This window comes from Nyctereutes procyonoides, unplaced genomic scaffold (genome assembly GCF_905146905.1).
Source record: "Nyctereutes procyonoides isolate TBG_1078 unplaced genomic scaffold, NYPRO_anot_genome, whole genome shotgun sequence".
Lineage (NCBI taxonomy): Eukaryota > Metazoa > Chordata > Mammalia > Carnivora > Canidae > Nyctereutes > Nyctereutes procyonoides.
In genome coordinates this window covers 27,494,095-27,636,033 of record NW_026575024.1, presented here as the reverse complement: position 1 = coordinate 27,636,033, position 141,939 = coordinate 27,494,095, and the positions used below count along the sequence as shown (strand labels likewise).

Here is a 141,939-nt window from a genome sequence, read left to right as displayed (position 1 = left end):
GAGTTCAAGCCCCATATTGGATATGAAGCCTACTAAAAAAATACGAGGTACCCTTGATGGGTACGGGGCTTTCTTTCAGTGATTAAGATGTTTTTTGGAAACAGAGAAGAGGTGGTTGTTGTGCAACAATGTGAATGTGCAACTAAAAGGTACATTTTAAATGGTTAATTTTATGTTATGTTTACCTCCATAAAACAGAAAAAGGAGGAAAAGGAGATCATGGACACGTGTATTAAGGAAAAAGCTATCTACCTAAAAGGTGTAGTGAGGATTTGAAAAGCAGTAAATGTCAAGCACTTAGAAGAGTGCCTGACCCATCATAAGCCTGCAATATGTTTTTATTTTTGTTGTTATTCAGCGCCGCTGATTGGTGGCCAAGCTGCCATTCTCCATGACGAGCCAGCTGCATCAGCCTCCTCCTGGGACCCCTGTGTCAGCCCTTGCAGGCCGCACATCCTCATCTTTTCCCCAGTGGCAGCCAGAGGGATGGAGAATCCTATTAAAACCCAAGTCACGTCAGGCATTCCTCTGCTCAAAACTCTCCAATATCTCCCCATGTTATGGAAGAAATAGCTGAGGCCCTGCATGACCTGTCCCCTGACACCTCCTGTCTGCTCTCATCTTCTATTACTCCTTTCACTCACCAGTCTCTAGCCACACTGGCCTCCCCCTGCCTTTTGCCCTTCCCCCTATGCCAGGCATGCTCCTGCCCCAGGGCCTTTGCACTGGCTGTTCCCTCCGCCTACAACGCTCTTCCTCCAGATTCACAGAGATGGTGTTCCACCTCCTTCAGGTCTTTGCCCAAATGTCACCTCCTCAGAGAGGCCCTCCCTGACCATCCTCATAAAATTGCTCTGCTCCAACCACTCATCATGCCCTCACTGACTGTAAAGCCTAATGTGATATTAAACACTGACTTCTGTTCTGTATTTTGTCCATCTCCCATGAGATAGGAACCTCCCTCTCTCTTCAGAGGGACTTTGTTTCCTGTTGGGAGCCCAGCCTGGCACACAGTAAGCCCTCCATAAATCTTTGTTGAATGAATGAATGAATGAATGAATGAACACCCTGGGCAGTGTTCATCTGGTCATTCATCTGGGCCCTGCATGTGTGAATAGTGAGGGGCAGGGACCCTGGGCTCACCCCAGTAGCCCCAGTACCACCTGGCACAAGAATGATGGGGGCACCTGTTGAGGGAAGACCTCTCCCTGGTTCGGGATCCTGCTACCTGAGCAGTCTGGAGTGGCGGGAGGCTCTGAAACAAGAACCCTTGGCCAAGGGCCTGGCCTGCTCCCACCCTATCTCTGGTCCTCTCCCCTGGGACTCTGGACTCTGCTTCCTCCCCTGCAGCTGTTCCAGCCTCTTCCTCTCCTCTTCCTCTGGCCTGAGCCTTCTCTGGCCTTCATCTGTCCCCTCAGCTGCTCTGGGGGGTAGGAGGAACACCCTCCATCCTCTTCTTCCCGGCCCTCCTGGCCTGGGCCTGAAAGCCTCCCTTTCAGGCTCCGCTCCCACTCCAGCCCCTCCCCCCTCCCCTCTGGCCATCTCCAGCGGGCAGATTCGGGGACCAGGGACCAGGCAGGAGTCCTGGGTCCCTCAACAGGCCTGTCAGCCCTTGACTTTCTGTGTGACCCATCTCTCCACTCAGAGACCAGCTGGGGACTAGAAGTCTGTGCTTTTATCTCAACTGTGCCACTGGCTAGCTATATAGCCTTAGGCAAGTCACTTAACCCCTCTGTGTGTCAGAATTGTTTTTTTTTTTTTAAGATTTTATTTATTTATTCATGAGAGACACAGAGACAGAGGCAGAGACATAGGCAGAGAGAGAAGCAGGCTCCCTATGGGGAGCCTGATGTAGCACCTGATCCCAGGACCCCAGGATCACACCCTGAGCTAAAGGCAGATGCTCAACCACTGAGCCACCCAGGTGCCTCTCAGAATTAATCTTAACACAAGGATGCAACGCAATGATACGGAGCAGCTTTGTAAATTGCAAAGCCCTAAAGTACCCTTGGCTGTGTATTTTTGCCATGTTTCTGACCCAAGGAACCCAGAACTCCGAGGGAGAACCTCCCAGTGACCCTTAATCTATCTCAACTGTTATCTACCATCATTATATTTATCATCATGTCACTGATAACATCATCAGGTTTGAGGAAGGCCGTAGTCAAAGTCCATCTCCATTGAGACAGGGATAAGGTCCCAGAGAACATTCTAGAATAGCACCCCTCCAGCTAATCCCACTATCCCCCAGGGGAATCTCACAGTAATTCAAAACAGGGAAGAGACACTATTATTCCAGTTTACGGATTCAAACCTAGAACCCAGAGAGCTTCAGGCTGCCTGACCGCAAAGCTCAGGCTCCATGGTGATCCCTGGCTAACAGTCTGGAGTCCCCCCCTCTGGCCCTCCATACCTGTGCCCACCTGAGCTCCCTGGGAGACGGCTGCTGAGCAACTCTTCTCCCTAGTTCTCCCCAGGCATTTGCCTACCCTTCCAGAGTCCTTCTGATTCAATCCAGGCTGGGAGTGGCTAAAGCCAGACCAACCTCCGTTTCCCTCCTGATTCCAGAACAAGAGAGGCATTGAGAGCCTCAGGAGCCTCAGGCCTGGGGGTCTTCATAAATATTATCAACTGCCGCCACGGGGATGGGCTCTTATTCCCACCTTGAAGTGAGACTCAGAGCAATTAGGTGAGTGACTCACTCAAGGTCACATAGCTGGGGGAGCATAAGACAGAAACAAAACTCAGATCTTTATTTATTTATTTACTTATTTATTTATTTATTTATTTATTTATTTATTTATTTATTTATTTATTGGAGAGAGAGAGAGAGAGAGAGAGATGGAGAGGGAGAAGCAGGCTCCATGCAGGGAGCCTGACGTGGGACTCGATCCCAGGACTCCAGGATCAGCCCTGGGCTGAAGATGGCACTAAACTGCTGAGCCACCCGGGTTGTCCATGAAACTCAGATCTGTCTGACTTCAAAATGCCTTCAAAGTGGGCACCTGGATGGTCCAGTGGTTGAGCATCTGCCTTTGGCTCAGGTAGTGATCCCAAGGTCCTAGGATTGAGTCCCTCATCAGGCTCTCCACAGGGAGCCTGCTTCTCCCTCTGCCTATATCTCTGCCTCTCTCTGTGTGTCTCTCATGAATAAATAAATAAATAAATAAATAAATAAATAAATAAATAAATAAAATATTTTTTAAATGCCTTCAAACAGCTCTGACATTGGGTAACTTCATTCCCAGCCCTACTCTTCAGTCTCCTCATCTCTAAAATGGAAAGAGTAACACTTCATGAGATTTGTTGAACTGTGAGAATTCTATTGCACCAGTTTATAAAATGCCAGGAACAGCACTGGGAACACAGGTGAGGCATCACTGGGAGACTAGGGGCTCTGAGACCAGGCCAACCTAGGACCAAGTGCCAGCTTTGCCCCTTTTGCTCATGGAGACAATTTATGTCTCTGAGCCTCACTAAACTCATCTGGAAAACAGGGACCATCAGCCCCTCTCACAAAGATGGTGCTGGTCACAAAAGCTTAATTTTTTAAAAGTTAAAAACATAGTTTGCATCCAAATAAAAAACTAAACACATGCTCAGATCATACGTAATTCATTAGCATTAACTCATCAGCAAACCGTGAGACTGGTTCAAAGCATTTAAGAGGCTGAAATGTCAATAGCCAATGGAAGGTAAAATGCTGAGATAAGATCATGAAACTGGTTGCGGCACCTGGGTGGCTCAGTCGGTTGTGTCTGACTCTTAGTTCTGGCTCAGGTCATGATCTCAGGGCCATGAGATTGAGCCTTGTGTCAGCCTCCAACGCTCAGCTGGGGGTCTGCTTGAGATTCTCTCTCTCACTCTCTCTGCCCCTTCTCTCTCTCAAATAAAAAATCTTAAAGGAAAAAAAAAAGATTGTCAAACTGGTTAATGTCCTACAGGACAAAACAACTGTAACCTTTGGAGTGATCTTTTCTACTGGGGGAAAAATGATTTGCAACTTACATCTACAAGCCAACATACAACTTCCCAAGCATAGGCCCTAAAAATTAGTGCACAACAGTTGAAACAAAGTCTCTTCCCGCAGGGATTCAGATACCCCTTGAGCGGGCCTGTTGGACAATGCTCCCAGCATATTGCTGAAAGGACATGCAGTCCTCCTCTGGCATTATTTCCAAGTTTTGGATACTTTTTTTAAACCTGAGAATGCAATGAAATAATAGAGGGAGGTAGGAGGAGTTCGTAGATTTTAAAATGTTGAATGTCTCTTGGCTTATTTGTATAGTATCTCCACCCACCACACCAAAAACTATGAGGGAGTCCCTCCCAGCAGCCCCTACACTAACCAGATGAGGTGGACAGTGAGCTAGGAACACTTGCAAGACTTTAAACTATTTGTAGACATGGTCTTATTTATCTTTACGCCCTTCCAGAACACTCTGATTGATAAGGCTGCTTCCTAGGGTGAGGTGTTGGTGAACATCACACAATCCAGAAGTATCCTTCACATGGAGCCTCCACTCACCTGCTGACTCTGGGACAGTCTGGACAAGTCTCTATAGAAATATAAAGACTACCTACCTTCCTCTTCATTTACTCAATAGTTATTTCCTGGGGACTTACTTGCTGCCACCCACTGTCCTGGGGACTTGGGATGAAGCAGAAAACAAGAGAGACAAGTCCCTGCCTTTGAGGGGCTAGAATCTAGACAGGAGACAGAAAATTAACCAAAGTAGAGGATAACTAATTACAAACCACCTCAAGCACCTAAAAGGAAAAGAACATGAGCAGAGCCACCAGCTTCCTCAACAGCAGAGGAAAGCCTCCCTAAAGAGGGGACATTCAAGCTCAAGCACGAGGAATGAGAGCATGCCAGCCAATGGAAGAGACGTGGGCAAGGCATCCCAGGTGGGAGGTACAGTAGGTACAAAGGCCCTGGTGCAGGAACAGCCTTCGAGGAACAGAGAGAAACACTGTGGCCATCGATTAGAGAGTGGCAGGAGGTGCTGTGCAGGGAAGTCAGCAGGACCTGAATCATGGTGAGGGTGGTGGAGGTAGAGGGGGGTCCGGCTAGAGACCTAGATCTAATCTAAATATAATAGGCAGGGATCCCTGGGTCGTGCAGCGGTTTGGCGCCTGCCTTTGGTCCAGGGCGCGATCCTGGAGACCCGGGATCGAATCCCACGTCGGGCTCCCGGTGCATGGAGCCTGCTTCTCCCTCTGCCTGTGTCTCTGCCTCTCTCTCTCTGTGTGTGTGACTATCATGAATAAATAAATAAAATTTAAAATATATATATATATAATATATATAATAGGAAGACAGACACCTCCATTATCCCCACCTGTGAAATGAAGGTCCTGCTTTCTGCCTCAGGGGTCCAACCAGGGGTTTTCACAGGGTGGTCCCCGAACCAGCAGCATCAGCATCACCTGGAACGCGTTAGAATTGCAAATTCTTGGGTCCCACCCGAGACCCACAGATCCGCCACTCGGAGGGTGGGGCTCAGCACTCTCCGAGTGTCGATTTATCAAGCCCTCCAGGTGACGCTGACGAGGCCTACGTTTGGGAACCACTGCCCTGGAATCAATAACCCGCAAGTTAGAAACGCGACCCCGAGTTGCCACCTAGTGGTACTTCTTGGGAACTACAGCCTGGACACCGCTTCCACCACCGGCCCTTGACGTTGCCAGCAGGACACACGTTCCACTGAGGGGACCCAGACCACAGTCATGGACAGGAGGGTGGCTCTAGAGTGTGCCTGTCCGCTTTTCTCACATGCAAGGACGCACAACATAGGAGGGTTTCCCCAGGGATTAACTTCAGTTTTCTTCCTGCTACACTTGGTAAAACCAGGTTTCTTTTTTTTTAATATTTTTTTAATCTTTTTTTATTTATTTATGATAGTCACAGAGAGAGAGAAAGAGGCAGAGACACAGGCAGAGGGAGAAGCAGGCTCCATGCACCGGGAACCTGACGTGGGATTCGATCCCGAGTCTCCAGGATCGCGCCCTGGGCCAAAGGCAGGCACCAAACCGCTGCGCCACCCAGGGATCCCTAAAACCAGGTTTCTTAGTCTGCTCTCCCTTTCTCTCTCCTTCACACAATCCCTGCCAGCCACACTGGCCTCTCACCCCAGGGCTTTGGCATTTGCTGTTCCCTCTGCTTGTAATGCTCTTTCCACCAAGCCAGCCCCCAGATTCGCATAGCTAGCTTCTTCACTTCCTTCACATCTCTGTTCAAATGCCACCTCCTCGGGGAAGCCTTCCATGACTACACCCACCCAGAAGCTCCAGCCCTACTTCCTAACTATGACCCTGTCTTCTTTTTCTTTATCCCTGACATTATTTCATATATGTATTTGATTTTTGTCTATCTTTCTTATGAGACTGTGAGTTCCAGTGAGGCAAGGGTGATAGTTTGTTCTGTTCACTGCTACATCCCCAGCACAAACTGGGTGCTTAATAGATATATACTGAATGAATATACTCTGTGAGGCAGATACTACCACCCTCTTTCCCACTAATGGGGAAACTGAGGCTCAGCAAAGCAATGTGACTCCCTCAAGTTCATACAATTAGTAAGTGGCTGGGATCTAGAGTTGAAGTAGGAGCTTTGGAAGTTGAGGTGTAAATTGTGTCCATGGAAGCAGCTTGGGGTTCCTGAAGCTGGGAAGTCTTCAATCAGGCTGCCATCTCCCATCACCCAAGATCAGCAAGCAGGGGGTTGTGAGGTCTGAAGGATGTTCTTCAAGGTAAAGAAACAAAGGGCAGGAATCCAGTGCTGAGATCCTAAGTGGGATAGCACTGCAGGAGCATTGGGCAGTCCCCAGTGAATAGGGGGTACCCAGATATACAGCAGGAGGAGAGCATCCTGCAATGGATCCTAAGTCCTATGAGGTATTCAGATCTCTCTGATAATTAGAGAAGGTGAAAATCCTGTTTTTAATTATCTGAGCCTGTGACCAAATTCGATTTTACATGCAAGCATGATGTGTAGGGGGTTGGTTTTGTTTTTAGTTTATTTTTAATAAACTTAATTTTTTAAAGATTTTATTTATTTATTCATGAGAGAGAGAGAGAGAGAGGCAGAGACATAGGCAGAGGGAGAAGCAGGCTCCATGCAGGGAGCCTGACGTGGGGACTCGATCCCAGAACACTGGGATCATGACCTGAGCCAAAGGCAGATGCTCAACCACTGAGGCACCCAGATGCCCCTAGACTTAATTTTTTTTAGGGCAGTTTTAGGTTTGCAGAAAAACTGTGCAGAAATTACACAGTACCCTTATACTACCTCTCCCCAACATGCACAGCTTCTCCTGTGATTAACACTTTACATTAAAAATAAAAAATAAAAAAAAATAAAAAACACTTTACATTAGTGTGATACATTCATTATAACTGATGAACCAATATTAATGCATTATTTTTTAAAAGATTTTATTTATTTATTTTTTAGAGAGAGAAAGAGTGATTGTGAGCAGGGTGGACGGGAGGAGGACTGGGCAGAGGGAGAGAGAGAATCCCCAGCAGACTCCTTGCTGAGCGCAGAGCCCAACTCAGAGCTCGATCTCATGACCCTGAGATCATGACCCGAGCCAAAACCAAGAGTCAGATGCTCAGCGAACTGAGCCACCCAGGCGTCTCTCAATGCATTATTATTAGCTGAACTCCACAGTTTATTTTTTTAAAAGATTTTATTTATTTATTCATGAGAGACACAGAGAGAGGCAGAGACACAGGCAGAGGGAGAAGCAGGCTCCATGCAGGGAGCCCGATGTGGGACTCGATCCCGGGATCCAGGATCATGCCCTGAGCTAAAGGCAGACGACGTTCAACTGCTGGCCTACCCAGGCGTCCCAAGTGCACAGTTTATATTAGAGTTCACTCTTTATGTCATACTCTTCTGTAGGTTGTGACGAATGCATAACATCCTGTATGCATCTCTACGGTATCATACAGAAGTGTTTCACTGTCCTAAACATGCCTGTTGCTCCATCTACTCATCCCTCATCTCCTCCCCCCAAATCCTTGGCAACCACTGGTCTTTTTATTGTCTTTAGAATTTTGCCTTTTTGGAGGACGTGTGGGTGGCTCACCAGTTGAGCATCGTCTGCCTTCAGCCCAGGGTGGGATCCTGGAGTCCGGGGATCAAGTCCCACATCGAGCTCCCTGCATGGAGCCTGCTTCTCCCTCTGCCTGTCTCTGCCTCTCTCTCTGTGTCTCTCATGAATAAATAAATAAAATCTTAAAAAGAGAAGAATTTTGCCTTTTTTTTTTTAATTTTGCCTTTTTAAGCACAGCGTGTATTTGCTTGGCTTTAATACACAGTGAATCTGCCAGGAAAGCGACCTCCACATACATTGGGAATAGGCCAGGTTGTTTTGGTTCCGAACTTTACCTAGAACTATGAAACATTTTGGACTGTCATGCAGTCTTGGTATTTGAGTTGCCAGAGCTCCTGATTCAGTCCCCAGAATCAAGGAGATTCCATCCTCAGCCATGTGATTTTGTTTAATGTATTGTGCCTGAATATTTACCTATTAACTTATTCTAAAATATTTTCTTTTATATTACAATCAGGGTATGATTTATTTAAAATTATGTGTGTCCGTAGGTTATGTCATTTATGAATGCCATTTGAGAAAAGGAAAGCGTTGCAACTGCTAAGAGGAATACTGGCTCCCACAGGGGTCAGCCGAGGGTTCCTCCGCAGGACAGTCACAGGGTCAGGAGTGATGGCCCCTCAAAAGGCATCCTGCTGGGATGCCTGGGTGGCTCAGCGATTGAGCACCTGCCTTTGGCTCAGGATGTGATCCCGAAGTCCCGGGATCGAGTCTACATTGGGCTTCTTGCGGGGAGCCTGCTTATGTCTCTGCCTCTCTCTCTCTCTGTGTCTCTCATGAATAAATAAAATCTTTAAAAAAAACGAAAAAAAAGGCATCATGCTGCCTAAACAACTTACCCAAGAATCAGTACATCTGCACGGTTCTCCTGCCAGGTGCTACACAATGTGTCTGGCTACCCCACTTCACAGAGGGGAAGACTGAGGTTCAGACAGAATAAGTCCCCTGGATGGAGCTGGAAATTGAATCCAAACCAGTGCTCCCAACCACCCAGCATCCAGCCCTGGATTTCCTAGGCCTCCTGGAAAGACCATGTTGGGTGAACTGAGCATCTCCAGGCCTGAAGGCCCCAGGAAATGGTGGAGAGCCATAGAGGGGAGTACAGGGGTAAGAGCACAGGTTCTGGCCTGGGTTCCAAAGTTGGTTGTGTCACGTGTGATCCTGAGGCAGACACTCCCCCTCTCTGACACTCAGTGGTCTCATCTGTAAAATGGGTCACCAAAGTGCAGGAGGTACTGTCCCTTTCCATGTTACCAGTGTGGAAACTGGCTCATAGAGGGGAGGTGGCATACCCAATGCTAAAGAGGGGGATGGGTGATGGGACAGTCCTTTAAGGAAAGGACACACTCCATTGCCCCGTAAGGTCCCCTAGGCTCCTTCAAAGCCCATTTTGAGATTCACAGGTCACTAGACAAAGGGTAGGGATCACTTGCCATTCCTCAATCCATCTACCCCTCATGTGACACTCACAGGGCAGAAGTGTCTGAAAGTCATCCATAGGCCAGGACGGCTGGGGGGTGCTGTGCTCAGAAATGCTGCCTCAGTTTCCCTGTGCTGGACTCCAGCTGCAAAACAGATCCCAGGTTGATCCATTTTTCTCCATCTCTCCTACTGCTGTCACCCAAGTCTATGCCATAATCACCTCCTGTCTCCCTCCTCCTCGTTCCCGGTCCAGCAGCTAAGGAGATCTTTTATAAATGTAAAATCATGCTCCACTGTTTAAACCTTCAATGGCTCCCTATTGTTCTTGAGCTAAAAGCTTCTACATAGTGCCCAGGACCCACCTCTCTCATCTCATTGCACTTTCCCACCTGCCTTGTGTTCAGGCCACATTGGCCTCCTCCACGTGCCTTTAATGCATCTGCCATGTTCCTATCTTAGGACCTGTGCCCATGCTCTTCCTCCTCCTTGGTCAACCCATACACAGCCCTATCCTTGCCTTCACTGAGCAAACTTTTTCTCCCTTCCTCCCTTCCTCCACCAAGACAGGTTTTCCTTTCCATGCCACACTACCTGGCCCTCTCATCTTCCCTGGCAATAATCCCAGTTTGCAATGATAGATTGGTCTAATTATCTTCTCCCACTTGATTGAGCTCCACCCCACCAGGGTCACTGACTTGTTTCCTGCTGTGTCCTGAGAACCTGGAGGTGTCTGCCCCAGAAGAGGTGATTGGGAAAGCCTGCTGAATGGCAGACGGCAGGCAGGAATGGCCACTCACAGGAGAGGGAATGGCTCATCTCCTCCACCAAGCAGACCAAGATATCCAAGACAACCTGAGGGGAACCCAGGGCGAGGGGGGAATGGAAGGCAGAGGGAATCCCAGGCACAGTTCATGTTGAGTATGAGCCTACACGTGCCAGACACTGTGCTCTGCACTGTGGACAGCGTCTACGGCTAGTGACAGAACAAGCTCTGAGCCACACTGCCTAGCTGTGCAAGCATAGGCAAGTCACTAAATCTCTCTGAACCTTGCAGTCCCCCACTACCAAATGGGAGAGGTGGAGAAGTTACTGCTTTCCAGAAAACCTAAGCCTTAGGGCATGAGTACTTCATGGGCTGTTGAACCCCAGGGGAACTGGCAACTCTGGCTGCTATTGCTGCCACACGAATCACTCCAATATTTAGTGGCTTCACACAACTATTTTTTCCCTTGCTGTTGTGAGTCAGGAATTTGGGAGCAGAACAGCTGAGCAGCTCTGGCTTTGTTGCAGTCAGATGTTGGCCAGGCCTGTGGTAATTTGAAGGCTCAATGGCTGCCTGTTGGCTGGGGACACTGACATGTCGCCTTTCTGCCATGGTGGTCCAGGGCAGTCAGCCTGTTACATTTGTTCATTACCTGCACCCATTCCAATGTCTCAATTTCGAGCAGCAAGCTGGATGACAATTGCCTCCTAACTTTCCAGCTCACACTCTCTGGTACCCCAACTCCTGCAGTCCTTCAGTCCCACCGGGACCTCTGATCCATGGAGCCTACCATCTTTTCCCTCATGTCCTCTCTTGCCTCCTTGCCAGTTAAATGCATGGGCATTATCACTCCCACACACTGCACCCCCTTCCCTCCCCGAAGTGCCCTTGCCCCACTCTGGCTGAATGCCCACTGGTTAATGCCAACTCTCTATCCCTCTGTGTTTATTCCCCTGCAGTGGAATGTGGCTGGAGAATGTAGCATGGAAGCTGCCGCAGGCACTGGTCTCACTGTACTTACATGAGGGCTAGCCTCCGTGGAGTCTTCCAATGCTGCCTGACAATCAGTGGTTCCCTTGGTCACTCTGTCTCCCCAGACAATCCCTTCTCATCTCCTCAAACGTCCCTCACCTTCTCCCCTATTCTCACGCTCAGCTGAGGCCCTTTCTTCCTAACACACAGGGAAAATTATAGTATCAGAAAATACTTCCACGAGCATCCACTACCCTCACTGGTCCCCCAGTACTTTGCCCTCTTTTCTGTGACCATGGACAAACCATCTGTGCTCCAAGCCATGACCCAACCCTCTCCTGTGTCTGGATCCCAGTCTTTTTTTTTTTTTAATTTTTTTATTTATGATAGTCACAGAGAGAGAGAGAGGCAGAGACATAGGCAGAGGGAGAAGCAAGCTCCATGCACCGGGAGCCCGACGTGGGATTCGATCCCGGGTCCCCAGGATCGCGCCCTGGGCCAAAGGCAGGCGCCAAACCGCTGCGCCACCCAGGGTGGATCCCAGTCTTTTCTCTCTTGTGTCATCATTATTTGTGATCTACTCAATCATTCTCATTCACTTACAAACATGCTAACACTTCTGCTTTTCAAGAACTTCTCTCAAACCCACTTTGTTCTCCACCTACCACCCCATCCTCAGTCCTACAGCAAAACACCTCACAAAGTTGTCTGTACCCACCACCTCAGCGTCTCTACTTGCCCTCCTTCCATTACAGAAAAGGTATAAAAATAGTACAAAGAACGCTAAAATACCAATCACCCAGATTTTACCATTTTTGCTTTATCATTCTCTCTCCTTTCTCCTTTCCTCCTGAACTCTTTTACAGTAAGTTGCAGAAATGATTCCTGTTATCCCTAAAAATCAGTGTGTATTCCTAAAAGAAAGGACATTCTCTTACAATAACCAAAGTCAAGGAATTTTTACATTGATATAATACTAACATCTCATCTGTAATGTTATTCCAATTTCCCCGATTGTTCTACAGATAGCTTTTATAGTAAGTGAAAACATTTTTTCCTGGTCCCAAATCTCACATTGCATTTAGTTCTTGTGTCTCTTTGGACTCCTTAGTCTAGAGCTGCTTCTCAGTGTGTCTTTCATGACCTCAACATTTTTTCTCAAAGATTTCATTTATTTATTTTGAGAGAGAAAGTGAGCAGGGAGAGGACCAGAGGGGGTAGAAGGGGAGGGAAAGAATCTCAAGCAGACTTCCCACTGAGTGCAGAGCCTAGCGATGCAGGGCTCCATCTCATGACCCTGAGATCATGACCTGAGCCAAAACCAAGAGTCAGATGCTTAACTGACTGAGCCATCCAGGCACCCCATGACCTCAACATTTTTGAAGAGTACAAGCCAATCATTCAGTAATAAGTCCCTCAATTTGGGCTCGTCTAATATTTCATGATCTCATTAAGCATTTTTGGCAGAAATACCACTGAAGAGACGCTGTGTCCCCCTCGGTGCATCGTATCCGAAGGCACTTGATGTTGACTTATGCCATTACTAGTGACATTTACTGTGAGCACTTGATTGATGTGGTGTCTACTGGGTTTCTCCACTATAAAGTTACTATTTTACCCTTTGTAATTAATAAGTATCTTGTGAGCAGAGACTAGGACTGTGGAAATATCTTGTTCCTTGTCAAACTTGAACCCATGATTGTGACATTCCTTAATGACTGTCTCCTGAAATAATAATTCTAGGGGAGTTGCCAGATGGTGATTTTCTAATTCCTGTTCTCCTACATTTACTAGTTGACTTTCTACTCTTAAAAAGAGGTTTCTGGGGCACCTGGCTGACTCAGTTGGTAAAGCATGCAACTCTTTTTTTTTTTTTAAAGATTTTATTTATTTATTCATGAGAGATAGAGAGAGGCAGAGACACAGGCAGAGGGAGAAGCAGGCTCCATGCAGGGAGCCCAACGTGGGACTCGATCCCGGGTCTCCAGGATCACGCCCTGGGCTGAAGGCGGCGCTAAACCGCTGAGCCACCCGGGCTGCCCAAGCATGCAACTCTTGATCTTGGGGTTGTGAATTTGAATTTGAGTCCCACGTTGGGTGTAGAGATTACTTAACATAAAATCTTTAAAAAAAAAAAAAAGATTCCCCTTCCTTCCTTCCTTTCTGTCTTTCTGTCTCCTCTGCTCTCTCTTTTTTTTTTTTTTAATTTTTTTTTTATTTATTTATGATAGTCACAGAGAGAGAGAGAGGCAGAGACACAGGCAGAGGGAGAAGCAGGCTCCATGCACCGGGAGCCCGATGTGGGATTCGATCCCGGGTCTCCAGGATCGCGCCCTGGGCCAAAGGCAGGCGCCAAACCGCTGCACCACCCAGGGATCCCTCCTCTGCTCTCTCTTAATCCCACTCCATTGGGCTCCCACCATTCTACCTAAACTCTTTCCTGTCTAAGTAACAATGACCTCCACTCTGCTAAATCAGCTCTCAGTTCTAGTCTTCCTTGTTTCCTCAGCAGCATTTAAGACAGACCATCAATTCTGTCTTGGAATGTCCATCATTCCGCCTTGGAATGTTTTCCTGACTTGGCTCTCAGGTTGTATATCCCTGGCTGCTCCCTCTGAAGCTCCTTTGTTGGTTCCTTTCCCCTTAATGTTAGATGCCCTGAGGCTCAGTCCTCCATCCTCTTCTCTGTGTTCACTTCTTTGGAGATCTTTTTTTTTTTTTTTAAGATTTTATGTATTTATTCATGACAGACACAGACAGAGAGAGAGAGAGGCAGAGACACAGGCAGAGGGAGAAGCAGCCTCCAATGCAGGGAGCCCAATGTGGGACTTGATCCCTGGTCTCCAGGATCACACCCAGGGCTGAAGGCGGCGCTAAACCGCTGAGCCACCTGGGCTGCCCTTCTTTGGAGATCTTACCCAGTTTTATGGCTTTAAAAACCATTTCTAGGGACGCCTGGGTGGCTCAGTGATTGAGCGTCTGCCTTTGACTCAGGGCGTGATCTTGGGGTCCTGGGATCGTGTCCCACATCGGGCTCCTACAGAGAGCCTACTTCTCCCTCTGCCTATGTCTCTGCCTCTGTGTGTGTGTGTGTGTGTGTGTGTGTCTCATGGATAAATAAATAAAATCTTTAAAAAATAATAAAAATCATTTCTACAATGAGGACTCCTGTGTTAGTCTACTTGGGCCACCAGAACAAGATACCACAGACTGAGTGGCTTAACAACAGAAGTTTATTTTTGATTTCTCCCAGTTCTGGAAGATCAAGGTGCCAGTAGGTTTGGTTTCTGGTGAGAACTCTCTTGCTGGCTGGCTGCCTTCTCCTTGTGTCTTCCTATGGCCTTTCCTCTGCACACTCAGAGACAGAGAGAGACAGAGACAGAGACAGAGAGAATGTGCTCTGAGGTTTCTCCCTCTCCTTACAAGGATACCAGTCCTACTGGATTAGGCTCCACCCTGATGGCCTCATTTAACCTTAATTACCTCCCTAAAGGCTTTGTCTCCAAATACAGTACATTGGGGGTTAGGGCTTCAACAAATAAATTTTGGGGAGACACAATTCAGTCCGTAACAACTGTCAAAATTACATCTCCAGCCTGGACTCCTCTCCTGGGCTCAGATTCAGGCATGCAACTTCTAACTAGGCATTTCCACTTGGAGGTCTGATGGGTGCCTCAAATTGAACAAGCCTCAAATGGAGCTGCTAATTCTTCCCTCCTTTCCCTACCTGAGAAAGTTCTCCTAGAGCCTTCTTCATCTCAGTTGGTGGCAAATTCCTTCTTTTAATTCCTCTGACCCAAAGCCCTGGAATCACCATCAATTCCTTTCTATCTCAAAACTCCATCCCAACCTGTCCTTTTGGCTTTACTTACTTTCTTTCTTACTTTTTAAAAAATGTTTATAGCAGCTTTATTCATTATTGCCAAAACTTGGAAGCAACCAAAATATCCTTCAGTAGTGAATAAGTAAATAAACTGTAGCACTTCCAGACAATTGGGTATTATTCAGTGCTGAAAGAAATAAGGTGTCAAACCATGAAAAGACATGGAAAAACCTTAAGCACATATGATTGAGTGAAAGAAGCCAATCTAAAAAAGGCCACATGCTTTATGATTCCAACTATGTAACTTTCTGGAAAGAGCAAGACAATATAAACAGTAAAAGGCCCAGTGGTTGCCAGGGACTGGAGAGGAGAGAGGGATGAATAGGTAGAGGATTCTAAGGCAATGTAACTATTCTACAATGCTACAATCATGGATACATGTCATTATACTTATGTCACAAACCATAGAATGTACAATACTAAGAATGAACCTTAATGTAAACCTTGGACTTTGGGTGATGATGATGTGTCCCTGTAAGTTCACAGATTGTAACAAATGTACCACCTTATGTTGCTAAGGAAGAAGCTGTGCATGTGTGAGCCAGGGATGTGTGGGAACTCTCTACTTTCCTCTCAATGCTACTCTACCCCTAAAACACTTCTAAAAGGTAAATCTACTAAAAATGTGGACATGCATGCCTTTTCCCTCGGCTTCACTTTCAAAAGAAGCCCAGAGCCTACCTTTGATTCAAACTATCACCATCTTCTGTCTGGATTGTGGCTGTGGCCTCTTACCTGGTCTCCCTGCTTCAGCCCTCTCTCCTGTTCCATTGATTCTACATCTCACTGCCAGGGAGATCCTATAGAAGTGTGAAGCTGGACCTGTCCTCCCTCTGGTCAAAACCCTTCAACACCTCACTAGGAGCAGAAGCCAGAGTCCCTACTGTGATGCACAAGGCTCTGCGTGATTCAGTCCCAGGGGGACTCTCCGAGGTCATCTTCCCTTTGCTTGCTCAGCTCAGCCACGCTATCTACTGGCCATCCATTCAACCCACCAGACACAAGTCCTCTCCACAGCCTTTGCCCATCCTGCTCCCTCTGCTTGGAACAATCTTCTCCCCATATGCCCTTGTGCCTCCTGGCCTCACTTCCAGCTGTTTGCTCAAAAACAACGTTCTTGGTGAGGCTTCCATTGATCACTTGTTTGAAACAGTACTGCAGCACTTCTCTCTCCCTTCCCTGCCTTACTTTCTCCACAGAGCACATCACCATCTGATGTGCCATGTATCTCGCCACAGAACATGAGATCGTGAAAGCGGGGACTCTGTTTTGTTCACAGTTACACCCCAGTAATAACCACTTGTGTCGATTACACCCTTGCTGTGTTGTGTGCCAGCATAATTTTTAAGAGCTTTTCCTGTGTTCAGTCATTTAATCCTGACAAGAGCCCTATGAAGTAGGTATATCAGTTAGCTATTACTGAATAATAATGTTGTGTAACAAACCACCCCCAATGTCTGTGGCTTACAGCAGCAAATATTGATTTTTCCCTCTCTCATCTGCAGTCTTTTGGGTCTGGGCGGTCTCGGCTGGGTTCTGCAGGGCTTGGCTCCACGTCGGGTCTGCTACATGTTTTTTTTTTTTTTTTTTTTTTTTTTTTATTTACTTATGATAGTCACAGAGAGAGAGATAGAGGCAGAGACACAGGCAGAGGGAGAAGCAGGCTCCATGCACTGGGAGCCCGACGTGGGATTCGATCCCGGGTCTCCAGGATCGTGCCCTAGGCCAAAGGCAGGCGCCAAACCGCTGCGCCACCCAGGGATCCCGCTACATGTTTTTTCCACTCTTCTACACCAGCCTGTTTGATCTTGGGGATTTGGATAGAAGCTTTAGGTTCCCTAAACAGGCTGGCAACATACTCCTTCTAGCCTTTTAGCTTTCTGTCATTCAAAAGGGAGAGAGGTCATGAAAAGACACAATTTAAAGTTTAATACAAACTAAACACTGGGCACCCTGGGTGGCTCAGCAGTTTAGCACCGCCTTCGGCCCAGGGATCCAGTCCCACGTTGGGCTCCCTGCATGGAACCTACTTCTCCCTTTGCCTGTGTCTCTACCTCTCTCTCTCTCTCTCTCTGGGTGTCTCATAAATAAGTGAATAAACCCTTAAAAAAAATAAAAAAAATAAAAAATAAACCAAACTAGTGGTTTGTTAAATACCATTATACCAAGACAAAAATACCAAGACACAAAACTTTCTTCACCCAGCCTTTCCTTCAGAAACTTAGACTGGGATGGTGTTTCAAAAGATGCAATGCACCAATGACATCCCCATCCTTATGGTAGAGGAGGAAACTCCCAGGAGGAATGTTGAAAACATGAGGCCTCCTAAGGCCTAGGCTGGAGCTTACACATTGTCACTCTCATCCATATTTCACCAGCCAAAGCAAATCACCGGGCCAAGCTTAATACCAACGGAGTCAGGAGTATAACCAGTCCTGGCTGGAGGAGAATAGGACACAGTCACTCAATAGTAAATTTCATGCTACATCCTCTCTTCTTTTCTCTTTCTTTCTTTCTTTCTTTCTTTCTTTCTTTCTTTCTTTCTTTCTTTCTCTTTCTTTCTTTCTTTCTTTCTTCTTCTTTCTTTCTTTCTCATTCTTTTTCTTTCTTTCTTTCTTTCTTTCTTTCTTTCTTCTTTCTTTCTAAATGATTTTTTTAAAAGATTTTATTTATTTATTCATGAGAGACATGGAGAGGGAGGCAGAGACATAAGCAGAGGGAGAAGCAGATTCCCTGCAAGGATCCTGATGCAGGACTTGATCCCGGACCCCAAGATCATGCCCTGAGCTGAAGGCTGAGTCTCAACCCCTGAGCCACCGATGCATCCCTTTTCTAAGAGATTTTACTTATTTTTGAGAAAGAGAGAGAGAGAGAGAGAACTAGTGGGAGGGAAAGGCAGAGAGAGAGGGACAAACAGACTCTCCACTGAGCAGGGAGCCTGATGCAGAACTCAATCCCAGGACCCTGGGATCATGACCTGAATCGAAGGCAGATGCTTAACTACTGAGCCACCCAGGTATCCCTCTTTCTTTTTAAACAGATGAGGAAACTAGGGCTCAGAGATATCAAATAAATTGTCTCAGATTATACTACTCGTAAATGACAGAGCTGGAATCCAACCAAGTTAGAGTCAAATTTACAAATATCATGGACACCAGGCCAAGGGGTTTGAACTTTCCCTGAGGGCAATGAAATACCACTGAAAACTCTTGAGCAAGAAAGGAACATATTGGTTCATAAACTTTCCTCCAGTGGCAGTGTGTGTGCACCATGTATGAAAGCAGGAGAGAGAAGGGGCTCCCCTAGGTAGTTACAAAACTTCAAGCCAGAACTGATAAGGGCCTGGGCTGCAGCAGTGTCAAAAAGGGGCAAAAAACCCCACCACTAAACATGAAAGCCAGGTAGACGAAGACAGAGGTGAGAGATAACCTGAAGGACATTTTTAAAATGCTTTTTCTTCATGGAAGATGGAAAGAAAAAGTCGTGTTACCCAAAAATATTCAAGCAAAAAAAATTTGCACAACACAGACAGAAGTGTCTAAAGATCCCTCCTCTTCCACTCTTCTGAGATAAGCTCCATTAATAGTTTGTGGTAAATCCTTCCTGAACTGTGTCTAAAACCATATAACCCATAAACATCTACCCATTTTTTTAAAGATTTTTATTTATTTATTCATGAGAGATACAGAGAGAGAGGCAGAGACACAGGCAGAGAGAGAGGCAAAGGGAGAGAAGCAGGCTCCATGCAGGGACCCCGACGCGGGACCCGATCCCAGGTCTCCAGGATCACACCCCGGGCCGAAGGCAGGTGCCAAACCACTGAACCACCCAGGTGTCCCAGTCCATCTATTGTTAAATGTGTCTTTAAAACGTGTGTTTTTTTTAAATTTTATTTATTTATTCATGAGAAACACACAGAGAGAGGCAGAAACATAGGCAGAGGGATAAGCAGGCTCCCTACAGGGAGCCTGATGTGGGACTTGATCCCAGATCTGGGGATCATGACCTAAGCCAAAGGCAGATACTCAACTGCTGAGCCACCCAGGTATCCCTATTGCTATTTTTAACAGCTTTGCCACTGACTAGCTGTGTGACCCTGTACAGGTTACTTAACCTTTCTGAATCTTGAGTGTGCCTTATCTCTGAATCCGGATAAAAATGTAGTTGCCACACAGGGCTGTTATGAGGATTAAAAAAGCCCAAACATATAAGGCCCCCTGCATAGTGTCAGACCAATACTAAGTACTCAAAAAATATTAGGTCTTGTTGTTAATAGCTCCATGTTTAGCTGCATGATAATTTATCTAACCCATTCCAGGCACATGATGTGGTATGTTTGTAAAAACAGCCACAACAGTTCCGGCCATCCTGGCGCACACAACTCTGTGTGTGGTATGACTCCGATGTTTTTTTCTCATCAAGAGATGGAATTGGTTTCTACTCTCCTTGAATCTGAGCTGGCCACATGACAGCCTTTGCTCAATAAAATGCAGTGAGAATGATGCTCTAGCACTTCTGAGCCTAGCCCTCAAGAGGCCTTGATGCTTTTGTTCTCTTCCTTTTGGAGGCCATCATGTGAGGAAGCCAGAGCTAGCTGCTGAAGAAGCGGCGTGAAGAACCAAGGCACTTAAGCCAACAGGCCCCAGGGAACTGGCAGACATGTAAATGAGGCCGTCCAGGGCCAGCCAGCTTGCCAACATACTCATTGACCGCAAATGTGGGAGTGAGACCATGCACAGCAGAAGAGAACTGCCCTAGCTGAGACGTGTCCAAACTGCCAATCCACGCCAATATAAGCAAACAAGTAATTGTTGGTTTAAGCTACTCTGTTTTGGGGTGCTTTGTTAAGCAGCAATAGAAATCTGATACATTAGATTTGGCGCAGAGAGGACGACCCAGGCTGAAATGCAAGGTCTGTGTCACTGCATGTGACCTTGGTCGTGTCTCATAATCTCTCTCTCTCTCTCTCTCTCTCTTTTTTTTAAGATTTTATTTATTTATTTATGAGAGAGAGAGAGAGAGAGAGAGAGAGAGAGAGGCAGAGACACAGGCAGAGGGAGAAGCAGGCTCCATGCAGGGAGCCTGATGTGGGATTCGATCCCGGGACTCCAGGGTCACACCCTGGGCCGAAGGCGGCGCTAAACCACTGAGCCAAAAAAAAAAAAAAAAAAAAAAAAACCCACTGAGCCACCTGTGCTGCCCTCGTAATCTCTCTTAACCTCAGTTTCCTCATTTGTGCAATGGGATACTTTTAGTTCCTACTTCATTAGGCTGATGGATTAAATGAGATGACGAACATTCACTTTGAGGCACGGCCCTGCCCTCCTCTCCAACCAGATTTCCTATTTTCTCCCCTTCACTCACAGTGCTTCAGCCACCCTGGCCTCCTTCCTCAAACTTACTCAAGTCTTTCCTGCCACAGGACCTTTGTACTCAATGCTCCCTTCTCAGAGGGAATTTCTGAACTGCTCAAGCTAAAGTGCTCCCTCCTTTAGTCTTTTCTTTAGCTCCTTATATTTTTTCTTTCAAGCATTTATTGCTACCTGAAGCTATGTTGTTTATTCATTTGTTTACCCATGTATTATTTGTTTCTCACTTTAGAAGGGAGCTCCATGAAGAATTGGTGTCTGTCTTGCTTATACCTCAACCCCAGCACTTAGCACTGTGTCTGGCTCATAGCAAGTGATTAATAGCTGTGAACTGAATAAATGTGAACAAAGGAGCCAGGATAGCTGGCTCAACAAACAAACAAATAAACGTTTAAACAGGATCCAAGAGTTAAGTGGAAGGTTAGTCATTTCCTTCATGAAAATCTTGGGATCATCTTGTTTAACTTCCTCAGTCCACAGGTGGGGAAACAGACCCAGAGAAGAGGATTGACTCACCTTGAAGCACCCAGAAAGTCATTACTATAGATTCCCAGCCCACTGGGGTCAAATGCTGCAGGCCTGTCTGGCAGATGAAGCCCAAAAAAGGTCACAGCCACCTCCTTGAGGCCATTGCTGTATGGCTGCAGCTGCGGGCACCTCCATCCTACGGGGGGGGGGGGGGGGGATTGTCTCTTTGGGAGCAGAGGTGCCAGTAAGCTGACAAACTGTGAAAGGAGGACTGAAGCGGGGAAGGCCCATTCCTGGGCCAGGCAGCTATTCTGAGGCACCTCAGGGATCATAGCTGGTACCGAAATAACCCAGCCTCCTCACCCTTGTTGCAGTCCTCACACCTCTGCCCCACTAGAGGTGAGGCTAACACTTGAATTCCTCTCAGCAACACACGTTTTTAGCAGGGCCTGCGGAGAGGACAGTGATCGTCAGACTCAGCCCTGTCCACTGAGGGCTCACAGTCTGATGGAGGAGGCAGGCAGGACCAGGCTGCTGAATTGATGGTACCTACGTCTGGGGAGGCTCAAGGGAGGGAAGAGCCCCAGAAGAAAAGACCTCTGAATTAATTCAGTAGACATACGGAAGTTAGCCAGTTCAGGGGGTGAGAGTATCAGGAGTAACCACCAGCGCAAGGGGAGGAGGCAACATAGATAAGCTCCAGGAATAGCTAGCAGTTTTACTGGGTAGAAGCATCAGAAATATGAAAGGGGAGGGGCAAAATAGGAGGCTAGGAACAGGGATGGGGGGTGGAGGGTGGCAAGTGAGCTGTCCAGTTTATGTAAGAATTTGGATGTCAAGAGAAGAACTTAGGCTATCTTTGGTGCACAAAGGAGAGCCCTGGAAGATTTTCATCCATGAGGACGCCATGACCGGGTCTGCAAGATAGAAAGTGCCCTGTGGCTGCTTTGGGGAGGTTGTCTGGGCCAGGAGAGGGGGGTGGGAGTGGGGGCAGACAGAAGGAAGAAAACACTCTATTCTAGATGGTTAGTTCTAAATAGGACTCCCGGAGGAGGCAGGAATTGGGTCTCGGTCTCTACAGGGCTTGGATCACTTCCTCGACTCCGGCGCCACACCACCCCGAGGGTTCAACTTTCGTTCGCTTCTCGCGAACTCAAAGTTTGCGCCGAGCAAATGTGCTGCTGGAACCCTAACCCTAGACGAGGGGTCCGAGCAAGAGACTACAACTCCCAAAATGCTTCGCTTTACAACCCCGGCGGGTTGCGCATGCTTTAAGGCGGCCGGCCGGCTCGTCGACGGGTGGGACTCGTCAGCAGGTAAGTGCGGGAAACATAGAGACCGCCATCTTAGCTTGGGGCAAACCAATTGTACGCCTATGGGAGGTTCGTCCTATCTGCCTCGTCAGTTCTTAATAGGCACTGAAAGAAAATGCGTTTAACCATTGCAAATCTCCTTGTGTGGCTTTCCGCTGAGAATTTCTTCCATTCTGACCCCCGTCCGGGACCGCACTTGCACGCATACAGTAGCACATCCCAGCATGGCCGCGCTCAGCCGGATTCTGCTGGGGGCGGAGTCGGAAGCGGTCCCGCCCCGCCTCCTGGAAGGAAAGGGGTTTCCGCTTCCGGCAGCGGCGGCTGCAGCCTCGCTCTGGTCCCTGCGGCTGGCGGCCGAGCCGTGTGTCTCCTCCTCCGCCGCCGCCATATTGTCTGTGTGAGGAGAGGGGAGCGCGGCCGCCGCCGCTGCCGCTTCCACCACAGGTACGGTGGGAGCCGCTAGGCGAGGTCGTTGGGGTGTGGATATGGGCCCAGAATGGGACAACGGGGCGCGGTCTCCCCTCGCGCTCCCAGCAGACTCCCGAGCGGCCTGTCGCCTTCCCCTGCCCCCCCCCCCAACACACCAGCCGAGGCCCCTGCAGCCCATCGGGAAGGCCTGGGGCTACCCTTCAGGACGGGGAGCGAGGCTCGGGGGGCAGAGGCTGATGTGAGGGTGGGAACTGGCTTTCGGGAGTCCGCTTACTGCGGGGGGAGAGGACTGGACTGGGGCGGGGACTAGGGGGCAACTTGGAGGAGGGGGTCGCGGGAGGGGGAAGGGAGCCTGAGGGGTGGGGCCACAAGGGGATGCTGGGGGAGGGTGCCTAGGGGAGTGGTGCCTGCTGGGTAGGGTGGAGTGAACCCTCCGCGGAGCCGAGCGCTGGAGGGGGGCCTTCTAGGGGTCCCTTTGGGCCAGGCTGGGCTTCCCACCTGCAGACTGGGGTGCAAGGGGGGGAACCCCGGGCGAGGTCGCTGAGGAGAAAGGGGGAGGGGACCACGAAGTGGGGCAGAATGGGTGGAGTTGGAGTTACGGGTTAGTTGGGAGCCTGGGTGGAAGAGAAGTATGCAGAATGAAAGCTTGGCCCAGCGGTATACGTGTTAAGTTTGTGACCTTTTTGGAAGAGTACGACTTTTATTTTGGTTTTGTTTTTTGTTGTTGTTATTTTGCAGCGGTGGAACGTTCCTAGTCTAGGCAGGTGATGGGTGGAGCTTCAGTAGTTTGTTTTTGGAAAGCAAAGTCAGGATCGGAAGAAGTCGCTTCTTGACTATTGCTATCCTAGGAAAGGAAGAGTTCGGAAAAGAAGGTGGTAAATTAATTTGGAAACACTTGATTACCTTTCCACTGCTGAGTTCTATGAGAATGGGGGCATGGGGAGAGGACATGAAAACTGGAAAGGGAAGATTTTTCTGGGAGTTGGAAGACTGCGTTACATTTAGGGAGTCACGATACAGGCTAGAGGTAAAAAAAAAAAAAAAAAAAAGAGTGCCTGGGTTCTCAAATATCAGTGCCATTACTACTTAGCTGTGTGCCCTAATCTCTGTAAGCCTTGGTTTTCCTATCTGTAAAGTGGGGGCAAAATTTTCTAAATCGTACATTTATGGTGAGCAGTAAATAAGGTAATTTGTGTCACACAGTTAATAATTTGCTTGCCACAGTTCCTGACAGGTAGTGTTTGATAGATGAAGGGGACTAGCTGGTATAGTTGGGCGTCCTCTGTTCTAGGTAAAATTTGTTGGTCAAGAATCTAACAGGCAAGACTTCAGAACACTTTCTTTGTAGTACTTGTTGCAGTTTTTTGTTTTGTTGTAAGTCAGTTGAATTAATTGGCTTGGTGAACCTTTGACTGAAAGACCAGGACCAATAACTCGATCTTCTTCCTTGTCCTTAAAAAAAAAAAAAAAAAAAAAAACTACCTGCTGTTTTATCTGGGCAGGTTTATCCTTCTGTGACTTTGAAATACTCAGCTTTCATGTGCCACTGGGGGAGGGTGCATGACTTTAAGAAAGAATGAAAAGATCTGAAGTTTGCTTAGCTTGATTTATCAACTGATTACAAAGTTAGGTTACCCTGGGGCAACTTTCTTTCTTTTTTTTTGTTTAAACAAACACGCACAGTTATGTTCTCTTAATATGGAATAAAATAGAGAAGAGAAGCACACATTTAAGGGGAACATTGAGTTATTTCTACGAAATGGGTTTATTGCCTTGTTGTTTGGGGATGAAACAAGTGGCATTTTTTTCTATAGTGTATTTTTAGTCTCCTGTTGCCTAGCCACTGTTACAGGATGAGTCTTTGATTTTACCCTGAACAGACACCTTTACTTCACATATTCTTGGAGGAAAGAGAGATTTTTTTCAGGAACTGAGTTTAAAGCCCTTCATAGTGTTAGGGTTTGGGTTTGTAATAGAATGCCACCCCTCCCAAAAAAGATGTCCATACTCTAATTCCCGGAATCTGTAAATATGTGACATGGTAAAAGGAACTTTGCAGATCTAAGTAGGGTTAAGAATCTTAAAATAGGAGGATTTTTCTGCATTTCATGGGTAGGCCCAGTCTAATCATGTGAGGCCTTAACAGGAGAAAACTTTCTCCACCTGGGAGTCAAGAGAGCAGAAGGGTGAAATCAGAGATTCCAATCATGAGAGGGACTCCATTTGCTGTTGCTAGCGGGGGCCACATGGAAAGCATGAGAAGGAATACCGGCAGCCTCTAGTAACAAAGACCAGCCCCAGCTGACAACCAGCAAGGAAATGGAGACCTCAGTCCTACAACCACAAGAAACTGAATTTGACCAACAACCTGAATGAACTTGGAACTGGATTCTTCCCCAGTTTCCAGCAAGAATATACTTTGATTTTGGCCTTGTGAGACCCTAAGCAGAAGACCTAGCCATGCCTACCTAACTTGTGACCTACAGAAAATGTGAGATAATAAATTTCTATTGTTTTAAGCCACTCCTGTTTGTGGTAATTTGTTAACTGCAGCAGTAGAACACTATAAATTTTTGGTACCAGGAGTGGGGTACTGTTACCTAAAAATGTGAAAGTAGTTGAAGGCCAGAAAAATTTTGAGTATGGTAGAAAAGGCCTAGAAACAGATTGTAGAAATATGGATGTTGACTGCTATTTAGGGCTCAAGTGGAAACAAAGTAGGCATTGGAAACTGGAGGAAAGAGGATCATTGTTACATAGTGGCAAATAAGTTTACAATTGTATCCTGTGGTTATGTGGAAAAGAAAACTGATGAATCTGGCTTGGCTATCCAGCAAAGGAGATTTCCAAGCAAAGTGTTGAAGGTGTAGCCTGGCATATTTGTTTGACTAATGGATTGAACCCCTGTGCAATTTATGTAAAGTATGAAGTCCTTTAGGGTTTTGTACTATCAGAAACAACGTGGGCAGTCCAGGTGGCTCAGTGGTTTAGCTCCACCTTCAGCCCAGGGTGTGATCCTGGAGACCCAGGATCTAGTCCCACGTCAGGCTCCTTGCTTGGAGCCTGCTTCTCCCTCTACCTATGTCTCTGCCTCTCTCTCTCTCTCTCTCTCTCTCTCTCTCTCATAAATAAAAGCTTTAAAAAAGGGGGGGTGGAGGGGGAAAGTGTAACAATGCCAGCTTGGATTGAAAGACGCAGTGGAAAGTTAAAGAGGGCTATTAAGACCCCCAAATTCTAGGCAGAAAATGGGCTGGTAAAACTCAAGTGTTGAGTATACTACTTTTCATTAAGAAAAGTGGGTGATTCAGGGTGGAACCAAGAGCCTAGAGAAATGGAGCTGAAAGCTACAGAGGATTTTCTGCTGACTTTGAAATGGATTGGAGTTTGCCCAGATTTTGAAACTGCTTTGGACCAATAGATCTGTTTTTTTCTTCCATTTTTCTTATTGGAACTGGAATGTCTATAACTATTGTCCTGTTCCTGTCCTATTCTTGTATGTTGGGAGCAGATAACTTTGTTTTCAGGAATTGTGCCCCATGGGTTGTACTTAATGTATTATTCCCCAGAGCTTCATCTATGACCTGATTTAGATGATGAGGTTTGAGACTTTTTTTTTTTTAAGATTTTATTTATTTATTAATGAGAGACACACAGAGAGAGAGAGGCAGGGACGCAGAGGGAGAAGCAGGCTCCATGCACGGAGCCCAATGTGCGACTTGATCCTGGGACTCCAGGATCACCCCCTGGGCTGAAGGCAGGCGCCAAACCGCTGAGCCACCCAGGGATCCCGGTTTGGGACTTTTTAATTGATGAGCTTTATGTGACATTTTTGGACTTTGAATTGATGCTATAATGGAATGAGACCTTAGGATGGGATGGATGTATTTTGCATTTGGGAAAGATGTGAATCTCTGGAGGTTGGAGTTGGCCATGGTAGATACTCTGCCCCCCCCCCAAGATGTCTATACCTTAATCCCTGGAATATGAATACGTTAACATTATGTGACAAAAGGGACTTTGCAAATGTAATTATGGTTTAAGTATCTTTTTTTTAAGATTTTATTTATTTATTTGAGAGTGAGTATGAGAGGGGTGAGGGGCTCTTGCTGAGCAAGGAACCCAATGTGGGGCTCCATCCTGGAACTCTGGGATCATGACCCGAGTAGAAGGCAAATGCTTAACTGACTGAGCCACCCAGGTTTCCCTTGGTTTAAGTATCTTAAGATAGGAAGGTTATCCTGGATTTTTTGAGTGGGTCCAATCTGACATAACAGTAGAGAACTTTTTTCAGCTAGAGTCAGAGAGATGGGCAGAACAAGTCAGAGATTTAAAACATGAGAGGGACTCAACCTGCTGTTACTGGAAGGGACCTCATGGAAGGCATACGGGCAGCCCTGGTTGATAGCCAACAAGGAAATAAGGGCATCAGTCATACAACCAGAAGAAACTAAACTCAGCCAACAATCTACATGAGCTTGGAAATAGATTTCCATTGGAGTTTCCAACAAGGAACAGAACAAGGTGGACACTTTGGGTTTTTTTTTTTTTTTTTTTTTTTTAATAATCTTGCAGGACCCTAAGCAGAAGACCTAGCCAAGGCCACCTAATTTCTGGCCTGTAGAAACTGGTAATTTGTTATAGCAACAGTAGAAAACTAATAGAGGGGGTAAGAATTTTGGGGGGGATTTTCTAGAGCACAAAAGTAGCAAGGATTATTTTGCAAAGTGATTTGGTCCTATGAGACTTCACAGAATGATTGTGTTGAGTGGGACCTGTCTTTTTTCCTTGGTATTTATCCTGTTACTGTCCGTAAATGCAATTTGAATTGGCTAGATGACTAGCTTGGTAAAATGTAGATTCTAGAGCCCTGAGCCATTTTGGTAGGATTTCTATAAATTGGTGATTTTTCCATGCCAGTAATGTCCTGGATAAATGACATTTCTTCGTTAATTTTTATTGATTAAATAAAGCAATGAGTTTATATGACAGCCTCTTAAAAGACTTATTCCAACTTTTTAGAGGAGATGGAAATGTGAATTTTTTGTGAATTGATAACCACCTATATACAGGTGAAATCCGTACTTTTACCACCTCCTACCTCAACTTAGAGTTGTTATAAGGTCTTTTCTCCCTGTTGTTAATCATTTGAGGTTACAAGTCAGTTTTGGGAATTATAATTGCAGAATGGAGTTCTGGCTTTTAAGAAAGGTTGTTTTTGTTCAGCAGTATCCTATTAGAGTCATACAATGTGGACTCTCAACTTTGGTGAGGGCTTTAGAGGTTGGAGGAAAGGAGTCTAATCCTTTTTGAGTTAGTTAGTTACCTGAATAGAAAAATGATTACAAAATTAGAACAGTTCAGGGTATGAAGGACTTTTGAGATTCTGTGTTTGACTTTAGGGGTTAGAATAAAGGAAATTGGGCCACATGAAGGTTAAGTGGCTCAACCAAGTATCAGCCTTAGAGCTGGCCTAGAATCCTGGTCCAGACAGTGGAGATTATGGCTTTTAAAATATATTCCATGTGCACCCCTGCCTTGCCCTTTTTCTATATTTTACCTTGGACAGATTTTCTGTCTGTGCCTCACTTTCCTCATGGAGGCATTCAGAAAATTGCAATAGTGGATATAAGACACTTAGCATGTTACCTACTGTATAAAGTGGCCCAGAGATAGAGGTTAACTGTTAAAAGTTTATGATCATTGTTTTGGCAACTGTATGACGACTTCTACATAATACAGTCAATTTGTATAAGTTTAGAAACTGACAACTGATATGACTTGGCATTGGATTAGGTGTAGTAAGGTAAGGTCTTCTCACACTTTAAGGTAATAAAAATGTTTGTGATATTTGATTTAAAATGAGAAACTGGTTGGGGCACCTGGCTTGCTCAGTCAGTGGAGCATGCAACTCTTGATCTTGGGGTTGTGAGTTTGAGCCCCACATTAGGTGTAGGGATTACTTAAAAATGAAATCTTTTATTTGTTTTTTTAAAGATTGATTTATTTATTCATGAGACACAGAGAGGCAGAGACACAGGCAGAAGGAGAAGCAGGCCCCCATCAGAGCTAAAGGCAGCCGCCCAACCTGAGCCACCCAGGCGTCCCAAAAGATGAAATCTTTTAAAAAGAAATGAGAAAGGGATTTGATCCTTGGTCTATCACAATTCATTGGATGACCTGGGCCAAGTTTGTTTCCCATGAGTATTAGTGTATTTGTACACCTAAATGTCTTTCATCTCCTAAGATAATTTCAAAAGTGGTGTATCATTTAGTTTCTTAATAGAAATCTGGGCCAGCTAGCTTTTCAAACAAATTCCTTCAGCGTTAAGGAAAAGAAACTGCTGTCATTATAACGAAGGTATATTTACCATGGGTTACAGATAATTGGTAATTTTTCTTAAATATTTGGTACATTCTGGGGTAGATTTCAGCAGACCTACTTGTTCACCAGACACACTTTTTTCCCCCCACATAGAAATCAATGATTGAGTCTTTTTTAAAAGTTTAAGGTGAGGGGATCCCTGGGTGGCACAGCGGTTTAGCACCTGCCTTTGGCCCAGGGCCCGATCCTGGAGGCCCGGGATCGAATCCCACGTCGGGCTCCTGGTGCATGGAGCCTGCTTCTCCCTCTACCTATGTCTCTGCCTCTCTCTCTCTCTCTGTGTGACTGTCATAAATAAATAAAAATTAAAAAAAAAAAGTTTAAGGTGAAAATTCACAGTATCCTGCTAGGAGTGGCATTTCGTCGGTTTCTGCAAATCCAGTGTCTTTCAGCCTTAGATATGAGAAGCCTACGTAGCAACAGTTGCTATGGTGGGCAAGCTTTTTTTACATTAGCAGTGATAGTGTTTTCTTGCATAGAAAATACTGGGTTATATGAAGTGAGGATTTTAGAGTTCAATACCAGGGTACACTTAGAATAATCTTATAATTTATATGTGTCATATCTTAACTTCCTTTATTTGGGCCATGTTTTTCTTTTTATACTTTCTGGTCTTGTGGATTTTTCTGACAGGTTTTTATTAGCTGAAATGTTTTAATCTGCTTGGAAAAGTGAACACTTGTAATTTTTCTGAAGTTATGACTAATGCACTAATGGGCATTTCTCAATTTAGCTATCTCATTAATGTTCTATAAATTTTAAGAAAGCAACCCTGTTAAAAATGAATGGGTATATTATTTTCCTAAAAAATTGAATCATGTGGTATCAGAAGGTACAAAATAGCCATTTTAGGTTACTGAATTTATAACCAGTCAAAAGATGTTACTGGACCCTAAGTCTGGTAGGTGCTGTGCTAGGGATCTCTAGACTGTCCCTGTAGCCAAGCTTATAATTGAAAGACGTTTTGTAATAATGTATATATCATTTCATAATTTAGTAGCTTTCTTTTTTTTTTTAAGATTTTATTCATGAGAGAGAGAGAGAGAGAGGCAGAGACACAGGCAGAGGGAGAAGCAGGCTCCACACAGAAGCCCCACGTGGGACTCCATCCCATCCTGGGACCCCAGAATCACACCCTGGGCCGAAGGCAGGTGCTAAACCACTGAGCCACCGAGGGATCCCCAATTTAGTAGCTTTCTGAGATGTTTTCTTATGAAAACTCCTATTGGCTTTGGATCTTAGGAATAGTTTCTGAAACAGCTACAGAAATCTGGGTTGAGAGATTGAGAATTTCTCATTATTAATGGAATTCTTTAACTGAGATTGCCAAAGGTGAGGGGAGGCAACAGGATAGTTGGGAAGAACTCCCAACTTTGGGGTGAGGTGATCAAATTTGGAGGTTACTTAACCTCTCTCAAACCTGGATTTTGCCATCTCTCCAATTGGGATAGCAACTACCATGGACAATTTCTTGACCTTCAGTTTCTTCATCTGTAAAATGGGGATATTGGTAGTATTTGCCTCAGAGTGTTCTTGTGAAGATTCTCTTTTTTTTAAAGATTTTATTTATTCATAGAGATGAGAGAGAGAGAGAGAGAGGCGGGGACACAGGCAGAGGGAGAAGCAGGCATCATACAGAGAGCCTGACGTGGGACTCGATCCAGGGTCTCCAGGATCAAGCCCTGGGCTGCAGGCAGCGCTAAGCCGCTGCGCCACCAGGTCTGCCCCTCTTGTGAGGATTAATAACTAAAGCACCAGCTGATGTTTTCTCAGGGTTACTGTGAAGATGAAAGGACTTACTTTATAAAATGCTGGGTACCTGACTAATATGAGTTCTTTCTCCTTGCTGTCAGTGGAGACATTGTGTTCATTGCTGTGCTGCTACTCTGTTTTCATTTTCTGCCAGGAGTTCTTTTTTTTTTAATGAGGCCTTTTGACTGGTACTTCCTGTTTCCGGTGTGTCCTGCTGGGTGAGGTCCTGAATTGGTGCTGCCTAGGGGTGGGTCGGTATGTAAGTAAGTTACACCCAGTGTAGATTGCCTCAGTTGCTCAAGTAAGGTGTATATTGCCAGAGTGGTTATTTAGTCTTGGTGAATCTAGGGTTCTCTTCTAGATAGAGAAGTGAATCTTCTCATCTCAGACTCAGGGAAGGTTCAAAGTTTGCTCACCCTAGAGCCTTGTGGACCTGGATCAGAGGTCTTATTGCCAGTGGTTCTTTGATCATAGTTTATTTATACTTGGGTATTAGGAATATATTTGGAGAACTTTTTCCTGTATTAACATTCATATGGGGGCACCTGGGTGTCTAATTCAGTTAAGTGTTTGCCTTTGGCTCAGATCATGATCCTGGGGTCCTGGGATCAAGCCCCACATAGGGCTCCCCGCTCAAGCAGAGAGCCTGCTTCTCCCACTGCCTTTCCCATTGCTTGTGCTCATTCTCTCTTTCAAATAAGTAAATAAAATCTTTTTTAAAAATAACAGTAATTCTATGTCCTATTCTCTCAGGTTATCCACTAACTTTCTTGTTTGCTGTATATTTTTAGTCACTCCGTAGGTAGAGCATGAACCTATCTTTATTAGTACTTTAAAGTGATTAACATGCTATGTATTTATGACTATATAGACGAAATACAAATAACCATCTGCTTTGGAGTTGTTTTTGTTTGTTTATTTGTTGATTTATTTATGAGAGAGCATGAGTAGGGGTGAGGGGGCACAGAGGGAGAAACAGACTCTGCTGAGCAAAGAGCCCAACACAGGGTTCAATCCCAGGACCCTGAGATGATGACCTGAGCTGAAGGCAGATGCTTAACCAACTGAGCTACCCAGTTGCCCCAGTATTCCATCTTTTAAAACCCAATTTTTATACCATTGTGGTCTGGTGGCCTGCCCATTCAGATAAGAAACTAATGAAGAAGGACGCCTGCCTGGATGGCTCAGTGGTTGAGCGAGTGGGCGCCTTCGAGTGGGTGCCTTCAGCTCAGGTTGTGATCCTGGGGTTCTGGGATTGAGTCCCACATCAGACTCCCCATGGGGAACCTGCTTCTGTCTCTGCCTCTCTCCTTTGTGTCTCATGAATAAATAAATAAAATCTTAAAAAAAGGAAAAAAGAAAAAAACTAATGAAGACTCCTGATTGTTGAAACTCACATTCCCCGTCCTCCATCTTGCCTCCAGATTTAAATCAGTCCATTTCATTGTAATATTTATGGTAGACTGTTAATAGAATTAGGGGAATAGTGAATTACTGAAAATAACCTATTGAGGCTAAACAATCTATAATTCAAATCTAACCTGTATCTTTTAGTAGTTCTTTGATCTTTGGCAGGTCATTTAACCTCTGAACCTGTTTGTCTTTCTTTTTAGTGTGCTCATGTGTGTGCCCTGTGGGTGGGTAGGGGGGGGGCAGCAAGAGAGGGAGAATGTAAAGCAGGCTCCACACTGAGTGTGGAGCCCAATATGGGGCTCAGGCGCTTAACCCAACTGAGTCACCCAGGCACCTGTGAACTGTTTATTATTCCTCCTCCTTTGGATTTATTTATTAGAGAGAGTGCGCGCTTGCGTGTGTGGGTGTGGGGGCGGTGATTGGGCAGAGGGAGGAAAGAGAATCTCCAGCAGCTGGATGCAGGGCTCGATCTCATGACCTGAGTGGAAATCAAGAGTCCAACACTTGATGTACTCAGCCACCCAGGTGCCCCTGCATTTATTTCTAAAATGGGAGTTTACATATTCTTCCATGCCTGGTTTATAAGAGGCATTCAAATGGAAAGCAGTAGTTATTACATACATAAATGCTGGATTATACTTTAGATCTCAAATGAAATTTTCTGTCTTTGGATTTTAGAGGATCATGGTCAGTGGAATACAAGTTTCAGGTTGTGACTTTATTTTGATTGTGTTACATTACTAAATGATACGTGAAGACTTCTTTGCCCATGATTTATTATATTCTGTATTATTGGAGACCATACTGGACTTCAAACTTCTGTCAGGTGGTTGAGGTAGAGCTATGTTAATTCAAGTCATACTGCTTGGGTTTTCTTATAATGCTTTCCTTCATTGGAAGACCTCCCAGTGTTGCTGTTATTTATGTAACATTGACACTTTGATTCCTTTTCTGGCTTAAAGGTAGAGAAATGATATTCACACAGAGAGCCCAAATGCTAGTGTTTTTTGTTATTTCATACTGGCTGGTTTGTTTTATGGAAAAGCTAAAGTGTATCGCCTTTTAAAACAAGAATGTTGTAAATTTTGTAAATGGAAGTAAAGACAGGAGGCCCAGTAATGTGTTAGGGTTTTAATGTCTTAAATATCCTGTAGATTTATGTAAGCAATAGCTTTGTGAGTTAATCACATATTATTGTGAATATCTATATTCCAAATTTGGACCCTTAACAGGACTAGAAGAAACGTACACTTTTGGCTTTGAATAGGTATTTTTCCGGGCAGCCCCGATGGCCTAGCGGTTTGGCGCCGCCTTCAGCCTGGGGTGTGATCCTGGAGACCCGGATCGAGTCCCGGATCGAGTCCCACGTCGGACTCCCTGCATGGAGCCTGCTTCTCCCTCTGCCTGTGTCTCTGCCCCCCCCCCCCCCCCCCCCCCCGTCTGTCATGAATGAATGAATAAAATCTAAAAAAAAAAAAAGAATAGGTAGTTTTCTTGCTTATTCATGTGTACTTGGAGTCTTGGGATTTGAAGGTTGGGATTGGTTAAAGGGGTCAAGGAGCTAGTTGTTAACCTTTTGACCTGTATATTTTTCCCCAATTTAAAAAATAAAACTCCACTACTTATATGGCATTAGTTTGATAGGTGAGAGAGTCTGTTGTTGTCCATGACCTTGAGACAAGAAAGTAGAATCATAAAGTGGAAGGGGAAAGAACTTCATTTAATGTTACATTCATGTTTACCATTAACCTGTTTTCTTTTGGTTTATTCTTCCAAGTTAGGGTTGGAAGGTTTAGTTTGTGTTTGTTTTTGTGCCAATGACCTCTGTCTCTCGAAAGAAATCGTTGTTCATTAATGGTATATCTGGACTAGAAAGCTGCAAAAGATGAATTATATGCATATCTCTTGAAACAAGAGGAGTTATGAAATAGGTTTTTTAATCTGCATTTTAGCAATTTCTGCTGTTATTTACACTAGCATTTTTCAGCCAATGAAACTTTCAGTGAGAGATACAGATGTGCTGAGTTACTGATCCCCTCAACCCTCTGGCCATTCATTCAGGCTACAGGGCATCCAAGCCAAGACCTTAGGTCCAAAAATCTTTGTCGCTCATCCCAATGTGCCTTACCAATACTAATTTCTTTTGGTGCTTTGACTTTTAAAAAGGTAGTAAGCACTGATTTAGAAAGTTTGGTAACTTTTTTTTTTAACAGTTTTAAGATACAAAAGGCCACGAATCTTAAAATAATCTTGGCTTTAAGTTTAGAAAAGACTGTTTTAAAGTATCTCTCAGACCCTCAAGTAATTCTTTTTCCACATATAATTCAAGATATATACTTTAGGGGCACCTGGCAGGCTTAGTTGGTAGGCATAAGACTTAACTGAGGGTTGTAAGTTCAAGTCCCATGTTGGATATGGAGATTGTTGGAAAATAAAATCCTTTAAAAGAGAGAGAGAGATACTTGAAAAAGTAAGACTCTAGGGTGCGTGGGTGGCTCAGTCAGTGAAGTGTCCAGCTCTTGATTTCAGCTTAGGTCATGATCTCAGTTTTGTGAGATGGAGCCCTACATTGGGCGCTGTGCTCAGTGTGGAGTGTGCCAGATTCTATTTCCTCCTTCCCCATCCCTCTCCTCAGGCATGCATGCATTTTCTCTCTCTCAATAAATCTTTTGAAAAAATAAGGCTATAAACTACTCAAGTTTAGACACTTGTGAAGTTCAGGTTCTTATTTTTTTAATATAGCGAGACAAAAACTAAAGTACACTTGCTTAGAACTTGTCTTCACCTGAGTGACCCTGGATGCCACTAGGTCTTTTCTGAAGCTTGACATTTTGTTAATCATTTGTGGAGCTTCCCTCTCATGCTAAAACATAAATTGAAGCCTGGGATACATTGTCCTTCTCTCTTCCTTCAGGAAAGAATGAGATATGAGTAGAGAAATTTAATTTTTTAATATTTATGTAAAATATCAAGTTAACCTTTTAAAATGGATATTTTACAATGTTAAAAATGGACATTACTGTTTGTCTAACTCAGTGATTTTTAATTCAACTGGGATTTACAGATTGCTCTGGTTCTGTAACTGGAGCTACAGACATTTTCTTCAAAAAATGTACCTGCATTTGCCATTTTGTATATACTTTCAGGGAGTTTCATGGACCTCTGATCTCATTTATGAATGAACCCCATTTTCACTGCCATAATTTATGTAGCCCAAATAATAGTTCCCCTTTTCATTATTATTATTATTTTTAAAGATTTTATTATTCATGAGAGACACAGAGAGGTAGAGACACAGGCAGAGGGAGAAGCAGGCTGGCTCCATGCAGGGAACCTGATGTGGGACTCAATCCTGGGACTCCAGGATCACACCCTGAGCCAAAGGCAGACATTCAACTGCTGAGCCACCCAGGCATCCCCCCTTTTCATTATTTTTAGTACTGTAACATTTGCCTGATTTATCATTTGTCACAGTATTATTCTTTAGACAAACATTTCTGGACCATATGCAGCTTCTGTGATAGACTCCTGAGGATACAGAGACACTATTCTCTGCCCTTGAAGTTTTTTGTTTAGCTAGAAAGATGTATACGTGACAGTACAGTGACTATTCTAGATGGAAGGAGTAAACAAAGAGTGCTGTTCGAGTGCAGAGGAAGGGTCTTAACCATTAGAATTTTTTCTGTAAATCCATATTTGATTCTGCATTGTTTTGTTTTTTAAGATTTTATTCATGAGAGACAGAGAGAGGCAGAGACATAGGCAGAGGGAGAAGCAAGCTCCCTGCAGGGCGCTGGATATGGGACTCCGTCTCTGGACCCCAGCATCACAACCTGAGCAGATGCTCAACCACTGAAATCATGACCTGAGCCGAAGGCAGACATTTAACCAACTGAGCCACCAGAATTCTAAGCCTTTAAGTTGAGAACGTAAATGTGCTTGCCACTGCATGTAATAATGCTGGATATTTTCTTTGCCCGTATTTCCCACCAGTTACCTTTGTAAAATATGTATAATTAATTTTCTAGTCTTGTGTATGTATTTAGTACAGAGCAGGCTTTGCTAACCCAAATAACCTATAGGAGTCAGACAAGTAAAAGAATAGAGTTGTCCAAGTTTACCTGTGGCATCTCCATTGGATAAGTTTTAGAGCCCATTGTTGGATAACACAGGTTAGCTGATCCAAGTGATTTTTATCAGTGCAGGAATATAGAATTATTTTATCTGACAGAGCTACTGACCATTTCTTCTTCTTTTGAGAAATAGAAAGTTAATTTTTTTTTGTTTTTAGTGTTGGCAGCTAAGTCAACTTAAATATTTATAATGAAAATTTTTAACATGTAATTCAGCTTGATAGAGCTGTAAGAAGCATTACACTTCTTTTTAAAGATTTATTTATTTTAAAGCAAGAGTGCACGTGCACATGTGAGTTGGGGAAAAGGCAGAGGGAGAGGGACGAGCAGACTCGGCTGAGTAGGGAGCCCAACATGGGCTTGATCTCACAACCCTGAGATTGTAACTTGAGCTGAAACCAAGAGTTGGCTGCTGAACTGACAGTGCAACTCAGCACCTTATAGCTATTCACTTTTTTTTTTAAAGATTTATTTATTTATGATAGACATGGAGAGAGAGAGAGAGAGGCAGAGACACAGGCAGAGGGAGAAGCAGGCTCCATGCCGGGAGCCCGACGTGGGACTCGATCCCGGGACTCCAGGATCACGCCCTGGGCCAAAGGCAGGCGCTAAACCGCTGAGCCACCCAGGGATCCCCGCTATTCACTTTTTAAAAACACTGTGTGAAAAATTTATATATGAAAGTTCATAGCAGTATTGTTCATAGTGACCAAAGAGAGGAAACAGCCCAAATGTCTTATAAACTGATGAATGAACAAAATGTAGTATATGCAAACAGTGGATTTAGACATACAAAGGAATGAATGACTATGACAGAAACTACAACATGTCTGAACCTTGAAGACATACTAAATGAAAAGCCAGACAAGGTCACATTCATTGTGTGTTTGATTCCATTTATATGAAATGTCTAGGATAGACAAATCCATAGAGATAGATTGGGTTGGGTGGTGTTAAGAATGACTGCTATGGAGTACTGGATTTCTTTTTGATGTGATAGAAATGTTCTGGAATAATATAGTGGTGGCGGTTGCCCATTGTGAATATACTAAAAACCACTGAGTTGAGCACTTTAAAACGGTGAGTTTTATGTCATGTGGATTTTATATCAGTTTTTAAAATTGAAAAAAAAAAATTAGTGCAAGCCAAATGGGAACATTATTTGCTATAGAACAAAATGAGTTGGCTGTGAATCTAGATAATAAATCACCACCTCTCTGTGACCTTATAGATATTACTCTAATTTGCCTTCTGTAAAATGAGGAAGGTATTACCTACGTCTTGAACTTCTTAGGTTTGAAAGTGATGAATATAAATCCTAAGAAGCAGTGATTGACCCTCCATAGATAGGCACTCACATATCTTTAGAGTTGAAAGCCAGCCAGTGTTTGCTGCCCTGGGTTCCATCTTGTTTTCTATTGTTGGCAAGTTTAGGACAACCCACCCTGTTGTTTATTGCTTATTGGTCACCTGCAGGAAGTATGGTTGTCTCCTGTGTAATCTCCATGACCATAAAGGAAAGAGTAGGAGAGGGTATTAATCCTTATATTCTGCAATTTCCTCACTATAATCAGATAAGTTAAATGACAGAGCCAAGGTCATATTTAGTCTCAGTGGTTCCAGCATTCCCATTCTTTCTATAAGCTCGTGATGCCTTATAAATCCAAGGTTCATGTCTTTCAGTAATAACTTTATGTGGCTCTACTGTGGATTGTCAGGCACTGTGCTGATCACATGGGTAGGTCACATGGACCCCTGAAAGCTTGTGGCTCCAGGAGCACCTGGGTGGCCCAGTTGGTTAAGTGCCTTCAACTCAGGTCATGATTTTAAGTTGTGGGATGGAGCCCTGTATTGAGCTCCCTGCTCAATGGGGAGTCTGCTTCTGCCTTTCTGCACCCCCATTCTCTGTCTCTCTGTCTTGCTCTCAAATAAGTAAAATTAAAAAAAAAAAAATCTTGTGGCTCCAAAGAAACATCATTCACACATATTGACTGGTTTCATATCATCGGGAAATAATAGTATATGACTATTTTTGGTGTTGGTGATAGATATGATTTACATAGAAGACCAAAGACCAAAGATATGATTTCATGAGAGAGAGAGAAAGAGAGAGAGAGGCAGAGTCACAGGCAGAGGGAGAAGCAGGCTCCATGTTGGGAGCCCAACACGGGACTCGATCCTGGGACTCCAGGATCACGCCCTGGGCCAAAGGCAGGTGCTAAACCACTGAGCCACCCAGGAATCTCCAAAGAGCATCTTTAAAATTAGCTGTAGATCAAAAATATCCATCATACAGCCAAACTGCTTTTCTCAGTTTTGAGCATGAGCATGTCCATGTGCAAGCAAGGTTGATTTTTGCCAAAATACTATATATTACTGCCTTAATATTCAGTCTGTAAAACATTTATGGAACACATCACCAAGCTAGGCACTGTGATAAATACGGGGCATATACCAAGAGAAATAAACTATGGTTTAGGTCCTTGAGTTTATAATCTATTAAGGAGAGAGAATTGCATAAATAAAACAGTAATATAATGAGTATATGGAGGTGCTTTGGTCCTATAGATTAGCACCTGGCTCATTTTGGAGAGGTATAGAAAGGCTTCATTGTGGATGTAGAACGTTGCTGATTCTTGAAGGGTAAGTAGAGTTTCCCCTAGCAAGCATTATTGGAGGTCATAAAATTAAGATCACAGAAAAGAAGGAAAAAGCAAGTTCAGTACTCATTTGGTTAATGTTTTAAAAGTTTGTAACTCTTTAAAAATGTTAAGCTGGGGATCCCTGGGTGGCTCAGTGGTTTAGCCCCTGCCTTTGGCCCAGGGCTGCGATCCTGGAGTCCCGGGATCAAGTCCCACGTCAGGTTCCCGGCATGGAGCCTGCTTCTCCCTCCTCCTGTGTCTCTGCCTCTCTCTCTCTCTCTCTCTCTCTCTCTCTCTCTCTCTCTCTCTCTGTCTCTCTCTCAAATAAATAAATAAATAAATAAATCTTAAAAAAGGAAACATCATTAAAAAATAATAAAAATCTTAAGCTGTACAGTAGAAAGACATTTAATAGAACAGATTGTAAACTGATGTCCAGTTACAGTACTGATTGAACTGGTTATGGGGCTACTCAGGGTTTTCGTTTCTTGTTAGTTTTGCCAAGTCTTTCCTCTAAGAATGTCAAATTTACTGGCATAAAGTTGATTGCGTTATCCTATGTTTAATTATCCTGTGCTTTAGGATAGCATATGATATGTTCCCCCTTAAAATTTATTGTTTTTAAAATTAAGGAAAATTGGTTCCTTTTTGTGTGTACGGTTCAGTGGATTTTTTTTTTTTTTTTTTTTTTTTTTTTAGTTCAGTGGATTTTAACACACACAAACACACACAGATTTGGGTAATCACCATAACAACCAAGACACAGAAATTGTACCCCTCCCTTAGGTACCCTCAATAGTCACATCCAGCCTCCCACCCCTATTCTCTGGTAACTACTATTCTGGTCTCAGTTACTATAGTTTTATCTTTCAGAAATGTTATATAAATGGAATCAAACTATATAATATTTTGAAACTGCCTTTTACACAGCATGTTGCTTTTGAGATTCACTAAAGTTGGATCAATGGTTAGTTCCTTTTTATTGCTGAATAGTAGTCCATTGTATGGATGGAGTGCAGTTTATCCATTTAGTTAACATTCCCTGGTGATTATGAATACAGCTGCTGTAAATGTACATGTATGGGCTATCTAGGGTAAATATCTGAGTGGGATTGCTGGGTCATGTGAAAAATGTAATTTTAACTTTATAAGAAACTGCCAAATTGTTTTCCAGAACAGCTCTACCTTGCATTCCCATCAGCATGTATGAGGGTATTCAGTTGTTCCACATCCTTTCTAGCACCAAGTATTGTCAGTATTTACTTTTAATTTTGAAATAATTTTAGGTTTACAGAAGAGTTGTAAAGATAGAGTCCTCAAATGCTCTTTACCAATTTCACATAACCATGACACTTGATTAAAACTGAGAAATAAGGGCACCTGGGTCGCTCAGTCAGTAAAGTGTCTGCTTTCAGCTCTGGGCATGGTCATGGAGTCCTGGGATCGAGCCCCACATTGGGCTCCCTGCTCAGCAGATAGTCTGCTTCTCCTCCTCCCTCTGTTCCCTTCCCCACTTGTGCTCTCTCTCACTCACTTTTTCTCAATAAATAATTTTTTAAAAAACTAAAAAATAAACACTAAAATGGACTTTATTTTACCAGTTATGTGCCTTTTCTGTTCCAAGATCTAATCTAGGATACCACATTACATTTAATCATCATGACTCCTTAGTCTCCTCCAGTCTGTGACAGTTTTTCAGTCTTTCCTTGATTTTCAAGACACTTTTGGAGAAGACTGGTGAGATTGTAGAATGTCCTTCAACTGAGGTTCGACTGATGTTTTCTCATTTTCTCATTATTAGATTGTGGTTATGAATGTTTGAGAAGAATACCACAAAAGTGGCATGTCTTTCTCATCACCTTGCGTCAAGGTTATATGATGTCAATGTAATTCATCTTTAGTGATGTTTAGGTTGTGTCTGCCAGGTTTCTCCACTCTAGAATTACTATTTCTCTGTTTATATACTGACTCATTAAAATGGTTTTCCTAAGTCCAACACAACTTCAAGGGGAGGAACGTTAAGTTCCATCTCCTTAAGGGAGACATACCGAATAATTTGTGGACTGTGTTAAAACCACCAAAGTAATTTATGAGGATTGGAGGAGATTCGTAAAGGCTATGCGGATAATCCTGTTTCTCCTAAAAGTTTTACTCACCAAGTTTGACATTTGTCAGTATATCTTGGCTACAGCAATTACTGTTCCCGGTCTAGTGGTAATTTTCTGTTTTTCTGCATATATATGTGAGTTCGAATTCTTAACGTAGGAAAGATTTTCAAAATTTAATTATATACTGTGAATTCATGGATATTTATTTTACTCTTTAGGGTCACAATCTAATCCCATCGTTATTACTCAAATTGTTCCAGCTTTTGCAGTTGATGCTCTTTCTGATTGGTTGCCATGTTCCTTTGATTACCAGATTTGCCATGCCATCTTGTATTTTTTCTGCCTCCTTCTAGAATCAACCAGTTTTCCGAGGAGCTATCCTTCCTTTTTTTTTGGAGAAAATTATTGAGAAACCAAGATTTGGGCACTAGTTATTGCCATTGCTACTCATTGACACTGTTTCTGGGTGCTCTCAGTGGACAGAGCTAGGAATTTGCATTCAGTAATATTCACTCTTTGTTGTATACAGTTCTTTGGGTTTTGACCATGCTTAGAGTAATAAGTCCACCTCTACAGTATTATACAGAACAGTTTCATTGCCATGGGGCAATCACTCTCTGTTCTGTCTCTATGGTTTGCCTTTTCTAGAATATTCTACAAATGGAAATATGCAATATGTAGCTTGTTTGAATTTTTTAAAGATTTTATTTCTAAGTAATCTCTACATCCAACAGGAGCTTGAACTTAAAACCTCAGGATCAAAAAAAAAAAAAAAACAAACCTCAGTATCAAGAGTTGCATGCTATACCAACTGAGCCAGCCAGGACCCCAGTATGTAGCTTTTTGGATCTGGCTGCTTCACTTAGAGAAATATATTAAGATTCATCCATGTTGTTTGTTTAAATCAGTTTGTTTTCCATTGTGTGCTTGTACTACCATTTGTGTATCCATTCACCTGTTGGACATTTTGGTTGGTTCAGTTTTTTTGCAATTATGAATAAAGTTGCTGTCAACATTCACATACAGGTTTTTGTGTGAACATTGGTTTTCAGTTCACTTAAATAAATATCTAAAGAGTGGGAACACTGGGTTGTATGGCAAGTGTATGTTTAACTTTATAAGAAACAGCCAAACTTTCCCAAGATATATACCATTGTTGCATTCCAATCAGGAATGAATGAGTTTCTATTACTTTGCATCCTCACCAGCTTTGGTATTCTTAGTTTTTTAGTTTTTAATTTTAATCATTTTAGTCAATCTGTAGTGTATTTCATTTTTATTTTATTTTTTAAAAATATGTATTTATTCATGAGAGACACAGAAAGAGGCAGAGGCACAGGCAGAAGGAGAAGCAGGCTCCATGCCGGGAACCCGACGGGGGACTCGATCCTGAGACTCCAGGATCATGCCCTGGGCCAGAGGGAGGCGCTTAACCACTGAGCCACCCAGGCATCCCTCATTTTTACTTTAATTTGACTTTCCCTACTGACTAGCAATATTGTGCATCTTTTCATAGGCTTATCCATAGATCTTCTTTCGCAAAGCATTGGTTCAGATCTTTTGCCTGTTGAGTTTATTGTTGAGTTCTTTAAATATATGTATGTTTTTTATTATGTGATTTGCAAATATATTTTCCTTATCTGTTGATTACTTTTTCATTCTCTTAACAATGTTCTTCATAGGGAATTACTTTAATACTTGTTGAAGACGTCCAGTTTATCGATTTTTTTATTTTTATGGATTGTGCTTTTGGCATTATGTTTTATTTTTTATTTATTTTTATTTTTTTGGCATTATGTTTTAAAACCTCTGCCTAATCCTAATTCCAGGGTCCCAAATCACAAGATTTCTGTCTACTAAAGGTTTGAAAATGTTAGATTTGGGGATGCCTGGGTGGCTCAGTGGTTGAGCGTCTGCCTTTGACTCAGGGCATGATCCTGGAGTCCAGGGATCAAGTCCCACATCGGGCTTTCTGCATGAAGCCTGCTTCCCCCCCCCCCCCGCTTATGTCTCTGCCCCCCTCTCTCTGTCTCTCATGAATACATAAATAACATCTTAGGAAAAAAAGGAAAATGTTACATTTTATATTTAGAGCCATCATCCATTATGAATTGTTTTTATGGTGTGTGAGGTTTAGGGTGAACTTCTGTGATTTTGCATATGGGTGTTCAAATGTTCCAAAACTTTTTACAGAAAAGATTACCCTTTCTCCATTTAACTGCCTTTTGTACCATTGTCAAAAATCAATAGGCCAGATGTGTACAGGCATTTTATTCTGTCTATTCCCTGTTCTGTACCATAGATCTGTGGGGTTTTTTTTTGATCTGTGTTTTATCCCTTTGCCAATACCATACTGCTTTAATAACTTTAGCTTTGTAATAAGTAACAAAATTAGTGATTCCGCTAGCTTTATTTTTCTTTTTCAAAACTGTTTTGGTTATTCTAATTCATTTTTTGGATTTTTTAAAAAATCTAGTCTGACAGTCTTTATCTTTACCTGGATAATTTATTTCATTTATATTAAATATAATCAGTCATATTTCACTTAAACTTTTCTCTCACTGTTTCTTAGTTCTGGAGTTTTTTCTTTTTCTCCTTTTTTTGGGTTCTTTTTTATCATTCCATTTCCCCCCCCGCTTTCTAGTTTTGAAATCCATGGCATAAAGACGCCTGGGTGGCACAGTGGTTAAGCGTCTGCCTTCAGGCCAGGCCGTGATCCTGGAGACAAGGGATCGAGTTCCGCCTTGGGCTCCATACATGGAGCCTGCTTCTCCCTGTGTCTCTGCCTCTCTCTCTGTGTCTCTCATGAATAAATAAATAAAATCTTTAAAAAAAAATGAAATCCATGGTATATTTGTTCTGTAAGTAGATATCATCATAGGTACTATAACTTGGAGCAATAATTTACCAAACTCTATTTTTTTTATATCTCTTTTTTTAAAGATTGATTGATTGATTGATGAGAGAGAGAGAGAGAGGCAGAGACACAGGAGGAGGGAGAAGCAGGCTCCATGCCGGGAGCCTGACACAGGACTTGATCCTGGCAGGAGCTAAACTGTTGAGCCACCCAGGGATTCCCCAAAATCTAATTTAATAGTTAATGTTTGCTTGAACTTTTCCATACTTTTTTTTTTCCTTCTCTTTTCTCTTTCAACACAAACGTTCCAAATGAGATTATTGTTCTTTATCTTCTTTATTTAGAGGTATTTCCTGGATATAGAATTCTAATTTGACAGAGTTTTTTTTCCTTAGCACACTGCAGATATTAAACTGTTTTCAAGCTTCATTGTTGCTTTTGGAAAATCAGCTGTTCCCATATTGCTTCTTTGTTGTTGTTGTTTTTAAGATTTTATTTATTTATTCATGAGAGACAGAGAGAGGCAGAGACACAGGCAGAGGGAGAAGCAGGCTCCATGCAGGGAGCCTGATGTGGGACTCGATCCAGGCACTCCAGGATCACGTCCTGGGCCAAAGGCAGGCACCAAACCGGGATCCCCATATTGCTTCTTTGAGTGTAGTCTGAATTCTCTGCTTTGGTTTCCTGCTGTTTATTGTTGTATGTTTTAGTTGTGGGTTTCTTTTATCTTTGGAATTTGTTGGCTTCTGGAATGTGGTTGTGTCTGATTACTTCTGGGAAATTTTGAGCTATTACACCTCTTTCAAATATTTCCTTTACTCTGTCCCATTTTCTCATTTTCTTGTAGTCCTGATCAAAAGTATATCAAACCATTTCACAGTTTCTTTTTAAAAGTTTTGTTTTGGGGGATCCCTGGGTGGCGCAGTGGTTTGGCGCCTGCCTTTGGCCCAGGGCGCGATCCTGGAGACCCGGGATCGAATCCCACGTCGGGCTCCTGGTGCATGGAGCCTGCTTCTCCCTCTGCCTGTGTCTCTGCCTCTCTCTCTCTCTCTGTATGACTATCGTAAATAAATAAAAAAAAAAAATTAAAAAAAAAAAGTTTTGTTTTGGGATGCCTGGGTGGCTCAGTGTTTGAGCATCTGCCTTTGAAAGCTCAGGTCGTGACCCCAGGGTTCTGGGATGAAGTTCCACATTGGGCTCCCTGCTTCTCACTCTGCCTGTCTCTGCCTCTCTCTCTTTGTGTCTCTCATGAATAAATAAATAAAATTTAAAAATAAATAAATAAAAGTTCTGTTTTGGGGACACCTGGGTGATTCAGTGGTTGAGCCTTTAACTTCGGCTCAGAGTGTGATCCCGAGGTCCTGGGATCTAGCCCCACATCGGGCTCCCTGCTCAGTGGGAGCTTCTCCCTCTGCCCCTCCCCTCCCCCTGCTTGTGTGCTCTTTCTCTTTGTCAAAGAAATAAAATCTTTAAATTAAAAAAGAGTTTTAGTTCTTTTCACTTTTTGAAATCTGCAGTATCCTGTTCCCTGCATATATTCTAAAGCTTATCTCTTATTTCTATAAGCATATGCGGCCTGATTGCTAGGAAGAATTCATTCTCTGCGGCAGTGCTGAGAAGGTGTTATTTTCCTTATACAACTGCCTTTCCTCTGAACAAGCAGTCTTAAATCATGCGGTTAGTGCAGAGTAAGCACATTCCTCATTCTTTACCATAGAAATCTTTCTTTCCCCTGTCTGGATGATTGTGAGAGCTTGTTCATTCACTGTGGTTGATCTAGGGATTGGAGTGTGTGTGTGTGTTTAAGATGGAGATTCTAATAAACATTAGAGTTAAAAGAACTAATAAAATTGTATTAACATTTAAAAGCAGGGATCCCTGGGTGGCGCAGGGGTTTAGCGCCTGCCTTTGGCCCAGGGCGCGATCCTGGAGACCTGGGATCGAGTCCCACGTCGGGCTCCCGGTGCATGGAGCCTGCTTCTCCCTCTGCCTGTCTCTCTCTCTCTCTGACTATCATTTAAAAAAAAAATTTTTTTAAAGCAGACTTAACTTTTTAAATTTAAAATTCCAGAATAATCTTCTCCAGTTCCACTAGGGAATTCATCTATATAAACACACTTTGGCACAGTCTATATAGTTCACTGGCCCAAATCCAGCATGTAACCTGATTTTGTAAATGAAGTGTTACTGAAACATTAAAAAAAAATACATTGGCATAAATGATTAATCAGACATGCAGTTTTCTGGTATTGGACCATTTACTAAACCTCTAATTTTCTATTCAGTTGCCAGGTCGAAAAACAAATAGGGAGTAGAAGAGATTAGAGGGAAAGATGGATTCGTTGAGGAGGGCAAGAGGAGTTTTTATTGCAATTTATTAGTTCTGTATTCCATTTATATTGATAAACATTTTGGCAGATAAACATTTTAGCAGATATGATTTTGGTAATACACATTTTAACCTTAATGTTGTGTATATATTTTTTAAGATTTTATTTATTTATCCATGAGAGACACAGAGGGAGTGAGAGGCTGAGACAGAAGCAGGCTCCCTGCTGGGAGCTCGATGTGGGACTTGATCCAGTGACCCCTGGATCATGCCCTGAGCCAAAAGCAGAGAGAGGCTCAACCACTGAGCCACCCAGGCATCCCTAACCTTATGATTAGATGGAGTTTTCATTTCCTTGTATTTTATTAAAGAATAGGACAAACAGAGCAGAGCCATATGACTTTGGTTGTAGGTGTGGTCTGACTTTAGTAGGGAAAATTTTGTCAAGAAAATTTTTCAGTTGATTAATTGGCTTCTGTTAGGCTAAGCACTAAAGAAACAAAATACAGCCATGTCTTTAGAGACAGACTGAAGGCTTTTTAGGTAGAAGTAGTCCTATGAAATCATTAACCAATAAAGTTACACCTCATTTTATGCAAGTACATGAGAACAGTAAGGATGAAGTTAGATCATTTAAAATGGAAATTATTGGGAAAGTTCATATTTTTCCATAAGTCAGATTTTCTCATGATATGCTTGTATTTTGTACACTAGATAGAAGAATTGACCTTCAGGATATTTAGGACTCAGACACTTGCCCCAGCTTCTATTTTATTTTTTAAAGATTTTATTTATTTATTCATGAGAGAGACACACAGAGAGAGAGAGAGAGAGGCAGAGACCTAGGCAGAGGGAGAAGCAGGCTCCATGCAGGGAGCCCTATGTGGGACTTGATCCCGGAACTCGGGGATCACGCCCTGAGCTGAAGGCCGACACTTAACCGTTGAGCCACCCAGGCATCCCTGCCCCAGCTTCTAAACAAGCTGTGTGTAAAAATTGCTAAAATTAAGTTTCTCCAGTATTCTGTTTTAATTCTTGTGGGGAGAAAAAGACATATTAAGTGTGGCCCTGTTATTTAACAGAGGAAGCTATAATTCTAGGAGAGAACACGTGTGCCAAGGGAACAGCTACTCCAGAGCCCTTGAGTTGGTCTTCCCATTCCCCTAGCATACCAGATGGACACAATTTAGCCTTTTGGAGGCAGACTTCAAGTTCATTTCATTTTTTGAAAATAAGCCAATCTTGATTTAATCATTAAGTAATATTTAGTGAACATTTTATGAGATGTAGAGCCTTGAACTGTAAAGTCAAAAGACATATCAGACCCGAATCTTGACCTCAGAGAGCTAAGTGTCTAATAAGGAAATTAAGATTTGAAGACTATACTATATGAAATTCAAAGTAGTAAGTTCTATAGGAATGAAAGGACTTGAATCTTGTAGGCCAGCCACCTTGGCTTTGAATCCCAAATCTCTCCTAGATATTCATTGCCCTAACTACTGAACTTATTTAGGCTGTTTTCTTTTTTTTTTTTTTTTTTAAAGATTTTAGTTATTTATTCATGAGAGACAGAGAGAGAGAGGCAGAGACACAGGCAGAAGGAGAAGCAGGCTCCATGCAGGGAGCCCGACGTGGGACTCGATCCCAGGTCTCCAGGATCATGCCTGGGCTGAGCCACCGGGGCTGCCCTTTAGGCTGTTTTCTTACTTGTAGATAAGGGATAGAAATGTCTGCCTCATAGAATTGCTGGGAGGGTTAGATATTTAAAGCTGAGAGACTCTTTTAGCTCCAGACTTAATATCTGGTTGCTTATTCAGTATCCTTTTTAATGTCTCATCTATTTTAGTATAAATCCAAAACCTGACCTGTGAGCTCTCTTCCAGAATTTCTGTCTCCATGAATGGTATCAAAAGTCTTTTGAGAGGCGCCTGCGTGGCTCCGTGGCTTAAGTGTTTTGACTCTTGATTTTGGCCTAAGTCATGATCTCAGAGTTGTGGGATTGAGCCCTGCATCAGGCCCTGCCCTCAGCAGGGAGTCTGCTTCTCTCCTCCCTCACCCCACCTTTTTCATGTTCTCTCTCTCTAAAATACATTTTTTAAAACATCTCTAGCCAGAAATCTGAAAGTCATCTCCCACTTCTAACCCCATTATCCAGTCTACCCAGAGCTATTGATTTTATACCATAAATTTTCTTCCTCAAATTTTTGCACTTCTCTCCATTGCTAACACCATAGGTCAAGCTTTCGTCATTGCTCTTGCATAAGCTACTGTTAACAGCTTTCTTTCTCCCTAAATCTATTCCTCTGCTTGTCCCACACCCAGCCGAAGTGAACTTTTCAAAATGTACATATGGGTCACTTTTCTGCTTAAAACTCCTCAGTGAGTATCCATTATCCTTAGTCTTGCAGATAAAACCTTAAAGGCATGTTTGTCTCACCTTTGTTCTGACTTTTATTCCCAAGGCCTGTCATAGTTCATTTTTATAGATGTTCATATATTTAAGAGATGGACAAAGGAAGGAATATATGAAAGAACCAACCAATTATTGAGAAATTTAGGCCATCCTTTTCTTTCATGTTAGGCTGTACACATTTACAGAGGTAAGTGAAATACTCTTTCTGAATAAAATAATGTTTACCTTTGATGACTTACCTTTCCTCCTTTCACATCCCTCCTTTATCCCCAGCCTATCATTCTCCCCCATCCTTCTTTGCACCATTGTATTTATCTGAGGCTACTGAGGTACAGTTCAAGAACTCTCAAATTTCTTCTCCTGGTATAGTTATTAATGAAGGCCAACCATTTGAAATTCATATGAACAACTCTTCCTATAAACACATTATTTGGTATGCATGATAGTAAAGTGAAGCACCTCTTCGGGTGCTGCAAAACCGCTAGTAGTCTTCCCAATGGAGAATCACTGTCCACCAGTTCATAAATTAGGTCCCAGCTGATGAGGCACAAAACTGCAAGGGTCAGTCACAAATAGTTGGAAATCTCAGGAGTTTCATTAGTGAATAGTCTTGCTCTACTCTTCACAGAGAATGCCAAGGCCTTAAGAAAGCATAGGAACACTGGATGATACGACTGACAGGTACATGAACTAGTAAATGGGAGTTGGGGAATGTTTTCCATGTGACTCAGGTGATTTCCAGGAAAAAATGAAGTCTTGGGCAGCCCGGGTGGCTCAGCAGTTTAGCGCCACCTTCAACCCAGGGCATGATCCTGGAGACCCGGGATTGAGTCCCACGTCGGGCTCCCTGCATGGAGCCTGCTTCTCCCTCTGCCTGTGTCTCTGCCTCTGTGTGTGTGTGTCTCATGAATAAATTAAAATCTTTAAAAAAAAATGAAGTCTTGTTTTGTAATGTCACGTCCACCCATGATTTGGCCCTCCAAGGTGAGGAGTTAGCTATAGTTCCTATTATTTTTGTATGTATGTATGTATTTATTCATAAAGATTTTATTTACTCATGAGAGACACAGAGAGAGAGGCAGAGACATAGGCAGAGGGAGAAGCAGGCTCCTCACAGGGAGCCCAACGCAGGACCGGATCCCAGACCCTGGGATCACACTCTGAGCTGAAGGCAGATGCTCAACCTCTGAGCCGCTCAGGCGTCCCTATTTTGTATTTATTTAAAGAAAATATGGTTAAATTGGTAAATTTTATGTATTACTACACTTTTTATAAATAGCATGTTTTGAAAAAATAAGAGTGGTACAAAGAACTTCTGCATCCCCTTTGCTCAGATTCACCTATTGTATTTTTTTTCTAAGATTTCATTAATTCGAGAGAGCAGGAGCTGGGGGAGGGAGAAGCAAACTCCCTCCCCACTAAGCAGGGATCCCAATATGGGGCTTGATCCCAGAACCCCTGAGATCATGACCTGAGCAGACACTTAACCAGCTAAGCCACCCAAGTGCCCCTACCTATTATGACGTTTTATATTTTTACCCCATTTGTTTTATCAGGTGAATGTACACTTTTGTACATCTAATCTACCATCTAAATGTTTTGTCATTTGATCTGATAGTTTTGTGTGTTTGGTTTTTTTGCTTTGGTTTTTGGGTTTTTTGTTTTTTTAAAGGGGATAGAAGGTTTTTGTTTTTAAAGATTTCATTTCAGAGACACCGCGTGTGCACATGCATTGGGGGGTGGGGGCAGGGGGAGAGGGAGGAGCAGAGCAGGGATCCCAACCTGGGGCTCAATCTCAGGACCCTGAGATCATGACCTGAGCTGAATGAAGGCAGACACTTAACCCACTGAGCCACCCAGACACCCCTAAAGGAGATAAAAATTTATTGAATACACTGCAAGGGAATGGCAGGCAGGAGAGAAGAGGCTATCTGCCATGGGGTAGTAGGTTTTGATAGTATTATTTTTTTGTATCATTTAACCCACTCCAGTGCGGGATACAGTCTAGGTATAGGACAATATGTATAGTCCCGTCTTTTCTAACTTGCCTTTATGTTTTACAATATTGACATTTTTGAGTTCAGTGTATACCCCCCTTTTTTATTGAAGCATCCTCGTTTTCTGTTTGTCCAGTGTTTCCTTATAATTAAGTTGAGGTTACACAGTCTGGGCCAGAAAACAGAATAGGTGATTTGTTTTCAGGTTATGAAATCTGGAGACTCAATACTTTTTTTTTTTAAGATTTTATTTATTTATTCATGAGAGAGAAAGGCATAGGCAGAGAAGCAGGCTCCTCAAGGGGAGCCCAGCGTGGGACTCAATCCCAGGACTCCAGGACCATGTCTGAGCCAAAGGCAGATGCTCAACCACAGAGCCACCCAGGCTTCCTTGAGACTCAGTAAAACTTTAATTAAATGCAGAGTAAAGGGAATCAGCAAATGCTATAGGAATCGCTGAAAGGGGATAAAGAGACTGGAATGGTCTGGGAAGACATCACAGTTTACCTATTAGATAGACTTAGTTTACCAATTTGGTAGAAAGCATGTTTCTAAAATTTCAACACTTTCCCTTCTGTGTCAAATTTCGTATTTGTTCAGGCAAATGTATTACTGTCTTCTACCAGTTTTTATTAAGCTTGCTCCTGTATTAAATCAAGAGGAAATTATTTGTTTTTAAATATAATGAAATTGTGTCTTTCAAATGGTAATTAAGGACCTGCTGATTATTGTACAAGGTTCCCCAAATGATTTAGATCAGTATAAAAAATATTAAACTTTGATATATGAGAGAACATGTCTTTATTCCCTTCCTGCTTTCATCAACCATAAGAATCTGTTCAATTATTTGTACCCCCGGCTTTGCCACTATTGTGGAGCCTTTAAACCTTGCTACTAGAGCTATATAGAAAGCTTTTCTTGCCAGTAATTTCTGTGGATTGTATATGTATAAATGGTAGTAATGTTGATGGGTCTATCCTTGATGCCATTTTTCCTTTCCAGGCAATCTTATAAAAAACATCCAGACTTTAGATAAGGAGGTAACAAGCTACTTTGCAGAATAGGATTAGAGCTAGTTTAATTTTAAGTATGTTTCTTGGGTTTTTTATTATTATTTTCTTTCCAAGTTATAGGAAACATTGTGGTTAACACAGTTGGGATCTACTTATTGGTTAACAGGTAGAAGAGCCAGAGGTATATTTGAAGCCGTTGTTATAATTTTCTTCTTCCCATATGTTTTTAAAAATAATTCCTTGGCCTTTATGCATTTTGTGTTTGCAGTTTAAAGAAAACAGGTCTGAAACAAAGTCTTACCCCCAACTGCTTCTGAACACAGTGACCACCAGGTCTCCAAACATCAAGTCCACCTTCGTTCGCCAACCTGTCTGACATGTCGGGACCCGTGCCAAGCAGGGCCAGAGTTTACACAGATGTTAATACGCACAGACCCCGAGAGTACTGGGATTATGAGTCACACGTGGTGGAGTGGGGGTAATTGTTTCCTTTTACTTTACTGTCCTTGCTCAAAGGGCTGACTCTTGTGGATTTGTTGAGTAATTTGTGTCATAAATCCTTCCTGGCTGTGCATTTATAATCCTCAAGATTAAGACCTGATTTATGTTTTCTTCTGCCGTGAAGAAGCAAGGTATTGCTTTGGCAAATTAACAGCTCTGATAGGCTTATCATTTAAAAATTATTTCCATCTCTTATTCTTTGCTTGGACTTATATATATTCTGGATAAAAGACTGGTAAAGAGTTACTGTCAGCTTATCTCAACTAAAGGCTTTGCAGTTTGGTGAGAATTAATAATTGAGAGACTTGAAAAACACCCAACTCTTACATAAAGTATTTTTGAGGTCAGAGAATGTTGTCCCATGATACTGAAGGATGAAACGGCTCTCTAGAAAGATGTCCTCTTTCTGATAGAAGAAAAATTAAACCCTTATCAACATTTGCCCTGATCATTAGGCTAGCTATGTGTAGCACGGAATTCCACCCAAATTTCATTTTGAACAGTTGCAATCTACCTGAATAGCTGTGTTTGCTGCTCATTCTCTGTGCAGTCTCTTTTGGATGTTTGCATCTCTTGTCCCACCATGCGTATATTTAATTGATCAGGTTGTACTTATTGTGATAAAAGCATTTTGACATCAAATGCAAAAGAAAGCATTATGAAAATGCATAAAGCTACAGTTCCCATATGTTACATTTTATCTCTTCACACATGATATACATAACTTGTAAGTAGTTAAAGGTAGTCTCCAAAATTGGCATAAGGGTGTAGTGTAATGCTGATGGCGCCATGATGTTTAACAGTAAGTACATTACCTCTGCACAGAGAAGCACAGTGTGCTTCAAAGATATCAAGAACCAGCGATGCAGTATCAATAAATGTCATTATTGATAATCTAACAATTCCCTTCATATAACAAGCTTTAGATTCTAGGAATACCTGTGTTTTGTTAAGAAAAGTTCAACCATTCTCTTCAAGTTGAGTGCTTTGCACTTAGTTCTGCTTAAATAACATTAGCCACCCTTTCAAGGTTTTGGCATGGTGCTATTATTTGCTTGCTTGCATTTGTTTTCTGAGCCCATCCCACAGGAGAATTGGACCAAAACGAAGAGCTTCCTTCCCCTAGACCTGCCTTAATACATTGTCCATTGTCCTTAGTACCTTTTGCCTTGTCTGTTCATTCCCTTTCTTTTTAGCTGCTTGAGGAAAATGGATGGCTAATTTGTTACTTGGATTTTCATTGTCTCCAGCAAAAGTAAATAGAATTTAGGCTTTATTAAATGGACCATGTTTGTCATTCTTTAAAGCAAAGTCATGTAAGGTATAATTAGAGGGAGGGAAAAAATGTTGGCATTTCCCCTATTTTTTACCTCTGATCTTGCAAGTGGTCAAGGAATATGGGTAAAAGTAAGGAAGGGACCCCTACCTATGGTTTATGATATGTGATGTGATTTGTAAACTCCATTACATGGACTATTCTCAGGGCTTGCCTTAGAGGACAAGTGTGTGGTCAAGCTTATATGTTTGAAAGGCACTTAACTTCAGAAAGGCCCATTAAATATCAGCTACTTCCAAAGTGTGGCTGAATTGAAATATTCTTACAACACGTATTGACTTCTGCTAGGTGTCAACACTGGGCCAGGCGCAAGAGGACAGGAATATATAAAAATTATTATCCAGGGGAAAGCTATCTGTTTTTGGACACAAACACACATAACAAACCCTAGTACAAGCTAGTTATGTGTGGTATGCCAGTAGAAATGAAAATAATTTGGGATTTGACAGAATAATTAAAAGGCTTAAATTTCTCTAATTCTAGGATTTGGAACATACATTTTTAATTAATGACCTAGTTTTTAAAATACAAAGAAACCAATTTGGGTATTATTTGAAATACCTTTTATTTCTTTTACTCCTCCTGATAGTAGAGTTTTTAAAGTTAATTAGTGCCTTATAGTTTGAACTTTTTGAACTTTTAAAATCATTGTGACTTTGACTCTTTTTGTTCACAGTAATCAAGATGACTACCAGCTGGTTCGAAAATTAGGCCGGGGTAAATACAGTGAAGTATTTGAAGCCATCAACATCACAAATAATGAAAAAGTTGTTGTTAAAATTCTCAAGGTGAGTATAAGAAGAGAAAGATTATCATTTTAGAGGTATTTGGAATTTAGATTTTTTTTTTTTAAGTAATTGTACTTAAAAAAATTTTTTTAAATACCTTTTTTTCAAGTAGCATTTGAAAGGGTATTTGGAGTGCTTTAACACTTTTATTTATTGTCTGGTGAAGTGGATAGAAGAGTTTCTCTTTATTTGACAGATAGGAAACTGAAGCAAGAGAAGTGATTTGATTCAAGCCATACAGCTAGATTGTGGAGGAAGAAGGGAGTAAAGGTTCGATCTTCTCTCTCCTAGGTCTTACCTAATACTGATTCCCTAGATTTTTCGTTATAATCCATCCTTCTGTTTTCGAGAAATTGATACCTCTTCTGTGTAAGGATGAGGAGTCAGAAATGCAGACCTTTAAGTGGCAGGCTGGTGCCATCCATGCAGTCAGTACTCATGATTGGGGAATGTGAGTGATGGGTACTTCTGCATGTGCTCTAATTCTAGCTGATAATTGTTTTGCAGTAGTGCAATTTTAGTATTACTTGATATTCTTTTGCAAAAAGAAAGTAGAAATATATATATATATATATACACACATAATAAATATATATAGTTGAATGTTGGCTCAAGATTGTTGAATTTATGTATTTAAAATATACGTAATATTTATTATGTATTTATTTGACAGAATGAGAGAGAGCACGAGCAAGGGGAGGGGCAGAGGGAGAAGCAGACTCTCTGTTGAGCAGGAAGCCTGATGTGAAGCTCAATCCCGACTGAGCCATTGAGGCATCCCAGCTCAAGAGTTTTTTTATTTTTTATTTTTTTTTAAGATTTTTTATTTATTTATTAGAGACACAGAGAGAGAGAGACACAGGCAGAGGAAGAAGAAGCCTCCTTGCAGGGAGCCTGACACGGGACTCGATCCTGGGTCTCCAGGATCACGCCGTGGGCTGACGGCAGTGCTAAACCGCTGAGCCACCGGGGCTGCCCTCAAGAGTTTCTTTAAAAGCTCTACAGGGGGATCCCTGGGTGGCTCAGCGGTTTAGTGCCTGCCTTTGGCCCGGGGCATGATCCTGGAGTCCCGGGATTGGGTCCCACATCGGGCTCCCTGCATGGAGCCTGCTTCTCCTCTGCCTGTGTCTCTGCCTCTCTCTCTCTCTGTCTCTCATGAATAAATAAATAAAATCTTTTAAAAAAAATAAAAATAAAAGCTCTACAGGCCAGGTTTGGCCAATGGGCTACCAATATGCAACTTATAAGTTAGTTATAACTGTACTCTGCACTATCATATGTTAGGAACTTAGCATATAATTCCTTGCCATCGGAACGTATACATATTTGACACTGATAAGCAGAGGTTCCCAGACTTTCTCAATTTATAGCCACCCATATTGTCTCAGTAACTTTTAAGTAGTTATGTCCAGATAACAAAGTGTTTTGACGTGGGTGCCATTTAAAATGTTATATACAAGGATGTCTGGGTGGCTCAGCAGTGAGCATATGCCTTTGGCTCAGGGTGTGATCCTGGTCCAGGAATTGAATCCTGTATTGGGCTCCCTGAGAGGAGCCTGCTTCTCCCTCTATGTCTCTGTCTCTCTTTGTGTGTCTCTTGTGAGTCTGTGTGTCTGTGTGTTTATTGTGAATAAATAAAACTTTTAAATAAACAAACATAAAATGTTATATATAGAGATTTAAAAAATATGTAATACTTTTTATCCTCATATAACCATAATTAGTATTGGGATATGTAACCTGTCAATCACTGCACAGCTTCTCAAATGTTGGCATAAATTGGACACCAATAGCTTCATTTCCTTTTCAACTTTTTTTTTAAATTTATTTTTATTTTTTATTTATTCATGATAGTCACAGAGGGGGGGCGGGGCAGAGACACAGGCAGAGGGAGAAGCAGGCTCCATGCAGGGAGCCCGACGCGGGACTCGATCCCGGGTCTCCAGGATCCGTGCCCTGGGTGAAAGAAAGGCAGGCGCTAAACCACAGCGCCACCCAGAGATCCCCAACTTTTTTTTTTTTAAGATTTTATTTATTTATTCACAAGAGACACAGAGACAGAGAGAGAGAGGCAGACACACAGGCAGAAGGAGAAGCAGGCTCCCTGGGCCGAAGGCAGGCTCTAAACTGCTGAGCCACCCAGGGATCCCTCCTTTTCAACATTGATTTTTGTATAGTGTTTGCTTTTTATCATAGCAACGACTGAAAACCCAGCTTCACAAAAATGTAGTGCAATCTAATGTTGAAACTATGAGCTACCTCAAGCTAATAGTATGCTCTGTTTCTGGTGGATATTGGGTGTTGATTGATATTTCCTTCAGAAATTGAAAATTTCATAGAGCCTCTATGAACTTGCTGAGGTGCCATGGCACACCTTTCGGGAACCAGAAAGTTTAAGTATTGATATTTGTGTTACCACATGTAGAGGATGCTAGGTGGCTTAGTGGTTGAGCATCTGCCTTTGGCTCAGGTAGTGATCCCAGGGTTCTGGGATCAAGTTCCGCATCAGGCTCCCCAGAAGGAGCCTGCTTCCCCCTCTGCCTAGGTCTCTGTCCCTCATGAATAAATAAGTAAGTATTAAAAAGAAAAAAGAATTAGGCTGGAAATCAGAACATGTGGATTCTAATTCAAACTCTAAAAGTAATTAACCTTAACAGTCCTTTTAACCAATCTAAGGTGTTCGCTTATCTGTACAAATGAGATAATCCTGCTTTCCCTGACTTTCTCAGAGTTGATGTGAGGATCAAATAAATTATATATAGAAATGTACTTTGGAGGCTGAAATTCTGTTTAACTGTAGGATATTTATATGGAAAAGGATATGATAAAGTAACAGGTTATTTTATTTTAAAGATTTTATTTAAGAGAGAGCGAGAGAGAGAGCATGAGTAGGAAGGAGAGGGAGAAGCAATCTCCTCGCTGAGCAGGGAGCCCGATGCAGGGCTTAATCCCAGGACCCTGAGATCATGACCTGAGCCGAAGACAGACACTTAACCAACTGAGCCACCCATGCACTCCTAAAGTGATGGGTTATCTAGAGTCATAAAAAAGGTTTCACAGTTGAGAAGAAGGTGGTAGTTAGGAAAAGCTCCCAGGAGCTATTTTCAGGCCCTGAATGGAAGGAGGATTTGAGTAGGTGTAGGTGGAAGTGGAGAAAGGGGAGGTATGATTTAGAATGCACAAGATAAGGAAATAGGAAGAAACGAGTGAATTGTTTCATGTGGAAGATACTGAGTGACCATACTTGGGAGGTGAGCTTGGAAAGGGAGATTAAATTGGTGGTCACCTGGAAAAGATCATCTCTGCATTTCCTTCCAGTCTTAAAAGTTAATGTATATCTCTTCCAGATTATTGGGAGTTATTGATGGTTTTGAGTTAGGGGCTGACAAGATTGTTTTCAGCTCAGTCTTTTCCTAATTGTACAGTATATTTTACTATAATTATATAGATGATTATAAGTATAAATGAAATCCATTCATAAACACTTTAAATTTTTTAATTTCTCCCACCTATTTAAGACAGAATAGTTGCATTGATCATATTAAATTTAAGTCACTTGCCTAGTCTATCACAAACCAGCTTTGTAAGTTTATAGATTTTAAGGATTCTATAAAAAATTTTTTTTTTACTTAAACCGGCAGTTGAGAAATAGTGATTTAGTAGAAATCGGGATAGATTGATGGTTAGTTTCCGGAGGATAGAAAGATCTCTCAGATGCTCCAGCAGATCACAGAGATCTGATAGTTGAAGCGAAAAGAGAAAACTTCTGATCAGCCTGCTTCGCAGTAAGTGTACTGAGTTCTAATAGCAAGGCTAAGAGCTGTGAATTGAATTAGATGTGGACTGTGGTAGTCTCTATTAGCACATTTTCCATATATTGTCCACTTTCAACTGGCCCCCATTTTAACTTGGGTATTTATGTTACAACAGTTCTTCAAAGCAAGCTTAAATTCAGAAACATTTAAGTGCTCTTCCCAAAACTGCATAGCTACAAAGCCAGATTTTGAAGATGGTCTGTATCCAAGACCTGCTTGCTTGTGTTCTGTACCAGGTGCTTAGGACTTAAGGAAAGGTTAAAAGATTTTGCGGTATGGTTTGGTAGTTCCTTGACCTGGTTTATCAACCTAGGAAGTATCTAAGAATAGCTGTCTAGCTCTATTCTCAAGATTCTGATTCAGCAATTCTAGGTGGGACCTGGGAATCTGTATGTTTAAAAATCAAAGTGACTGTTGATCATGAGGTTTAGTAGCCACTTATCTTTTTGATGAAGAGATGATACATACTTAAAACAATTTCTAAGAATCACATGCAATGTATCAGTAGTCTAAGGTGACTGACACCCTAGGAAAGACCTGCATAGTCTAGGGTAGCAGACATGGGCCATGGGTGGCTATAAGGTTTGGGATATGTTTCGTTAAACATACTAATTTTGTTTGTTTCTTTTCACTTTTTTATTTTTAAAGATTTTATTTATTTATTCATGAGAGACACAGAGAGTGAGCAAGGCAGAGACACAGGCAGAGGGAGAAGCAGGCTCCGTGCAGGGAGCCTGATATGGGACTTGATCCCAGGACTCCCAAGATCACGCCCTGGGCCAAAGGCAGGCGCTAAACTGCTGAGCCACCCAGGGATCTCCATCTTTTCACTTTTTTAATGTGGTTATTAGATCATTTAAAATACACACGTGGCTTGCATTGTATTTCTTTTGGACTAACACTATTTTAGATTATTTAGAAGGAAGGCTTTGTGGAGGAGATAGAGTTGGACCAAAGCCTTCCTCAGAAGAATGAAAAGGATTTCTGTATGAGAACAGATGTAGAAATAATGGTTGTGGACAAAGGAACATGGGACTCTGTAGAGTGGTCTTTTTTAAATGGAGGAAAGGGTTCATTTATAGAAATATTGGTGATGAAACTAGACAGATATTATGGATTACGTCCCAACCGATTCAGAATATATATATTCTTATTGATTATTTTTACCCATAGTGAAAGCCTTAGAGAACTTAATTTGCCCATTGGCACAGAGCCAGCAGGTAATGAATGTGCAATTCATGTTAGGCAGTCTGACTTCAAGGCCACATTTAACCCATAAAGTTATGCTGCACAAAGATGGTTTGGGTATCCCTGCTGTTGGTCCTGACTTCTTTCCCCTCTGTAGGGTGGGGACTTTTTTTGGTTTTTCTAGATTTTATTATTATCTTTTAGAGGTGGGGAGAGAGAGTATACACAGAGGAGGGGCAGAGGGAGATAATCCCAACAGACTGCAGTGAACACAGAACCTGAGGCAGGGTTCAGTCTCCCAACTCTGAAATCATGACCTGAGCCAAAACCAAGTATTGGACGTTTAACCAATTGAGCCACCCAGGCTCCCCTAGGGTGTTTAGAGGAAGGAATGGAAAGAGCTCATGCTTTATCCTAATTGACAAAGAGATGTTTACAAGATATGTCTCAGTATTACCATACACATTCCTAGTTTTTGTATAGTTTTAAAAAGTTAATATACTAAGATTAACAACTGGAATTAAATGCTGGTTCTGCAGAGGTCTGGTGTTTGGAATGAAAGTCTTTTTTCTTTCAATTCAACATTTGCTAAGTACCTATAGAATACCTGGCACAGGGCTAGGAGAAGGGGTTCAGAGATGAGACTGACACATATCCTTCCTTCAAAGAACTCCTAAGTAAGCCATTTATGAATTACACTACGTATTGAAATACTTGGAAATCATTTCACTAATACTTTTACCCTTTTAGCCAGTAAAGAAGAAGAAAATCAAGCGTGAAATAAAGATTTTGGAGAATTTACGAGGCGGTCCCAATATCATCACACTGGCAGACATTGTAAAAGACCCTGTGGTGAGTATAGTAGGCGCTGGCAAGGCCCACTAGAGCTGAGGTGGTGTTTGACCCATAGCACAACTGGCCTCTATTTTCCCCCCTCTACCGTTAAGTCCTGCTTTAAAAGTGCTTAATCAGTTATACCATTTAACTAGCTTGGGTCTTTCTTTCGAAGAGACCTCCACCCACAGACTATTTCTTATTCTTCTAGGCTAAGAGACTGATAGCACTGGAAACTGAAATGTGTTAATCCATTTTGCAAACTCAGGTCCGATGCCGATGGGCGATGGGCGCATTGTCGGGCTGCCTAGAGCCTGGTGAGACTTCAGCTCCATGTCTTCTGTTTGAAATCCATCCCAAAAATGACCTAAGTGTGGTGGTGATCAGAGTGGGGAGGGCTTGTAGCAGTAGAGGGTTTCCTACTACTGAGGCGAGGACTACTAAATTCACCACGTAGTATCTGCAAACATTGCGCCCACTAAAGCTGCCAGGGCTGTTGCTAATGTGTGTTTTCTTTTTCTTTCCCCTAGTCACGAACCCCTGCCTTGGTTTTTGAACACGTAAACAACACAGACTTCAAGGTATAATATATAACCAACCATTTCAAGGTGTTGGGGTTTTAGACCACATAGAAAGCCTCTTAGTGATGTTACCGTTAGAAGAGCTTCCTTCTAACTTAATTAAAAAGAGCTTTTCATCCTTACAGTGCTAAGTTTTCAGGTAGAGAAACTGCTGTACAAGCGGTGTCTGCTTTTAACATCTTGGTATTTTGCTCTTTCATTCATTTGGGGCTCCTTAATTACCAATACATTTACTTTTCACCATGTTTACCATTCATTTGACAGATTATACAGATGTCAAACCTAATAAAAGGCCACAACACATGTTTAGTCAGGCTCTGGCTGTAAGGCATTTCACTTTAAAACAACTATATTCAAGAAGGAATGTATTGTGTATGTACAAGCAAGGACTGCTTATTCCTTGGGATTCCTCAGAAACTCTGGGCTATAGATCTTAAAAAGAAGGGCATGGGGGGAGATGCAGAAGGGTAGTATAAATTCTGGTATAATACAGACCTCTACAACAACAGATCTCTGACTTCCACCCCATTCAGTGCCTGCTTATTGAAACATTCTCAATTCCAGTATAGCAGAGGAATGTGGGCACTTTCTTGGTTTACAATCTGTAAAGGTATTTGACTTGGCCTTTGTACCAGTCTGGGATTAAGAACGTTATGTATCAATAAATGGGTGAATCCTGTGAATCACTTGCTGAGAGGAGGAAAAAGGGAAAAACTGTTTTAGAATCAGAATGATAACTTCAAGGAAAACTGTCATAGGCTCTCACTAAACATTTAACAATATGTAGATATTTAAAAATCTGCAACTTTTTGGAACCTGGAAAGGATACATGATAGTCATTTGGAGTTAACTTTCAAATTGGGACAGGAATAGTTCTGTTAAATTGACAGATTTGTCAGCAAGCCATCTTGCATACCCACTAGTGATCCACAGTGCTCATAATGTAAGCCAAAGATGGGTTAATACCTTACTGAGGCCAAAATGCCTTGTATGAAAAGGTCTGGAGATAAATGAAGAGCAGACTAAATTGCAAATGTATAACATTAATGCATATTGCATATATAAATTGGTATATTCCCAACAGTGCATTATAGCTTGAGCAACACAAGTTTAAATAAGTCTTCACTTTTACGTATAGGATTAAAAACCCAAAGTATCTCTTTTAAAAAGCATATTTTCTGCTGGAGAAGCAGACTGGTGAACAGACAGACCTTGGAACAGTGTCAAATGAGCCAAGTCTTAGTTTGAATTACTACAAAGATGAGAATTGCCTTCCCATCAGCATTATTTCATGGCTCAAATGTTGCATTTGTCTTTAACAGCAATTGTACCAGACGTTAACAGACTATGATATTCGATTTTACATGTATGAGATTCTGAAGGTAAGGGAACCTGAAAATACTAAATATCTTTAGTTTGATCTTCCTTTTGTTAAATAGTCCAATCAACTGGAAAAGCCAGTGAATTACCTTTGAAAGTATGTTAAAAGAAGGAGCCTCTCGGGGGATCCATGGGTGGCTCAGTGGTGTGGCACCTGCCTTCGGCCCAGGGCGTGATCATAATCCTGGAGTTCCGGGATCGAGTCCCACATTGGGCTTTCTGCATGGGGCTTGCTTTTCCCTCTGCTTGTGTCTCTGCCTCTCTGTCTCTCTCTGTGTCTCTCATGAATAAATAAATCTTGAAAAAAAAAAAAAGAAGAAGAAGGAGCCTCTCCATATAAGATTTAATAAGTTAATAGCATCAGAACCCTTGTGGTTTTATGGAATAGAGTCTAGTAGGAATGTGATTTAGAAACATTTAAAAGTGAGCTGATACTTTAAAAAATATTTGTAATCTCTGTTGTGCTCCTATGAAAGTTACAATTAAATTATCAAAACTTAGAAAAATAATTTCTGATATGCTGGTTTCTGGTATATGTTATTTTACTTAAAATTCAACAAGTAAAACAGTAAACTAACACAGCCCTCAAAGGGTCATTGTCCTAAGGATTATGTAAATCTCTGTTTAGAGATTGCTGACTTAGAGTGGACTTTGACTTCTAAAGTGGGATCACTATCTTGCTCCTGGTAAGCATTAAGATCAGCATTATAGATGAGAAAATTGCTAAGAGGTGGCTGAAGTTTCTTACCAAATGAGGGTGGCTATAAAGCCTGCATTTGAACCTTAATAGTGCCCTAAAGAGACTATGCCAGAAGAGATATTTGATCTTTCCATTGGCTCATGCAATATTGTGGCAAGCAGGACCTCACAAAGTTAGGGATATACTTGTCTAGTCCTGGGAACCATAGGAACCCAAGTTGCCCTTCAGGAAGGACAAAAACTTGGCCAGTAAAAAAAAAAAAAAAAAACAAAAACAAACAACTTGGCTAGTGACATCTGCTGGCTTGAAGGCTGGGATTAGCAAACCCCAAAGGTTATGCTACTCAGTTCACCTTAGTTTGAGATTGGACATGGTTTTCAAATCAGATTTGATGTCATAAATCAGGTAACATGGACAAATTTTTGGCTTTGTGAGCCATAGGGTCTTTCTCACGCTACTCATATCTGCTGTGGCAACACAAAAGTAGCCAGAAACGATATGCAAACAAATAGGTATGGCTGGGTGCCAATAAAACAGTATTCATGAAAATAGGCAGCAGGCCATAGTTGGCCAATGGGCTACGGTTTGCCAACCTCTATTGTGGACTCTTAACTGGTAGATTATTGTTCTTGATGAAAGGTTTGTAGTACAGACCAGTTTTCTTCTGAGGGTCCTATGTTTGTGAAAATAATCCAGCCTTTGGGTAAGTGGGAGAGATTGGCAGTGATGTGCTGCACACTGGGTGTTTTTTAACAGAAACAATGTTGAAACGACAGGTAGGAACAGAACGTGAAGTTCAGAGACTTGAGTTTGCTTGACTATAGGATCTTGAACAGGTCTCTGAAGAATAACATGGGAGTGACTGTCCTAACTCTGACTCCCATGGGTATTGTGAGGCTAGGAAAACTATAGAGGAAAAAGTTAGAAAGCTTTAAGACTATCACTCCAGCACACTAACTCTTTCTTTCTTACCTATTCCTCCTACAGGCCCTGGATTATTGTCACAGCATGGGAATTATGCATAGAGATGTGAAGCCCCATAATGTCATGATTGATCATGAGCACAGAAAGGTAAAGTGATAGACTGCCATGTGTTTTTTATTAGTGTGATAGAGTTATCACCTCATCTTCAACACTTTATTCCTAGTATCTGTCATCATCACTGGTACCTATTAAGCACTTGATAAATATTTGCTAAATGAATGAACTCGTTAACAAATCAGAATGTTGAAATCAGTATTCCTATTGCTAAGAATACTATCAAGAAGGAAACAGATGGGCAGCCCGGGTGGCTTAGCAGTTCAGCGCGGCCTTTGGCCTAGGATGTGATCCTGGAGACCCGGGATCGAGTCCCATGTCAGGCTCCCTGCATGGAGCCTGCTTTCTCCCTCTGCCTGTGTCTGTGCCTCTCTCTCTGTCTCTCATGAATAAATAATAAATCTTTAAAAAAATAAAGAAGGAAACAGATTTGGTGTACCTGGCTGGCTCAGTCAGTAGACCATGCAATTCTTGATCTCGGGGTTGTGATTTTAAGCCCCAGCTTGGGCATAGAGATTACTTTAAAAAAGAAGAAGGAAGGAAACCAATTAGTGGACAAAACATTAGCTTCAGGCAGGAAAGCTGGCTTCTGGTTTCATTTATTAAATAACTAGTCTCTTGGGGAAACTGCTTTCTCCTCATTTGCTTCCTTTTTCTTACTTATACAATGGGTATAATAATATTGCTTTGTGTACCACTAGGTTGTTGTGAGAATTAAGTATACCTAATTATACTTTATTAAAATAAAATTTAATTTATTACATAATTGTAATGTAGATAAGATACTCAGAAAATGCTGCTGCTTATTAACAAGTGTCATGAGGCCCCTAAACTCTACAGATGCTTTAATAGACCTGCACTGACCACATGGCTTTATAGTCCTTTTTTTAAGGTTACCAAGCCCACCTTTTGTAGGCAGTGATGGCTATCCATTATAGGCTTTGGGGACATAGTTGATTTATTCATCAGTTAATATTCTTTTAGACTCAAACTATATAATACATATCATTCAAGAGACTGGGGTTGTATGTGTGAGACAAATAGACAAAAAAATTCTTGTCCATAGCAAGCTTGTATTTGTGGGAGGCTGGTGGGATAGAAAGTTAAGTGATGTGGAAGAGCAGCTCCTGGATGGCTCAGTCTGTTAACCATCTGCCTTCAGCTCAGGTCATGACCTCAGAGTCCTGGGATTAAGCTCTGCATCAGGTTCCCTGCTCCGAGGGAAGTCTGCTTCTCTTCTCCTTCCTCCTCTCCCCAATTCATGCACGCACATGTGCTTGCTCTCAGATTCTTATTAAAAAAAAAAAAGTCGGGGTGTTTGAGTGGCTCAGTTGGTTGAGCATCTGCCTTCGGCTCAGGTCCTGGGATCAAGCCCTGTAAGGGGCTCCCTACTGAGCAAGGAGCCTGCTTCTCTTCCCTCTGTCAGCTGCTCTCCAGTTTGTGCTCTTTCTGTGTCAAATAAAATCTTTAAAAAAAAAAAGTGATGTGGAAGAAAAGTAAATCGTGAATAGGGAACGGTGGAGGGTGTTGTGGTTTTAAGCAAAGTTGTAAAGGGAAGGTTTCTTTGGGAAGGTGACATTTTTAACGACACTTTGAGGGAACCAGCCATGTAATCTCAAAAACAAATGTGTCCCAGATAGATGAAAGGTGCAAAGGCCCTAAGGCAAGAAAGTGCATGGCATGTTGGAACAAATAAAATCAACAGGGAGGAGAGGAATGAAATGAGATCTGCAAGGTAAAGAGAACCAGATCATGTAAAACCTAAAGGTCATTGCCAGGCATTTTTTTCTGAAGGTGCAGAGCTTTTTTATGCAAGGTTCGAACGGAGGGTTGACATTCTCCTATTTTCAAAAATTCCTTACACATTTATTAGAACAATTAAAATAGTGGCAGTACCACATGTTGGCAAGGATGCAGAGAAACTCAGTCTCATGCATTGCCGGCAGGAACATGAAGTAGCACAGCCATTTTGAAAAATGTCAGATTGGGGTGCCTGAGTGGCTCAGTCAATTGGGTGTCTGACTTCAGCTCAAGTCATGATCTCAGGGTCCTAGAATCAAGCCCTGCATTAGGCTCTCTGCTCAGTGGGGAGTCTTCTTCTCCCTCTGACCCTCCCGAACTCAAGCTGTCTTCCTCTCTTCTCAGATCTTTTTTTTTTTTTTTAATTTTCATTTCATTTTATTTCTTTTTAAGATTTTATTTATTCATGAGAGACAGAGGCACAGACACAGGCAGAGGGAGAAGCAGGCATTATGCAGGGAGCTTGACGTGGGACTCAATCCTGGGTCTCCAGGATCAGGTCCTGGGTTGAAGGTGGCGCTAAGCCACCCAGGCTACCCTTGAATCTTTCTTCTCTTTTTTTTCTTTTTTTTTTTTTAAAAGGCACCTGGGTGGCTCGGTCAGTTAAGCATCTACCTTTGGCTCAGGTCATGATCCCAAGATCCTGGATTGAGTCGTGCATTGGGCTCCCTGCTCTACGGGGAGCCTGCTTCTCCTTTCTCTGCCCGCCACTCCACCTGCGTGTGCTCTCTTTCTGTGTCAAAAAAATAAGTAAAATCTTTTTTAAAGAAAAAAATGCCAGACTGTTGTTTTTTAATTTGTAGGTTTCTTAAAACGCTATCATGTATACTAAACAATCCCAGGAATATGGCATTTATCCCAGAGAAGCTAAAACTTAGGTCCACACGAAAATCTATACATGAACACAACTTTATTTGTAATAGGTCAAAATTAGGGAAAGCCCAATGTCCTTCAATGAGCAAATGGTTGAATTGTGGTATAGCTATACCATGTCATTTTATTACTATGTAGTATTCTTCAGCATTAAAAAGGAAAGAACTAGGGGTGCCTGGCCGGCTCAGTCAGTAGAGCATGCAACTCTTGGGCTTGGAGTTGTAAGTAAGTTCAAGCCCCGTGTTGAATGTAGATTACTTAAAATATTTTGGGGCTCCTAGGTAGCTCAGTTGGTTAAGCATCTGCCTTCAGCTCAAGTCATGATCCCAGGGTCCCGAGTTGGAACCCCGAGTAGAGCTTCTAGCTCAGCAAGGAGCCTGCTTCTGCCCCTCCCTCTGCGCTTGCTCTCTCCTCCAAATAAGTAAGTAAATAATTTTTTTAAAGATTAAAAAAAATCTTTTAAGAAAAAGAAGAACTGGGGCACCTGGGTGGCTCAGTCAGTTAAGCATCTGATTTGGCTCAGGTCCTGATCTCAGGGTTGTGAGATTGAACCCCGTGTCAGGCTCCACACTCAGCACCAGTCTGCTTGGATATTCTCTTCCTCTGCTCCTTCTGCTTGCATGCATGCGTGCTCTCTCTCTCTCAAATAAATACATAAATCTTTAAAGAGACAAAAAAGGAAAGAACTAGTGATAATGAACAACTTGATGGATTTCATGCTGAGTGAAAAAAAGCAGTGATAAAAAGTTCCACCAATGAGTCCATTTTCAAAATGACAAAATTAGGGCAGCCCTGGTGTGCTAGCACCAGGGTGTGCAGCCCTGGTCAGCAGTTTAGCACTGCCTTCAGCCCAGGGTGTGATCCTGGAGACCCAGGATCGAGTCCCACGTTGGGCTCCCTGCATGGAGCCTGCTTCTCCCTCTGCCTCTGCTTCTATCTCTCTCTGTGTGTCTCTCATGAGTAAATAAATAAAATCTTAAAAAAATAAAAATAAACAATATGACAAAATTGGGGCTTGAAAACAGAGAGGTTGCCCCAGGAGTTAGGTTAGGAAGTGAGGGGAGGGGATAGCACAAGGGACATCTCTGGTGATGAAACAGTTCTGTATCTTCTTGAGTTATAGGAATCTATGCATTGATAAAGTTGTAAGAACTACATGCATGTGCGTAAAACTGGAAAATAAGATCTGTAGTTATACAAGATGTTGCTATTAGGGGAAATTGGGTAAAGGATACACAGAATGTCTCCAACTTAGTGTGATTTTATAATCATTTTTAAATGAAAAGCTTTTGATTTGTAGAGAACAGATAGAGGGCAGAAGTGAAAGCAAAGAGACCAGTTAGGAAAAAAAGGCTATTGCGGAAGTCAGAAAAGAGGTGGTGATGGCAGTGGATGTGATGCTTATGGTCAGAATAGGGTAGGGCAAATTCACAAATTTGCAGTGGAGTATAAGGGAAATAAGAATCCAGGGTGAAAATTCTTGGCCTGAATGAAAGGATGAATAGAATTATCTTTAGTTGAGAAGGGAGAGGCTGGGTAAAAAGTAGGTTTGCAGGGATAATCAAAGGTTTAGTTTTGGGGCACCCAGGTGGCTCAGTTGGTTGAGTGTCTGCCTTTAGCTCAGGTCATGATCCCGGAGTCCTGGCATTGGGCCCCAAGTCAGGCTTCCTTGCTTAGTGGGGAGTCTGCTTCTCCTTCACCCTTCCCTTGCTCATGTTCCCTCTCCTTCTCTTTCTCTCTCAAATAAATAAATAATTTTTAAAAGGTTTAGTTTTGGTCTGTTAGACAATTGCAAGAGTCAATTGGTAGGAGGCACAGGCTAGAGAGTATGGGTGGAAAAGGCTGAGATGATGGGACACCTGAGTGGCTCAGCAGTTGAGCTTCTGTCCTTGGCTCAAGGTTGTATCCCAAAGCTGCAGGATCGAGTCCCGCATCGGACTCTCTGCATGCAGCCTGCTTCTCCTCCCTCTTCCTGTGTCTCTACCTCTCCGGTGTGTCTCTCATTAATAAATAAATAAAATATTTACCAAAAAAAAAAAAAAGGCTGAGATGCTATTTGTGAAGCCACAGACCAGAAATGGTCATCTGGGAGTACCTGTTGATACAAAAAGGTCAAAGAGAACTCTGAAGCACTAATGTTAAAGGGGCAAAAAGAAAAAGGATACAACAATTATGTTTTCTTTGTAACTTTTGTTACATTTCCCTTCTGTACTGAAACAAGGAAAACATGTACCTAGTTAACAGTGAACTTACAGAGATGGTGTCATAGTGGTCAGGCACTACTCAAGCCCTACTGCTCATTCTTCAGATCATGGTCATGCTTTGCACAGTGGGCAAATAAGGTTGCCTCTTGGTCTTGTCTACTTCTTTTTCCATTTTGAGGATACATTTTGATGAGAACTTTTGGTTTGGCTTTTCCCTTCATTTGCTCAGCAAAATTTTTTTTCAGCTTTTATTTATCTATCTTTGGGAGAGAGAGATTGGGGGGAGGAGCAGAGGGAGAGGGACAAGCAGACTCTGTTCTGAGCACAGAGCCTGACACAGCGCCTGAGACCAACACCCAAGCCAAAATCATGAGTCAGATGCCCAGCCAACTGAGCCACCCAGGTGCCCCACAAATATTTTTCTTGTATGTACTGGGCATCATGTTGAATAGTAAAAATTGCAGAAGTGAATTACACATTCTTCCCTCAAGGAGCTTACAGTGTATAATTTAAAAAGAAAGGTAGAAAACAAATATAAAGAGTTGTGATTCTGGGGGCAGCCCGGGTAGCTCAGCAGTTTAGTGCCACCTTCAGCCCAGGGCCTGATCCTGAAGGCTCCCTGCATGGAGCCTGCTTCTCCCTCTGCCTGTGTCTCTGCTTCTCTCTCTCTCTCTCTCTCTTTCTCTCTCTCTCTCTCTCTCATGAATGAATGAATGAATAAATAAAATCTTAAAAAAAAAAGTTGTGATTCTGTTAAACATATTTGAGGGTCGGGGCTAAAGGCAAGGGTTGGTTCTATTTGGATAATTAGAAAAGACTTGAAGGGCTAACTTGAATATCTGAAAAGATGGGGATATGTTTATTTAGGAGTCTAGGTTGGACAATTGAAGACATTCTAGTTAGAGGAGCAGTTCAAGAAATTGTGCAGAAGCACAAATTGAGATGGTTTTTTTCAATAACTGTAAGTCTCACTAGAGCACAGGAACTAAATCATGGAGACCCTATATGCCAAGCCAAAAAGGTTGATTTTTTTTTTTTTTTTAGGATTTTATGTATTTATTTGAGAGAGAGATAAAGCTTGAGCACAAGCGAGGGGAGGCAGAGGGAGAAGCAAACTCTCCCCATTGAGCGGGAGCCTGATGTGAGACTGGATCCCAGGACCCTGTGATTATGACCTGAGCCAAAGGCAGATGTTTAACTGACTGAGCCACCCAGATGCCCTAAGAAGTCTGGTTTTCATTTTAAATGCACTAGGTAGTCACTGGAAATATTTCCATAAGAGAGTATTATGGCTGCTATTTTTTTTTTAAAGAGTATTCTGATGGCAGTGTGAGGGGTAGCTTGAAAGATAAAATTGCTCATGATTCTATTTTTCTTTCAGCTACGACTAATAGACTGGGGTTTGGCTGAGTTTTACCATCCTGGCCAAGAATATAATGTCAGAGTTGCTTCCCGATACTTCAAAGGTCCTGAGCTACTTGTAGACTATCAGGTGAGAAGAGCAGATAAAATTTCAGTCCTACGTTTTACACTTGAAAAATGTCATTTTTGTGCTTTTGGGTAGGCCATTTATGCACATACATGGCTGGCCCTCTCATAGGACTGTAAAATATGGAACACTTCATCCATCATAACTTGTGTTATTTTTATTGTCATGATGTTGGGAGAATAAGAATAAATCTACATTTGATCTGACTGAAGAGAAAGTACACCAAAGATACTTTTTCTAATCAGAAATTCCAGAGCTAGTTTTGAGAATTTTAAGCTAGGTTTAACTAACATTAATGTAAACTCAAAAATGTTCTCTTGTGATTTTCTTAAATTGTGTTCTAAAGACCTTCTCCTTACCAAGAAAGGGAAAAAAACCCTCTTTCTCCTTAGAGAAACAAATCCTTGGTATTACCTTTCATTCCTAGTCCTCCCAGGTGTTATTATCCAGATACCTTACAGCATTGGGTCTCTGTCCTAGAAATTGCTTTTCTGGGACCCCAAAGCTATTTAAGCCTGAACTCAAAAAACATTTTGTACATAAAAATATTTTTCACATTATTTATAATGATGAAAAACAATACACTATCTTATTATAGGAGGAATTAAAGATTAAATTTTGAAACATTTATGCAATAAAATAATGCTACACATTAAAAGTTTTCCATGGGCTGTAACAATGGAATGTAAGTGTTAAGTAAGTGGAGAAAGTAAAAAATGGGTGGAAGTGGGGTGGAAGCATAGAAAAAAAGACTGAAAATACATGAAGGTGTTAATGGTTTTTGGATTTTGAGTCAATGGAATGATACATATATATATTTTTTTTAATAGTAAAGAACAATTTTTTATTTTGACAGAATATTCATATTTCATGTATGATAACTGACTTTTTTACTTTAATGTAGATGTACGATTATAGTTTGGATATGTGGAGCTTGGGTTGTATGCTGGCAAGTATGATCTTCCGGAAGGAGCCATTTTTCCATGGACATGACAATTATGATCAGGTGATAAATATTGTTCCCATTAGGGAACTTACTGGTCTAACTTAGTGATGACCAGGTCTGTCTACCCATTAGAAACTACTGTTGATCTTGCTAATTGTACAGGTGACCAGCTCACCACTTGAGACCTGTTGAATCAGAACCTCTTAGGGTAGGGCCCTAGCATAATTTTCAGTTTATCACTTGTTCAGCCAAGCTGACTGATTTTCATATTGGTGTTTTGGAATCTACCAGTTCAGCCTTTTGAAATCAGAGTATTTCTCCTAGTCTTTAGTTTGCAGTGCTTGCTTTTTTGTGAGGTACATGTGTAAATTACTTTGAAAAACAATACACAATTAAAGGAACAATAGTTTAAGAAATAGGACATTACCTTAGAATCTCCTAGTGGTGAGCTTTCTTTAGAGTTGTTTTCCCCAACATGGTGGGAATGTTTCCTCCAGCATACTGGTTTGTGTGTGGTATTTCTATGATTCATTTTGTCTCTTTTTATGGATTAAGTTGATGTTTGTCTATAGAAATATAGTTGGTGTTTTTTTATACTAGCTCCATTTCCCCTTGAAGATCAAGGGGCCATTTCATTCAAGAGAACCTGGAATGATTCTAGGACCTTGTGGAAGGTACTGTTGCCTTGTTGGAGCACAATGACCATTTTTATGAGTCAGTGCCACCTGAATTTAGTTAAAATCAGTAAGTCTGCAGGAATGAGGAATACAGAATTAAAAAAAAGAATAGTCCCTTCTCTCAAATAGTTCATACTCTATTCAGTAAGGGAACAGAACATATAAGGAAATAAGTTACAGTCATAAATGTCAGAGTAGAGCTGTAGACCAGGTACAAAAGTCAGTTGTAGTGATAGTAGTGGTCTGAATGTACAAGAGCAGCTTCCCAAAAGAAGTGACATTTTCAATTGGGTTGTGAGGTGGGGGAAATAATGCTTGACCAAAGAGACCTTTTAAGGGGGAAGGAACCAGGTTATAAGACTATTTGCTTTTTTCCTGACACCTTCATATTGAGTAATAATTTAGAGAATTTTGTGTGGAAGTTCTTTCCTGCCGTGCACAGAAATTTTAAATAAGTTGTGAGGAGTTCACATTCATACCTCTAACCATAGTGACCCCTTTCTGTTATTCACTTATGGCTGGTTGATTTAATTATGTTTGTGGTGTGGGCTTTTGTGTCTTTTCAATCCTAGTTGGTGAGGATAGCCAAGGTTCTGGGGACAGAAGATTTATATGACTATATTGACAAATACAACATTGAATTAGATCCACGTTTCAATGATATCTTGGGCAGGTAAGCCATAAAACAAAATCTGTGCTTCTGTGCTTTAGCACTTGGATGTAAACAGATACTTTGGATCCTCAAAATGGTTACATTCTCTTTGCCAACACTGCAGGTGTGTCAGTGATCTGGTTGATGCAGGGTGTTGCATGGGCAGGCCTGTAGTAAAAGTATTGGACTGAGTGGTCCACTTCCCAGATTCATTTATCAGGAGTCTGAAAGTGGAGAGTATGGTTGGCAAATTCTGTCAAGTGAATTATAGGTTCCAGGAGAATGGTTATAGTTGGTCAAAAATCAGAATCTCTTGATTTAGCTTGTTTCTCCAAATGACAAAACCCTCTTTCTTTAAAAGAATAATAGAAAAAGGAAATGCATGCTTCAAGACTGATTTGCAGACGGTGGACTCTGACAATAGGCACTAGACAAAATATGAATTCATAAACCACTTAACTGGAGGAAGTGGACTTGCCTGATGAAAAGGCTTTTGCTAGCCAAGCAGCAGAGATGCCAGGAATTTATGTGGGGATGGGAAAGAGGTCAAATTAACCCTCCTGACCTCTTTGCTACACAGGAGCACTTAATCCTATAAAGTAACCTGAATTATGTTTTGTAGAATCCTCGGGACTCAGATTTCTCTTTTCTGCGACTTTGCTAATTCCAATCTCCAATTAGTTTTATTGTCTTCCTAGTGGCAGAGTGGTACAAAATCTACTCTCTTGAGTTTTGATCTTTCTTTGTTATTGATTGGGCTTTTATGCCTGTTGGTCCATTTCTCATTCTCCCTTTGGTTCTACAGACACTCCCGCAAGCGATGGGAACGCTTCGTCCACAGTGAAAACCAACACCTTGTCAGCCCTGAGGCCTTGGATTTCTTAGACAAGCTTTTGCGATATGACCACCAGTCACGGCTTACGGCAAGAGAGGCCATGGAGCACCCCTATTTCTGTGAGTCCAACTGTCTAGTCCACAGAGCCTGTGCAGGCCCACCCAGCCACCTACACAAGGCAGGGGAGAATATGTGTTGTGAAGAAAGCTCTGGGTCCAGCAGAATTGAAATCCCAGCTGTAGTTAGCTTGCTGGAAAGTTAGTAAACCTTGGTTTCTTCACATGGACATAGTGATGGCAGCTGTCTTGCAGAATTGTTGGGAGGAGTCGAGTTACCTAACAGAGTATCTACTACATGATCACTCCTGAGTAAACTGCTTTTCTTCCTATGTGGGTGATGGTTCTCAAGCCTGGAGTGGTTGGATTAGAACAACAGCTCTTTAACTGACTTTGTCTGGTACTCATTCATTGGAGAAAGCCAAGGAGGCTTGAACATCTTATCATATGAACACCTTGACCTAAGTTTATGAGCATAGCTCACTGTGCTGTCCTGGGTGAAAATGCCACTTAGTCCCACCTCATCCTCACTGTGATGTTAGCCTCAGTGTTAGATCACTCCTTGGGGAGTGCTGTCGTTGTTTTGTAGTGAGCTGATTATAATCTTGCTAGGTCTTCTGTACCTTAAGCAAACTGACAGGCTGATTGAAATGGAGAGTGAAGTCTGCTCATAGCATCAACCTGCACAAACCTGTAGCTTTGGCCACATTGGCTCCATGTTTGACCCGCTGAGCTGTGGACTGCAATAAAAGCAGTTCACTCTGGTAATATATTACTATCTTGGCCAGGTTAGATTGTATTATCTCATTAAAACCTAATAAGATTATTTTTGTTTTAAATTAGCTCTACTGGGCAGCCCTGGTGGCTCAGTGGTTTAGCGCTGCCTTCAGCCCAGGGTATGATCCTGGAGACCTGGGATTGAGTCCCACATCAGGCTCCCTGCATGGAGCCTGCTTCTCCCTCTGCCTGTGTCTCCGCCTCTCTCTGTGTGTCTCTCATGAATAAATAAATAAAATCTTAAAAAAAAATAAATTAGCTCTACTGTAGATGATTATATCTTCCTCCAATTTGGTTTAAGAGTAAGTCTTTACCACAGTTTGACAGGAAAGATAGTCGTATTTTTTTTTTAAGATTTTATTTATTTATTCATGAGAGACACACAGAGAGAGTGGAGACATAGGCATAGGGAGAAGCAAACTCCCCACAGGGTGCCTGATGTGGAGCTTGATCCCAGGACCCAGGGATCACAACCTGAGCCAAAGGCAAGCGCTCAACCACTGAGCCACCCAGGTGTCCTGATAGTCCTATTTTATATTACTTGTCTAATTTATGGTGAAGGCTCTTAACCACCTTATGTTCTTCTGGGAATAACATAGACTCTAAGTAAAATGCAGAGGATGAGGGTGGCTGCTTTAAGGCCCCATACCGTTACCTTCAAGTGTAACAGAACCTAACCCTTTGTCTTTTCTAGATACTGTTGTGAAGGACCAGGCTCGAATGGGCTCATCTAGCATGCCAGGGGGCAGTACGCCTGTCAGCAGCGCCAATATGATGTCAGGTCAGTTCATTGCTAACTTTCCTAGGGGGACAGAAGTAGAAGTCAGTTATTATTCTTAGTTTCTCCCCTCTTTGTGGCCTGATTTCTTATGGCCATTCTCTTTTCTATAATGATTATCTTCTTGTCAGTACTGACCTGTGTGGTCTCCTTACCAGGTTTCAGCATGGTTTCTGATAACTGGTATACTTTAGTGACATTGAGTACTGTATCAACAGTTCCTTCTAGGCCAGAGTCCCAAACATTTCTCATAGGGATTTGAATGTCCCAACAAACCATGAAGAATAAAATAAGATTTTCATCTCACAGTTTAGAGCGACGGTAGTTAAATGATTCTCATAAACAAGATTAAGAAATTGGGAGTGGGGTTAAAGGTAGGGTTTATACATAAGTATATACATGTATAAGAATGGTTTTTCAGAGCATCTATAATGTGCCTAGTAACTTGTAAAGCCTTGTATGAAATTATTCTTTGTTATTATTGATTCATCATGAATTAGAGTGAGGTTTTGTACAGAGTACACAGTGGGTTTTTTTTTGTTTTTTTAAAGATTTTATTTATTCATGAGAGAGAGGGGGGCAGAGACACGGGAAGAGGGAGAAGCAGGCTCCATGCAGAGAGCCTGCTGTGGGACTCGATCCTAGGACCCTGGGATCACGCCCTGAGCTGAAGGCAGATGCAGACATTCAACCTCTGAGCCACCCAGGCATCCCCAGAGTACATGGTTTTGTAAAAGAAACTATATGCTCTTCCCCTAAGAATTGTACATGTAGGCAACATTCATGTGGGTGTACTTGTGGTAGTAAGGACATTTACTTAGACACTCTCAGAGAATTGTCACAATTTTTTTTTTTTTTTTAAGGACTAGCTACCTTCTAGAACTTATCCTCTAGGTATCTTGCCTATGGGCAAAATGATGTATATCCAAGGCTGCTAATTACGGCCTTATTTGTAAGAGCAAAGCATTGAAAACAGCTCTTAATGGGGAACTGGTTATATGAATTATGGGATATCCATTCAGTAGAAAGCTGTATAGCCAGAAAAAAGAATGAGTAAGTGTTTCATGTACTTTTTTAGCTCCAACTCCAAAATAATAATGTGAAATGAAAAGAACAAGATGCAGGGATCCCTGGGTGGCGCAGCGGTTTGGCGCCTGCCTTTGGCCCGGGGCACGATCCTGGAGACCCGGGATCGAATCCCACGTCGGGCTCCTGGTGCATGGAGCCTGCTTCTCCCTCTGCCTGTGTCTCTGCCTCTCTCTCTGTGTGACTATCATAAATAAAATAAAAAATTAAAAAAAAAAAAGATTTAGAAAAGAACAAGATGCAAAACCATGTCCAGGACCAGGAGTGGACAAAAATATATAATTATATATAATCAACATTCATATATATGATTTTTATATGCACATTCTTAAACATTTATATTCGTGTATATGCTGCATAAAATATTTCTGGAGGGCTATACCCCCAAGATGGTACCATAAATTGGCCAAGAAAACTTGCAAGAGAAATATTTTACTATATGCTCTTATGAACCTTTGGTATTTTATATCATGTGAGTCTATTACCTGTTAAAATATATATATATATATATATATATATATATATATATATATATATATATATAGCAATTGAAAATTAACTGGATGACTGAGGAGAGCAATCTAATAGGTAATTTCTGGTCATTTGATGAATAAAAGAAATCAAATGGAAATAAATTCTAAAACTATTTTAGCATTTCCTCACTGAAAATGACTTGGTAATTTTGAAAGCTGCCAGCTAACTAGGCAGCATGATATAAGAGCTTTGACTCCAGCCTTGTGCTGTTCAGTAGGGCCGTGACTGGTCATGTGTGACAATTTAAATTATTTAAAATTGAGTAAAATCTTAAAATACAGTTCCTTGATTGCACTAGCCAGATTGTAAGTTCTCAGTAGCCATGTGCAGGTAGTGACCACTGTATTAACAGGGTACAGAGCAGAAAGTTTGGTTGGGTATTGCTGCCCTAGACAGGCCTTATTTTTAATTGAAGCATAGTTTCCACTTACCAGCTGTGTGCTTTGTACAAACTTCCTAGACTCTCCAAGCTTGGATTTCTTTACTTGTCTCCTAAGTTAGTTAGAAATTAGTTTTTTATATATATAAGGTTTTATTTCTCTATTTTGAGAGAGAAATCAAGTGAACATGGGTTGGGGGTGAGGGGAGAGAAGCAGAGGGAGAGGGAGAAGCAGGCTTCCCACTGAGCAGGGAACCCGATGCAGGGCTTTGATTCCAGGACGCTGGGATCATGACCTGAGCTGAAGGCAGATACTTACCCAACTGAGCCACTCAGGTGCCCCTAGAACTTAATTTTAATTTGAAATTAGATATAATTTGTAAAATTCTGGCTGAATAGAGGCCTTCAGAAAAAGAATTACTGGGGTGGCTGGCTGTCTCAGTCAGAAGAGCCTGCAGCTCTTAATCCTTGGGATTATAAATTTGAGCCCCATGCTGGTGTAGAGATTACAAAAAGAGAAAGAAAAAAGAACTGTTGTGTCACTTTTGAAATAGGTTCTGTGAGAAACTGGTGACTAAGATTTCCAAGGTTGGTTTCTGGCTCACTTTTAGCTGTTTTCTTTTAGGGATTTCTTCAGTGCCAACCCCTTCACCCCTTGGACCTCTGGCAGGCTCACCAGTGATTGCTGCTGCCAACCCCCTTGGGATGCCCGTTCCAGCTGCCGCTGGCGCTCAACAGTAATGGCCCCTTCTGTCTCCTGATGCCTAAGCAGAGGTGGGGGAGTCCACGCTCTCCTTGATGCAGCTTGCGCCTGGCGGGGAGGGGTGAAATACTTCAGAAGCATCGTGTCTGAACCGTTGCTTGTGGATTTATAGTAGTTCAGTCATAAAAAAAAAAAATTATAATAGGCTGATTTTCTTTTTTTTTTTCTTTTTTTTTTTCCTTTTTTTTTTAAACTCGAACTTTTCATAACTCAGGGGATTCCCTGAAAAATTACCTGCAGGTGGAATATTTCACGGACAAAACTTTTCCCCCCCTTTCAAATTCAGTTTCTCATCACTAAAGAACAAAGATGAACCGATGAACCAGCCTCAATCCCGGCTGCTGCATTTGGGTGGAGATATCTTCCCATGTGCACCATTGCTCCCCCACCATCCCACACTTTGGGGGGTTTATATCTCATGCTCTTCTCCAGAGATTACAAAAATGTAGCTTCTTCAAGGGAAGTGGGAAGGAAGGAGGAAGGGAGGACCCAACCTATAAGAGCAGTGTACTGCTGGTCACTTTTCTCACTTTACTTCAAGTGCTTCAGTGGGGTTGTCCTGGTAAATCTAGTGGAAATATGTCTTAGTTTCATTGAGATGCTGAAAATCTACCCAGAGTGCAGAGAGCTCCTGAAAACTTCTGTTCAGTATGAATCATGTCTTACTGACCTAACCCTAAATCCAACTCACTTCTACTTTTAGTTTCAGTTCAGTTTAAAATTCTAATACTTTCCTTCCCAGGCTCCTTATCTCTGTCCCCTCCCCTTTCATCTCCCCACATGCGCTATAGCTGGTGGGAGGGGGAGGAAAAACCTTTTTCAGTTTTCTTTGACTTGGCCATTTTGAATTCAGTTAGTTACTGGGCTTAACTTATTGCTTTTTACAAAAGAAAAACATTGTCTATGTAGGTTTCATGCTAGCAACTCTTTAAGAGCTAATGGAAGATGTGGCCACACCGAGTTTCATCTTAAGCTTTCTACCTTCTTTTATTCCTTTCTTCCCCTTCCTTCACATGCCATCCAGTGAGAAGACCTGCCCCTCAGTCTTGTAAATGTATCTGAGAGGTAGGAGCAGAGCCACTATCTCCAGTGGAACTGAAATGGTAGACCTGTAATTGTGGGAAAACTATAAACTCTTGTTACAGCCCTGCCACCCCTTGCTGTGTGTATATATATAATACTTTGTCCTTCATATGTGAAAGATCCAGTGTTGGAATTCTTTGGTGTAAATAAACGTTTGGTTTTATTTATCAAGGTTAGATTTAAGTTCCCTGTGTAAAGGTCTCGCTGGGTGGGTGTCTCACGTTCACATCTGAGGGGCCTGCAGCCCTGTACCATGGAGGCTTCCCAAGGCCCCCATTTTTATACACCCCTCATTCAACCCATGGTACCGGGCAGGGCAGAGAGGCCTTAAAAAAGCACCACAAGCCAAAGCGTCTCTGGGGATTAAGGATCCTTTGCCATAAAACTCATTTTGTGTCTCAGCAGTGCAGGGATTGGGGATGGAAAAGTTGCCAGTTTTTGTGTGTTTGTGTGTGTGTAAAGTGGATTTTCCACTGTAATCCAACCACCTAAGTTTATCAGGTGCTTCACTGAGGAAGCCTAGTTTTTTAAGCACAATAGCAAAACCATCAGCTCTGTATTTTCTCCTGTTCTTTCATTACAGTAGCTGCTTGTGGGAACTAGGAAAAATTCTTCCAACATATTTGAAGGCCTAAAGTCTTAGTTCCCCTTTCTCCTACCTTTATAGATCATAAGCCTTTCTCGCCTGGGCGCCATAGACAAGCATAATTGTTTCACGAGTTGAATTTAATGAACTTATCTAACTTTATAACCCATCTTGGCTCTAGTAATTTGATCAAGGTGGTAGCTTTCGTGAATATAATGGTAAACTTTACAGGAAGCTAAAGCCTCCTTTTATAATGCTTCTCAACCATAGGGAAAACATTCTGACTGTGTGGCAGGGTGATTTTCTTTCTTGTGGCCACTTACAGTGGGTATTTATTGTTCTTGACCCTTTTATGCCCTAGAATGCTGTAGGGGTTACCATGTTGAATTTGTGCAGAAGCTAAAAGCACCGGATGTGCCAGAGATGCAATTTGTGATTACGTTTGCACTGGATTGTGATTTGAACAGGACACTTATGACTAATGAACTCTTTCTTTTGAGGTGGGGAGGAGGGTTGTAAATCGAGACTTCACATCCCACCCTTATAGCTCAGAGAATCTAGTTGTGGCTGAGGCTGATGTGGGGAGCGGCAGACAGCTGGACCTCCTAAACATGCATCAGACCTTGCAAGAGATGGAAGGTGAATGCAGAGGACTCTGAAATGCCACCCAAGAGCCTTTTAAAATAAATAGAAGTTTTTAAAATGCTACTTAAGGAGTCACTGCAGAAGCATGAAAAAAAAAAAAAAAGAAGACCCAGTCGGGCGGGTGGGTGGGGGGCAAGGGTTTACAGAGTAACAACATCTGTGTTGTTGTAAATTACCTCATCTGTATACCTTGTATTGGGACACTTTATTTCTCAGCACTACCTGTGTCTGCATTGATGAGATGGCAGGAAATGGAATGCCAATGTAAGACAGTTGTGTTGGCAATTACTCTGAAAGGTTTTTTTTAAGTATTTTTAAACTTTGTTTGAAGTGCCCCCCCCCCTTTTAAGTTTGAAGTCAGAAGTTTCCCCTCGCCCCCTTGATTTATTGGATGTAATTGTATTGTAATTGGTATAACTAAAACATAACTGTGCTGGGAAGAAGTTGTGCCATGAAGGTCTTTAATTTTTTTTTTAAATAAAAACATTTAAACAAATGAAATGTCCCTGCAGCCTGAGCAATATGCTTCTCCAACCGACACCGTGTGTGATAGATGGATTAGTTCTCATGTGCTTTGAATTTAATATTGGGTTGATGGAGATGTGAAATGGGATGGATTAAGATTGGTTGAGGAGCACTGAAGTCTGGAACTTTTTGACCTCAAGATTCAGTGAAAAGAGCATGGTGTTGTTGCTAAACAGGATTGGTTTCATTCCTGCCCTAGTACTTACTTGGCTACTTGGCAAGTTACTTAACTTGTGAATCTATTTCATCATCTATAAAATGGGGCCACTGCTTTCTTGTGATTGAATGAGGATAAATGTCAAGTATTTGGCACCTGCTGCGCCCTTGATAAACTTAACTTCCCTGGCCCCCCTTGTATGGAGGATTGGTCCTGGGTCCTGACTTTGCAAGTAATTAATTCATAGTATGATCCATCTTCTGGACCTCCTTGTCCTCTGTGTGCTCAGTCAGTGTGAGGTGTCTTCTGAGTTCCTTTTCAGCTCTAGCACTGATTTTAGGAAGTTTGAGTGGTGCTTAAATAAAAAGGTCCATGGAGACAGCAAAGATTGGTGTTGAGTGAATGGCAGTAAGCCCTGTGGAAGGTCAGCCTTGGAGATACCTTAGCCCTTGGAGGCAACTTGCAGTGTCTTGGGGCCTGGAATGAAGATGTTCTGGAGAGCTTATAGGAACATATTTGGCAGCTTAAACAGAAACAATTCAAAAGGCTGGTAAAAGAGGTGAAAAGGTTTATTTGCTTATCAATGCCAAATGAGTAGATTTTGCAAGATTATATACTTGAGTTGCTGTTTCATCTTTCTCTTTAACCACAATTTTTAAAAATTGAAATCAGGAAATGCTGTTATTCCAAACTTCTAGTTTTGTTTAAATGTTCACTGCATACTATTTTATGACATGCACTTGTTATTAGTGGTGGTTTAGTAAGAGTTTAGATGGGTGGTTTAAGTAAGAGGAACTATTGTATAATATGTATCTGAAATGCCTTTAGTGAACTTTATTTCCATTTTATACATTAGACAGGAAGACTAAATTGCTAGAGTGGGCCTGTTAGATACAGAGGAATCTATTTTGTAAAATTCTCTTCGGGGGCGGGGGGGGGGTATGGCTAATTACCATGGTCCTAAAATAGTCAAGAAAATTGGAGATTGGTTGACTGGGGAATTTTAATTTCCTTTCAATCTTTAAATTTCATCTTGCCTCACCTGTTGTCAACTGTGGTTATAATTAGAACTGGCCATTTGAACATCTCTTGAAAAATCTAGTTTTTCACCATTGCCTACAGATTTCCAATCAGCAGATTCTCTCCCAAGAGTAGGGTTGAGTTGAACAGTTCTTCAGCCATCAGCCCTTGCCCCACCCCCCAGTCTCCTCCTCCCTTGTGCCTCAGCTCTGGGAACTGTGGCTGATTGTCCTCATGGGACTTGCTTGCTAGAGAGGCTGTCTTCCCCAGGGCCTTTTCCTGCTTGAGAAAAAAGTTCATCAAAAGGCTTTAAAGTAAAGTAGTCCCCAGTTCCCTGAAAAAACAAGTCTAAAAACCTTGATGCAAGCAGATGTTTACCCTATCTCAAGTCCCCTTGGCCTGCTCTCACTACCCCCTTTCCCTTCTGTCTTATAACACCTGAACTTTTGTTGTATTATTGTTTCTTCCCACCTACATGTGAAGTCCCTGCTAACTAATCTGCATTCTCATAAGAACCTTCTTTAAAAAAAAAGTATGCCAATATCCCTCAGGATTGTAGAGGATTGGATAGAGTAGCACAAGGAGAATGCTTAGCACCATACCAGGCTCATAACAGATGCTCAGTCAATAGTAATTCCATCCTCTGCTCCCACTTCCACCTTCCTACCCCACCCCACCCCAACACATACACACAGTAAGTAATGGAAGGTATTACTGCATAAAGACCATCTCAAGATCAGAAAGACTTGCCCTTAAGTTTGCAGCTGTAATTATAAGCCATGGCTGAATTAACATAAGAAAATGTTTATTTGGGCAGCCCTGGGGGCTCAGTGGTTTAGCGCCGCCTTCAGCCCAGGGCCTGATTCTGGACACTCAGGATCGAGTCCCACGTCAGGCTCCCTGCATGGAGCCTGCTTCTCCCTCTGCCTGTGTCTCTGCCTCTTTCTCTCTCTGTGTCTCTCATGAATAAATAAAATCTTTAAAAAAAATTTATTTAATGAACCCTTGGTGAAATTCTAAGTAGCTGAAGATGAAGCAGTGATCCTTACCAATTTTAGTAGACTAAGATGCTAGCAGCCCTGCTTTCCACCACTAGTATATAATAATAGGAAATTCAGACTATTCTCCAAGTAAAATAGATGTATAGAGATGTATAGAGGGTGTCACAAGATAGTCTGGCTCTGGAGTTAATCTTAATGTATTTATTACTTTGTGGATTTTATACCTAGTAGAACTTCAGATGTCCTGGTTCTAAAGAGAGTCTGTCTGGATGTGTGGTTTGGGGTTACTTAACCTCTCTGAATCTTTACAGGTGATTTATTGTAAACATTTTAGACTTGTGCCCTTTATAAAGAAGCTATAACACACTGAGCCTACTGCTCAGGTTAAATCTGTGTTAGATGACCCCCCCTTTGCCCTTTATTTCCTGATCATATCCTCTTATCCCTGCCCCAGAGGTCCTAATATTTTCTTCATCTGTAAAATTGGGGTCTAAATACCTATGTTTCATTGGGTGGTGGTTCTGTTCGAAAAAAAGTGTTTAGAAGGTGCCTGGCAAACACTACAGTTGGACTAAATGCTCATTTCCACTCTGAATTTCACAGTTGTGCATATTCATGTGCAGAAAGAGGATGTCACGTGTATAGGGATGCCATAGGTTGGTGCCTTCATTCCTACAATTTCACAGATGGTGGTAAGGTGTTGTCGTCTTTAAAAAAAAAAAAAAAAAACATGCATTTAATGTGACAAATTTTCAATGATGTAAGTCAAATTTGTAACTTGCACGAAGGCTGGCCTTGCCTTCTCTGTTCCCACCCCATCTCACTCATTCCAAGAGTGTTATTACTCTGTCTCCTTTGAATTTTTAATTCATCTACTGAAACCTAAATATTCTTGCACTGTAGCAAATTACATTGTGGATTTGCCTCCCTGTGGCCATAATCACCAGGGATTCTTAGTGGTCTCCATGTAATGCCTCCAGATGGGAGTTTATAAAATGGCCAATCCGTTTCTTGGAGAAGTTCCTGAGGGGATTGGGTATTTCTGAGTCAGCTTCATTCTTGCATCACCTGCTTTGACAGAGTTTTCTTGCCTTCTCTAATGAGAAAAAGGAAAAGCAGCAGCAGCAGCTGGTAAGTGGTTTGCTGGTCTCACCCTGTAAGTCAGACTCAGCTCTAAACATTTGTAGGCTTACCTAGAAAGGGAGGAGGAGGACCTAGTTTCTTTCTATGTGAAAAATTTTGGGAACTTCACAGGAATTTCCTATGAAAAAGCTTACATACCTACAGCTTTCCAGAATCTGATGCATACCTTCTCTTCTATTCCCCACTCACCCACTCAGCTCCACCCCCCTCCAACTGAGGGTTCCTCACACACTTACCTTATTGACTAGTCTTAACAGAGTTCATTTGTTTATATCAGGTACCCTTCAACAAACATTAATTGGTGTTCATGAACCTGGCCCCATGCTAAACAATGGAGATTGGAAGAGAGGAGACCTAAGCTGAAGGGGAAATTTGTTCTTGCCAAATAGAAAAGTGGGAAACAAAACTATGTATGTGGGCAACTGTCTTTAAAAAAAAAAGTTTCCAAGAGAAATCAGATTGCCAGTCAACATGGTATATTTAGCCAGCTCAGATAGCCACCTACCTCCTGCTCTAAAACATGAGGATGCTGGCTAAAATAACAGTTATTTAAATAGCCAATTTCAAAGAAAGAAATGGAAGTTCCCAGGTGGCAGAAGACTGAATTCATTCTGAAGGTAAGTGGATATATCAAAGTCACAGTGACTCCCCCAAACACCGGGCATGGATATAGATGGGCCACAGAGGCTGAGGGTTAGGGTTTGAATGTCCCAGAGATAAGGAACAGCCTTAAGACCTTTCAGGGTAGAAAATGAAATATGCTACCTCCAGGGAAAAAAAAGAGTGGAAAGCCCGAGTGGCTCAGAGGTTTAGTGCCGCCTTCAGCCTAGGGCCTGATCCTCGAGACCTAGGGTCGAGTCCTGCATCGGACTCCCTGCAGGGAGCCTGCTTCTCCCTCTGCCTGTGTCTCTTTCCCTCTCTCTCCCTCCCCCCCTCTCATGAGTAAATAAATAAAATCTTAAAAAAACAAAACAAAACTATTAGCTGTAGTTGCCTCTAGGAGGTGAGGTTAAGATAAATGTCACAGAAAGACATTTGCAGAATGTCCATCTGCAGAGTGGAATCCTGAGCTCTTGGCACAGAGAAAATGGTCAAAGAAGCCTTTCCAAAGGAAGGGCTGCTGGAGCTGGTTAGGGAAGAGGCCCAGCCTGAGCACATTTTAGCCATCAGGCCCTGTACCTGGGATCAGAATCCATGTCTCCTGGCTCTGTTCTGCTTCCTGGACTGCCTTTGCAGAGCTGTGCTACCAAGAATCTGTCCAGATTTCTAGTCAGTCATTATAGATACATGTTTTCTTCCTCTCTTTGGCTCTCTGGTCCTTTCACCAAAAACACTTTATGCCTCACACAGATCTAGGTCAAATATAACTGTAGTTCAACTGCCTAACCTGGATTCAGCCAAACAGCTCTGCTTTAGGTTGAGGCTGGGCTGGGGTCCTGTGTTGGTTGGATTCCTGTTTGTTCCATATGGTTCCTTCTGGGACCATGCTAAAGTTGGAGCAGCTGCCCAGGGTATACTCTTATGATGGGTTGTTGGAACACAAGAAGCCAAATGAAATCACATAAGCAAAGAAATATTTGGAGAAGTAAAGGTTGGGAATTTTCTAAAATTAAGGACAGACATTAAGCCACTGATCCAAGAAGCTCAAAGAACACCAAAAAAAATGTATACACATGTTAGGCATATCAAAAATGCTAAAACAATGAGAAAAAGCTAAGACAAATTGGCCCAGAGGAAAAAATGATATCTGACATACAGAGGAAGCTTAAAATTATCCAATGATGCAAGCCAGAAAACAGTGGAGTAACCAGCACTGAAAGAAGAAAACTTGTCAACCCAGAGTCCCACACCCAGTGAAAATGTCTTTGAAAATGAAGGAGAAATAAAGCGTAAGGAAAAGAAAAACTGAGGGAATACATTGTCAGAAGACCTGTTTCAACTGGAAATACTAAAGTGAGTTCTTCAGGCAGAAGAAACATGAAGCCAGACAAAAACATGGGTCTATGGTGAAATTTAAGAATGCTGGAAATGGAATAAATGGAAGTAAAATTAATTTTTTTTAATTTCCTTAAGTCTACAGAGGTCAGCAAACCTGTAAAGGGAGCAGATAAATATTTTAAGATTGCATGTTGTATGATCTCTATTGTAAGCACTCCACTGCTGTGGCACGGAATCAGTCACCGGCAATAGGTAAAATCAGCATGACTATGTTTCAATAAAACTTTATGGACTCTACACTTGAATTTCACTTTTTTTTTTCTTTTGGTCCTTTCCCCCCATCATTTAAATCTTAAAGCCATTCTTGGCCTTTGAGCCATCCCTTAGATTGTGTGTTTATAGCATACGTAAAAATAAAAAATAATATATACATGAATGGTGGTATATCTACAATGAAATATTGAGCAATAAAGAATACACTTGTATATGCATTAATGTGGATTAATTTTAAAATAATTAAGCTGAGTGAAACCCAGACGAAAGATTGCATACTGTTTGAGTCCATCCATATAAAGTTCTAGAAAATGCAAACTAATCTCCAGTGATGGAATGTAGTTCAGTGGTTTTCTACAAGTGCAGGGTGGGAGAAGGGGAAGAGAAGGAAAGGACTTAATAAAGTAATTTTAAAAGTATGACGAGCATGAAGAACAAGAGAGGAAATGGGGAATCTTTTATTGTAAGGTCTTTATACTGTACATGAAGCAGGATGTTCTTTGAAGGCAATCTGGTTAAAGAAGTGTGTTGTGAGTCCTGAGAGAATCCCTAAAATTAGGCTCTCTACCTCTTTCCCACTCTCAGCCCAAGTTTTGTACAGGGTTCTACCCCTGGCTAAATGGTGGACTTGAGATTCAAGCCAAGCCAATCAGCTGGAAGTGGCCACAATGACTGGTTCAGGCTGAGGCAGGTGACAGAACCAGTGGGACATGTCAAGACTTCTTGGAAATGCCAGGACAAAGACAATTCAGCTGTATTTCAGAGTCAGATATAGAAAGTACTTTGAGACCTGTCACTGCCAGAGTCCTGTTATGACCCAAGACCTGTAGGTGAACACAGTCAACAGGAAGAGATGGGCAGTTGAGAGATGGGAGAGAGGATGCAGAAGGGCAAGAATTTTTCAGTTATGTGAGCCAATAAAGCTTGTTTGGGCTTGTGTGATTTTCAGTCACTTGCTGTGTAACAAAATACCACAAATTTAGCTTTCCCTGGCTCAGGCATCCAAGTGTAAGTTAGCTTTGCCCTCAGTCTCACCAGTCTAAAATAAAGCTGTTGGCCAAATTCAGTTCCTTGTGGTGTGGGACTGAGGCCCTCCACACCTGGAGGTTGCTTCACATTCCCTGCTCTATAGCCCTCTCCACAACGTGGAGGTTTACTTCTTAAAGGTAGACAGGGGAATGCGCTTCCTTTAAAGGACCTCCCTGATTAAGTCCACCCAAGTCCAATTTCCCTTTTGGCTACTTCAAAAGTCAACTGATAATGGGAAATTCATCATGTCTGCATAACCCCCTTACGTTTGCCATGTATTGTAATCATGCGAGTGAAATCCTATCTTCACAAATTCTGCCTGCACTCAAAGGGATTGTACAGCCAAGTACACCATGGAGTAGAAATCTTGGGGATCCTTTTTAGAATTCTGCCTACCACAGAGACCTGATGCCCTTTGCCTTACACTCAGTCATGAATCAGTTTCTGGAATTTTCCATGTTCTAGACTTCAAGGTGGTCTGACTTTTCACTTGGCTTTACAATTGCCTGGTTGCTGTTGCTCTTAGAAGCTGACACCTGGATAAATATTTGTCATCTCTATCCCAGCTCACAACCTGACACAGGTTTGGCGCTCCACAAATGTTTGTTGTATGAATAAGCAGAGCTGATTCTTAGTTGGTGATGAGGAATCTAGATGACTTCAAAGACGACATTGATTGTGAACATTCTTTAATTCCACCTTGCTGACTGCATCCGGTCCAAACTTGAGTATGATTTAAGAGGCCCTACCTGACCTCCACACACACTTTGCTGCCATCACTACAAAGTCATCTTTTTTTTTTTTTAAGATTTTTTTTTTTTTTTTTTTTTTTTATTCAGGACCCCTGGGTGGCGCAGCGGTTTGGCGCCTGCCTTTGGCCCGGGGCGTGATCCTGGAGCCCCGGGATCAAGTCCCACATTGGGCTCCCTGCATGGAGCCTGCTTCTCCCTCTGCCTGTGTCTCTGCCTGTCTCTCTGTCTCTCATGAATAAATATTTTTTTTAATCTTTTTGAAAAAGATTTTATTTATTCATGAGAGATGCAGAGACACAGGGAGAGGGAGAAGCAGACTCCCTGCTGCAGAGAGCTGGATATGGGACTCAATCCCAGAACCCCCAGATCATGACCTGAGCCAAAGGCAGATTGAGCCACTCAGGCGCCCCTCCCACTTTCTCTTTCATACTGTGCTATAAGAAAGATCACTGAAACACTTCATATCTAGACTATGGTTTGCTTTCTTAGTTGCACAACAGTGTCATTTCCTTGGCCTAGAAGGCTCTTTCCTATATCAACTGACTTAATGCTGCTACCCATTTATATAAGCTTAGAAATCACTACCCCAGGAATTTTTTCTTCATCACCCTCCCCTGCTTCTGTATGTGGTCTGTGCCCCTTCTTGGACTTCTCCAATCCTCTAAGCTTCTTCTCCCTCTCCTAGAACTTGTCACCTCTTGTAAATTGAGTCCATCTTCCCTACCAACCTGAACTGTCCTGGAGGGGTTCATTATATTGGGTCCTCCAGCACTGGCCTGCCCTGGGTAAGAACCCCGAATAGTTGTTGAACAAACAAATGGGTTCAATAATCTCTGTTCTGTGATTTGGGGTCTTTCAAGAGATTCATGCTTCCTGGTGTCCTGGGCCCCATGGCAGGCCAGCTAGTAGGTAGGCCCTAGCTCACCTATAGGCCCCAAGCCCAGGGCCACAGGGCAACAGGTATTGGTCATCACAATGTTCAAATGACAGGCTGATTTGGGGACGCCTGGGTGGCTCAGCGGTTGAGCGTCTTCCTTCAGCCCAGGGCGTGATCCTGGGATCCTGGAATCGAGTCCCACGTCGGGCTTCCTGCATGGAGCCTGCTTCTCTCTGTGCCTGTGTTTCTGTCTCTCTCTCTGTCTCTCATGAAAAAATAAAATCTTTTCCAAAAAATGATACGCTGATTTCTATTGGCCTGGGGAGGCTTTTTAAAAATTCTCATCTGTCACCTAGTGCTTCTTTAAAAGAGAGTGTGCATGGAGAATTAGGCAAAATGACTGGCATTCCTGGGCATGCTGTCACTTAGAACTTCATGGTGATGAACTGTAGTTAGACAATATGCCATTCAGAGATGGGTACCAGCCTAGGACAAGAACTGGTTATCTCCACTGGGACACCTTGTTCCAAGTTACTGAGCATTTGACAGTAACTTTTTCCCTCTCCCCTTTCCCTGAAAGTCAGCCATTCCCTTATTTTACAGAGGGTGGGAGCCCAACCCTTACAAGGACCACACTCTAGCCCTAGAGTTGTGATGGAGGGGGGCGGGGAAGGGAGTGGGTCACTGTCTCATCGGTACCGCAAGCAAGAATGGAGCTGTGTGTCCCTGTGCTCCACACTCCAGCATGAATCTGTTTCCGGGCTTTTCCAGGCTCAAAGACCTGATAAGATAGGTGCTCATTTTGGATGTGGCCAGTTTTGTACCAATCGAAGTACGTTTCACATCACCGTCTGTATGAACAGCACTTTCTGGCCTTGAGCAGTGCACCACCGCGGACCTGCAGGCGATGGTTCTACTGAACCCTGCAGTCGCCAAGTATGACGATAGGAGCCCGTGTGGGGATGGGAGATGGAGGTAAAATCCTTGGTAAATAAAAAAATAAAAGCTCCTAATTGTGGGGCAGTTACAATATGCTTCTAAGCACCTTCCCAATAATTCCATGAGTTCAGTACTTTATCGTCTTACAGAGGGGCAAAACAAACGGCAAAACCTGGTCCTGAACACACTTACTCAAGCGTGCCACGCTCTGTAATACAACCAGCGCGCTCCCCGAGCGCTCCCTCTCGCCGCTTAGGGCGCCTGCGCGCCTGTCCCCGCGACCGCCGTCCGCCCGGCGTAGCGGCCGGTCACGTGCCGGCGCGGGGGCGGTGCCGGCGCGGGGGCGGTGCCCGCGCGGGGACGCCTGTGCGCCTGCGCGCCGCGGGCTGACCGATTCTACCCTGTCCGGCGTAGCCGACCGTGGGTCCCGCGGCCATAGCCGCGTCTCCTCTTGGCTTTGCCACCAGCCGGGGCTCGGGCCCGGGCCCGGGCCCCCGGGACATGGCCCTCCGGAGTGCGCAGGGCGACGGCCCCACCTCCAGTCGCTGGAACTGTGGCGCGGAGAAGACAGGTACGGAAGCCGGCGGGGGCGCCGAGGAGCGACCTTCGGCGACGGCCCTCGGGGCAGGCGCGGCCCTGCGGGGAGTAGACCGGGGACAGCTGTCGGAGGAGCGGCCCCGAGCGCAGGCGGCGTCCGGGGGGCCGCGGCTGGGGGGGCCCGAGGGGCCGCGCGAGGTGCGCGCAGCGCCGCGGGTCGGGGTCCGGACGGCGGGAGAGGAGAAGGGTGATGGGCCCGGTCACGTCTGAAAGGAAAGCGACTCTGGAGTTGGGGAGTCAGCGTTTGCGGAGACCGGAGGAACCCTGCTGGCCGACTCGCGTCCCCAGTGCGAAGGACGGGCGGGGGGTCTGGTCCGGCTCCGTCTCGCCTGGGAGAAGGGAGCCTCCATCCCCGGCCCGCGGCCGCCCCGCCACGTCCGCACACTCCCGGCGCCTCCTCCCTAGTTGTAAGGCGCGTTTCCCAAACTTCATTCATCTCTCGCCGGCTTGATTTATGCGGTGTACGCGTACTACAGACTTAATTGCCATAAAAATCCAGCCTTTTAAAAAACGTACGGTTCACCGGTTCTTAGCACATTTACAGTGTTGTGCAGTCACAGCCACTGTCTGATTCCAGAATGTTTCTAATTCCAAAAAGAAACCCCCATCACTCCCCGAAGCTCCCGGCAACCACCAATCTACTTTCTGTGTCGATCCTGTGCCGCCTAATTTAACGTTACTTAATTGTATAAAAGATCCCAGATTTTTATAGTTTCATGTTAAGCAGTAATTTCTATGAAATCATGGTTTCGTTGTGCACTGTTTTGGAATATGTTTTACATACGATTAAAACACGGCACTTAAAGTTATTGTGTACCCCGTACCGCGGAGAATAATCTCTTTTTTCCTCTCAGATGAAGGTAGCTTTCCCAGTTTTCCATCCTCTGATGGGTGCTGCCCATAATAGAACCAACCACACATTCAACCCACATTTTTGGTGAAGCACCTGGTGTCCACATCTTGTGTCTCTGGGCTCATCTTCTGTTATCTTCCTTTCCTCCTATTCACTCCTCATATTACTTCTGTCGGCCCTGGTGTTTTTGTATGACATCTGTCCTCATGGCCTAATAGTGCCCTGAGTAGTATGAGTTTTGTGACCTGTTGTAGTGTGGCTGGCCTAGGTTGTGAGAATTGAACCCAGTTTCCCCGGTTTTGCTTCTCTGGGAAGAATTTAGAGGTGAGAGTTTTTGTTCTGCTTTTAATCATATTGGAGACTTGTTAGTAAAGTTACTAATACTGGAAGCCTTTCTTTGTAGACTTTATGATCAGATTGGTTTGCTCTCTAGAGTATTTTTATTGTTGGGATAAAGCAGTTGTTTTGTTTTGTTTTGTTTTTTTAAGTAGGCTCCCCGGAGCCCAACTGGGGGCTCGAACTCACCACCCTGAGATCAAGACCTGAACTGATAATCAAGAGTCGGATGCTTAACTGACTGAGCCACCCAGGAGCCCCAAGCAGTTTTTCTTAATACATGCTTGTCTTCATGTTTCAGGTAGTTAATGGATCTCTAATTTGGATACTCTTTGTTGAAACTAATTAGGACTTCCAGAAACAGAGGTTACTTTGTTTTATTTTGTTTTTAATAGGAACCTTACTCCAAGTAAGGTAAGGTTTTTCCCACTGTCTTTATCTGGTACAGGTATGAAGTTCAAACATAAAATTTAAAGTTAATATCCAGTGTCCACATTAGGAGTTCAAGGGATGGGAGAGAAGTGTTTATTTAGGGGAATCTGTCTCCCCTCTGGCTGGTTCTTCTGTTGTTTTGATTTAGGCTAATATTGCTTGGTTTGAGTTTAACTTCTTTTGAAAGACTATACAGCTTTCTCCGGGCACCTGGCTGGCTCAGTCGGTAGAGTATGCAACTCTTGATTTCAGGGTTGTAAATTCGAAGGGGTAGAATTTACTTAAAAATAAAATAACAATGATAATAATAAAAGACTGTAAAGCTTTCTTGATATGCAAGCTTAAACCAAATAATAGTATGGAATTTTGTACTCTCACACAAGATTTCATTAATGTGTATATCTAAGTCACTAATATGTATTTGGTTGATATGGAAAGCTTTCTTAAATATTTATTTATTTATTTATTTATTTATTTAATTTATTTATTTATTTATTTATTTATTTATGCGGGGAGCAGAGGGAGAGACTCTTCAAGCAGACTCTCCATTAAGCATGGAGCCAGATGCAGGGCTCGATCTCACAACCCTGAGATCATGACTGAGCCGAAACCAAGGGTTGGACAGTTAACTGCACCACCCAGGCCCCCCTGGAAAACTTTTAGCGGAAGCATAGCTAGTGCTCATCTTTTCTCATTGTCCTTTCCCTGTATGTTAAGTTCCCCAACCCAGATGCTTTTTGGAGAAACCTCTTGCTGGGAAGATCTTTATCTGGGTTCTATAGACAGAGTTGGGAGAGGTGTGAGACAGTAATGGGCTCAGCCTTCCTTATCTGAACTGTTAAGGACCACTGCTTCAGTTCTCTTATTAAAATGATCGTTTTAAATGGAGAACAGGCCAAGTAGTACCTATATTATTTTTTTCCTTTGTTGAATGAATTACTTTTCAGACATCAGGCTTTTTTTTTTTCCTTTTTAATAGCAGTGTCTTATATTTTGCAGCCACCTATAGGATAGTCACTTTATTCTGTCGTGATTATGACAGCAAGCACCTCTACTATAGTGGAATTTAGAAAGTATCAGCTTTGGAATATTTAATACATCTCTTTTCTTTTTTTTAGAGAGAGATAGGGTACGCATACAAGCAGGGGGGAAGAGCAGAGGGAGGAGAGAAATCTTTTTTTTTTTTTTTTAAGATTTATTTATTTGTTTGAGAGAGATTGGGGTGGGGCAGAGGGAGAGGGAGACAGAGAATGTCAAGCAGACTCCCCACTGAGCATGGAGCCTGGCTCAATTTCATGACCCCAAGATCACAACCTGACCTGAGCTGAAATCAAGAGTCAATCACTTAACTGACTGAGCCACCCAGGCAGGGTATAATACATCTTTGTTGTTGTTGTTGTTGTTGTTGTTTTTAAGATTTTAATTATTTATTTATGAGAAACACAGAGAAGAGAGAGAGAAAGGCAGAGACACAGGCAGAGGGAGAAGCAGGCTCCATGCAGGGAACCTGACGCGGGACTTGATCCCCGGTCTCCAGGATCACACCCTGGACTAAACTGCTGAGCCACGGGCTGCCCTACATCTGTGTTTTTTTTTGTTTTGTTTTTTGTTTTTTTTTTTATTTTATTTATGACAGGCACACAGTGAGAGAGAGAGAGGCAGAGACACAGGCAGAGGGAGAAGCAGGCTCCATGCACCGGGAGCCCGATGTGGGATTCGATCCCGGGTCTCCAGGATCGCGCCCCGGGCCAAAGGCAGGCGCCAAACCGCTGCGCCACCCAGGGATCCCTACATCTGTGTTTTAAGTGGGGTGAAAAGAAGCTGGAGAAGAAAGGATTCAGGGAGATTTGGATTACATAGATGCTACACCAAAAGAAATATGAGCTTTTATCCTAAGCCCAAATATAGCATTCTTTTTTTTTTCTTAAATATTTTATTTATTTATTCATGAGACAGATAGAAAGGCAGAGACATAGGAAGAGGGAGGAGAAGCAGGCTCCATGCAGGGAGCCTGATGTGGGACTTGATCCTGGGTCTCCAGTATCACATCCTGGGCCAAAGGCAGGCGCCAAACCTCTGAGCCCACCAGGGATCCCCCATAAAATTTATCTTAAAGTAAAATAGATAGTGGACATTAATTTTAATGTTTTCCTGAGCATCCCATGAATAGGTTTATGATTTTTCTCTTTCTGAGATGAAACTAGTTGTTTAGCTGAGACTCTGCTAACCTTTTCTTCCTTGTTCTGTAGCCTAGCAGTCGTCCTTATCACTCTATAATTTATACATCTCCAGCTTATTTGAGTTTTCTGTTTTCTCTTCCTTTTTAACGTCACAATGAGAGCCTATATATTAGGGGCAATTAATTTTTTGTTGAAGGGGCAAGTGGCACATACACGCATGCCTTCCTCATGTGTCACTACCAATTAATTACTCGATTGTGGGGTTGACAGTGGAACCTAAACAGACAGCAGCTAAAGTCCACATTTGAGCCATATCCTACTTTGTGAAATACCAGTAGTTTTAGAAAAAGGCCAGAGTGTCTACATGCATATTTAGAGTTGTGACTGAGCCTATCCCTAACAGTGGTATGGGGGAAGATAATGTCATTTACTATAGGCCACTTTTTTTCCAGGAACGATAGCTAAGCTAAATTATTTATTTTATTTTGCATATATTTGTTGAGTTCCCACAGAGTACCAAAAACAAGATAGTAGTAAATTTTGAAATGCAGAATTAAAAACAGTAGGAACAGAGTGTTAGGAGAAGTAAGTATGGGAGCTGTGGTTTGAGTTCAGAATTAGTTAAAATTCTGGCAGATTATTTGCCAAAGCATAATGGAAATCCAGCTGATTGCAAATAGTGTTATTTCCTCCAAGATACTAGCAATAGCTTTCCTTTCCCCCAGATTGCCGAATAGCTTACTTGGGAAGAAGGGTGGGGTGGATATTTGTCTAAACAAATTGAGGAAATATTTCCACACTCTTAGCAACTAGGTTAACAAGATTTCTTTTTCTTTTTTTTTCTTTTTTTTAAAGATTTTATTTATTTATTCATGAAAGACACAGAGACGCAGGCAGAAAGAGAGAAGCAGGCTCCATGCAGGGGGCCCGATGTGGGACTCGATCCCAGGACTCCAAGATCATGCCCTGGGCCAAAGGCAGGTGCTCAACCACTGAGCCACCCAGGCATCCCAACAATATTTCTAAATGTCAGCTTACCTCAAGCAATATTCAATATTATCATTCTAAGTGTTCTTAATTTGTCATGTGTAGAAAGTGCAAGGACATTCTGAATTTAAAAATAAAAAAAATATATAAAATCTTTTGCTTTTTCTTTCTTTGTTGGAAATTAATCCAATTCCTGCCATATATTATCTCAGCCTATGTCATTATGTAAAAAAATCTTTTTGGGGCACCTGGGTGGCTCAGTGGTTGAGCCTGTGGCTTGGCTCGGGTTGTGGTCCTGGGGGTCCCGGGATCGAGTCCCGCATTGGGCTCCCCACAGGGAACCTGTTTCTCCCTCTGCCTATGTCTCTCTCTGTGTCTCTCATGAATAAATAAAATCTTGAAAAAAAACCCAACAACTTATTTTCTTCTACATGTCTACAGTCTCTCTCTGAACACATACAGCCTTCTCCTCTAAAGGATGGCCCTTGGATCCAAAGTTTGGTTGGTTTGTTTTTTTTTTAAGATTTTATTTATTAACACATGCACCTGTGCACACGAAGGGGGGAGGGGCAGAGGGAGAGAGAGAAACAGACTCCCCATTGAGCAGGAAGCCCAACAACGTGGATCTCAACTGAGCCAAAGGCAGATATTTAACTGACTGGCTGAGCCCCGATCCAAAGTTTGAAATTCTTTCCTTGTCTTCCTTTCTTTTTTTCATATTTTATTTTTAAGTCATCTCAGCACCCATCATGAAGCTTGAACCCACAGCCCCGAGATCAAGAATCATGGGTTCCACTCTGGCTGACTGAGCCAGCCAGCCTCCTTCCTTGTCTTTCCCTTGAGTGCAGGATAAAACCTAGACTCTAATTACCCACGTTTCCTGCAGTCCTTCCAGGTTCTGTTTTCTCTCTTTATATAACCCTCCCAGCCTCACAGGATTTCTCTCTGCTTCTGGATGCAATGTTTCTTTCACGTGACAAGGCTTTGCACACACTCTCTCCTCTGCCTGGAATGCTCTTCCTTCAGCACAATCTTCCTTGTGCAAAGTTAGCTTTAAGAAAGTGACAGAGTAGGGGATCCCTGGGTGGCTCAGCGGTTTGGCACCTGCCTTTGGCCTAGGGCGCGATCCTGGAGTCCTGGGATCAAGTCCCACGTCGGGCTCCCTGCATGGAGCCTGCTTCTCCCTCTGCCTGTGTCTCTGCCTCTCTCTCTCTCTCTATGTCTATAATGAATAAATAAATAAAATCTTTAAAAAATAAAAATCTTAAAAAAAAAAAAAAAAAAAAGAAAAAGAAAGTGACAGAGTGGGGGCGCCCAGGGGCTCAGTGAGCTAAGTCTGCCTTCAGATCAGGTCATGGTCCCGGGGTCCTGGGACAGAGCCTCTTGGGGGAGGGGTCTGCTTCTCCCTCTGCCTCTCCTTCCCTTTCTCTCTCTAATAAATAAAATTTAAAAAGAAGGTGGCAGAATATATTTTCATTGAAGCCTGTCCCAGTTGCTCTAGAAGTAGTCTTTCTTTCCTTTAGATTTTCATAATTCTTTATGATTCTGTCATATAATAATTACGTCCCTCCCTACTGTGAATCTCTCAAAGGCTGAGATGCCATATTCATCTTTCTGTCCCCAGTGTAGCACTTACTACAAGTAGAGACTCATTAAATGGTGGATTGATAAGTGAATGGGTAGGCTAATGAGCAGGTGGGTGGGAGGGAAGGAAGGAAGGAAAGAAGGAAGGGAGGGAGGGAAGGAAGGGAGGGACAAACACACTCAAGCCAAGAGCTTGAAGCACCTTGGGGCACCTGGGTGGCTCAGTCAGTTAAGCAACCAACTCGATTTGCTGATCTTGATCTCAGGGTTGTGAGAATGAGCCCCACATTGGGCTCCGTGCCCAGTGAGGAGTTGACTTGGGATTCTCTCCCTCTGGGAGCCACCCCCCACCCCACTCATGCATGTGCTCTGAATCAATAAGAACTTGAAGTACCAGGGCAGCCCTGGTAGCTCGGTGGTTTGGCTCTGCCTTTGGCCTGGGGCCTGATCATGGAGACCCCGGATGGAGTCCTGCGTCGGGCTCCCTGCATGGAGCCTGCTTCTCCCTCTGCCTGTGTCCCTGCCTCTCTCTCTCTGTGTGTCTCTCATGAATAAATAAAGTATTAAAAAAAAAAAAACTTGAAGCACCTTATAAACAAATGTTAGACTTCTTAGGTACTGTGCTAACAGAGGAAGTTGAGACTTGATGATTTCTAGATAGAGTTACCATTTAATTTAGTATCCAAACTTGGACATTTCTGAGAATGCAGTTAGCAGGAGGGGGTTCTGTGGATAATTATGCCAGGACTATAGGCATAAACCAGGAATTCCTCAGACAAACTGGAACAGATGATCATCCTACTAGGCTACCGGGGAAAATAACAGTCTAGCCAGGAGAACAGGTTTACCTGGGTGAAGAGTCACCTGTGTGCTGTTCCTACCTGCACCTCCAGGTGCACAGGACTCCAAGCCAGTGATGCCTTGTTTGTATGGTTTGTATGTCACAGTTGTCTCATGGGTAGGTAACCAGGACCATTAGTCCCAACTGTCATGGTGTTAATAATGTGTGTCTTTGTCATGGAAACAATTTGTAGACTCTTAGAATATTACTGAGGAAAGCTGCTTAGTGACCCTTCTGAAGCTTAACCTTCCTTCCACTGATGTTAACTGTAGTGTCTTGCACCTAGTATATACTACATAAATATTTCTTAAATGAGTCTGTGTACTGTTAGATGAAAGGGCCTTGTTTCTTGTCTCCAAGCCTTTCTTCTCTCTACCCCACCCCCTGTCTCTTGAAATCCCCCCTTCCTTTTGAAATTGCACTCTTCAGAAAGACCTTCTCAAGTTAGCCTCACCTGACCTTTTTTGGGGGCACTTGTACTACACTGTTTGATAACATCTCTTTAGTATTGTCTTGTTTAACTTTTCTTGTGTTTGCTATTCCTAAAATTAGCCATTCCACATTAAACTGTGAAAGCATATTACTGTTTTTTCTATAGAAAAATTACAGTATAATACGCATCAACCACAGACTCTCAGCCAGTTTCCTAAAAAGGAATTTAAACATTTAAACACAGTAAAATGCCAGTGTTATAAATCACAAACTATCATGTAAGGATGTAAGATGCTTAAAGTATTACCTTCTGATCCCCTGTAATTAATGTAGTTGTCATGAAACAATTGCTTTGTGTACACTGTCATGCCTCTCTTACCACCAACCACACTGGAGACCCAGGTATAGTCTTTGATATTCTGCTTTTGAAAATATCTCTGTGTAGGGATGCCTGGCTGGCTCAGTTGAGAGAGCGCGCAACTCATGATCTCAGGGTCACGAGTTCAAGCCCCATGTTGGGCATGAAGCCTACTTTAAAAAAAGAGAGAGAGAGAAAGAAAAAAATATCTGTTATTCTGATATGTTACCAGTTGTATTTAGCATGTAACTGGAGAATTTTTTTCTCATGTGGTTTTAAGACTTGCTGACTTTTGGTAACATGCATATAAACAACAGAAAAAAATTATTATATGAAGACATATGTATATTCTTTGAAGTTTGGTGTTAAGAAAGAACAAGCATTCAATTCTGTTTTCAAGCATGAAGTGTTAGATATGCCTGAACTCACTGAGCATGTATTATAATCGTAATTCCTTGCTTGTTGCTTACATGGTACATCTCCCTAGTATTTGGCACATTATGCACTAATTACATATCTGTAGGTCAGCTTTAAAAATGCCTACCTGGAAAAAAAAATGCCTACCTGTACCTCAAACCAAATAAGGAGATTGAGCCCTGCACAGAAAATGCATACATGCTGAATATGTGCCTAATGCCTTTTCCCCTTTGTTTTGCAGACTTTAACGCCAAAAAGAAAAAGAAAGTGGCAGAGATATACCAGGCTCTGAACAGTGACCCCACTGATGTGGCAGCCCTTAGACGCATGGCTATCAGCGAAGGAGGGCTCCTGACTGATGAGATCAGGCAGGAAGTGTGGCCTAAGCTCCTCAATGTGAACACCAGTGACCCACCTCCTGTATCAGGTAACAGTGGGGGGTGGTTCTAGAGGGAAATTAGTCTAGGATGCAAGAACAGAAGAACTCCAGGATCTGTGATTTTTTATTTATTTATTTATTTTTATGATAGTCACAGAGAGAGAGAGAGAGGCAGAGACATAGGCAGAGGGAGAAGCAGGCTCCATGCACTGGGAGCCTGACGTGGGATTCGATCCCGGGTCTCCAGGATCGCACCCTGGGCCAAAGGCAGGCGCTAAACCGCTGCGCCACTCAGGGATCCCAGGATCTATGATTTTTATACTTATTTTAAACCAGTAGTAAATCTAGGGGCACCTGGGTGGCTCGGTCCGTTAGGTGTCTGCCTTTGGCTCGGATCATGATCCTGGAGTCCTGGAGTCTTGGGACCCAGCCCTATGTCAGGTTCCCTGCTTAGTAGGGAGCCTACTTCCCCTGCCCCTGCTGATGGTCTCTTGCCATCTCTCAAGTAAGTAAATAAAGTCTTAAAAAAAAAAAAAAGAGTAAATCTAAAGCATCTTAGGACATGTTTGGATCCACTCTGAAACTGATAAGTAGAATTTTCTTCAAAAATTGGAAGGAAAAAAAAAACTGGAAGGAGCTATATTAGGTTGATAGGTAGCTTTTACTGGCTAGGTAGGGCAGTTTAGTATTCCAGTTTCTTTATTCACTTAGAGATGGGTTTTAACAATCATCTCAGCTAATTCTGGTGCAGATGAACTACATTTTGAGAAACACTAGGCCATGGGGAGAGAATACCTCTCTGGTCCTTAAGCAAAACAAAACAAAACTTTTTTTTTTTTTTATTGGAAAATACTAAGATAGTTTAAGATAGTTTTGAATTCTAAAGTTCTATAACTGGGGATCCCTGGGTGGCTCAGCGGTTTAGCGCCTGCCTTTGGCCCAGGGCGTGATCCTAGGGTCCCGGGATCGAGTCCCACATCGGGCTCCCGGTGCATGGAGCCTGCTTCTCCCTCTGCCTGTGTCTCTGCCCCTCTCTCTCTCTCTCTCTGTGTGTGTGTGTGTGACTATCATAAACAAATAAAAATTAAAAAAATAAAAATAAAAAAATAAATAAATAAAGTTCTATAACTATATGAAAAGCACTTACTGGGACACCTGAGTGGCTTGGGCATCCGATTCTTGATTTTGGCTCAAGTCCTGATCTTGAGGTCATGGGATCAAGCCAAGCTCCATATGGGACCCCATGCTCAGTGGAGAGTATGCTCAAGATTCTCTCTCTCTCTCTCTCTCTCTCTCTCTTTCTCTCTCTCTCTCTCTCTCTCTCTCTCTCTCTCCCTCTCTCCCTCTCTCCCTCCCTCCCTTCCCCCCTTCCCCCCACCCCTCTTCCCCATGCACTTGTGCGTGCACATGCTCGCTCTCTCTCTAAAATAAATAAATTTTAAAGAGAGAAGAAAATCTGCTACTTAACTAATTTGGAAGGCCCGTGCAGCAAAAGGAATTCCGTGGAATGTAATACAAAATACAAAGAAAGTACTGCGGAACAATGAATCCACTTTGTCATTCATTTGCTCAACAAACATTGGTTGCTTTCTTGCTACATATGGCAAAAGTCCAGGTGCTAGAGATTCTTTTACTCATTTGGTAGATATTAGTTGTGCTCCTGTTGTGTGCCAGGGGCTGGAGGCCATTCACACCACCTCTGCTGTTATAAAGCTCACAGTGCCATGGCACAGCTGAGTAGGTGTTAAGTTGCCACTTGTTATTATCTCTGAAACTGGCTGCCTCAGAGCAGTCAACTTTCGATTGGAAGGAAAAGACATCGCCATTTTCACACTCTAAACCCTGAGATAATGTTCTATAGATTCCAAACTTCCCAGCTCTTTGTCAGATGAAGTGTATGTGTGGTGAAGTATTACACATGCTCCTCTGGGAGCTTTGGATTTGGGTTGTGATGGAAGTGTGTACTCGTTCTATTACAGCTGGTGTGGGTTGAGGGAAATGTATGCCTTTTCATATTTCATATCCAGCAGCTAGAGACTGCCTCCGTACTTTCACACTGTGCTGGACTTACCAGATGAATGCAAACTCCTGTTTGCAGTGTCTTAGCTTTAAGATGTCAGGGTCAAGAGAGCTGAGGCTCTTCTTTGTATGAGTTTATCCTAATACTCCTTTCCCTATAGCTCAGTATTCCCTAGGCTGCACAGATGTTCAGGTTTTTCCAGTGGTCTGTAGTCTCCACCTCCATGATCTCACTTGATCCATGCGGTGACCCAACAGGTACACATGGAAGGAAACATCCACGTTTTACCAATGTGGACCTTGAAATTCAGAGCAGTCCTCCAGAGGCATATAGGAGTGGCCTTCAGTAGGCCCTGGATTCCCAGTTTCTCTGCTACAGCTTCTGCCTCAACAGCATGTATCCCTCCTCTCATGGTCACTGTAACTCAAATGAAACAGCACATTGGGAACTAAATGGGGACTCCTCTCCAAAGGTTCTCTTGTGTCATGTCCTCTTCAGAAAAAAGCTGAAGTAGATCCTCTGGGCCTGTGGTGTCAGACCAGAATGTTTTTGCCCCAGTCTGGCTTCCCAGGTGTTCTGCAATAACACGTGCCTTTTTGTCCCACAGAGGAGAACCTGCGGCAGGTGAGCAAAGACTACCAGCAAGTGCTGCTGGACGTCAGGCGATCTTTAAGGCGGTTCCCACCTGGTGAGATGCTTCCCTGTCCCTGTCCCTTGGGAGTTCCTGTCCCAGCTGCGCTTGCCTTCCCATGCTAGTGCCTCTATCCCAACACCTGCTGTGACTTGGCACAGGACCTTGCCCCCCTCAGGGACCCCTTGTACTCTCAGGCTGCTGGGACGTTCTCTTACTGACTCGGCCACATTCAGACTCCCACTGGGAAAGCCTGAGCCCAGAGTAATTTCTCTTGGCCTAGAGGTGGTGAATGAAAAACCAAGAGGCTTTTCCCAAAAGCCTTCAGAGCCACAGAAGAGATTTTGTGGGGATTGCTAGAGCCATCACCTGGCTTTAAAAAGCAGATGGCTGGGCAGCCCCGGTGGCGCAGTGGTTTAGTGCCGCCTGCAGCCCGGGGCGTGATCCTGGTATACGCGGGATCAAGTCCCACATCAGGCTCCCTGCATGGGGCCTGCTTCTTCCTCTGCCTAAGTTTTTGCCTCTCACTCTGTGTCTTTCATGAAAAAATAAATAAAATCTTTAAAAAAAAAAAAAACAGATGGCTTTGCAAGTGCACACTAACAGGAATTTTCGTGTTTTCATTTGATTAGATTTATGGAGATATTTTATGTAGGCCTCTGTTGGGTCCCTGGACTGGAATGGAGGCCGTTCCCTGCATGTTTAAAGGGTCTGTTAGAAAAATTGTTTCCCATTCCAGAAAACCTGAGAGGAAGGACCAACTATGGTCTCCGTGTTCACAACGAAGGAAGCTGGGCAATAAACCTCATGTTAATGATCCATTTCTCTTCCTTTGACAGCCTTGCCTTTGTTTAGATCCACAAAGAAGGGAGAATTGCTTCTAAACCCATTGCTTCGCTCTTCCAAAACCATGCCCCGGCTTGGATTTTTGCCTCTTAAATCTTGCTTATGCCCTTGCTCCCTGGAGACACTTATGATTCTGGTATAGCCAGTAGCCTGCCCCCTTGCTTTTGACAAAAATGTCTGCCCATGGCCCAGTCCCCTTCCCTGTCCTGCTGGTTTGGATGAGACCACACAGGCAGGTGCCCTTGTTTCTCCCTAGGCAGCCTGCTTCTCCTCTGAACCCTTTCTGCCTCTTCCACTTGGAGAATGTCGCTCTGTGAGGCTCCTTGTGTGGGCTGCACTTTCTTTTTTTTTTTTTTTTTAATTTATTTATTTATGATAGTCACAGAGAGAGAGAGAGAGGCAGAGACACAGGCAGAGGGAGAAGCAGGCTCCATGCACCGGGAGCCCGATATGGGACTCGATCCCAGGTCTCCAGGATCGCGCCCTGGGCCAAAGGCAGGCGCCAAACCGCTGCGCCACCCAGGGATCCCTGGGCTGCACTTTCCATGTAGTTTCATATTCTTACATCCAAGTCCTTCTGAGCTCAGCTGACCTGTCTTACTCTGAAAATTCAGAGTTAATCTTATTCTCTCACCACTTTGATTACATTCCCTAACCATAGTAGTTACTCCATTTTCTTTTTATTGGGTCTTTTAGAGAATGCCTTTTTGAGAAGGGGTTTCTAGATACATCTTGGATCAAGATATATTCCTGTGATACTTAGTTGGGTTTAGAGGAGAACATGCAACTCTTAAATTGTTTATTTTTATATAATTTCATGGCTATAGAAAAGTTGCAAAATGGGACAAAGAATTCCTCAGATGCCTTTTTTGCAGATTTCCTTACATTTTACTGTATTTGCTTTAGTATTGCTTTGTCTCTCTCCTACACATACAAACACACCCTTTTTTTTTCCTGAACTATTTAAGAATCAATTACAGACATGGTGTCCCCTTACCCCTAAATATTTCAGGGTCTGGTTCCTAAAATAAGGCTCTTGCATAACCATACTACACTTACTAAAGTCAGCAACACACCGAAAAATACTGCTGCTAATGTATAGATGTTATTCAGGTCTAACCCTTTTCTGCTGTCATGTCCTTTAAAGGAAAAGGAAACACAAACAGTGCAGGCATTTCCCATTCAGTCATCCTATCCTTAGCCTCCTTGACCCTGGAGTAGTTCCTTTGTATTTTATGACTCAGCTATTTTTATAAAATCTCCCTCAGTTTGGGTTGTCTAGTGTTTAGACTAAGGTGGATGTGCTCCTATAGGCATTCCACAGAAGCAATCCTGAGTTCTTTCCCGGTGCCACAGCAGGAGGCTCATGCCATTGGGTAGTCATGGCCCTGGCAGGGTCAGCTGTGACGACCTGGTTAAGATGGCATTTGCATTCTCCCCCACTGTAAGGTTTCTATTCTGTGGCTCTTTCCTATGTGCCAAATAGTATCGACGGTATGTGAATTTTAATATCCGTTGCCAAATTGCTCATAATTCATTTTTTTATTAAACATTTGGCAAGTCCTTTGCTGTCTTCCTCTCCTCATTACCAGGCTGCTCAGTGTATTCCGGTGCATCCCCTTTTCCCCTCCCCAGGCATGCCAGACAAGCAGAGAGAGGGCCTCCAGGAAGAGCTGATCGACATCATCCTCCTCATCTTGGAGCGCAACCCTCAGCTGCACTACTACCAGGGATACCATGACATTGTGGTCACATTTCTGCTGGTGGTAGGCGAGAGGCTGACAACATCCCTGGTAGAAAAATTGTCTACCCACCACCTCAGGTACCAGTGCAGAGGAATATAAGAGGATGGGTATCATTCCTCAAGCCCCCCCGGGGATAACTCCTTGGCCCATTTTCTAGTCAGTGTTTCCAGTGGTTTGAACCCCACTGGCCCTTGTGTGGTTTGAGTGGTTAAAACCCCTTCGGCCCTCATCTGAGTGTTTAGTCTGACCAAGCTCATTGAATTATCTCCATCCAGGGATTTCATGGATCCAACAATGGACAACACCAAGCATATATTAAACTATCTGATGCCCATCATTGACCAGGTGAATCCAGAGCTCCATGACTTCATGCAGAGGTATATATGCATCTCCACTTATGTACACACATGTGCATGCGAATACATCCCCCTTTGTCTTTCTCCTGGCCCTCGTCTCTTCCTCACAAGTCCAGCTCAATTTCACCACCATCATATGTTGATTAGCGTTGAGTTCTTCCAGGTTGTCCTTTCTGTTTGCCAGCAATCTGGATAATTTAGTTCTGTACAGTCTGGGAGCACTTTTTAGATACTGTGCTCTTGTGGGGATACAAGATGTGTCACTGTGCATGCCTTGAGGTTACATCTGGTGGGGAGTGGTGGGGAAGGTGAGTATGCTGAGGTGGACTTTGAGGTTATTGCTACAAGAAAAGTACATATACACACTACTGTAGGGTCTCGAGTTGAGAAGGACAAGGCCATCCATGGGTTTTATTCACCAGGTTCCAAGGAGAAGAAACATTGCTTTACATATCTCATGATTTTTTTTTTCTCTTCCCTGTAATTGGAAATGTGTCCTTGGCCAATGCCTCACTCTTTTTTCTTTTCTTTTAATAATGGCTATGTCTTAAGATGTTTCGATCATCTCATGTTAACTGAACAATTAATACAGTTGTGTGTTTAAGCCTAAGAATATGTGCCTGTGTCCACCAAAAATGTATAGGACTTTCTCAGAAAGAAAATGATAGTATAGGGCAGCCCCAGTGGCGCAGTGGTTTAGCGCCGCCTGCAGCCCAGGGCGTGATCCTGGAGACCCTGGATTGAGTCCCATGTCAGGCTCCCGGCATGGAGCCTGCGTCTCCCTCTGCCTGTGTCTCTGCCTCTCTATGAATAAATAAATAAATAATCTTAAAAAAAAAAAAAAAAGAAAGAAAATGATAGTATAGTTCTGTGAACAGAGCTACTTCTTCCTCCTGTAATTGATACTGGTTAACCATTAGGAAAGCAGCCAGCGAAATAAGGCAACCAGGACCCCATTGTAGTATTAGTGTCACGATGGTGGGTATGTTTTAAGGACTTTGTATTCTGTGAGAAGATGCTGAATTCCTAGGTGGCTGAATTTTCCAGAGAATATATTTCCCAAATTCTTCCTTCTCATAAGCACTGAGGACAAGGATGCCCCAGAGAGTGGGAAGCGACAGCCCATCAGGGAAAAACCTAACGTGGATTTCTTTGCTCCTAGCGCTGAAGTGGGAACCATCTTTGCCCTCAGCTGGCTCATCACCTGGTTTGGGCACGTCCTGTCTGACTTCAGGCACGTTGTGCGGTTATATGACTTCTTCCTGGCCTGCCACCCGCTGATGCCCATTTACTTTGCAGCTGTGGTAGGTATAGGCCTCAAGGCAATAATTAAGTTCACCATCACCCACTCTATCGTTATCATTTTCCCTCCAGGGAAACCTGGTGATTATGGAAAGAGAAAAAGCATTTCCCAAACTGATGCCCCTGGACACCGTTCTGTGTAGTGTTAATGGGAGTGTCTAGGGAAAGAAAAGTTCTGTGTAAAAAATAGGTTTGGGAAATGCTTGGTTAAACCAAGTTATAAAGAGATCTGTTTACTGCATGAGTCTTCTGAACCTTTAAAATGCTCATATGTGTTATGAATTGTCTGTGTTCCTATTGACACGTTTTGGAACTAGTACAGACTGCCATCTCCAGGCTGGAGAGGGAAGAAGTGTGGTATTTCAGGGGAATACTAACGGGGTTTGGTGGGGCTCTATATCTTAGGAGGGCCTGAATTGTGGAGGTCAGGGTGGAGATGGGAGCACAAGGACACCCTTCACTGCTCTTGAAAGGGGAGCAAGACTGTTCTTCGACTGCTTTGAACCATTTCTTCTGTATTGGAGCTCCAAGAGTCTGTCCTCGATCCCTTTCCTTTTCTTCCTCCTAAAAGAACCTCCTTCATTTCGTTGATTGGCCTTCCACATCCTGGGGTGGAAGTTTGCCTGTAGCAGGAAGGGCCTGCCCCCTGGGAAAAGCACTCATGTACATTATCCCTTCCCTGATGGATACAAGAGTTTGCTGTCTGCTACCAATTTAAATTCATCTCTAAGGAGAATGACATGCAAGCGGTGAAGGCCGTGTGTGTCCTGGTCTCTGATACAAGGCCTTGCTCTCCACAGATCGTGTTGTATCGAGAGCAGGAAGTCCTGGATTGTGACTGTGACATGGCCTCGGTCCACCACCTCTTGTCCCAGATCCCTCAGGACCTGCCCTATGAGACACTGATCAGTAGAGCTGGAGACCTGTTTGTTCAGTTTCCCCCATCAGAACTTGCCCGGAAGGCAGCTGCCCAACAGCAGGCTGAGAAGTGAGTGAGGCCAAGGCTCTGGTTGAACTGGGTATCTGTAAGTGAGCAGAAATGGTGAAAGATTGTGTCTGCTGGGGACAGGGCTGGGGGATGTTTGCAGAGATCTGAGCTCAGGCCAGCAGACTCCCTCCTTCAGCTTTCCTGGGTCTTGATCAAGAAGAGCCTTCTGAGCAGTGGATGGCTCTGCCCTCAGCCTCTGTAATAATCCAGTTTTAATTTCCTTCTCTTCTTTCATATTGTTTCCTTTTTCTGTCTCCTTCCCTGCTGCAGGACGGCCGCCTCTACCTTCAAAGACTTTGAGCTGGCATCAGCCCAGCAGAGGCCTGACATGGTGCTGCGACAGCGGTTTCGGGGGCTCCTGCGCTCTGAGGAGCGAACGAAAGATGTCCTGACCAAACCAAGGACCAACCGCTTTGTGAAACTGGCGGTGATGGGGCTGACAGTGGCACTTGGAGCGGCTGCCCTGGCTGTGGTGAAAAGTGCCCTGGAGTGGGCTCCTAAGTTTCAACTGCAGCTCTTCCCCTAAATGCCGGAGAGGAAGCTTCCTCTTCCAGTACGTTGAGGTCTCACCCTTCCATGGAAGGATTGGGAGGGGGTGGAATTTCCTTTATTAAAAGGGTTTCTGTCAAGGGTTTTCTATTCCTGCCAGCCCCGCCCGCCCAGGGTTTGCCTTTGCTTCAGAGGCGGCAGCAAGCAGAGGCCGCTGAGCAGAGCCTGCCACTGAGCAGAGCCTGCCGCTGGTGCTTGAAGGCCCAGCCTCGGCTCCGTCCCAGCAGGCTTCCCAGCGCACTCCACTGCTGCCTCACTCGGCAGACAGAATGGGTTTCTTGAGCTGTCAGTGGCCGCAGGAATCCGCTGGGCTTGGTTACTGGGGACCATCTTGGCTGCCCAGTAGTAAGTCAGCTGGGCCACCAAGTGCCCTCCTGGCGGCTCCTCCTGTTCCATCTGTTGCCGCTGGTCCAAGAAGGAGGGAGCTGCCGCCAAGGAAGTCGGGCCGAAGGCGAGGGATACAGGCTGCTAGCCAGGAACAAGATGGGCCCCTCTCGAGAGCAGCTCTATTAGCTGGTCAGAAATCAGACAGATGTGAACTAGGTTACTGGGTAAATCCTACCTATTTTCAGCCTAGAAATCACTTGGGCATTTCCAAACAGGAAGGAATGTGAGGCTATAGGGCCCAGGTGTGAACTGGTTTTGCCTGTCTTCTTTCTTTTCCCTCCCTATTCTCTTCCATAAGCCACATTATGTTGCTTTTAAAGGACACTTTTATTACTATTTTAGAATCACATATACCCAACATGTAAAGTACCCTCACTTGAAAACAATAGTTCCTTTACGGGAAAAATAGTCCTCATCACCAAGATGAGCTTCTGAGACCCTGAAGTCTCCTTTCTCCTTAGCTGTTTAACATCTCACTTGAGCTAGAGCTGCTGTGTGTTCACAGCCCCACACTTCCAGAACTCTCCTTCCCTTCTGTTTCCTTCTGACCACTTTTCTCCTCCCAAGTAGGTACCCACTTACTACCTTGGCTTCATTTTTGGGAACCAGTTTATCTCAACTGCTGGTCTCTCCTTCCTGGTTGAAAACATCATTGGACCTTGTTGGCAACCAGAAGGGACACACTGCAGTCTGAAGGGTGTGGTGGAAACCTAGAACAGCCAGCTCTTGCCCCGGGCTTCTTGGGGGCTCTCCAGGCCTCAGGGGACAAGACCGACCGTTCAGTCCTTCTGGATAGCTTTCCTATAAGCGAAAGCAAGTTTGTTTGAGATTAACTCTGGCTTGAAAAAAAGTGCCTTTTGCTGCTTTTAAAGAATTGATGTGTATTGTATGAAGCAGCCACATGCTCTCATTTTCTTGGTCTCTTGGGCACTGTTCTCTTGGCAGGTGTTTTCTTAAAGTGAACATGCCAGAAGTCCTCTCCCGTAGCACACCCAGACCACATAGTGGAGGGCATTTAGTGTGCCAGGCAGCCGCAGGCCCTGAGCAGTGAGATCAGAGAGGCGGCTTCACCGAGTCACTTGACGTGACACTAAGCACTTTAAACCAGAAGGTTAGAGTGGCGGGTTATTCTCCACAGCAGGAGTCCCACTTGGGGTAAGTGTAATGTGGATGGATTAATCTGGACAGTGGTGGATTCGTAAAGACCAAGGAAATTCTTCCAGGACCCAGAGGTGGTGATATGACAGATGGTCCCAGTCTTCTCCCCTGGCAAGTTTGCCCCCTTGTCACCTCTACAGGTAGATAGCAGCTTTGGTGCCTCCTGCCACAGCACTGGGGCCTGTCTATAAATACTGAAGGAATTGATGGGGAAGAGGGAAGGAGGGGCATGGGATCAGGGTCCCGGGGCCACAGCCTTTGGATCCCAGAAAGCAAGTGGCACATGCGTCTGTTGTGGCCTAAAGAGGGGGTTCACTTGTTTTGTAGCTTTGCTGATGTCAAGATTCTCCCTGCCAGCGAGAAGAAAGCATTATCCTTTTACCTTCCGGTGGTTTACTATTCTGTAAAGAATACATGTAAATATTTTGTACAGAGCCCTGTATAAAATAAATAGCCTTATGTGGTTACTAATCACTCTCCTGACACTCTGTCCTTGTGCACCAATTCTGAGGGGTGGACTCTGGCCATGGACCTCTGGTCTTGGTGCTCCTCTAGCCTTCCTCCCCTGGCCTGGGACTGTGCTGGAGTGGAGGGACTCCTGGTTGGCCTTGACTTACCCCAAGAGCTTGGGGTACACCTGCAGTCCTGTTTCTGTTTCGCTTGCAAGAGGTATGACCTACACACTCCAGGTGCTGCCCGGAGGCACTAACCACAATGTAGGTGATGTGGGACATTCGTCCAAGTGATCTTGCATCTTTTCCACATACTTCTAGATGCCTTCAGCTCTAAAAGTGGACATTTGGTTTGGGAACCTAATCACAGTCTGATGTGAATGCAGCTTTATCTCCACATGTAATTTCCATCCACAGAGGAGCTGTCGAGAGCAGTTCTTGCCAAGCTCTTCTGACACCTCTCAACACTTCCAGCTGTTGGTTAGCGGGAGCCTAGAGCAGTGCCCAGTTGCCTCCACCTTGAGGATGGTGCCATCTTGGAGGCAAGAGTCAGTGTTGTCTGGGATGTTTACTAATGTTTCCTTGGCCCAGAGGGGAGGTGTGATGGCACACAAGCTGAAACAGGCATCATTCAGCTCTTGGCCAGCTGCCCATGCTGCCCCTTGGCCTGACACTCCTGGAGTCTACAGGGCTGGCCAGGGCACTGCCCTGCCTCTGGGAGCTCACACGCCAGAGAGTTGCACTGAATGAGCTTTGTCAGAGTTGATGGTTGAATATGAAGAGTAGAATTTTTGGTAATTAGAACGTTGAAGGAAGTGAATGTGTGCTAAGATAAATGCTTGGGTTTTGTCCTCAGTTCCTCTAAAAGCCTTGGAATTTCCAGATAGTGTCTTTTTTTTTTTTTTAAGATTTTATTTATTTATTCATGAGAGACACAGACTGAGAGAGAGGCGGAGACACAGGCAGAGGGAGAAGCAGGCTCCACGATGTGGGGCTCAGGATCACGCCTTGGGTCAAAAGCAGGCACTAAACCGCTGAGCCACCCAGGGATCCCGATAGGAATGTCTTTTGTTCACAGTGATTCCCTTTTGATTCCCTGTGAGATTATGCTAATAAAGTGGCAGTTAGGGCCCCCCAGGGGAGTGGGGGAGCTGCTAAGGGCCCGTCCCTACACAACAGAAACTAAGGATTCAGCTTCTCCGAAAGCTGAGTGAACACCACAAGGTGCTAGGAGGGCAAAGCACCTACAGAGGGCTGGGGGGCACCGCACCTCCCTCCCCCATGCCTCATCCTATGCATCTCTTCCATTTTACTGTTTGTGGGGTTGTATCCTTAATAATAAATTGGTAAACATAAGTAAGTAAAGTGTTTTGAGTTCTGCAAGCCCTTCTAGCAAAATATTGAACCTGACGGGCGTGTGGTGTAAATCCCTAAATTTGTAGTTGGCCGGGCAGAAATGTGGGCAGCCTGGGCACCCCATTTGCAGCTAGCACCTGAAGTGGGGCAGTCTCATGGAATTGAGCCCTTTCACCTGTGGGATTTGATGCTACTTCCAGGTAGTTAGTGTTGGAATGGAACTGAATGATTGGGCAGGTTGGCGTTGTAGAGTTGGAGCCGTGGGGACAGGAAACGCCACATGATATGCCAGGTGGAGGGGAAATCATGTGAAAGCAGCTGAATAAAGTGTGTGTTTTGTAGAAAATAGAGTGGGTCATGCCAGCACAAGGGTGCCCAAGTTCAGGCCAGGGACAGCCTGGAGCCCTGGAGGGAGGAGATGGGACTCTGGGGGTGGTTTGGGGAGTATGGATGTGTCACTTCCCAGGGTGTCAGCTCTGAGACTGCAGACCGGTGTGAGGAACAGTGAGATCAGGCTCTTCCCCTCCCACGTGGGCAGCTTAATGAGATGTTTGTGGGAGTGCCCTACAAACCGTGAGGTGGTGCAAGTGCTTTATTTCCATTTCGGTGAACAGTTTATTGATGAATAAGTGCCTCTAGCCAGTCCCGCTCGTGCAGGGATTGAGTGGGGATTGCAGGGAAGAACAGGCCAGAGGCTTTTTGCCAAAGGCAACCAAGAGGTGTTGGGGCCCAAGACTCAGCTCTATCTTCCTTCCCCTGCCCTGCATCCCCTCAACCCCTCATCCTCTCCTATCTTCTGCTGTGTCTTCTGCTGTGTCCCTGCTGCCTTTTTTTCCTGTTCTGGCGAATGCCCTCTACTTGCTAGTTGTCTTCCCCAGATTTACAGATGGTTGGAATTTGCCCAGAGCCTTTGTGAGCCAGCAAGGCTGTGGGCTTGTCTCCAACTTCCTGCTTTTTAAGTGAGCGGCTTTCGTGCCAGTCCCAGACACTAGAGGACGAAGGCCAGCTTCGGCAGGGGCTGGGAAGCCAGCCCATCCTCCGCTTCCTGCCCACACTGGCAGCAGCTGCTCTGATCTGAACAGTGGGCTCCCACTGGCACCCCCTGCCCCAGGAGAAAAAGGCTGTCACACATGGGGACGTCTCGCTTTTTCCTCAGGTAGGTGGCTTGAGTTCAAAGCCAGTGGGGTTTAGTTTCAAGTCTGCCCCGGTGAATTGGAACTGGGCTCTCAGTGGTCTGGGCCCCCGGAAATGGGCTGACCCCTTGGGAAACAGAAGCACCTCCACTCGACCCACGGTAGGGAGCACTTGAGGCCCACCCACGTGGATCCTTCACCAGCTGGCATGTGAGCATGGTGCTGGAGGCCAGACGGTGGGACTGCCCCGCACCCCTCCATTTGTACTCTGGACCCTCTGCCTGGCCGCCACACACTCAAACTCTCTGCCTGTCCTTGTGGCTAGACTGGCCAAGTGAGCATAGCCACCCAGCCCCATCTCACTCTCCTGCAGCCTCGCTCTCCTTAGCTTGTTCCGTTTCCTCCCCGGCAGGGGCTGTCTGACCCGTTCTCCCAGGGCAGGGAGACTGGCAGGACACTCATGTTCTCAGACATCTCTGCTCCCAGTGCCAGGGGGCAGCTCTTGAGTCTTGTCATTCAGAGAGAGGATGGCAGTGCCTATCCAGGGACCAGAACAAGCCCTGCCCCATCCCTCACCCCCAGCCGAAGTCACATGCCCCAACTCCTAGAGTCTGGAATCCAGCCAGGCCTTGAAGAACAGAGACACCCTCCACTTGTTGGGATGATCATCCACATCGAAGCTCAGATGTGTTCACCATCAAATACCAGATCTCAACAAGGGGGTGCTGGTCTGAGAAGGCAGCAAAACTTCTGGAATGGACACCCAGAACCACATTTTATTCATCTCTGACCAGCACAGAGTGATGACTAATACTGACGCACCAGTACTGTGCCATCTTGCCTGAGATGTTAAAACGAGGACAGTCAATGCCATTCAGCTGCAGCAGCTTCATGTGTTCCTGAAGGATCTCTGTCCTTCCACCCACGATGGCCACTGAGGGGCCACAAGTGTGCAGCAAGGCTGGCCTAGTGGTCTGTAGCTGCTGCCTTGGCCCCGCCCTCCCCCTGTGGCCCAGGCCGATCTGCAGACCCTGCTTCCTAGACCCTTGACATACTGCAAACTGCCTGTCCAGGTGACTGCTGCCCCTCAGATGGGCACAGAGGTGTCTAGGCCCAGGCAAGGATCCCAGGGGTCAGGCACACCCTTGCTCCACTGTTCCCAGAGGAGGCTCACCATCCTGTCTGCATGCATGGTCCTAGCCCACGACGGCTTGCACTCCCTCTCATGACATCACACTCATTCCTTCCTGGAAAGTCATTTTAATTAGCTTACACAGGCAGCAAAGAGGGAGACATGGAAGCTGACCTGATGGGCTGTGCTTCAGACACTGCCAGGTCTCCCTCCTCCTGGATCCCAAAAGGATTAGCAGCAGCTCTCTAAGAGGCCCCAGGCCTCCGACAGCAAAGACAGAGGACAGTCAGCCCCAGAAAACTGATGGGGAAGTCGTGGGTTATGGGTGCTCAACGTTAAGCGGATGAGGGTGGTGGAAGGAGTGAGTGTGGACTCACACAGGGCTCTCTGAGGCTCCATCCAGCAGGGCTGTGTTTAAGTCTGGGTCAGGCAGAGGAAAGAGCCACAGAGAAAAGCTGAGAGGAGGGGCAAAGGCCCTGGGGCAGACAGAGCCATGGACAATACCCACCGCAAGCTTAGGCAAGGCCCCTGCAACACCCCTTGCAAACAAAGCCATCCACACAGTTCAGGGGCCTTGGTCTCTACAAGGCCTGTATCAGCCAAGCGCAAAGGCATCCCCCCAGGCCAGAAATCCAAGCCAAAGCACCAGCCCTGTCCCACAGCAGCATGGGGATGTGGGGCTGAGTCAGCCTGGGGACCGGGCCATCCTCAGCTAGTGGCAGTTCTGACAGCTAGGGTGACAAGGAATCCCATTCACCCGGCAACGGCAGCCCCCAGTGGTGTCTCCTGGACCCTAGAGGATGGAGAGAAGAGAACGTCACGGCAGTGAAGACAGTGCCCTCCCCGTGCTGCTCCATCACACCCTCAAAGGGCTGCACGCCCCACTCCGGGCGTGCCTCGGGCAGCTCCTCCTGCTACGAATGGCCTTCGGGGCCTCAGCTACCTGATGGAGGCAGTCAGTAAGACCTTCTGGACTCCCACGGCACCCTCAACTACATGGTCTGCCTACGCTCCCCCTAGACCCAGAGCTGGCAAAGGATGTGCCATCCTGGCACCGAGAGGGCAGCTCCCTCTGCCTGTCTGTCCTGGTGTCTACCTGGATGAACGATGAGCCCCCGTCTCCGGGAACACGGTCCTAATAAAGACAGCTACCCCTGTGCAGCGCCCACTGACAGGACCCACTGAGCACCGCCCCACATGTTTTCACGTGACTCGGGGGAAGGCTGCCAGAGGCCGGGCTACCATCTCCACCTTACACATGAAGGCTCCGGATCCCAACAGCCCGACCACGCGGCCAGGGGGCGCCAGTCCCAGGGGCCCTCTGCCTCTGACCCCAGCGCGAATCCCTGGCTGCCTCTAGGGTGGGGGTCGGCAAGCTTCTCCTGTAAAGGGCCGGTCACTTCAGGGTTCTGGGCTCAGCTGGTCTCGGCCCACACGGCGCAAAAGCGGCCGGAGACGGTACACGACGAGTGTACGGGGTTGTGCTCCCAGAACACGCTACTTATGGACAGGACGCTTGGATTGCATAGAATTTTCACAGGTCACAAAATATTCTTTTCTTGGTACTTTTCAACCATTTATAAAAAATGTAAAAAAGCGTTCTTACTTTACAAGCTGGATGAATACGGGCAGTGGTTGGCCTCGCCCCAGGGGCTGTCCCCCACTCTCGGGCAAGGCCCCCGGGCAGTTTCCCCCCAGCTCCCGCAGGCCTCTGCTCTCCAGAGGACTCACCCCGGGTCCCCAGCGCGGCCCCTTGGTCACCCAGCAGATCTCGGTGTGGCAGACGGTGCAGCGGATCCAGTCACAGCCGTCCTTCTTCTGCACCACAATCCGGCACTGCGGGCAGTGCATGGCCTCACCCTGCTGCAGCATGGACTGGGGACAGAGCAGGAGCCGGCCTTCAGCCAAGCTGGGGCAGCTCCACCAGCAACCTCTCCCTGGTCCCCGCGGAGTTCATGGGGGAGTCCTGGGGGTCACTCCCCTACGCTGCTCCACCCAGGCCAGGCTGTGTCCAGCCTCATCTTTGTGGACGCTCTCCCTGCTGCTCGCCACCCGACCACTTGTCCTAGCTAAGTGCTGTTTCTGGATGGCAAGGATGCCAGAAGGGGGTGAGAGCCTTCAGGGCTATGTGAATCACAGCCCTTTCCAAGAAGCCCCCACCCGCGGACAGTTCCCAGATCTCCAATCCCCAGGCCCTCAGTCCCCACCCTGCCTCACCCTGAGCATCTCAGTTGTCTGTCGGGCGGCCACATCGTTCTGAGCCCGCAGGGCCAGGTCATCCTGGTACTCCTTGCAGTTCATCTGCTCGTGGATGGCCTGCAGAGGGGCGAGGGGCTCAAGGTGAGTTCCTCAAGGGGTTAAGAAGCATGAGGGACACTTACTGCTTCTAGATGATGTCATGGGCAGGGCATGGCTTTATAAACCAAGTACCCACTTTATGGAAGGGGACACTGAGGCCGGGGTGGTCCCATATGATAATAATAGCCATGTATGCTAAATCCTAAGGGCAGAAAAATCCCTACACCACCTCTTCCCCATGGCTATCCCCACCCCCCCGTCCCTGGCTAGGCTCTGCCCTGATCACAGCCCCGGTTCTCAGAGACTGAGCTTGCTTGGGCTGTGACGAGGCTCAGACCTGTCTCCTCGAGACCAATCTCTTCAGTGCTGAGACGATGAGAGGAGGGAGTGGCCTGAGGTCAGGGCCCGGCAAGCCTCTGTCTAGGTTTGGGGTCAGGGACAGGGGTTGAGACTCAGTCTGGGGCCAGCGTTGGGGTCAGTTTGTGACTGGGATCGGGGTTCTGTGAGAGGCCAGGGTCAGGGCTCGGTACTGGGCTGAGGCTCAGTCTAGTTTGAGGTTCCATCGAGGGCCAGGGCTTGGTCCAAGGCTTTGGCTCAGATTAGGGCCTGGGCCAGACACTGTCACTGACATGCAGCTGTCCGGTATGACAGGCTAGAGTCACAGCTCCTATCCCAGGGGAACAAGCACCGGATGGCAGTGAGCTGCTGGCAGGACTAGGGGAACTGGGCAGCATGGGTCCCCGTCCCCACCTTACAGAGCAGGCAGTTGACGTGGAAGCACACCGGGCAGGTGAACTCATTGACATCATCCTCAAAGAAACACCATCCCTTGCAGTCTGGGGTCTTGCAGTGGTAGCTAAAGGCACTGCGGTTTTCCGCGATGGAGACGCCCAGGTCCAGAAATCGCTGGTAATCCTCGGGAGGCAGCAGCTGCCAACAGGCCACAACTCACAATCTGGTTTTCTTGGGGTTCAGAACAGCTGACAAGGGCTCTCCTTGCCACCAAATATCCTCCAGGAAGCCCCCAACCCATGAAGTCCAACCTAGCCCCGGCTCTTTGCTTCATACCATCATCCTCAGTGTTGTTTTTTTTTTAAAGATTTATTTATTTATTTATGATAGACAGAGAGAGAGAGAGAGAGAGAGAGAGGAGAGAGAGAGAGAGAGAGAGAGAGAGAGAGAGAGAGAGGCAGAGACACAGGAGGGAGAAGCAGACTCTATGCGGGGAGCCTGACATGGGACTCGATCCTGGGATCCAGGATCACGCCCTGGGCCAAAGGCAGGCGCTAAACTGCTGAGCCACCCAGGGATCCCCCATCCTCAGTGTTTAAAAACTCCATTCAAGGGGATCCCTGGGTGGCTCGGCGGTTTAGTGCCTGACATTGGCTCAGGGTGTGATCCTGGGGTCCCAGGATCGAGTCCCACATCGGGCTCCCTGCATGGAGCCTGCTTCTCCCTCTGCCTGTGTCTCTGCTTCTCCTCTCTCTCTCTCTGTCTCTTATGAATAAATAAATAAAATCTTAAAAAAAAAACTCCATTCAGAAAGTAGATTAAGGGACACCTGGGTGGCTCAGCAGTTGAGCATCTGCCTTCAGCTCAGCTCAGGGAGTGATCCCGGAATCCTGGGATTGAGTCCTGCATTGGGTTCCCCACAGGGAGCCTGCTTTTCCCTCTGCCTGTGTCTCTGCCTCTCTCTGGGTCTCTCAAAAATAAATAAAATCTTAAAAAAAAAAAAGTGTATTAAAACTTCTAGAGATGGGTGGTGGTGCTGCTCGCAAAACAACATGAGTATTATACTTAATGCTACAGAGCTGTATACTTAAAAATAGTAAAAAACAAAAAAAAGAAAAATGGTAAAAATTGTAAGTTTTGTTATGTATAGTCTACAGTTTTTTTTTTTTAAAGAGAAAATATGAACAAAAGTAATAACTGGCAATACTGGTGAAGAACTAGAGCTGGTATTTCACACTCTGAGAAGGCAACGTGACAGTTGTTTCAACAAAACTTCTCTGACCCTTTGGGACTCCACTTCTACAAGTCTACCCTAAACAAATAATATGTAAGAAGAGACACCACGCAAAAAGTTCCTTGAAGCATTTGTTACAAACTGAGAAACTGGAATTATTATGAGAAGAGGTATAAGCAGCATAGATGCCATCTATAGAGACTTATGATAATTCTTTTTTTTTTTAATTTTTATTTATTTATGATAGTCACACAGAGAGAGAGAGAGGCAGAGACACAGGCAGAGGGAGAAGCAGGCTCCATGCACCGGGAGCCCGACGTGGGATTCGATCCCGGGTCTCCAGGATCGCGCCCTGGGTCAAAGGCAGGCGCCAAACCGCTGTGCCACCCAGGGATCCCACTTATGATAATTCTTAAAATCAAGGCTAAAATCCTAAAATCTAAACGGTGGTGGTTACAAGAATGAGTTTTATCAAAACTCACCCAACTGCATGCTTACAATGGGTGCATCCTATTGCGTGCCAAGTTTGCCTTAGTAAACTTGATTTAAAAAGGAGTAAAATCATGTCTGCCCACAGACCCAAGGGAACAGGAGAAAATGCAGTCAGGGATCCCCTGGGATGGCAGGGTTGCGTGGGTGACTTGTCTTTTTGATTTCTCTTCCAGTTCTATGTGGTTTAGGCGTGTGTTTTGTAAAGATAACCTCCAGTGCACTACTCCACTGATCCCTGCCCCTTTCTCCCTCTGCCACTCCCGGCTTTCTCAGGGTCTTGGGGCAATTCCTGGGGGCTCTGAGGAAGCATGGGCCCTGCGGCCCCTTAGCAGGAACTCTGGTCCCATCAGTGCCCTTGGCAGGGGTGAGCCTCAAGGGAAAACCTGTGGGTGATGACCATGGGAGCCAGGACATACGGAATGAGTGACTATGTCTGGGGACTTTCCAGGCCACAGCAAGAAGGCCTCTGCAGCTGCCCAGAGCCGCTCCTCCGGTGTAGGAGGGAGTTCCCAAGCTCTACCCTTCCTGCCTCCCCCTTCTCTGCTGAAGTAGACCCCCAGGGCTCTGCAAATCCTAGGTGCAGTCAGGCAGGTTCACAGAAGCAGGATCCTAAGGGAGAGGCAGGGGGAACAGAGGTCTTGGGGGTGTGCCTGTGGGGGTCCTCCCACTTGGACCTCAGCCACCTTTGACACTGCCTCATGTTTTGGCCTGGCAATCCCAAGATGCCCAATTCTGAGAAGGCCCTTCCCCAGCAGTTTAAAAACCATGAATCAAGCCCAACAGTCAATTTTCCAGGTGGGGGAATGGAGACTCAGGGAAGGGGAGAACTTGGTAACGATGTTAATAACAGTAACAGCGAACACGCATGCAGACCCGTACAGCCCTGGAGGACTGCTGGAGCGATGGCCCCGATTTCTTCACATCTCCCTGCCTCCACCTGTGAGTGGTCCCCTCTCCCAGGGACTTGGCTTGGGCAACATGGGCAGGGCAGCAAGTGACAGAAGAGCAGAGACTGGGCAAGCTCTCTTGCACTGGAGCCCCCGCTGGCTGCTCCTGGAACCTAGGGACCACCGCAGGTGAGCAGGCCTGGCCAGCCTGCCCCAGGGCCCGCGAGCAAAGTGGAAAGAGGCCCAGCTGCCGCAGCTGCAACTAAGGCCAGTGTCATAGTCCGAGCCAGCCGACCCACCAGCTAAACCCACCTGGGAGCAGCCAGGCCCAGCAAGAGCTAGAAGAATCAGGAGCTACGAGAATCGTCTGGCTAAGCTCAACCCCAATGAGTAACTTGCAGATTCATGAGCTAAATAAACAGTGGTTGTTTGAAGACACTGTGTCCAGACTACCTTGTTACGCAGCATAAGCAAACTGGCACAAGGGCTTACCCACCATGCATCACGGGCTACTCTAAAATCTTTACACACACCCTCTACGATATTCTTCACAACCTTTCAAAAAACTAACTTCAACTAACTGATGTGAGAAAAGCAAGGCACGGGTTGAATATCTGACTTGGGGTCACCAAGGCCAGTGGCCCCAGAGTTGCCCCCACTCTTAAGGGCTCTGCTATCTTTCCTTCACAACAGTGGTTTCTATACCAGCTACTTCCCCGAGTCCCGTCCTCTTCACTGCTTGGCCCCCAGCATCCCCCGCAGAAGGCTCCAGATAAATGTGTGCTGAGACCCAGCCCCAAGCCCATGCCCACCTGCTGGTGCAGGGTGTCCCCTCCCTCCCCCAGGCCTTACCGCCCGGATCTCCCTCTCCAGCAGCTTGCCCGAGCACGAGTAGGTGTTGTCAATGAAGGGGCAGGAGACCTCGGCCTCCTGGCTGTTGCGGATGGTGCCCTGCAGGCACTCCCTGGAGGAGGAGAGGGGCAGGGGCTGGAGGTTAGCGCCACCTGAACCCCATCCACCCAGACTACCCCTTTCACGTGGTGGGGCCTGACCCCAGGTAGGCTTTTCTTCAACACCTCCCTTCCTTCCCTCCTGTCCCTCCCACAAACCCATCACCAAGGCCTCCACTTCTATCCACCCCACTGCCACCTCCACTGCTCTGGTCCAGGCCCCCGTCACCCCTCGCCTGGAGGACCACAGGCACATCTTCACTGGGGTCCCTGCATCCACTTCGCTCCTAGAGTCCACTCTCAACACAGTGGCTGCTCCTCCCCAGCAGCCTCCCCTCCGGACCTGCCCAAAAACCTGCAGCCCTCACTACGGCTCCCAAGAACCCCGGTGGCCCATCCTCGCTAACACCTCTGTTCACCCTTCTGCTCTGGCCACACTGACACCTGCACCAGACCTTCTGGTCCCTGTTCCCGTGCTACCTCCCTAGGGGCTTCCCTGACCACCCCCTCCTGAGGCAGGGCTCCTGGTTTGTTGTTTTCCCTCACAATTCACTGGAACTTAGCATTTGACACAATTTACAGTGACCCCAGTAATTATTTGATTAACATCAGCCTCTCCACTGGAATGTAAGGTTCGGGAGGCAGGAACTGAGCTGCTCTGCTCACTCCTGGATCTCCAGGACCAGCACAGCCCCCTGGCACCCAGGGGCCACTCAACCAATGTCTGCCGTGGGAAAGGAGGACACGGTCTCCACAGCCCAGGACTGGCCGCCGGCCCGCCAGCCAGCTAGAGCAGGCTTGGCTCAGTCCACCAGGGATGGGGTCCCCATAGGCTTGGACGCCCCTGCGCAGGTAGCGGCAAGGGGCGCAGGCGCTGCAACTTGAACCCCTGAGCGAGTCGCTGGCCTCTCTGCACCTCACACTCCTGGGCAAAAACGGGGTGACAGCGCCTACCTCGCAGGTTTTTGCGGGCATCCAATGAGATGTAAGAGCACGGGCCCACCCACTCTCAGCCCTCCGGTAATTGGCGGCTGCGAGAATCGGGGCATTGCTGGGGGTGGGGTTGGGGGCCGCACCTGCAGAAGGTGTGCAGACACTCACGCAGCACCACGGCATCGCCGGGCGCCAGCACCAAGTAGCACACGGGGCACTCGGTGGGCTCGGTGTTCAGCACCAGGCTCCTCTGATCCAGCTGGACGTGCTGCAGGTAGTTCCCCTCCTGCTGCTGCTGCTTCCGCTGGGCACACGGGGCGGGGCCGCGGGGCAGGTCAGGGTCTCAGGGGAGGGGCCGACCGGGAAGGGGGCAGGACCAGGGGACCGGGGCGGACTCCGGAGACGGGGCAGAGGTGGGGGAGAGTCAGGATCCCTGGGTGGGGGTGGGGGTGGCCTGGCGGTGGGCAGGAGACGAGATGGCGGGAAGCGTGGGGGCCAGAGTGGGGCCGGGGGGGGAGGCGGGCCAGGCTGGGGCAGGCTGGGGCTGCAACCCGGGGCAAGCCACGCGAGGGAGTGATGGCAGGGAAAGGAAGGAGGTGAAGTCTGAGGGGGTGGTCTAGGGTAACAGGGCTCACGTCTCGGTCAAGAAGCAGGGCGGGGTTGGGCAGGGGGTGGGGTCGGTCAAGGTCACAGAGTGGGTCAGGGGTATGGAGATGGTGATAAAGCTAGGGAGCAAAGCGGGACGGGAAAGAGGACGGGGTCTGGGCCAAGGCTGGAGGTAAGACCACGAATGAGGTCATGGCTGGGATGGGGCAAGGATAGCACTGGATCCAAGGGGAATGCAGGTGGGGGGTGGGGGGCATCCGATCAGAATGGGGAACACTCAGGATCTGGTATCTGTGTAATCAGGGCTTGTGTCAGAATCGGGGGCAGAGCTATGGGAGGGGCAGGACAGAGGGCGGGGTCAATTTCGCAGGGAGGGTGAGGGGCTGGGTCCAGCCTCTTAGGAAGTCCGGGGTGAATCACTACGGGGAGGGAGGTCAGTAATTGTAGGGTCCAGGGTGAGGCGATGTCTAAGTGGAGCAAGAGCTAGGTCATAGGCAGATAAGGAGGAGGTATGAGGAGGTGGCCAAAAGCATGGTCGGAGCTAGGGTAGTGGAGTCATAGCCTGGGGCGGTTGTATGAACAGTGGGTGTGTAAGTCAAAGCGGAGTGGGGAGCCACAGCCCAAGTTGGGGCGGGTCATGTGACCACAGCCAGGGAGCTGAGGCCTCCAGGGGAGGGCGAGTCACAGTCTAGTGCAGGGTCACCACCAGCAGTGGGGTCAGGAGCGGGCAAAGCAGCAACGGGGGAGGAGCGGCAATGCAGAGGCGCCTCCATTTCCGTCCTACGTCCCCCCCCCCCCCCGCCCCGAGGGTGTCTGCCCCGGCACTTCCGCGCCCACCTGCTGGTACTGGCGCAGCGCCTCCTCCTCGCCCGCCAGGCGCGCTCTCTCCTCCTCGTCCGGCTGGTAGGAGGCGGGGACCTGGTAGGCCTCCGGCCGCGCCCGGCAACACATCTCGCAGCCGGGCCTCGTGGGCTTGTTAATGAAGGTGCAGCCGGGGCACTGCCAGCCCACCTGGGGGCAGAGTCGGGGGGCGGGGGCTGGAACCCTGCGCGGGGCTGCCGGGGTCCCCGCGCGGGGAGTCAGGGGGCGGGGCCCGGGAGCGCGGGGCGGAGTCGAGGGCGGGGCTGCGGTCCCGGGCACGCGGAGGGGGGGAGCGGCTTACCGGCGGGGGTTCGGGCGCGGCGTCGGGCTGGCCCCGCCCGGGCTCCTGGGGGACTCCCGGCCTCGTAAGAGCTGGCTCCAGGGGGCCCCGGGGCTGCAGCGTGAGGTCCTTGAAGCCCAGATCTAGGGAGGAGGGTTTCGGGGTGGCAGAGCCATGCAGCGCACTTCGTGCACGCGCCGCGCCAGCCAGGCGCCCTGCGCCCCGCACCGGTTCCTCCTCCCTCGGGGAGTCTCCCACTCGGGTCGCCAGGTGAGCAGAGGCCTGGCCGAGTGTCCGGCTCCCACAGGGTCAGAGTTCCTCCTCCACCCGTGAATGCTCCTGCTTCCCGACCTAAAAACCGGCTTCCTATGCTCCCGAAGTCCTGCACCTAGAGGCACAATCACTTCTGAGATGCTCGTGCCAAATACTGAATGTGCATCCATTCATGAGGGCACATGGGGCAGAAAAACAAAACTGGCTGGACTCTTCGAATATCAGGAACGTCAAAGGAAGACTGTGGATACCAAATACCAAAGGACCCTGAGAGACATGATGTCACTGCCAGGTCTCTCTTGCTGTGAAGGATATTCATGTGACAACTGGTAAAATTTGGGTAAAATCTGTGGATTAAATAATCATTGTTGATTTCCTAAGTTTGGTAGTTGCATGTGGAAATGTTAAGAAAATGACACCTTTTGAAAGAAAATGGACACTGAAATATTTAGGTGAGAAGGGATGTCATGTCTGCACCTTCACAACGGTTCAGGAAAAAGTATTTAGACAAAAATAAATAATTTTATATAGAGAATGACAAAGCAAAACAATTGTGATGAAATGTTAGGGAATCCATGTAAAAGGTACTTGGAATTTGTTATACAATTTTTTGTACGATTTTGCAACTTTTCTGTAAGTCTGAAATATTTCCAGATAATAAGCCAAAAATGTAGACACTATTATTATCATCACAGCCAATTTACAGATTTAGAAACAGAGGACCAGAGACGAAGGGACTTGCATGAGGTCATACAGCCGATAAATGCTGGAGCCAGGACTGAACTCAGCCCCCCTTCTCCCCCAGACCACCTGCTCTCAGTGGCTTGGAAATGGCTCCCTAGGGGGTGGGGGGCTGTCCTCTTTTGCCCACTAGGAAGAATGTCGTCCTCCCTGGCAAGAGCTCCTGATGGAAAGCCCAAGGGCTCTGCTCCCTCTTGCCCTGTGACCTCAGGTGAGTCCCAAGTCGCTCAGAGGCAGAGCCTCACCTTCCAGCATCCGCAACTGCCTCTCCCGCTGCAGCTCCTGAGGGTTGAGCGAGGTGTTGCAGGCTGACAGCAAGTAGAGGTAGGCACTGTCCCCATTCCGCCGCACCCCGTGGGAGTGCAGGGTCTCCTGGTCCCGGGCCAGCCGCTGCCCGATCACCCACTGCTGCAGCACAGGCGGAAAGCCGTAGTCCAGGAACACCTGACACACAGAGAGGCAGAGTGCAAAGGGAACAGCAGAGGAAAGAGAGGCAGAAGCAAAATGGGAAGCGACTACCCCCTTCCCCCGGCCAACTCACCATATCCTTGAGGGAAGCCACTGTCATGTCAGGGCGCACTGTGAGCCAGATGGTGACTGTGTGCATCTGAGCATCCTCCACGTTTACCCATAGCCTGTGGAGAAGGTCACAGGTCCAACCTCAGCACCAGCTATCAGCTCGTATAGGTCTGCACACTGTGGTTGCACATGCATGTCTACGGACACACGGGCACATGCCCACAGCCCCCCAGTCTGGGTTAGGGGCCTTTCCTGGATTCCCACAGGCTCGTGCTTCCTTCTTGATCAGAACCCCATGCTTCAGCCCCTGCAGTGGCCCCACACTGCTCTGAGAATCAAATCCCTGCCCATTCTCCGGCCTCCTCTATCATCCTGTCCTTTGCTCCTTAGCCTGGCCACCAACACTTACTATTTATTATATGCCAAGACACTTCAAAGCACTTCTTATGTTTTAGTTCATTTAATCCTCTCCACAAATGCATGAGGCCGATCGTGTTGTCACCACTATTATACAGATGAAACCACGAGGCACAGCCAGGTCACACAAACTAAATAGACTCTACCCAGCAAGCGCTGAATGTCCATGAGAGGCAGGATTTCAACCCAGTGTATCATTTCAGAGAAATGATCAGAGAAAGGGTCCTCCTCAAGGACCCTTCAGCATTTCTGGAAGATCAAAAGCATGAAAAGGAAGGGCTAAGATTAAAAAAAAAAAAAAAAAACAGAACTGATCCCAACAGAAACAGAAAAATCCGAGTAGAGAATAAGAATGGAAAGCAGTAATCAGTAAATGAGGAAGAGCGCCTGGGAACGTAAAAAGATGCTTCTGACTAATCTAACCTTCATATTGAACTACAAGAAAACCTGGAGGTCCTAAATGACATCCCAAGACAGCAATTAATAAATCCAGAATGTGGAAAAATCCTGGAGGTCAGAGACCAGTTTCCTTAAATTAATAGCAGAAAAAGAGAAAGGATTAAAAAAAAAAAAACAATATTAAGAAATGCTATGTGTAGATCGCCTTTGGCTTCGACAGGAACAAAATCACTATAAAAACTGTTAATTAGATAATCAGGGAAATTTTAACAAACAGTATTAGAGGATTTTAAGGAATTATTAATAATTATTAGGTGTGATAACAGTACTGAGGTTCATAAACAAACCATGGAGAGGTAATGTACAGCATGATGACTACAGTTAATGATACTATGTTATATATTTGAGTATTGCTGAGAATGAATTTTAAAAGCTCTGATTGCAAGAAAAAATAGGGATGCCTGGCTGGCTAAGTCAGTAGAGCATGAGACCCCTTGATCTCAGGGTGGTGAGTTTGAGTCCTATGTTGAGTGTAGAGATTACTTAAAAATAATAATAATATGTAAATACGTGAGGCAATGGATATTAACTTATTGTGGCCATCGTTGCACAATACACACATCTACTAAATCATTATGTTGTACATTTAAAAGGATTCTGAGACTCCATTTTCAACCTGTGGACAGGAAGAGGGGGGCTCCTCACATAACCCCCAACAATTCTCGGGCACCAGCAGGGCATCCTATATTGCAACCAGAGATAGCAGCAGCATCTGCAGGTCGAGGGCTCAGACCCAGACTGCCCACCCCCCCAATGCCCATCACAAGCCCGGGCTGTCACCTGTGCTGACTCACTGGCTATAGAACTAGGGGTTCCGGGAACGCCTGGGTGGCTCAGTGGTTGAGTGTCTGCCTTTGGCTCAGGGCATGATCCTAGGGTCCAGGATTGAGTCCCATATCAGGCTCTTTGTGGGGGCCCTGCTTCTCCCTCTGCCTGTGTCTCTGCCTCTCTCTCTCTCTCATGAATAAAATCTTTTTTTTTTTTAAAGGTGATGGGAATTTTTATTTATTTATTTTTATTTATTTATGATAGTCACAGAGAGAGAGAGAGAGAGGCAGAGACACAGGCAGAGGGAGAAGCAGGCTCCATGCACCGGGAGCCTGATGTGGGATTCGATCCCGGGTCTCCAGGATTGCGCCCTGGGCCAAAGGCAGGCGCCAAACCGCTGCGCCACCCAGGGATCCCTCTCATGAATAAAATCTTAAAAAAAAAAAAAAAAAAAAAAAAACTGGGGGAATCCAAGAGCCCATTCCTTGGGTTCAATTAATTTGCTAGAGCAGTTCACAAACATTTTACTAACTAGATCACTGGTTTATTATAAAAGGATATAATTCAGGAAAAGCCAGATGAAAGCAATGCATAGAGCAAGGTATGGGGAAGGGGTGAGGAGCTTCCATGCCCTCTTGGACTCTACCATTCTCCCCAAATCTCCATGTGGTCACCAACCCAGAAGCTCTCTTGAACCCTGTCCTTTTCAGTTGTTGTGAAGATTCCATGATGTAGGCATGGCTGATTAAACCACCAACACTGGGGACTCACTCAACCTCCAGCCCCTGTCCCCTCCCAGGAGGTCAGGTAGATGCCACTGGAAAGCTCCAACCCTCTAATCACAGGGTTGGTTCCTCTGGTGGTGCCCAGCCGCTATCCTTAGGTCATCTAGGGACATTCCAGAAGTCACCTCATTCGCCTAGCAAAAGACACCTTTACCACTCTCGTCACTTATGAAGTTCCAAGGAGCTCTGTGGCAGGGAAAGACAAAGACCAAATATATATATATTCCTTATTATAAATCGCACTATCACATCACCTCAAATTAATACAATGTTATATGTCAATGATCCCTCATTAAAACTGAGAGAAAAGATATGTGCATATGAAAAGCTGGACACATAGGGACGCCTGGGTGGCTCAGCGGTTGAGGGTCTGCCTTTGGCTCAGGGCATGATCCCAGATCCCGGGATCGAGTCCCACATCAGGCTCCCTGCATGGAGCCTGCTTCTCCCTCTGCCTGTGTCTCTGTCTCTCTCTCTGTGTCTCTCATGAATAAATAAATAAAATCTTAAAAAAAAAAAAAAAGAAAAGCTGGACACAAATGTTCATAGCAGCAATATTCACATTAGCCAAAAAGTGGAAAAAACTCCATGTTCATCAAATGATTACATTTAGGGATTACAGATAGGGAAAATGGTATTTTCATACAATGGATTAGGGATCTGATTACAGATAGGGAAAATGGTATTTTCATACAATGGATTATTATTCAGCAACAAAAAGGAATAGAGTTCTGGGGTGCCTGGGTGGCTCAGTTCGTTAAGCATCCAACTTTTGATCTCAGCTCAAGTCTTTTTTTTTTTTTAACATTTTATTTATTTACTCATGAGAAACAGAGAGAGGAGCAGAGACATAGGCAGAGGGAGAAGCAGGCTTCCTGCTACAGGAAGCCTGCTGCGGGACTCGATCCCAGGACCTTGAGATTACAACCTGAGCCAGAGGCAGATGCTCAACCACTGAGTCACCCAGGTGCTCCTCAGCTCAGGTCTTGATCTCAGGGTCATGAGTTCAAGCCCCACACTGCACTCCACGCTTAGGGAAGCCTACTTAAAAATAATAATAATAAATAAAAATAAAGGGAATACAGTTCTGATACACACTACTTAATGGATGAATTGAGAAAACATGATGCTAAGTGAAAGAAGCCAGATACAAAAAACCGCATATTGTATGAGTCCATTTAAATGGAATGTCCAGACCAGGCACATCCCTGGAGATAACGATTAGTGGCTGCCCAAGGCTGGTGTTAAGCAAAGACAAGGAGATGAGTAGTGACTACTAGTAAGCGCAGACCAGGGTTTTGTACAAAGCGATAAAAACGTTCTATAATTGATGGTGATGATGGTTGCATAGCCCTGAATATACTAAAAGCCTTGAGCCATACACTTTAAATTGTTGAGTTGTATGGTATGTCAACTATATCTCAATAAAACCATTTAAAAAATCAAATGGGATCCACCAGGATCATTGAAAAATCAGGGCAGCCCCGGTGGCTCAGCGGTTTAGCGCCGCCTTCAGGCCAGGGCGTGATCCTGGAGACCTGGGCTCCCTGCATGGAGCCTGCTTCTCCCTCTGCCTGTGTCTCTGCCTCTCTCTGTGTCTCTAATAAATAAAATCTTTAAAAAAAGAAAAAGAAAAAGAAAAAGAAAGAAAAGAAAAATCAAACTGAAAGTACAGTTTTACTATGCAGCAGGAAAAAAAAACCCAGATCAACACCACCGTTTATTGAGTGATTACCATGTGCGAGGCACTGTGCTAAGCATCACAACGTCAAGTTTAAGTCTCCTGGGAAAGACTAACCAGTATCCATTCTCCCTTGCTTTTCTGGCTAACAGAGCCCCTGAATTCTACTTGGATGTCTGGTCACATTCCACAGCCTCCCTTCAAACTGAGCTCTGGTCCACAGGAATTCCGGGGAAGAGGTGTGCAACATTCTGGGCTGTGTGCTCCTAAGTGTGGGAGGGGGTGTCCCCTTCCCTTTCGTAGAGGCTGCTCCTGGGCAGCAAGCTTGAGCAGAGGAGCTGAGATCAAGGCAAAAGGACCCACAGTGACCATCAAAGCTGAATGCAAACATTAAGTGACCCACCTCAGAATACCCAAAGCCCCAGCTGGCCAATGGGTTACTTACACCAAGCACAGTTACCAAAGAAAGGGAAATTCTATCCATTCCACTGTGCCCTTTAACTACAGCCCCCCACCTCACCGCAAACAGTCTTGCTCCCTTGCCATGTATTCAATAAACTTTGGGTGAATTATTTCACTGCCTGGGGCCACCAGCTAGGGTGTCCCCACATTTGCCCCTCACCCCCATTTGATTGGGAGAGACACATCTTTCTCCTTCCAGCTGACAAGAATGCTAATATGATGGCTGGAGCTGGAACAGCCACTTTTGACCAAGAAGCAAACCTCAGAATGGAGTCCATGAACAGCAGAATAACAAGACAGAAGCAGGAGTCTCTGAGGACTGCAGGAAGCACAGCCTCCACATGTAGACTACTGGCCACCGAACTTGTTTATGCCACAGTTATGTTTTTTTCCTGTCATGTGAGGACTAACTTTCTCATATGCCTTCTAACAACCCTATGAGATAGCTTATTATTATTGCCCCATTTTTTAAATTAAAAAAAAAACAAACCTGAAACTGAGAAGTGAAGTGACTTGTCATATATCTCACAGTTGATTAGTGACAGAGCTCAGGTTCGAAACTAGGTCTCCTGACACCAGAACCTGCCATTAAGCGTAACTGTTCTATAGGCAAGATTATATTGTGGTCCACTGGGGTTCAGGAAACACTAAGTCTTTAGCCAATCACGCGCTCCTCACCTGATGTCCTGTGTTGGGGAGACCTCAGGCTTTAGTTGCACATTCAGGGGCACCCGTTGCTCTGCCAGCCAGATGGCACACTGCACTGCCACCTGTTCATCCCCGCCTGCCACTGCTCGGGTGAGCCTCAGGGCCATCTCCTCGGCTGAAATCCAACAGGGTGGAAGCAGGTTAGCACAGGGTTTTGTTTTGTTTTTTTTTTTTTTTCAGGAGCTAGGGGTAAGGGAGGTGGTGATCCTTGTACATGCTGTTTCCTCTGTCTTCCTGGTGAACTCCTACATATCCTTCAGTACTCAGCTTAAAAGTCCCTTTCTCTGAAGGGTCTCTGATGCTCCTATTCCCTGTTCATTTGGTTCTATTTTTCCTTCATACTCCCAGGCCCCCTTACTTCCATTCATTTATCTGACAAGCATTTACTGAGCTCCTACCGTGCACCAAACACTGTTCCAGAAACTGGGATTCAGCAGTGAATAAGATAAACATTGTCCCTCTCCTCATGGACCTCCCAGCCCAGTAAGGAGACAAACAATAGAAAAAAAATTGAGATCGTGATCCATGCTGGCAAGGAAATAAACAGGGTAAGGAGATCAGGGAAGACCTCCAGGAGGAGGTGGTGCTGAAGCTGAGACCAGAAGAAGTTACATAAGCCCAGACCCAGTTAGGGAAGAGTATTCCAGGTGGAGAGAAATGTAAGGGATTGGCCTTGAGCAAGAAATGGTTGGGTGAGAACAGAAAGAAGCCGGTGGAGCGTCACTGGAATGAACAAGGGGGTGAATGGGCTAAGACTATGAGGTCAATGATGCCCGAAAGGCCTTGTGGGCTAAGTAAGGACTCTGGCCTTTAAGAACACAGAGGAGCACAGGAGGGTCTTTAAGCAGAGTGATGACAGGACTTGGCATGCTGTATAATGCTGGGGGAAAGAGGAAGAGGGGAGGCATGGACCCCTGGTATTCAGGTCAAGATCCATGTCCCCTCACCAGCCTGGGAGCTCCCCACGCCCTTGGCAGCGGAGCTGGCTTGCGGTGGCCTCAGAGGTATCCCATAGTTGAATGACAAGCCTCTGGAAGCAACCAGGCCCCAAGGAAGGAAACTGCAGGGCAGGTGGGTAGAGGGAGGACCGGTCAAGCTCCCTCGTCCAGGACCTCGGGTTAGGGGAGGCCGGGTCCTGCCTGGGCCCACCTCCTAACGGAAGTCTCCCGGCGCCTCCAGGGGGTGCCCACCTTTCTTGGTCTTCTCGTCCATCCGGCGGGGTTGCGCCCATCCCCCCAGGCGGGGGCAGCAGCTCCGGAGAAACGCTATCCCTGGGTCACCTGGGTCACCTGGCAGAGGGCGGACGGCCACAGCAACTCAGCCCCGGCCAGAGGCGGCCTCAGGCGCGGCCCGCGCCCTCTTTGTGCCTTGGTGTCCCCAGCGGCAATCGGGTAACATCACCAGCCCCGGGCACCGGCTGTAGGAAGGAACCGGGACCCCGCGGAGGGGGGGGGGGGTGAAAGGGCAGGCGGCACCGAGCCAGGCCCTCGATGGGCGACAGAGGAGGCGAGACGGGCCTGGTGCGGGGAGGAGAGTGACGCCGACCGCCGGGCGCTGCTGGTCCCCGGGGAGGGCCCTCTTCTCGGTGCAGGGAGCGCCCCCCGGCGTCCGGGACGGCAGCCACACTCCCTCCGGGGCGGCCCCAGACCGAGGTGGGGAGGAGAGCAGCTACAGCGGAACGGAAAGCGAAAGTGGAGGCCCCGGAAGTAGGGCAGCAGAGCGTCGGGACATCCGGACGCCGCCCCCCCCCCACCGCCTGCGCGGTCCCCGGCGGTCCCCGCCCCGCTCCGGATCCCTGCGGCCGGGTGCGCAATGACCTTGGCCGGAGTGGCCCCTGTGGGGCTGGCCCGGGTCTCCCCGACCCTCACTCACCCGCCCAGCCGCGCCCGCAGCGCCGCGGGAAGGGGTGGGGGCGGGGCCCGGACGGGAGGGGCGGGGCGCGGGGAGGGGAGGGGGCGGGGCCCGAGCAGGGAGGGGGCGGGGTCCGGGCGGGGGCGGGGCCCGGACGGAATTGGAGTGGGGCGCAGTTTCCCCGCTCCGCCTCCGCAGACCCACTCCCACGCCTGAGGGTCAGCCGCATCCTCGGCTCGGTTTGCGGCAGACTAACGGAGGTTCTGTCCTCCCTCGGCTCCTTGCTTCTCCTCTTGGCCCGGACAGTCCCATTTTCCACCTGCTACCAGAGGGTCCCTAGAATGTAAATCAAATCATGTCAATCCTTAAAACACTCCCAGACTTCCCAACACTCTCACGGCAAAGTAAAAGCCTAGGTCCTCCCCACGCCCTGAAAACTGCCTCCCCTCCTTCTCGGACTACTGTTAAAACTAAAAAATAAAACGGCCAGTTATTTTTCCAGCAAAATGGGTTCATTCAGAAATAGCCAAGAATCGGAATTTGGGACATTCGAGCTCTGAAAAACCACGGGCAAGACTAACAAAGGAAAGGAACACAATTTTACTAAGGAGGAAATTGGGAGGGGTGTTTTGAGCGAAAGTCCATTGCAGAAAAGCAAGAGTTCAGGGTGATAACAGTTTCTCATTGGCGGATTTACAGAGGTAGTGGATTTCTTGTAGGAGATGCAATGCACATCTTTCCCTGTTGGGGCCCATAGTTGATTCCTTCCCCTTGAGGACTCTTTGTTGGGGTGTGTAATGGACAAGTCTTCCTGTACCTGTCAGAGCTCCAGTGGTACCTGTCGGAGCTCCCCTTCCTGGCCTCCCCATTCAATTTTAGTGAGGCCTCCCTTGGTTACTTGGCTCATCCCCACTCAAGCCCACTGGCGTCCTAGGTCCTGGAACAAGGCGGACACACTCCCCCTCAGTGTCTTTGCAATTGCCATAACCCAAATATTTTTATGGCTTGCTCTCTCCCTTTAGTTTGGTCTTTACCCAAAAGTCTTCCCGGTCACTCTATCTGAAATTTCACACACCCACATACAGCCAACATTTCATGTCCTCCTTCCTGGCTGCTGCTGCTTCTTCTTCTTCTTCTTCTTCTTTTTTTAAGATTTTATTTATTCAGGGCAGCCTGGGTGGCTCAGCGGTTTAGTGCCTGCCTTCAACCCAGGGCATGATCCTGGAGTCCCGGGATTGAATTCCACATCTCATGAATAAATAAATAAAATCTTTTTTAAAAAGATTTTATTTATTCATAAGAGACACACACACAGAGAGAGAGAGAGAGAGAGAGAGTAGCGGAGATACAGGCAGAGGGAGAAGCAGGCTCCATGCAAGAAGCCCGATGTGGAATTCAATCCCGGGACTCCAGGATCACGCCCTGGGTTGAAGGCAGGCACTAAACCGCTGAGCCACCCAGGGATCCCATTTTTTTTTTTCCTTCTAAAGCATGTATTACTATCTAATGGCGTATTTTAATTATTTATTTTGGTTTTTTGTCTGTTTCCCTTTTCCAGAGGCCAGGACTCTGGTCTGTTTTGCTAACTGTATAATAGGTGCTCAAGGATTACATCTTAAAATGGATGAAGGCATTTCTGACTGTTAAGGCATCCCTTAACACAGAGGTTCTCAATCTGGGCTATGCTTTCAAATCGCCTGCAGAGCTTTTAAAAATAGTGCTGTCCGGGCCACATCTTAGATCAGCTGATTCAGAATCTTGGGCCAGGCCCAGGCATCAGGAACTTACAACACTCTCTACCCTTCTAAGAAGTCAAGTTTGAGAGCCACTATTTTAACATTCCCTATAGGAGTTTTCTTAGTCTTTGTTTGAAGTCTTTAAAAAAAAAAAGATTTTATTTATTTATTCATGAGAGACACAGAGAGAGGTAGAGACGCAGGCAGAAGGAGAAGCAGGCTCCCTGTGGGGAGCCTGATGTGGGACTCGATCCCAGGAGCCCCAGATCACACCCTGAGCCTAAGGCAGATGCTCCAGCACTGAGCCACGCAGGCGTCCCTGTTTGAAGTCTTTTTTTTTTTCCTGTTTGAAGTCTTAATTAGACCTCAGTCTTGATAGATATTTTCTTTTTTAAAAATATTTATTTATTCATGAGAGACACAGAGACACAGGCAGAGACACAGGCAGTGGGAGAAGCAGGCTCCATGCATGAAGCCCGATGTGGAACTCGATCCTGGGACCCTGGGATCACGCCCTGAGCCAAAGGCGTTCCATTGATAGACATTTTCACTGGGAGAATTCCAGCTGGCATCTCAGCACCTTGACAATAGCCCTCCATTGTCTTCTGGCTACCATGGCTGCTACTGAGACGTCACCACCTGTCAGTCTAACAGCTGTTCTTTCTTTTAACAGCCTTATTGACATACAATTGATATACTATAAGAGCCACCTATTTAAAGTGTACAATTTAATGGTTTTTAGTACATTTACAGACTTCTATATACAACCATGGCCACAATCTAATCTTAGAACATTTTAATCACCCCTAGAGAAACCTAGTACCCATTAGCAGACACCCTGCCACCTGGTATCCTCCAACCCCTCAGCATTAATCTACTTTTGATCTCTGTAGGTTTTCCTATTCCTGTATTAATTAAATCTTACAATGTGTGGTCCTTAGTAACTGGCTTCTTTGATGTGGCATTATGTTTTTGAGCTTCATCCATGTACTACTATTCTTTAGAAAGTAATCTGTTTTTTTTTTCCTCTGAGTACTTCTAAGATTTTTTTTTGTCTTTTTGCATTTTCACTACAATATGTTTATGTGTGAAAATTTATAGAGTCTCTCTCTCTCTCTCTAAGTAATCTCTATGCCCAATGTGGGGCTCAAACTCATGACTCTGATACCAAGATTTGCATGCTCTATCAACTGAGCCAGTCAGGCACCCCTAGAGAGTCTGTTGGATGTGTGGTTGATGTTAGATTTTTTTTTTTTAAGATTTTAAATTATTTTTGGAATCCCTGGGTGGCTCAGTGGCTTAGTGCCTGCCTTTGGCCCAGAGCATGATCCTGGAGTCCCAGGATCGAGTCCCATGTCGGGCTTCTGTGTGGAGCCTGCTTCTCCCTCTGCCTGTGTCTCTGCCTCTCTCTCTCTCTGTGTGTGTGTGTCTCTCATGAATAAATAAATAAAAGAGACACAGAGAGAGAGAGAGAGAGAGAGAGAGAGAGAGAGAGAGGCAGAGACACAGGCAGAGAGAGAAGCAGACTCCTCGCAGGGAGCCCTATGCGGGACTCGATCCCTGGACCCGGAATCACACCCTGAGCCCAAGGCAGATGCTCAACCGCTGAACCACCCAGGCGTCCCTGATGTTAGATTTCTAGCTCACTATTCCCTCTTTTGTCACATCTAGTCTGTAGTTTAAGCCAGCGTTTGAATTTGTTTTAATGTTTATTTTTTAAGAGATTTTATTTATTTATTTGAGAGAGTGAGAACAAGAGAGATCACAGAGGGAAAAGGAGAAGAAGACTCCCCAATGAGCAGAGAGCCTGGTGCAGGGCTCCATCCCAGGACCCCAAGACCACCACCCAAGCAGAAGGCAGACAACCAACTGAGCCACCCAGGCACCCCTTAGCTTTTGAATTTTTAATTTTTGTTATTGTATTTTTTGTTTTAGAAGTTCTGTTGGGTTTTCAAATCTGTTGTCACTTGATATAAGTTCCTATACTTTGGCCACAGTTTCAAGGTTGTTATTTATTTCAGGGCAGTACACATTTTTCTTTTATAATCTGTGTCTGATAATATTGCCATCCGAACTCTGAGTGTTTCTGCTGATTTTCTCTTCTGTTGCCTTGTTTTCCTCTGGTGGCCATGCCGGTTTATGGTCCCGTCAGCCCTGAGGTTACCTGCACAAATGTGTATTGAGGGGAGATTCTTTTTTCAGGTGTTCTGGTTCTGTCCTTAGCCCTTCAAGGGCAGAGCTGGCACTCACTTCGGACATCCTTCATCCCAGTGGGTAGACTCTTCAGGCATCCAAACCCGGGTTCAGTCCCACTGTTCACTATCTATGTGCCCTGGACAAGATTCCCCCTCTCTGGACTTAGCTTCCCCTTCTGTACAATGGTAATCATGATGGTCCCTCCCTCCTGGGGCTCTTTTGAGGATCTATGTCAGTTATTGCTTATTGATATCTACTGAGTTACCTTAATATTTAATGGCTTAGAACAATAAACATGTAGATCTCACACAGTTTCTGGGGGTTAGGAATTTGGGAGCAGCTTCTGAAGTAGTTTTGGCTCAAAGTCTCAGAGGTTGTGGTGAAGATGTTGGCTGAGGCTTCAGTCATCTGAAGGCTTGACTGGGGTGGAGGATACGCTTTCAAGAAAGCTGCTCATACACCTGGTTGGTGCTGGTTTGCAGGATGTCTAAGTTCCTCGTCACATGTATCTGTCCATAGGTCTACTTGAGTGTCCTTGAAACATGGCAGCTAGCTTTCCCAAGAGCAGATGATCCAGGTGAGCAAGGCAGGAGCCATGATCTATTTTATGGCCAAGCCTTACTCCTTCCAATGGGCAGCAGTTCCCATGACTGGGGAGGGCAAGGTGACCCCTGTATGGGAGGGAGGCACTACCACAACCCTGGGCCACGAGCTTCAGAATCTAACATCGATGCAACATGGGACCACATACAGCTTTGTGGTCCTTCGAGCATCGCACCTTCCTGCACACTACAGCAAGGGCATCCCCAGTGTACAGTGCCACACTGGGTGTGCATCTTTGGCATTGTGCCACCAATTGTAGTGTTTTATCTTATCTATACATGGAGGGCCTAGGGGTTCAAGAAATCCAAGAGGAAGAATCCAGCTACTTACGAAAATGACAAATGGGCCACTCATCTGGGTAATGGCTCCCTGGGTCTGAAAGATCCTTCTCTGGGAGAAGAGTCAATATTATTGTGTCTTAAAGACATAATACACTTCTTATGGACTGCAAAAAAAAAAGTCATATTCTTTCATTTTCACAATATCCTATTTGTCTTACGCATCAACCCAGCTCAGGATGAGAGGAACTACACAAGGCCATGAATGCCTCATGTCAAGGATGGGTGGGGGGAGGGGGTCATCTTAGAGGCTGGCTATCACATGTGAAATGAGATAGGGCATATAAAGTACTCAGAACCATGCCTGGCATGTGATGTATATCCTCAGTAAACATTAACCATCCCTAACAAGTGTCCTGCTTTGTTCTAGCCATGTAGGATCTGCATAGCAACCACTTTCATTTAATCATTTGACAGTTATTTAATTGAGGAGCTCAGTGTGCCAAGCACTGTTCTAGGAGCTGGAGAGACAGTTACGAACAAAGTATAGCCCCTGGCCTTATGTAACTCACACAAACAACAGAGATAGAATGTCACTCCTTGGTGACTCAGATGTGACCCCTGATAGAGCCCTCTCATACCTGTGAGCCCATCCTGGCATCATAGGCAGGTGGAACTTAGACCCATTTTATTCCTGGGTTGGGGTCAAACAAGCTGAAATGAGCTCTGAGTCCCCAAGGAGTCAGGATTTCTCCAAATACAGAAGTTCTCCAAATCAGATGCTCAGTAGTATCACCCAGGGAGCTTGTTAAAATACACAACCCAAGGTGGCCTGACTCACAGGTCAGAAGAGTTTAGAGATCTGCCTTGTAAACAAGCACCCCAAGCCTTGCAAACTGGCCAACCCCATCTGAGACTCTGTTCTGCAGGCTTCAGAGGTACAGGGGAGGGCTGGCCCACTTACAAAGTCTCCAAGTCCAGTCTCAAAGCCAAGGCAAGACTTAGTTACATGGAGAGGAGAGGAACAGGCTGGGGCCCAGAGACACCAAGCAATTTGTCCAGGAACACACAACCTACAGGGTCAGTTTTCTGTACACAGTGGTCAACTTCTTTAATCAAGTATATCTCGTGTTGTCTATTAAAATAAATAAGTAAATAAAAAGTCATAAATCATTTTCAGCTCCTTCCATCAAGAGGGAGAATCAGGGATCCCTGGGTGGCGCAGCAGTTTGGCGCCTGCCTTTGGCCCAGGGTGCGATCCCGCTTCTCCCTCTGCCTGTGTCTCTGCCTCTCTCTCTCACTGTGTGCCTATCATAAATAAATAAAACAAAAAAATTTTTTTTTAATTTTTATTTATTTATGATAGTCAGAGAGAGAGAGAGAGAGAGAGAGAGAGAGAGAGAGGCAGAGACACAGGCAGAGGGAGAAGCGGGCTCCATGCACCAGGAGCCCGACGTGGGATCCGATCCCGGGTCTCCAGGATCGCGCCCTGGGCCAAAGGCAGGCGCCAAACCACTGTGCCACCCAGGGATCCCCTCCCCCCAAAAATTTTTTTTTTAAAAAAGAGGGAGAATCAGTTTTCCCACCCCCTGAATCTGGCTGTGTGACATGCTTTGGCCAATGGGACATTTGGTGGTGTAACACCAGCACAGCTCGCACATTGGCATCTGTCCTCTCTTGCGGCTTTTTGAAAAAAAAGACCAAGACCCAAGACCACCATGTGAAGGGGCAGGGGTTAAGCCTCTTGGAGGCCGAGACCTTTTGGAACAGAACTGAGGCCCTGAGCCCATCCTTAGAGCCTGCTGCCTGACAGACAGACAACACACAGCCGGCAGCAAGCCTGAGCACCGACCTAGCTGCGGCTGCCCACGACCCTGGGAGTGAGCCCGCGGCACCCAGCCCACTCGGCCCACGCCGAGAATCAGGGACCATGAAGTTTTGGTGTTTGTCATGCAGCAAAGACTGCTACAGCCTTGTCACCGGAAGAGAGAAGTTTCCTCCTCTCACTTGGAGCAAATTTTCCTAAGTCGTGATAATTAACACTACCTGCCCAACAGGACAAACTCCAAATTGCAAAAACCTCACCCAGGGAGCTTCACGTCTTGCTCAGTAAAATCCAGTGTGGAGGGCACCTGGGTAGCTCCGTAGTTGATCATCTCCCTTTGGCTCAGGGCGTGATCCCGGGGTCCTGGGATCGAGTCCCGCATCAGGCTCCCCGCAGGAAGCCTGCTTCTCCCTCTGCCTATGTCTCTGCCTCTCTCTGTGTGTCTCTCATGAATAAATAAATAAAATCTTAAAAAAAACCAGTGTGAATCTGTCAGTCCTCCTCTATCTCATAGCTAAGGCTCCTAGATAAAGGAACCAGGGCCTCAAGGTGGCTGTGTTAGGGCTGAGAGGGGTGGAGGGTCCCCAGGTGTCCAAGGCCCCAGCCCAGAAGGGATCTCCCGCAGAGGGCACTCCTGCACACACTCCATTGGTCAGAACTACTCCTGTGACTGTACAGGAGGGCCGAGCAGGTAGGGGAGGACCTGGAATATTTGATGACGCCCACTTTAGCCTTGAAGAACCTACCACAGATGTAATTAGTTTCTTCAATTGTGTGGTTACCTGTTCAACGTCTGTGCTCAGCTATTGGACTGAGACCTTGAGCAGAGGCATCACGTCTGTGTCCATCTGGCACGATGCCCAGCCCGCAGCCGTCATTCATAAAAGGGGTAGAATTGCTAAAATGAGTAAATAATTGGGCAGGCCACAATATTATCTTTTGTGTTTAGGTCCCAGTTATACAGAAAACCACCAATTAAATCTCCTATAGTCCCTCACTTGCAGTAATATGTATTACATTTAATATTGTAAAACTTTTATGATGATCATTATATGAATATAAAGAGAACATGAAAGGTCCCACTAATTGCATCAGAGATGTGGCCACAGGCATTACTTGGTCGAGAGTGGATTTTGCATTTTTATGTGCCAGTTTTCATTTTTTTAAATATTTTATTTATTATTTATTGATTTATTTACAAGCGCAAGCAGAGTGAGTGGCAGAGGGAGAGGGAGAAACAGATTCCTTGCTGGGCAGGGAACCCAATTCGGGGCTCCATCCCAGGACCCTGGGATCATAACCTGAGCCAAAGGCAGCAACTTATCAGACTGAGCCACCCAGGTGCCCCTTATGTGCCAGTTTTCATGAGGCAGCCTCTGAGCAGCCCTATCAAAAGTCCCCACTTCAAGGCAAAACCAGGTGAGTCTTTTTCTCTGTTGTGTGGTCTTGGATGAGCCTTCTCTCTAAACCACATTTTTCTTACCTGTAAAATGACAACTGCATTCATAGGGTTAGTGTGAGAATTAAATGTGTTCCTCTGTGTAATGTAGATAAAAGGTTGGCACAGTACCTGCCACTTGGCACCCCCATTTTTAAGATTTTATTTATTTATTCATGAGAGAAACAGAGAGAGAGAGAAAGGCAGAGACACAGGCAGAGGGAGAAGCAGGCTCCATGCAGAGAGCCCGACATGGGACTCGATCCCGGGTCTCCAGGATCACACCCTGGGCTGAAGGTGGTGCTAAACCGCTGAGCCACCTGGGCTACCCGGCACCCCCATTTTATATGAGTTTGTCTCCCTTCCCTGTACTCTGCTGGTACTGGGGAGGACACTCAGCTTGTGAGGAATGGGACCTGTTAATTTGTGTGGTTCCAACTGTCTGTTGGAAGCTGAGAGGGAAAAGAAGAAAACTTGAGGCCCTATCCCCGGCAATCTTGGGTGCACAGAGAGAAGGCTGACTTGTCCCTGTCTATCAGTTAGCTTTTGCTGTGTAACAAAACACCCCAAAACTCACTGGCTTAAAACAAGATCACTTTACTTAGCTCATGGTCCTGTGTCAAGTCTTCTGGTTGTGGCCAGCCTGACTGATCTGTGCATTTGCAGACTGGTGGCTGGATGGTCTAGCATGGTCTCCCTCATGTGTCTGCAGCCAGCAGGCTATTGATCAGGACACTTCAGTTCTTCTTGGGCTTTCTACCACTGCCTCCTCCCAGAATTTGACTTTGCTCAGGTGACTGCCCCTTCCACATGGAGCATGAGCCTCAGGAGGGCCACACCCACCTGCGGCTGGAGGGTTGGCATGGCTAATTAGGGTTTCGGTTACTTGCAGCCAAAAAGGACCCTAACAGAAACAGTACTGCCTCCAGAAGGAACAGAGGGAGCACGCAAGACCCCCCGGGCTGCAGGGAATCTGTTCTCGAGAACTACTCAGCGGAGGTGGAGACATAAGCCTCTGGCCTCACCACGGGGCAGGGAAAACTAAGAAGAGATGGGGAGGAGAGACTAGAAGAAATGTCCAAGAGACATTAAAATATCTCGTAATTCCTTTATTAGGCACAAGGTAAAAATATATTCTTATGGCAAAAAAAAACCTATAGTGTTGATCCAAAACCCAGAATAGAGCTTGGGACTTTCCAGGAGGTCAGGGGGAAGACCCTGCCTCCTCTGTCCCCCAACTCTGGTGCTCAGGCTAGAGGTGGAGAGCCATGGAGCCTCCTCCCAAATCACTCCTTGAGTTAGATGAGGACCAGCCTCATAGTTTGAACTGGTGAGCTGCCAGCCTGAATCCTTGGCTTGGGCCTGAACAGAGAAGACAGAGCTGCTGGGAGCACGATTCCTAGACCTGGGCTCTGGAGAACTGACCTGAGTTGCAAGGGGGAGGCCTGGAGCCTTTGGCACAGGGATTGTGAGAGGGACCATCCCAGGTCAGAAGTCATGACCTGGGATGCATGGAAAAGTGTTGTGAACTCTGTGAGTAGTTTTCTCTTCCGTTCACTGTGTTCTCAGTACCTAGAACACAATTTGGCACCCAATGAGCTCCCTAGAAGGGGTTTGTCAAATGCAGAAGCCTGTGTATACGGGTGTGAGGAACCACACAGGTGTGCATGTAGCACACTCCACACATGCTTCTTCCTTTCTTCCTTCTAGAAGGCACTAAGGTTTGGCTCAGTGCAAAAAACAAAAAAAGGCAGGAGAGAGCTTGGAGATACCCCAAACTCGGTCCACTGTTTGCGGCCGAGAGTCTAGGCCTACCTAGCCATATAGACCCGCTTCTCCTTCTCCCTCCTCTTCCTCGGCCTCCTCTAACCCGGGCCCTTCGGGGACCACCTGGTCAGCCTCCCAGAGGTGGGATCGGGGTGGAGCTGAAGGGATCGGGTCCTCTCGCAGCCAAGGGTGCAGCAGGATGCCCGCGGCTGTGAGCCGCTCAGCTGGCTCCCGTCGGAGGAGGCAGCGGACCAGGCAGCGCGCAGGAGCCGAGAGGCCCTCAGGTAGGGCAAAGGCACCCCGGCGGATCTTGCCAAAGAGCAGGGCAGGCTCTGAGTCCTGGAAGGGGTAGTGGCCCGCCAGCATGGTGAAGAGCGCCACGCCCAGGCTCCAGACATCGGCGGCCTTGCCCGAGTACGAGGCCCTGGAGCTGAGGATCTCAGGCCCCACGTAGGCTGGGCACGCATGCTTGTCCCACAGGGAGTCGTCGGGCCCGGTCAGCACACAGGCGTCCTCCAGGTTCTCCAGCACCAGCTTTGTCCTGTGGCAGGTGGAGACAGAGGGGTCAGCTCTCATGGGGACTCCCATGCCGCCACCCCTCACTATCACCCCCTTTAAAAAATATATTTTATTTATTTATTCATGAGAGACACAGAGAGAGGCGGAGACACAGGCAGAGGGAGAAGCAGGCTCCCCGCGGGGAACCTGATGCAGGACTCGATCCCGGGACCCTGAGATCACGGCCTGAGCCGAAGGCAGGTGCTCAACCCGGGTGTCCCCACACTATCACCCTTAATGACACCCAGTTTCTGAGAGCTGGCTGGCATTTGGCAGAATTGAGTGGTTGATTAATCACAATTTACCCGGGATCCCTGGGTGGCACAGCGGTTTGGCGCCTGCCTTGGCCCAGGGCGTGATCCTGGAGACCCAGGATCGAATCCCACGT

General features: G+C 45.0%; 4 protein-coding genes across 8 annotated transcripts in view; 2 read left to right on the top strand and 2 right to left on the bottom strand.

Moving 5' to 3' along the window:
- The first annotated feature begins 22,637 nt into the window (after positions 1–22,637).
- Positions 22,638–79,048, top strand: CSNK2A1 (casein kinase 2 alpha 1). Its single transcript, XM_055301112.1, has 13 exons — positions 22,638–22,760; positions 52,053–52,262; positions 54,298–54,409; positions 60,163–60,264; positions 60,777–60,827; positions 62,150–62,209; positions 63,895–63,978; positions 70,204–70,314; positions 71,216–71,317; positions 72,507–72,607; positions 73,392–73,540; positions 74,949–75,035; positions 77,657–79,048. The coding sequence occupies exons 2-13, from the start codon at positions 52,162–52,164 to the stop codon at positions 77,770–77,772; spliced, it is 1,176 nt and encodes a 391-aa protein (XP_055157087.1). The 5' UTR covers positions 22,638–22,760; positions 52,053–52,161; the 3' UTR covers positions 77,773–79,048.
- Positions 79,049–90,121: 11,073 nt separating this feature from the next.
- TBC1D20 (TBC1 domain family member 20) lies at positions 90,122–109,611 on the top strand. Of its 3 annotated transcripts, none has more exons than XM_055306489.1 (9): positions 90,123–90,333; positions 91,704–91,849; positions 99,021–99,206; positions 101,786–101,866; positions 104,291–104,477; positions 104,676–104,777; positions 105,919–106,060; positions 106,859–107,046; positions 107,317–109,611. In XM_055306489.1, exons 3-9 carry the CDS (start codon positions 99,107–99,109, stop codon positions 107,570–107,572), a joined length of 1,056 nt encoding a protein of 351 aa, XP_055162464.1. In that variant the 5' UTR covers positions 90,123–90,333; positions 91,704–91,849; positions 99,021–99,106; the 3' UTR covers positions 107,573–109,611. The 3 variants fall into 3 exon arrangements, with proteins under 3 accessions (XP_055162452.1, XP_055162464.1, XP_055162458.1); XM_055306483.1 differs by having other exon boundaries at positions 91,701–91,849; XM_055306477.1 differs by lacking the exon at positions 91,704–91,849 and having other exon boundaries at positions 90,122–90,333.
- A 3,710-nt stretch (positions 109,612–113,321) lies between these two features.
- On the bottom strand, positions 113,322–131,214 carry RBCK1 (RANBP2-type and C3HC4-type zinc finger containing 1). Of its 3 annotated transcripts, none has more exons than XM_055305565.1 (13): positions 131,172–131,214; positions 130,490–130,588; positions 129,270–129,414; positions 124,042–124,135; positions 123,746–123,944; positions 122,508–122,629; positions 122,183–122,356; positions 120,883–121,043; positions 119,709–119,820; positions 116,262–116,441; positions 115,431–115,529; positions 114,945–115,088; positions 113,322–114,006 (listed from the first exon to the last, which is right to left on the bottom strand). In XM_055305565.1, exons 2-13 carry the CDS (start codon positions 130,509–130,511, stop codon positions 113,926–113,928), a joined length of 1,533 nt encoding a protein of 510 aa, XP_055161540.1. In that variant the 5' UTR covers positions 130,512–130,588; positions 131,172–131,214; the 3' UTR covers positions 113,322–113,925. The 3 variants fall into 3 exon arrangements, with proteins under 3 accessions (XP_055161540.1, XP_055161532.1, XP_055161523.1); XM_055305557.1 differs by having other exon boundaries at positions 130,490–130,579; positions 131,172–131,212; XM_055305548.1 differs by having other exon boundaries at positions 130,490–130,967; positions 131,172–131,190.
- A 9,106-nt stretch (positions 131,215–140,320) lies between these two features.
- Positions 140,321–141,939, bottom strand: part of TRIB3 (tribbles pseudokinase 3) — a 13,292-nt gene continuing 11,673 nt past the window's right edge. Inside the window, exon 4 of the mRNA XM_055343624.1 lies at positions 140,321–141,534. Coding sequence (XP_055199599.1) covers positions 141,042–141,534 — 493 coding nt within the window. The 3' untranslated portion in view covers positions 140,321–141,041. The remainder of the gene's footprint in view (positions 141,535–141,939) is intronic.

What these genes read in the sequence shown, in the direction of transcription:
- CSNK2A1 (XM_055301112.1), top strand. Translation starts at nt 52,162, where the DNA reads ATGTCGGGACCCGTGCCAAGCAGGGCCAGAGTTTACACAGATGTTAAT. An exon ending in ACATGTATGAGATTCTGAAG is followed by an intron (nt 62,210 to 63,894) that starts GTAAGGGAACCT and finishes TTCCTCCTACAG; the next exon opens with GCCCTGGATTATTGTCACAG. An exon ending in TTCAATGATATCTTGGGCAG is followed by an intron (nt 72,608 to 73,391) that starts GTAAGCCATAAA and finishes TTGGTTCTACAG; the next exon opens with ACACTCCCGCAAGCGATGGG.
- TBC1D20 (XM_055306477.1), top strand. Translation starts at nt 90,264, where the DNA reads ATGGCCCTCCGGAGTGCGCAGGGCGACGGCCCCACCTCCAGTCGCTGG. An exon ending in CCATTTACTTTGCAGCTGTG is followed by an intron (nt 106,061 to 106,858) that starts GTAGGTATAGGC and finishes TGCTCTCCACAG; the next exon opens with ATCGTGTTGTATCGAGAGCA. An exon ending in GCCCAACAGCAGGCTGAGAA is followed by an intron (nt 107,047 to 107,316) that starts GTGAGTGAGGCC and finishes TCCCTGCTGCAG; the next exon opens with GACGGCCGCCTCTACCTTCA.
- RBCK1 (XM_055305565.1), bottom strand. Translation starts at nt 130,511, where the DNA reads ATGGACGAGAAGACCAAGAAAG. An exon ending in TGGAGAGGGAGATCCGGGCG is followed by an intron (nt 116,442 to 119,708) that starts GTAAGGCCTGGG and finishes GCCTGTTGGCAG; the next exon opens with CTGCTGCCTCCCGAGGATTA. An exon ending in TCAACTGCCTGCTCTGTAAG is followed by an intron (nt 115,530 to 116,261) that starts GTGGGGACGGGG and finishes GCCCCTCTGCAG; the next exon opens with GCCATCCACGAGCAGATGAA.